Here is a 144,179-nt window from a genome sequence, read left to right on the forward strand (position 1 = left end):
GAGTGACATGTCTATGGCCTCATTTCCCTTGTATCTCCTGTGTTTTCTAACAAGTTTGTTGAGACTTATCTTTATTCACTGTGTAACCCTGGAGCCAGTCCTGTGTAAGGCTTATTCACTATCGCTTATTTCCAAGCAGCCTGTCATTTCACTTTCATTTTCCTCGGTAAGGAAGGAATTACTTAGAAGAATGCTTTTTGTGTGTTTGATGGTCCATCCGTTTGTTACAAACTTGCTGTGTTATCTTGTTTTAGATATATCCCTCAATAAGTTGCTCTAAATAAGTGTCTCTGCGTAAAGCATTTAGAATGGTGTCTGGCGTAGGGTTAATGGCGTTTGCTCCTTTCATCATTATTATAATCTATTGTAAGAGGCGTAGATGTTTTTCTGTCACAGGATAAAGTCTCTGTCTCTTAATAGGAGAATGCAATTTGTCGCACTTCTGGGGGTTACTGACTTGCTTCTACTATTCTTCTCTTATTTTGTGTTCCTTTGAAACGTGCTTTGTTTTTCTTTTGTTTTCTTTCCTGACGAGGCGGATCATAGTTTTCTTTCTTTGTGCCCCCTCTAGTGGTTTCAAAGTTCCATAAGCTAATCCGTTTGAAATCTCCCTTAGAAATTTATAAACGGGCATTTTTCTCAGTGATGAGAACAGCTGGTCGCTTCTGAATGAGTCAGAATGTTGAGTTGGCTTTCACTTCTCTTCCTTCCTTTCTACTCTTCCCTCCAAGCTCCCAGGTTTGGTGGAAATCATCTGGATGTTTTGTTTCAGATGCTTTTACGTACAATTTTTCTTGCCTCTATTTTACGAAGTATTTTCTAGAAATAACATAAAAAATCACAGGTGTATTAGCAGTTGGTATCGTAACAGTCATCATTTTTGGCAATTTTGTGGCTCATCACTGCTTCTTGTGTACATGTCTCATCCACTTTCTCTTTTTTGGGATCATTTTGCTTGAAATATCCTCCAGTATTTTATCTCTGTAATTGTCCTTTGGTAGCATAATTTATCCGATTCCCTTCATTTCTGAAGATTTTCTTTTACTTTCTTAGTTGAAAGATGATTGTTCAAAAATGTAGATGTGATCACAGGAGGCAATGGGATTGTAACAGTAATATGGGAAGAGGGGCTAAGGAGGTAGGGGTGGTGTGAAAGTTACTCCTGATCCCTCAGCGCAGGGAGTCGGTAGAGGCGGACATAATTCCAACTTCAGGAAGTAACTACAGAAAAACCAAAACCAAAAGTCACAAAGTTCTCCCTCAGGCAACAAGACTGGGTGGGTAGGGAAGAAAGCAAGAAGGGAGGGAGGTCAGGGGACTGCTGCTTTTTATTACAGTGTTTTTTGTCTAATTTTACTCTTTAAACATGAGCCTTCTTTACTTTGATGAGAATATATATATTTTAAATATAAGGGGCTTTTTGGTTCTGACCAGATCTCAGATGTAAAGTCAGGTTGTATGTGAGTAATTCAGCTGTTTTTTGGCCATAAAAAGAGAGATTAAACCACATAGGTGCTCACGAGTTCAATCTCTCTTTCTCCTTCTCTCTCTCTCACACACACCCTCTATGTGTGGGTGAGTAGCTGTGTACATGTACACAGCCAGGCCCTCCCTGGTTGTCCAGCCCCTCCATGGCTCTCTTTCTCCTTTCTTTCCAGGAGGCGTGCTGGGAGCCGTGGCTACATCATTTGATCGGCTGTTTGACAGGGTCCAGCCGATTAACGCCGAGGGGTGCAGGGCCACCCCTTGGTGAAGAATAACCGGCCAGCCCCTCACATAGTTCTGAAACCTGTGCTGCTTCTAATTGCCCTTCATTCCTCTTCCTATCTTAACCTCCAGTTTTCACTCCTTTGGGTGGCTGCTTGGGAGGCACTACCTCCTGGGAAAATTAGATATAGTAAGAGAATGTGACCACCTGCAGGTAACTTTCAAGATATTTTTCAGTTAATTAATGGATGAGCACACAGTCCCATTTGAGACAATCAGAAAGGAGTCCTGCCCAGATAAGATGTCGAATTAGGTTTATGGCCTCCATCTGGTTAATGTTTCCTTCTCCCTCCAGTTCTTTGTCTAAATATACATATGCATTGTCCTTCTAACTTTGCTGGTTAATTGGATGATCAAGAAGTATCTATATATTATTCTTGACCTTCTGCTTTCTGTTAAAATGTTATAGAGGTTTTCTCCTAAAAGCAATAAATAATAAATAATTGGTGAGTAGAAGGGCCGAGGGGTGCAGGGATGCCCCTCGGTGAAGAATGGCCGGCCGACACCCCTGATATTTTCTGAATTATATGCATGCTTTCTATCAAGGTTATGTGTATACTTATTTCTCTTTTTTATTCTTGAAGATATATAGTTTAGTTTAGCTTTTCAGCCCTTTACTTTACTAACAATATGATACTTTCTCCGGCAGTGTACTTAAGGGACCGTTAGCTCTACAATCTAAAAGACAAAGGAATGCTTCCACCCCCTAAAGGGCGCGAAAAAGTAAAGATGTTTAACTGCCCGCTGAGAATGCAGATAGCCCTGGGGATAAGACACCCTGGAGTCACCTTTTGTTCCCATTAACCATCTACACTAATGACGTAAATGATTGAGGGAGGCAGGGATGGCTCCACCAGGATGTAACCAGACAGACTGCTGTCCTGTCCGGAGGCCTGGACCTTCTCTCTTTGATTTAACTTTACCGTGAATTACAACAGATGCCTAGGTACCTATCTCCTTTAGCTTAGAGACAACAAACACTAGTTAATTGCGGAGAAGACGATCATTAACCTTATGCTCTATAGAATGGAATGCTAATAAATATTCTTGTGCTCGTTTCTTACTTCCTTATCTCTCTGAGAATATTTGTAAAACTATTTCTGTACTAATCCTGAAAAATATATAAACGACACTTGTGCACAGTAAAGTCGGACTTGCTAACACCAACCCAAGTCTCACGTCCCCTTTATTTTCCCCCTCCCTCATCGCGCCGACGCCGTCCATCCCTCAGGAACCTGGACTCTGCCAGGGCGGGACCCCGGCAAGGCGAGTTTCTGACATCTCCTTCCATGGTGTCCTCTGAGCTGACCATTTTGTTTCTAGACAACAAGCAAACCACATGACCCAGCCCACCACATATCCCTCATGACCGTCCTCTGCCACTTCTTACTCCCTTCAGGACACACAGGGAACCAGCTCTCACCTCTGCCATTCACCAAGTGCTCCAAGACCCCCTCCTCCCTCTAGCCCCCCGGACTCAGTCCATCCTCTCCAACCCCCTCTGCTTCCTCTCCTTGAGGGTCCTCAGGAGACATGCCTCCACCCCAGGCACAGTGCACGGGCCTCGCTCCTGACTCAGGAACTACAGTGCTGATCCCCACCACTGTCCTGAGGCAGGAAAGCTCAGAAGGCTGCCCCGGGAGGCAGTGTCTCCAGAGCGTCCCGTAGCCCAGGTCTGCGGTGGTTGAACCCTGACACCTTCCTGAGCTCGAGTCACAGCCACTGGGGCCTGCAGTCCTGTGCATGGCTGCTTTGGTTTGCTTTAACCATCTTTATTGTGAAAAGCTTATGGTGGTTGAGATGTTGGAGGGAGATCTTCGTTACATTGGTGCTCATCGTTTCTTATCTAACTACCACATTATGTCAACATTAACTTTTTCACTTGCTCATACAAGGTTTCTTGTTCGTGATTTTAATCCTCCTTTACTTTGGATAATGCAGTGAATGGCATCATGCAGGTTAGATTAGTTGAAAATAATTGTTCTGATATTTGAAGCTACAGAGATTTTTAAAAGCCTTCTTTTCATTATTTGATGTGGGCTAACACTAGTTGAATCTTTGAAATTCTGTTTACCATTTCCTTATCTCGACTGCAATACATAATGAACTGCGGCCCAGCTGGATCGCTTTCTTCACTAAACTTTTTATTTTGAGATAATTGTATATTTAAAGTTGTTCTTTTAAAAGAGTTTTTTTATTTTGAAATAATTGTGGACTCACAGAAAGTTCCAAAATAGTCGAGTCCTGAGTACCCCTCACCAGCCTGTCCAGGGGTGACAACTTAGACAACTACGGTACAAAATCACAACTAGGAAACTGACATTGGGACAATACTGTTACTAGATTACATGCCTAATTCATATTTTACCAGTTTTTTACATGCACTCATTTGCATATGTGTGTGCGTGTGAGCTGCATGCAATTTTATTACATTTCTAGACTCATACAACCACCCCCCGTAATCAAGATACTGTCTATCGCGTGCATGTTGCCCGTTATACTCCTCCCTCCCTCCCCTTCCCCAAGCCTGGCAGCCACTCATCTGTTCTCCATCTCTGTAATTTTGTCATTTTGAGAATGTTCTATAAAATGGAATCATACAGTATGAAATCTTTTGGGATTGATATTTTTCACTTAATACAATGCCCTTAAAATCCATCCAAAGTGTTCTGTGTCTCCTCTAGTTTGTGAATGTGGTAAATTTTCCTGGTTGAAATTTGATTATTAAACCAAGTCTACAATCCACAAATTAATTGCCTTTGGTAGTGATGTATTAGCTTTGAATATATCATTAGATTCAATTTGCTAAAACTTTTTTAGAAATTTTGCATCTATGTTTATGAGGGATATGGGTCTGTAATTTTTGTTTTCTCCTATTCTTGTATGTCCTTGTCTGGTTTTGGTATCAGAGTAATGCTGGACTTAGAGAAGGAATTGTAATTCCTACTCTTTATTTTTTCTTTCTTCTTTTTTTTTTTTTTTTTTTGCAAGGAAAGATTAACCCTACACAAACATCTGTGCCAATCCTCCTCCTTTGTTTATTCTCCTCCCCCTAAAGCTCCAGTAGATAGCTGTGTATAGTTGTAAGTACTTCCAGCTCTTCTATGTGAGCAGCTGCCAAGGCATGGCTACTGACAGGCGAGTGGTGTGGTTCCATGCCCGGGAACCAAACCCGGACCGCCAAAGTGGAGCATGCCAAACTTTGACCACTAGGCCATCAGGGCTGGCTCCTCCTCCTACTCTTTAATTCTTTGGCCAAGACAGAGCAGGTGCTCAATGAATACCCCACGGGTAATGTGGAGAATGGAAAACTGAACTAACATGGGATATAAAAACAGAGTTTGGCCTGGAAAAAGTGCAATATAAAGAACACATCATTAGCTAACACCAGGCCATTACAAGACATAGCTTGATTTGCGTCGTCTCTCTTTTTTATTTTTTCTAAAATAGGTAATTTTACTGAGGTATATTTTACATATCATACATAATTCATCCATTTCAAGTATACAAGTCAAGGGTTTTTTAGTAAATTTACTAAGTTGTGCAAACATTACTGGGATGATGGAAATGTTCTAAAACATTTATTGCTGGGGCTGGCCTGATGGTGCAGTGGTTAAGTTCACACACTCCACTTCAGCGGCCCAGGGTTCACTGGCTTGGATCCCAGGTGCGGACCTACGCACCGCTCATCAAGCCATGTTGTGGCGGTGTCCCACATATAAAATAGAGGAAGATGGGCACGGCTGTTAGCTCAGGACCAGTCTTCCCTAGCAAAAAGGGGAGGATTGGCAACAGATGGTAGCTCAGGGCTAATCTTCATCAAAAAAAACATTCATTGTCTCCTAAATATTTACTCCAACCCCTGAGGTGGGAATCCCTGTCCCTGTTAAAAGGAGCCTGAGAGGCTGTTACTTATCAAAGGTCATTTGGCTGCATAGAGTTGGTGCAAACTCAATCCACTGTCAGCCTTCTTCCCTCCCCACCACAGTGCAGCGTGACTCTCCGCTCATCTGGAAGCCATCATTGTTGGCTGCTGCAGGGCTCGGGGAGCTGAGAGAACACCTAAAGGGGAATGTGAGGTGTGATTTCCTCTTGCTCTTGGAGAGGAAGGGTGTGGCTACCGTGGGGATGGCTCTAGGTTGTCTGTGTCTGGGGGTGTAGGGACAGTTGGATCTTGGGGAGCCTGGGCAGATGACTGTGAGATTCACATATTCCTCATCCTCCTCCTGATGCAGGCTGTAAGGTCTCAATAATCCTTCAAACTGATGTGTCAGGGCATAAATGAGGGAGTGATCGCTTATACTGAAGAAAGAGATGGCCCTACCCTCATAGTCCAGGAAGACCCCCACTAGTGAGGTAGGTATTCTTGGAGAGAATTTGATTATATGGATGAAAAACACTGATGTTTTCTCCAGAGTCCCAGGACCCAGTACCCATTGTTGGGAGATAAAGTCAGATACTTCTCCCTCCTGTTCACGTTGTCCTAGCCCAAGAACCACATTTCATTGTGTCCCATGTCCACCTCCCAGTGATGCTTCCCTGCCCAGAAACCCTGAGAAGCCACCACACACTTCTTCTGAAATCTCTTCTTTGAGGAGGGCACCTCCTGGGGAGTGTTCCTATAGGTTACAGCTTTCAGATCAGAAATGCAGAGCTGGAGGCGAGCCATTGTCTGGGTCCAGAGTCACCTCCACTGGGGCGCAGTGTGGGAGAGAGTGTGAGTACTGAGGAGGGACGTGGGCTGGGCCCAGAGGTCACCTCCTGCTACAGCAGACTGGCTCAGGGCAGGGTCAAGTGAGGTCCCAGAGCTAGAGTCTAGATCAGACAGTGTTCCCCTGGACCCTCCCTCATCTCCAGTGCAACCCTGGGGCCTCATCAATGCCCACAGATGCACAGCTGTGAGTGCATAGCTCCTGTATATCACTCCAACCCTACCACTTTCCTTCCATGTGAAACCACTATTTGACGTTGTGAGACCTTGATCATTTCCTCTATCCTGCTTCCTCCCACCTTCAGTCCTGCCCAACTTCACTTCCTTACCCCTCATTCCAGCCGCTTGGCCACTCACTTGTGCCCTCAATTCCCTGGAGCTTACCCTGTGACCCTCACCCTAGCTGACCAGGCCCTGCCCTCTCCTCTCCTACACCTGGGCTGAGATGTGTGTCTGGAGGAGCGGTCCCCTAGGGTGGAGCAGGTTCGTCTGCAGTCTGGCGTGCCTCAGTGTCCCTCAGCAGGCCCATATCGTCACCGATCAGCTTCATCTTCCTCGCCCACCCACAGGTCAGTCCATTCTCTTCTCACTCAGGTGTTTGTATCTGTGTGTTCTGGGCCTCTCTTAATTCTGAAAATAAGCAGACAGAATGAATGAGTCAGTGCTCACATGGAGAGCAAGAGGCAGGGAGATGCGACACCAAGGGTGGTTGCCGTTTTGGGGTGTCACGGACCTACCAGATCCAATGAAGGCCATGGAAATTCTCTACAAAATGCACCTCCCCTGGTATCTTCAAACAATTTCAGGGTCTTCATCACAAGCCTACCTTTACAAGGACCCACGGACCTCTGACTCTAAGAAATCATAAACTAGGGCCTTGTAAGGGACAGATATGGTGGTTTGTGGGGGATTAGCTTCTCTCACCTGCCTCTCCATGCTTCCTTCTCCAGTTTGAAAGCAAAAACACAGAAGAGGCTCACATCACAGAGCAGGGTCCCAGGGGAGAATCTGAGAGAAAAACTCTGGATAACACTCTTATCCAGTTTTCATAAAATTTCCATGACACAAAAAGTCGAGTATTCCATGGCTAATACAAGCCTGGAAAAGGCTCGAAGCATCAGGCCAGTCAGGAGGCAGAGGAAGATGCCCCACAGGTTTTCCCTACTCTGGGTCCACACAACCTCGGAAATCTTTAGTTCCTCTCCCCACAAAATGTGCCAATGGGCAAAATTTATAGACAGTTTTAGGGGATTTCGGGACCCTGATGTCCATCTGAAACCATCTACGTACCTGGGGATCGTTAGTTAATGGATGAGGAGTGGGGAGCCGTTGTCCTCGCCGTCCTGCCCATGATTCCTGTCCAGTCTGCGGCCAAGACAGCACACAGATGAACCGAACTGTGCAGCAGGAGGGGCGCAGGAGAACTGGGTGTGGAAGCTCAGAGCATAAGACACTTATCCAATTCTGCCCGGATTTTGCCTGAAACAGAAACACAATATCCAGCGGTTGACACAGAGGAGTGTGTAAGGTACAAACACAACCAAAGCTCCTTGCTCAGGGGGATGAGCTCTGGGTGAAGGATGGGGGCTCTCTTGGAACTCTCCTTTGTACCCCCCTCATCCACCCTGTACTGAGGGTCTCTATTTGGGGTAAAACAAGAGTTCAGGAATGTTCACTGTGAAGGGAGCGACGACATCTAGGATCCTGTGGAGGTGGAGATGGAGGTTATGTGGGAGAAGGCGACTAGGAGGGGAGGTGGGATTATGGCACATGATCAAGGGACAGTATGACCTCCAAGGAGGAGAAAATTATTTCTTGGGGTGAGCACTCCTATTGTGACTGAATATTGTTTTATCTTGTTGTCTTCACTTTTATTTCCTCTATTATGAAGTATTTTCAACTACACTAAAACTTTTTTACTGGAGTCTTGGTGATCTCCTCAGAAATTTGTACAGCCCCAAAAGTACTAAAGATTGAGCTTCCCCTAATTCTGGGCCCTCTGTGAGGTAGGATGGGCCTGTGGGGCTGACATTTCCCACGGGAGCCATTGTGGGTCAGCCTGGACAGGGCGAGGACTGTGGTCCCTGTGGTCGGGGATGGGCCCTGGAGCAGGGGCTGGAAGAGCAGACCCGGAGGAGGGAGGGAGCATCCCTGACCCCAGCCCAGTTGGGTGTGTGAATAAGCCACGGGGCCGTGCTTGCCTCTCTCACTTAGCCTGGTCTTTGGGGAAGGAAATTCTCAGACAAATGACACCAACACACAGGACAGAGCAGAGTAAACTCCAGTAAAATGAAAGCCAGGCACCAGGATGAGGGCTAGAAAAACATCTCTGAAAAACAGTCCAGAGACTCCTCAGTGATTGCTGAACAGAGAAGGCAATTTGATTCTCAGTTAAGGAATCCTCTCATACTTTAAGATGCAGAGGATACTTTTCCATAATTTCTCCTACATGTTTAAAACATTGTACTTCTTCATAAGACTTGCTCTGTCTGGATTTTATTTTTGTTTATAAAATGAGGTAAACGTTCTATTTTATTTTCTTCTAAGCTAATAACTGTGCCAACATCTTCTTAGAATTAAATTTCCTTTACACACTATCGCATATTTGAAATGTCCCTTCTGTCTATATCTTCTGTCTATATCAGGTTTCCATTTAGTCTTGGATTTGTTTCAGAGTTTTCTCTTTTGTGACACTTGTCCACCAGTGCCTTTGATTCCCTTGAACTTTGTCTGCGATCTCCACTCTGGCTGACCCAGCCTTTGCCCTCTCTCCCTCCTACAGCTGGGCCAAGAAACGGGTCCAGGAGGAGCTGCCCCCTGCAGTGGATGGCGGCCTCACAGATTGGTCATCTGCAGGCTGGGGGGGCCCGTGTTACCCTGCAGTGCGGTGTCTGTCACTTCCTGTCCCACACCCGGGTTCTGCTCCTTCATCCCTCAGGCGTTGGTACCTCTGTGTTGCTGAGGTTCTCTCCATTCTGAAGACAAGCAGAGAAGGCAGGCAAGCCAGTGCTCAGATGGAGAGCATAAGGCCAGGAGAGGGAATAAGCCAGCATTGCTAATCCTTCTGGTGACTTCTGACTCTAGTCAACAGTGGAACTACGAATGCCGATGAAAAATGCACACTCACCTAACCTTTTGCAGACAGTTTCAGGGGTTCTTAGGCTTCTTGAAGCCCATGTTGTCCTCACACGGACTTTACATTATAAGAACACAGGGACTAGGATCATCAGTGGGGGAAAAACAGTGAAGAGAGAAATCACCTCACCCACCTGCCTGTCTGTACCTTCTTCTCAAGTCTAATAATAAAACAAAAACAAAACCAGCCCACAGAGAAGTAGATGACCGACTGGAGGAACTAGGGTACATAGAGAAAAGTGTGCGGAAGACTCTGAACATTATAAGACACTTACTAGGCGTCTTCCTGGAATTTCTGTGAAGTAAAAACAGATCATTCAGGGGCTGAAATCCAGGACGGTAGCCCTTCCTGCAGGCGACGAGCTACATGAGTGACTGGACGCATCCGCTGTCTGAGGACCTTGAGTTCCCCGAGCTCTTCCTTCTCCCCAGACAGCCTGTGCTGAGCATCCCTGACTGGGTCAGACAGAGAGTAGAAATGAGAGCCTGGGATGCAGGACTTCAGGGAGAAGGGAGGGTAGAAAGGGGAGATGGAATTACGTGGGACACACAAATGGGCCTCGGCTTATCCCCAGGTGCAGCAGGGCACCTGAGGGATTTCACAGTTACCTCAGGGTCTCAGAGAATTTGACAAAACTCTGTCAGCTAAAATATGTTTTAGCGAGGATTGAAGTGATCACAGAAATGTGCTTGATGGGGATGAATTTAATATTCTCCACTGCATCCCTAAAATTTCAGCCCCTCAGCCAATCCCTTCCCTCTGCTGTCAAGCCAGCACAGATTTCTCCCAGTTATAGGCATCTACACCCTTTTATAATGTTCTTTTTCTCTTTTCTAACAACAGGATACAGGAGTTGTTCTTCCTTCTTAATCTACACATTGTATTTAGTCCTTAAGTGGAACAACTGTGGGAATTCAATATTCTAAAGACAAGAAAAAGTCTTGGAAGCAGCAAGAGAAAACGAGGATTTGAATGACCAGATTTCCTGTTAGAAAGTGCGGAAGCCAGAAGAGAGTGGAAAATATCTTTAAACTGCTGAAGGAAAAAACCTGAAAACTCAAAATTCTATATGCAGCAAAAATATCCTTCAGGAATAGGGAATAAAGACAGAAATAAAGACACTCTCAGAGTCAGGAAAACTAAGAGGACTTGTCACCAGCACACGGGCTCTAAAATAATGCTAAAGGAAGTTCTCTGGGCTGAAGGGAACATTAGGAACGAAGGAAGAGCTGTAGAAATGGTAAATATCTAGGTAAATAGAATAGGCTATTTTCTTTCATTGAGTCCTTTTAAATATGCCTGACAGTTGAGAACAAACATTGTAATTCTGAGTGGTAGGGCGATCGATGTGTGTGACTGTGATACATATGACAACTGTAACATAAAGGGGGAGGGCAAAGGCACTTCTGTGTTTGTAAGCTTTCTTCATTTTACTTGAAGTGGTAAAATATTAACTCTAATATGTGTGAAAATTTAGGTAAGTATATTGTAATCCCCAGAGAAGCCACTATGAAGCCAATAGATAAATTTAAATGCAAAATGAAAAATATTCAAATAATCCAATAGAGGGAAAGAAAGAGGGAAAAAACAGAGGAAATTAAGAGAAAATAAATAATAAAGTGGTAGACCTAAATTCAATCATATCAATCACTACATTTAATGTAAGTGGTCTAAATATATGTACCAAATTTAAAAGATTGTCAGATTGGATTAAAAAAATATAATTAAGTGCTATTTATAAGAAACCTGCTTTAAATTTAATTAAATATGTAGTTCAAAAGTAACAGGAAGAAAAAAGATATACACATAACCACTAATCAAAAGAAAGCTGGAGTCCCTGTGTTAATATGAGACAAAGTAAACTTAAGAATAAGGAAAATTATCAAGGATAAAGAAGGACCTGCAAAGGAGAAAAAGTTCAATTTTCCAAGACATAACAATTCCAAAGATGTATGCTCTGAACATCAGAGCTTCAAAAAAAAAAAAAAATGAAACAAAACTGATAGAACTGAAAGGAGAAATAGACAAATCCACATTTCTACTAGGAGACTGCAACACTTCTCTCTCAGACAGAAAATTTGCAAAGTTGTAGAAGACCTGAACAACATTATTGGTTGACCTGAGTGGCATTTATAGAAAATTCACATACCAACAGCAGAATACACATTCTTCTCAAGTGCACACGGAACCAATATGCTGGGCCATCAACAAACCTTAACAAATTTAAAATAACAAATGTACTAAGTGTGTTCTCTGGCCAAAAGAGAATCAAAATAGAAATCAACAACAGAATCACATCTGGAAGATCCTCATATATTTGAAAATTAAGCAATGTACTCCCAAATAATCTGTAATCCAAAAACCTCAACGGAAATTGGGATTTCCTCGTTTGCTTCCTTTGTTTTAGCCTCTTTTTCTCTTGGGTCATCTGTCTTTTCCTTATTGTCTGGGAGAGGTTCTACATAGTCTGTACATGAATCATTTGTGGATAATGTGCTATTAATGTCTTCTCCCTCTGAGCTTTTTAGTCTTGCTGTTTTTATAGTGTCTTTGTCGAACAGGCGTTCTTAATTTCAATATGGTCAAATTTATTCATTTTGTTATGATTAGTGCTTTTCTTTTCTTACTAAAGAAATCCCTCCCTATCTTGAAGATATTCTCTAATTTATCCTATACAGATCTTTCTCACCTTCAGAAGGGGTTATGTCTAGTAAATGTGCTGGAGGCTGAAAATATCATAAGGCAAAAATGCATTTAATATGCCAAACCTACTGACCATCCTAGCTTAGCCTAGCCTGACCTGAAATGTGCTCAGAACACTTACATTAGCCTGCAGTTGGGCAAAATCATCTAACACAAAGCCTGTTTCATATTTATTATAAAGTGTTGAATGTCTTGTGCAATTTATTGAACACTATTTTGAAAGTGGAACAGCACGGCCGCGTGGGTCAGGACGGCTGTCAGTGTGTTGGTTGTTCATCCTCGTGGTCGTGGCTGACTGGGAGCTGCGCTCGCTGCCGCTGCCTAGCATCACCCAAGAGGATTGTTCCACACATCACCAGCCCAGGAAGGAGCAAAATTAAAAATTCGAAGCATGGTTTCTACTTAGCGCATATTGCTTTCGCACCAATGTAAAGTCAAAAAATCATAAGTCAAACCATTGTAAGTTCAGGACTTTCTTATAAGATTTATAATCTAGTCTTTAACATTAGGTAATTAAATCACCTAGAATTGATTTGTATGTATAGTGTGATGTAGTGGGACCATTTAAGCTCCCATGTTCTAAACCAATTATTCTGGCGGCGTTGATTGAAAAAATAATCCTTTCCATGCCATTTCTAGTATATATCGTGTCCAAATATGGATCTGTTTCTGGACTCTCTTTTGGGCCATTGTTCTATTTGGTAAATTCTATGCCAACACCGCAATGTCTTATTACAACAGTTTTATAAGAAGTCTTGATTTGGTATGTCTTCTTGGATTATTACTAAATAATAACTGTCTTAATTATTAAATAGAATAGTCTTGACTATTCTTTTCTCTTTACATTTCATATAAACTTTAGAATTAGCCATCCAAGTTTCAAAAACAAAGCTAGTTATGATTTTATTGAAATTACAATGAAAATACACATTAATTTGGCAAGAATTGATGTTTACAATTTTTAATCTTCCATCTTACAAACCATCACCAAGGTAGGTTTCTCTGTCTATTTAGGACTTCTTTAAGAACTTTTAATAAAGTATTATAATTTCCCCTGTAAAATGTTTGTATGGTTTTTGTTATATTATCTCTGGGCACTCGGTATTTTTTCATGTTTATATAAATTATAACTTTTTAAAATTTTATTTTTGGATACTGACATGTATTTTATATATTACTTTTACATATTCTGTATCCAGAAATTTTGCTAAAAATTCCTATTAACTCGTATAGTTTATCTGTTCATTCTTTTGAGTTTTTACACTCAAAGTATCATCTGAAAATAATGACTGTATTATTATTTTAATTTCCAGTTGTTATCCATTTATTTCCTTTTCCTGCTTATGGGCTAGCTTCAAGCTCCTCTGCACAGTGAAATACAATGCCAGGGGCCACCCCGCCTTGTCTGACCGCAGTGGGCTATTCTTCAGTGTTATTTACTAGGATGTTTGTTGTAGGTTCTCTTCTCCTGGCTTTCTCATAAAACACACGTTACTTACATATCACTGACAAAGTGATTCTCCCACATGCAAAGCCACTCACATTACTTCCTCTTCTTAAAATATTTTAGAGGCTCTTGTCAAAAATAAACACAGTTGAACATTAGTTAAAGTGGCAAAACAGATTATATTCAGTAAACTACTGACGGTAGGGGAAAGAAATCCATTCCGACTTGTGCAGAGATGTTTGGGCATTTTCAAAGGGAGAATGAGCAAGGGGTGCAAGTCAGAGAAGTGAAAAATTACAAAGGATTGGTTGGTGTAAATGACATTAGGCCAACTGGATCTGCTGGCTGGCAACTATCAAAGTTATGATTCTGTCCTCTCACGGAGACTGGGAGACAGAGGCCCCATCCTTCCTGATGATTACATTTCTAAGGAAAGACACTCTTGAGTTAGAGGAGATACATATACACCTTAAAGGTACATAGGCAGGATTTACAACTGTAAGCCTTTTTTAGTAAATGTGCTAAGAAAGGGAGGTCGAGGGCCCATTATCAGGTGTTGGCTAGAACTAACAACAAATTCTCCCAGCAGGATTGGGCTTTCCCACGGGGCTAGGATCATCCTAAGGATATAGCCTTATGCTGCCAGAAGCCAACCTAGTGTTTGGTCATCTCTTAGTTCAGAGGTTTGGGTGGAGTCATTATGTATGGAGAGTTATACAGTTCCTACTCTTCATGAACTTCAAGATAAAATGAATGTGTGAGCTTAGCGCTAAGACCTTTTCTGAGCGACCACCCCCACACCTTCCTAGTCTTTTCTCCTGACCCTCCTTTACCTGAAGCTTTTATTACACTCCTAGAATTTACTTCCAGTTTTCCAAACATGCTTTTGCTCCATTCTTTCATGTCATTACCCATAATGACCCTTGGCTTGGAAAATCATTTGCTACTCAAAGCTTCTTAGCCTCAAGGATCAGCTCAAGTGTTTCTTCTATTGGAATTTTCTGGAACCTGGTCAATGTGGGTACTTCTCTTCTGTGCTTCCAGCAGCCAATACACACACCTCTCAGGCAATTACTCCTCTTACTGAATGGAAACTATTGGTTTCCTGCTCATGTCCGTATCTACTCTGGAAGCTCCTAGAAGGCAGGGACTCTCACTCATATCTGCAGTCTCAGTGAGGGGCACAGTGGCTTCCGGTGTTTGAGTCAGATGCATTGCTCAGCTAATTTTCAGACTTTTTCTTTTCTGCTGTAAGCATAAGGACACACATTTCTAAGAACTGCTTACATGCATCATACAGCTTTTAAAATGCAGGACTTTTCTCATTTTTAATAATTAATAGGCTATTTTTAGAGCAGTTTTATGTTTACAGAAAAATTAGGCAGAAGGTACAGAGTTCATATCCCTTCCACACACAATACACAGTTTCGCTATTATAAATGTAGTGTGGTGCATTTGTTACAATTGATGAGCCAATGTTGATACATTATTATTAAAGAAACTCCATAGTTTACATGAGAGTTCATTCTTTGTGCTGTATAGTTCTACAGAACTTGACAAATGCTAATATCATGTATCCACCATTATAGGATCAAACAGAATAGCTTCACTGACATAAAAATGCCCTGTGCTCCACCTACTCATCCCTCTTCCCAGCCAAACCTCTGGCAACTATTGATCTTTCCACTGTGTCCATAGTTTTGTCTTTTCTAGAATGTCATATAGTTGCAATCAACAGTATGTAGCTCCTCAGGCTAGTTTCTTTCACTTAATAATATGCATTTAAGGTTCTTCCATGTCATTTGGGGCTTAATAGCTCATTTCCTTTTACCACTGAATAATATTCCATTGTATGAATGCACAAGCCAGCCCTAGTAGTCTTGTGATGAAGATCTGGTGCTCTCACAGCCGAGGCCCAGGTTCGTTTCCCAGTCAGGGAAGCGCATCAGTCATCTATCAGTTGGCATACTGTGGTGGCTGCATGTTGCTGCGATGCTGACAGCTATGCCACCAGTATTTCAAATACCAGCAGGGTCACCCATGGTGGAGCTTCCAGACTAAGGCAAACTAGGAAGAAGGACCTGGCCACCCACTCATGGCCAATGGAAAAATTGGCCATGAAAACCCTATGAATAGCGGCAGAGCATTTTTCGATGTTGTGCTGCAAGATGAGGGGATAGCACAGGAGGACCAGGTAGGGTTCTGCTCTGCTACACACAGGCTTGCCAAGAGTCAGAATTGACTCAGCAGCACTAACAATAAAGAGACGCACTAGAGTTTGTTTATACATTCACCTGTTGAAGGACATCTTGGTTGCTTCCAAGTTTTCGCAATTACGAGTCAAGCTTCTGTAAATACTTATGTGCAAGTTTTTGTGTAGACATAAGCTTTCAGTTTATTTGGGTAAATAACAAAGAGCACGATTGCTGGATCATATGGTAAGAGTATACTTACCTTTGTAGGAAACCATCGACCTGTCTTTAAAAGTGGGTTTACTGAGACGGGGTTCAAGATGGCAGCCTATGAAGGCCCTGAACTCACTTCCTCCCATGGACACAACAAATTTACAGCTATATATGGAATATTTTTTTTCTCTGAAAGGGACTGAGAACTAGGTGAACAGCATTTCCATGACAAAAGCTAAAAGAGATGCATCGAGATGGGTAAGACGGGCAGAGACTCAGTCTCATCCCAGGTCTCACAATCGAGAAGGGATTACAGAACTTTCCTCAGGGAGTAAAGGTGCCATGCCCCCCATGACCCTTGGGTCTGGCACAGGAAAGATGAGACCCCAAAATGTCTGGTTTTGAAAGTCAACAGAGATTAAGCTAAGAGAACCATAGAAGTATAAGGAACAGAAAATCTAGTCTTAAAGAGCTTGTGTGCAGACCCACTCACCCTGCAATCCAGAGCAAAAGCAACAGTTTGAAAAGCACCTAGACCACAAGTGAGGAAAACCCATTTACTAACTCTAAAGTAGCTACTGGAGAAGCAGGAACCTGCAGTGACTTTCTCCAGGGATGGAAACACTGGTGGGTGCCATTTTTGTAATCTCATTCTAACTTATTGGTGACACAGCTAGCAGGTGCCATTTTTGGTGCTCTCCTATTAGCCTGCTAGCATCAGTGACTGTGCTCTTTGCCCCACCCACCTCACACAGCAGCAGCACCACAAGGAGCTGGGCAAGTGCACCACACCCCACTCTCCCCGTGCAGCAGCCCTGCAGCAACCAGACTGGTGAGTGTCCTGTCCAGCCCACCCCATGTATCAGCCATGCCACACTCGCACCAGGTGAGCACATCATGCCCCACCCTCGCTGCTCAGCAGCTGCAGCCCTGCCACACCTGGTGGGGGCATCCAGTCTGCATGAAGGATGCCCCTTGAGCACTGGGCTCTGGAGGCCACAGGGATTTCACTTTTGTAGCACACAAATCATCTCCTACACAAGACCACACCTTCAAGACAGGGAGAGGTAGCCGTTTTGCCTAATACATATAGACAAACACAAAGAGTCAGGCAAAATGAGGAGTAAGAGGAATAAGTTCCAACCTAAGAATAAAATATATCCCCAGAAAAAGACCTTAATGAAATGGAGATAAGCAGTCTACCTGATAAAGAATTCAAAGTAATGGTCATAAAGATGCTCACTGATCTCGGGATAAGAATGGATGAACACAGTGAGAGCTTCAACAAAGAGATGGAAAATACAAGAAAGTACCAAACAGAGGTTACAACTGAACTAAAAAACACAGTAGAGGGGTTCAACAGCAGAAAGGATGAAGTAGAAGCACAAATCAGAGAGCTGGAAGATGAAGCAATGGGTCTCACGCAGACAGAGCAGCAATAAGAAAAAAGAATTTAAGGGACCTGTGGGACAACATCAAGTGGATTAACATTTGCATTAAGGGTGCCAGAAGGAGAAGAGAGAGAGAAAGGGCTAGAAAAAATTTTGAAGAAATTATGGCAGAAAACTTCCCTAATCTGGGAAAGGAAACAGACATCCAGATTCAGGAACCCCAAAGAGTTCCAAATAAGATGAAACCAAAGAGAGTGACACCAAGACATATTATAATTAAAATGGTAAAAGTTAATGATAAAAAAAGAATCTTAAAAATAGCTAGAGAAAAACAATTTATTGCATACAAGGGAAACCCCATAAGGCTATCAGCAGATTTTTCAGCAGAAAGTCTCCAGGCCAGAAGGAAGTGGCATAACATATCCAAAGTGCTAAAAGGAAAATATTTACAACCAAAAATACTCTACCCAGCTTATGATTCAGAAATGAAGAAGAGATAAAGAGTTTCCCAGACAAGCAAAAGCCAAAGGAGTACATCATCACTAAATCATTCTTAGAAAAAATGTTAAACAGGTCTTTTTTAAGTGAAAAAGAAAATACCATAACTAGAAATAAGAAAATATAAGAAAGAAAAAAACTCACTGCTAAAGGCAAATTTATGGCAAAAATTGTGGATTGACCACTTATAAAGCTAGTTTAAAGGTTAAAAAACAAAAGTAGTAAAATCAACTATAACTACAAGTAGTTAAGAGATACACAAGATTAAAAGATGTAAAATATGATGTCAAACATAAAACATGGGGAGTGAGGAGTAAAATGTGGAGCTTGTAGAATGTGTTCAGACTTAAGTGACTATCAACTTAAAATAGACTGCTATATATAGGTTGTTATATATAAACGTCATGGTAACCACAAGCCAAAAACATATAATACATACACAAAAATAAAGAGAACAGAATCAAACATAACACTAAAGAAAGTCATCAAACTACAAATGAAAAGAGCAAGAGGAGAAAGGAACAGAAAACTACAAAAGCAACTGGAAAACAATTAACAAAATGACAGTAAGTGCATACTTATCAATAATTACTTTAAACATAAATGGACTAAATTCTCCAATCAAAAAACACACAGTGGCTGAACAGATAAAGAAATAAGACCCATCTGTATACTGCCTACAAGAGACCCACTTCAGTTCTAAAGACACGCACAGACTGAAAGTGAAAAGATGGAGAAAGATACTCCCTGCAAAGGGAAACAAAGAGAAAGCAGGGGTAGCAATACTCATATCACACAAAATAGACTTTAAAACAAAGACTGTAACAAAAGACAAAGAAGGGCACTACATAATGATAAAGGAGTCAATCCAACAAAAGGATACAAAATTTGTAGATATTTATGCACCTAACACAGAAGCACCTAAATATATAAAGCAAATATTAACAGACATAAAGAGATAAATTGATGGAAGCACAATAAAAGTGGGGAACGTTAATACTCCACTGACATAAATGGATAGATCATCCAAATAGAAGATCAATAAAGAAACATTGACCATAAATGATACATTTATGGATTTAATAAATATATACAGAACATTCCATCTAGAAATAGCAGAATACACATTCTTTTCAAGTACATATGGAACATTCTCCAAAATAGATCACATGTTAGGCCACAAGATAAGTCTCAATGAATTTAAGAAGATTGAAATCATATCAAGCATCTTTTCCAACCACAGTTGTATGAAAATAAAAATTGATTACAAGAATAAAAATGGAAAAAACACGAACATGTGGAGACTAAACAACATGCTACTAAGCAACCAATGGGCCAACAAGGAAATCAAAGAATAAAGAAAAAATACTTTGAGACAAATGAAAATGGTCCAAAATTTATGAGAGGCAACAAAGCCGTCCTAGGAGGGAAGGTCATAGCAGTACAGCTCTATCTCAAGACACAAGAAAAATTTCAGATAAACATCTAACTTTTCACCTAAAGCAATCAGAAAAAGAAGAACGAACAAAACCCCAAATTAGTTGAAGAAAGGAAATAATAAAGATCAGAGTGGAAATAAGTCAAATAGAGGGTAAAAAAACAATAGAAAAGATAAATGAAACTAATAGCTGGTTCTTTGAAAAGATAAACAAAAATGGTACACCTTTAGTCAGACTCATCATGAAAGAAAAAGGGCCCAAATAAATAATCAGAAATGAAAAAGGAGAAATTATAACTGACACTACAGAAATACAAAGGATCATAAGAGACTACTATGAACATTTATATGCCAACATATTGGATAACCTAGAAGAAAGGGATAAATTCTTAGAAACATACAATCTTCCAAAACTGAGTCATCAAGAAATATAAAATCTGGAGGATTAGTCAAGATGGTGGCGTAAGCAGACTCTGAACTCATTTCCTCCCACGAACACAACCAGGTTACAACTATTTTTGGAAAAATTACCATGGAGAGAAAACTGAAAACTGCATAAAAAGAACCCCCACAACAAGGGACAGTCCTACTAAGGCAGAAGAGGCAGAAATTCCTTCTGGAGAGGAAAAAAGCCACCTTTGGGAGCAGCGGAGCTTCTCAGCTGGCCAGCCGGGAGCCACCCTAAGGTACGCAGCCCTCCCTGGAGGAGTGAGGTCTGGAGCAGGGCCAATACTGCTATAAGCATCCTTCAGACTCAGCACAACTGAGACGAGTGTCTTACTGTCTCGCTTTGCTGGATATTAACTGCAGGGAGGATACCCCCAGAAAAGCTATCAGCCAAAAGCTGAAAAGACCCAGGTCTTAAAGGTCCCACGCACAAACTCACTCCTTGCAACAAACTAAAATCACCAGAGAGAAGGCTGACAGTCCTTTGGTGAAACGAGACTCACCTGGTGGGTTCTGGGGGCATCTTGGTGAGAGGAGGGACCTCTCTGGAGACTGAGACATTGGTGGGGGCCGTTGTTCTGAGCTTGTCCAGGCGCGCTGACACAGACCGTCGTGGGTGGCATTGAAGTTCATCCCTTGGCCTGTTAGCCGAGGGGTCTGCCATGCCCACTAGAGCACAGATTTAATCCAGTTCAGCCAAGGCAGGCAACCCACCCTAGGGAGCGGCCCCACCTAACAGCAAGCCCTCAGGCTACTTTTAGCCTGCATTGACTGGGTGCCTTGATCCTCTACAGGCAGGTAAGGATGTCTGCCTCTGTGGGGCAGGGCCTGTGTGAGGACCAGATGAACTGTGGGAGGTGTTGGTAGAGAGGTAGGGGCCTCTGCAGTGTGGCGTTGGGGTACGCTTCAGGGGGTTGAGAACTGTGCAGGACCAGGACTGTGTTGAAGGTCTGTGGGGTCCTGTGGGGGGTGAGGCTTATCAGTGGCAGAAGACCTGTGCTTCACAAATAGCCATAAAAAGGATCAGCTCCACCTCCCAAAGCCTGAAACAATTGAGTGCCCCCATGCCTAGGGCCAGCCCCACTCAGCTGCACTCCTAAGAGAACTGACATCAGCCTTGTTGGCCTCAGGCCTATCACAACTGTAAGCCCCTGAGCCTAGCAACCAGCTACACTGGGTACCAACCCAATTAAGAGGAAAACTGCAATAGGAGGGTGCTGATAGACTTTGTAACCAACACTGCTGAAGCTCCCCAAACCAGATTTACAAACAGCTAACCAGGGAAGGAAAGACTAGACTCCCTGGGTACCTGCAGTGGGAGCAACCCTGCCACAGAAGAGGAACACAAGTAGCCCACAAAGGGGTCACTCCTGGATCTTCTGGACTGGTGACTAGAGGGAAGCACACTGCTGGGGCTCATAAGGCATCTCATACATTAGGCCACTTCTCCAAGATCAGGAGACATAGCCAACTCACCTAATACATAGAAATAAGCACAGAGAAGAGGCATAATGAGGAGACAAAGGAATATTTTCCAAGCAAGAGACAAGGACAAAACTCCAGAAAGAGGACTAAATGAAACAGAAACAAGTGACCTACTCGACAAAAAGTTCAAACAAAATATCCTGAGGATGCTCAGAGATATGGGGAGAAGACTGGATGAACACAGTAAGCACATCAGCAAAGAAATGGAAGATATAAAAAAAAATCAGAAATGAAGAATACAATACTGGAAATGAGAAATTCACTAGAGGGACTCAATAGCAGAGTAGAGGATGCAGAAGAACGGATCAGTGAACTAGATGAAAGTCTAGAGGAAATCACCCAAGCAGAACAGAAAAAAGAATTAGACAGAATGAGAACAGTCTAAGAGAACTCTGGGACAATATCAAGCATGCTACCATTCGGATTATAGGTGTCCCAGAAGGAGAAGAGAGAGACAAAGGGGCAGAAAATGTATATGAAGAAATAGTAGATGAAAATTTTCTTAACCTGAGGAAGGAAACAGACATCCAACTTCAGGAAGCACAGAGAGCTCCAAACAAGATAAGCCCAAAGAGGCCCACACCAAGACATATTATAATTAAAATGTCCAAAATCAAAGATAAAGAGAGAATCCTAAAAGCAGCAAGAGAAAGGCCCCAAGTGACATATAAAGGGAAGCCCATCAGGCTATGAGTGGACTTTTCAGCCGAGACCCTACAGGTAAGAAGAGAATGGCATGACATATTTAAACTGCTAAAAGGAAAAGACCTACAGCCAAGAATACTCTATCCATCAAGGTTGTCATTCAGATTGGAAGGAGAGATAAAGAGCTTCCAAGACAAGCAAAAATTAAAAGAGTTTATCACCAAGAAACCAGGTCTACAAGAAATGCTGAAGGGACTTACTTAAGTGGGAAAGCAATGACCACAAATAGAGCTAAAAAAATATATATATTATCAAAAAAACAAGACAACAACAACAAAAAACTGCAATAAATTCACTCGTAAAGGTAAAAATATACTAAAGATAGCAGATCAACTACCTGTGAAGATAATATGAAGGTTAAAAGACAAATATACTAAAATCACCTATTTCAATGATAAGAGGTAATGGAGAGACACCCACTAAACAAGAGACTATATATGATTTGAAAAACATAAAATGTGGGAGGAGGGGAATGAAAAAGTTGAGCTTTTAGAAAGAGGTCAAGATAAAGAGTCTATCAACTTGATATATACATATACAACTCGACTGTTATATACATAGAATATTAAATAGGATCCTCATGGTAATCACAAATCAGAAATATATAATAAGCAAACAAGAAAGTAAGACAAAAGAAATCAAACATATTACTAGAGATAGCCATCAAACCCCAAGGGAAGAGAGCAAGAGAAAAAGACAGGAACAGAGAAGAACTACTAAAACACCCAGAATGAAAAAGTAACAAAATGGCAATAAATACATATTTATCAATAGCTACTTTAAACGTCAATGGACTAAATGCTCCAATTAAATGCCATAGGGTGGCCAATTGGATAAAAAAACAAGACCCAGGTATATGCTGCATACAAGAGACACACTTCAGACCTACAGACACTCACAAACTGAAAGTGAAAGGATGGAAAAAGATATTCCATGCAAATGGCAAAGAAAAGAAAGTGGGGGTAGCAATACTTATATCACACAAAATAGACTTTAAAACAAAAACTGTAACAAGAGACAAAGACGGGCATTACATAATGATAAAGGGAACAATCCAACAAGAAAATATAACACTTGTAAATATCTAAGCACCCAACATAGGAGCACCTAAATATATAAAGCAACTATTAACAGACATAAAAGGAGAAATAGACAGTAACACAATAATAGTAGGGGACTTTAACACTCCACTTACACCAGTGGATAGATCATCCAAACAGAAGATCAATAAAGAAACACTGGCCTTAAAGGACACATTAGACCAGATGGACTTAGCAGATATATACAGAGCATTCCATCCAAAAACCACAGAATACACATTCTTTTCAAATGCACATGGAACATCCTCCAGGATTGATCACATATTGGCCACAAAACAAGTCTCAATAAATTTAAGAAGATCGAAATAATGCCATGCATCTTTTCTGACCACAAAGGTATGAAACTAGAAATCAACTACAGGAAGAAAACCAGAAAAGCCACAAAAATGTGGAGATTAATCAAAATGCTACTCAACAACGACTGGGTTAATGAAGAAGTCAAAGGAGAAATCAAAAAATTCCTGGAGACAAGTGAAAATGAAAATACGACATGCCAAAATCTGTGGGATACAGCAAAAATGTTTCTAAGGGGAAGTTTATAGCAATTCAGGGTGACCTCGACAAACAAGAAAAATCTGAAATAGACAATCTAAAAGCTCCTCTAAAGGTCCTGGAAAAAGAACAACAAACAAAGCCCAAAATCAGCAAAAGGAAGGAAATAACAAAAATCAGAGCAGAAATAAACGAAACAGAGACTAAAAAAAAAATAGAAAAAAATTAATGAAACCAAGAGCTGGTTCTTTGAGAATATAAACAAAATCGACAAACCCTTAGCTAGACTCACCAAGAAAAAAAGAGAGCAGGCTCAAATAAAGTCAAAAATGAAAGAGGAGAGATTACAATGGACACCTTAGAAATACCTCAGAAATAAGAGAATACTATGAAAAGCTATATGCCAACAAATTGGATAATCTAGAAGAAGTGGATAAATTCTTAGCAACATACAACCTCCCAAAACTGGACCAAGAAGAAGTAGAAGATTTGAATAGACTGATCACCAGTAAGGAGATCGAAACAGCAATCAAAAACCTCCCCCAAAATAAAAGTCCAGGACCAGACAGCTTCCCTGGTGAATTCTACCAAATATTCAAAGAAGACTTAAAACCTATCCTTCTCAAACTTTTCCAAAAAATTGAAGAGGATTGGAGGCTTCCTAACTCATTCTACGAAGCCAACATTATCCTGATACCAAAACCAGACAAGGACAACACAAAAAGAGAAAATTACAGGCCAATATCACTGATGAACATCGACGCAAAAATCCTCAACAAAATACTAGCAAATCAAATACAACAATACATTAAAAAGATCATACATCATGATCAAGTGGGTTTCATTCCAGGGATGCAGGGATGGTTCAACATCCGTAAATCTATCGACGTGATACACCACATTAACAAAATGAAGAATAAAAACAACATGATCATCTCAATAGATGCAGAGAAAGCATTTGACAAGATACAGCATCCATTTATGATAAAAACTCTAAATAAAATGGGTATAGAAGGAAAATACCTCAACATAATAAAGGCCATATATGACAAACCCACAGCAACTATCATTTTCAACGAAGAAAAACTGAAAGCTATCCCTTTAAGAACAGGAACCAGACAAGGATACCCACTGTCACCACTCTTATTTAACATAGTATTGGAAGTCCTAGGCAGAGCAATCAGGCAAGAAAAACAAATAAAAGGGATCCACACTGGAAAAGAAGAAATGAAACTGTCACTCTTTGCAGACGAGATGATCTTATATCTAGAAAACCCGAAAGAATCCACTAAATAACCTTAAGAAACAATAAAGGAATACAGTCAAGTCATGGGATACAAAATCAATGTAAAAAAATAGGTTGTATTTCTATACACTAACAATGAAGTAGCAGAAAGAGAAATTAAGAATACAATCCCATTTACAATTGCAACAAAAAGAATAAAATACCTAGGAATAAACTTAACCAAAGAGGTGAAATTCTGTACACTGAAAACTATAAAACATTGTTGAAAGAAATCAAAGAAGACACAAAGAAATGGAAAGATATTCTGTGCTCTTTGATTGGAAGAATTAACATCGTTAAAATGTCCATACTTCCTAAAGCAATCTATAGATTCAACACAATCCCTATCAAAGTCCCAACACCATTTTTCACAGAAATAGAAGAAAGAATCCTAAAATTTACATGGAACAACAAAAGACCCCAAATAGCCAATGGATTCCTGAGAAAAAAGAACAAAAACACTACTAAAACTAACAAATGAATTCAGTAAAGTTGCAGGTTACAAAGTTAATATACAGAAATCTGTTTCATTTCTGTACACTAATAATAAATTATCAGAAAGAGAAATTAAGAAAACAATTCCATTTACAATTGCATCAAAAAGAATAAGATACCTAGGAATAAATTTAACCAAGGATATGGAAGACCTGTACTCTGAAAACAATAAGACATGGATGAAAGAAATTGAAGATAACACAAATAAATGGAAAGATATACCGTGCTCATGGATTGGAAGAATTAATATTGTTAAAATGTCTATACAACCTGAAGCAATCTACAGAGTCAATGCAATCCCCATCAAAATACCAATGATATTTTTCACAGAACTAGAACAAATAATCCCAAAATTTGTATGGAACCACAAAAGATCCCAGAAATAAACCTATGCTTATATGGTAAATTAATCTATGACAAAGGAGGCAAGAATATATAATGGGAAAAGACATTCTCTTCAATAAATGGTGTTGAGAAAACTGGACAGCCACATGCAAAAGAATAAAACTGTACACCATATACACCATACACAAAATCTTTCACCATATACAAAAATAAGTTCAAAATAGAATAAAGATTTAAATGAAAGACGTGAAGCCATAAAATTCCTAGAAGAAAACATAGCTAATAAGCTCTTTGGCATTGGTCTTAGCAACATTTTTTTGGATATGTCTCCTCAGGCAAAGACAACAAAATAAAAAATAAACAAATAGGACTACTTCAAACTAAAAAGCTTTTGCACAGTGAAGGAAACCATCAACAAAACAAAAAAGTAATCTGCTGAACGGAAGGAAATATTGGCAAAAGATAGATTCGATAGGAAGTTGATATCAAAATATATGAAGAACTCATACAACTCAATATCAAAAAAACAATTCGATTAATAAATGTGCAGAGGATCTGAATAGACATTTTTCCGGAGAAGACATACAGATGGCCAACAGACACATGAAAAGATGCTGAGCACCACTAATCATCAGGGAAATACAAATCAAAACCTATTAAGATTTCACATCACACCTGCCAGAATGGCTATTGTCAAAAAGATAAGAAATAACAATTGTTAACAAGAATGTGGAGAAAAGGGAACACTTGTGCACAGTTGGGAATGTAAATTGGTGCAGCCACTGTGGAAAACAGTATGGAAGCTCCTCAAAAAATTACAAATGATGATCCAGCAATTCCACTTCTGGGTATTTATCTGAAGAAAATGAAGACACTAATTCAAAAAGATATATGCACACCTATGTTCACTGCAACTTTATTTATAATAGATAAGACATGGAAACAACCTAAGTGTCCATCAATAGATGAATGGATAAAGATGTAGTATATATATTATGGATATATATTCAATGGAATATTACTCAGGCATAAAAAAAGAATGAAACCTTGCCATTTGCGACAAGACGGATGGACATAGAGGATATTATGTTAACTGAAATAAGTCAGACAGAGAAAGACAAATAGCATATGATTTCATTTATGTGTGGAACCTAAAAAACAAACGTATCTTTGTATGGTGACAAATAGTAACTAGATGTATCATGGTGATCATCTTGTACTGTATAAAAGTATCAAATCACTATGTCATACATCTGAAACTAACATATGCAATCGCATGTGAACTATCATTCAATAAAACACACAAGTGGCTGTGCCACTTTGCATCCCCACCAGTAATGAATGAGAATGTTTTTCCACATCTTCACTGTTATTTGGTGTTGTCAGTGTTTTGGAGTTTAGCCTAAATGTAGTACTTTCATTTTTGTTCTATTCTAAATTCTTTCTAGCTTTTATTATGATTACTTTTTGACACGTGTTATTTAAATTGTGTTGTTAACAATTTCTAAGTGTATAGAGTTTCCTATGTTTTTCATTTACTTTGAGCCTTAGTTACGTTATGGTCAGAGCATGTGTTCTCTGTGGTGGTGTCTGTGGGAACCTGTGTTCTGATATAGTGAGTGGTCACTCTGTGAATTTCTATGGACTTGAAAACAGTGCAGAGTCTCTCATTGTGGAGGCCTGGGCTTAGCGTACCTACGGAATGATCAAGTGAAGGGGTCTTTGCCTTTCCCCCGTGCCTGAACCTGCGCTGGTACCTTTCCCAATTCTTTGGATCCTTGCAGACCAAAGCCTTGTCTTGTTCTTCACCATCTGGCTTCATGATTAGAAGCAGAATTACCTCTGTGTCAGGAAATGTGAGTCTCAGCGGCTCTTAGTTCCTCATAGAGCATGGCATGTTTGCCTGGACACCCCACTACCCTGTGCTGGGATGACTTCTCTTTCAGGGCTAGATCCTCACCCCTATACAGCTCCGCCTGCCCAGACTGGACAAAAATATCCCTGCATCTGATGTTCCCGTGCCACCCACCCAGGGCACAGTCTTGACCCAGGATAAAATCCCTTCCCAGTCAGCCCTACCCTCACTTTCTGTATTTGCTTTCTGGGTCTGAGACAGATGCCTGGCGGTAAGTGCAATGGTTTGAAGTCCAGACTCCCCACTCTCCTAGCACATACAGCCACGTCCATGTCAGGGAGACTCTAAGAAGAACAGTGCAGTTACCTGACAGCTCACGCTCAGCCTCTCCATGGCTCCTCGCCTGGACAGCTGTGCTGATTCCTCTTCTCTCTAACTCACCCGTTCACCCGTCCCTGCTGTCATCTGTTTCCACGGAGTGAGACTGATCCACAGGACACATGCATGGCCCTCCTGCTCACTTTGGCTCTCAGTCTCCTCAAGCTGGGGTCAGGTAAACCTTTCAGGCTGACTGCTCTCTGTCTCAATTTGAATTTTGTAGCCCCACTGATTGTAGCGCAATGGGATGGGGGCATCTTTGTTGTTTGCATTCCCCCGCATCTCCTAGTGAAAGCCTGGCATCTACCAACGTCAGAGTGTGGAAGAGACGGGGCAGCACAAAAGACTCAGGTACTGTGGAAACTATGATACTAGTCCACAAATATTGGGAGCGGGGTGCTGAAAGAAGCCACAGGAGTGGAGAAGGGATACACTAAGGATGTTCTAGTGAATAAGCTGTCTGTCCCAGGTGGGCTGTGGGGTTTGGCGGAGAGATCAGGAGTAGAGGACCCTGGTTTCTGACTTGGGTGCCTGGGTGGAAGGAGACCAAGTTAAGGACATTTGGGGAGCAGACAGTGTGCCCAGCTGTGGACATGCTGAGTTGGAAACCCCTGTAGTATGTGACAGGGTGGGAGAAGGTATTTTGATTTTTAAGTAAGGATAAGTTGGATTCTGGCTTATCCTGGACAGAAATTCACTTTTGTTTCTTCTGTCAGTTACCAACTACACAAAGCCTAGCATATGGGACGTCGAGTAATTGAAAAGAATTCACAGAGAAGGCTGCTGCTTAGAGCAGAATACAGGTCTCTGAGTCGTCGGTGTCCGGCTGTAAAAGGTTCAGTTAACTGTCTTCACCTTCTCCCTGTGCCGGTTCCATCTTGCCACCTGTCTGCTAAACAAAGCTAAGAAGCAGGAAATAAGGGCTTCACAACACATGCTGTCTTCACACAACAAAATCCATACATGTTGCTCAGAAGAGAAACTCTTTTAAATGAATTCTCCTTCATTTTCTGAGGGGCTGCTTTGACTGCTGTCTGTTTCCTGGAGAGGGAGCAGAGCATCAGGGAAATCATCTCAGAGCAGAAAGATTTTGTGTTTTAAAAAGCCCATGTCCTCTGCTTATGAGCTTTGTGGCCCATAACTTCTCTAAGTGTCAGTTTGTTCATCGTGACGTGGAGATGATGTCCTCACAGGGCTGTTGTGAGGATTCCACGACTCGTGTATACAAAGCGTGGAGCACAGAGCTCTGTCGGCACAGAGTATGTGCTCAACAGCAGCTTTTCCTCACTGGTCCCCGGGGGAAGGAAGAGTCAAAAGGGTGGAAAGGGGCAAGGAAAATGACAACGCGAGGGCTGGACAGGGGAACAGAGAGACTCCATACCATGTTCCCTTAGCTCGAGAGCCCCCCACCAGCCCTGACGGCAGCACCAACAGCAGCCAGGCTGACCTAGGCTGAGGCCCCAAAGCAGACCAGGGACAAGGCCCGTCTGCAGGTGGCTTGTTTAGGAGGTGATTCTGGGAACAAAAGTGAGGGAGTGGGGAGAGTGAAGCCAGAAGGGAGGAAAACCATAAAAGGTGTGCTAATGAGCTGATTATTGCTGTGGGCAAGTGGGACTCAGTCCTACTGGGACCTTCTGAGCAGCTCAGAATCACCCCAACATCCTCTGCCTCTTGCACCCACTGGTGAGATGTGCCTCCAGGATTGTCAACATTTCAGCACTTCTGGCTTGCCCGTCACTTGACTGAGCAGGTTCCAAAGGGCACAGGAAGCCCGCAGCAGGGAGGCAGAGGCCAGGTTCCCAGGAGGCACTGCCAGCAGGCAGGGGCGATGCCCTCCCACTGCAGGAGGACTTAGGAGTGGGGTGAGGAGCAGGGCTTGGGGTCTGCTAGGCCAGGTCAGCCGTTGGATAGAGATCCTGCTGCAAAACCACATTTCATTTCATGAGACACTCCTTCAAAATGCATAAGTGAAATATATTTCTGAAAGATTTATAAAACGTATTTCAAGTAAGAAATAACTGTTGCTAGAATAGAAGTATTCAACTATTTGAAAATTCACGCATGATGCACTTTCCTATGACGTACATACATACCTCCACACGTATATGCACATATCATAAATGAATACATGTGAATTTATCAAGAGATCTTCCCAATCAAAGAGCCGTGTAACTAGAGGCCAAAGGGAGTGGGCTTTTTGATCTCTCTTAGGAAGAAATCTAATCATGACAAAATAGTAAGTGTGATTTACAGCAGGAAAATTACTAAAGTGATCATTAGACAAATGAGCTAGTGGGGGAAAATGTGGTGCTTGTTATTCAAAGAGTCTTCATTGTTTCCAGAACCTAGCTCTGTGCCGGGCACGGTGCTGGACAAGGGGCAGGCCAGGCTAAGCAAAATAGACAGGGCTTCTCCCCAGGGAACTGAGAGTCCTTTAGGGGAAACTCACAGAAAACGATTATCACACTTGAAACAAGATGGTGAAGACATTTTCAAAATGAGGGTGAGGTCAAAGTTATACCCAGAAAAATAAAACAAACTGAAGGTAAGACATGTTCAGAAAGCATTGAATGAAGCAGGATTCAAGGTCAAAATTATAAAGTGAAATAAAGAAAAGTACTACACAAGTGTGTAAGATACACTCCATGGAAAGGACACATCAGAGCATGAATGCCCTACAGAGTGAGACTCTGAGATGAAAACTGCCAGCCTCCTTGCCACAGTGTCATCGTGCGGCTTTCAGAATTAGCCGTTCAAGTAGATGAGTCAAACAAGGAAACACAAGTAAACGCTTCACTTACGCGCAGAGACGTTCCTCCACTGCAGCCACAACACAGTTACGGAACAGAATCTGTGCTCAAGGGAAACAAACTGCCCCAACTGGAGATTTCATTACTACATATCTCCCTCCTGGGTCATTAGAAAAGGGGTCATCTGTAATTTTTAGCAAAGAAGATGGAAAAGGGGCTGTTGTGAGTTTTTAGTAAAGCAGCTGGACAGAGGAGAGAATGTGGGGGTAGAATCTCCTCTAGTCGGGGGGTCTGCATTCAGAAAGTGCCTCTCATGCCTCTGAAAACTTACCTGGCCTCTCTGAGTTGGTGAAGAACTCCATTGCAGAAGGTCATGTTTCCCTGAGGCTGGAGGAAGTCACTCCCTTGGATGCTGGCCTGTATGGCTGCTGGTTCAGATCCCAGGTTAATGACCAGGCGGCCATCTGGGGCTGCAGGTGTCAGATCAGTTGCTTATTTCGGAGAACTCATAACTTAATTGTCTCTTAGAACCATCTGGGACTTTATAAACAGTTTGTTGAAGAAGGAGTTTCTTTACAAATCTTAGGTCATTTCACTAGAAGGCAAGATCCTACACTGTTCTGTGTTGTGTATAGTTCTATCTTATTTTATCACATGTGTAGATTTATGTAACACTGCAATATCAAGATATAGATCTATCTCATCACCACAAAGACCTCCCGCTGCTGAAGGAGAATTCTAGTCACGTTGACCCTCCTTACCCACCAACCTCCCCAGTCCCTGGCAGCTGCTAATCTCTTCACCATTTTCATAATTTTGTCATTTCTCAAATGTTACATAATAGAATTATACACTATATGACCTTTCGATATTGGCTTTTCCCCTCAACATCATGCCCTTGGGCTGCCTGTATCAATAATTTGTTCCTTTTTATTGCTGAATAGTGTTCCATGGTAGGGATGGACCAAGTTTGTTTGGTCATTCACCCACTGAAGGATGTTCAGATTGTTGCCAGTTTTTCGCTTTTACAAATAAGGCTTCCATGGTCTCTGTATAGAGATAAGTTTTCATTTCTCTAGGATAAATGCCCAAGAGCACAATTGCTGGATTGTATGATCAGAGTATGTTGAGGGAGTTTGTTTAGCCTTTATTTTTTTTTGAGGAGTTTTGGGTTTACAAAAAAAATTGACCGATTCTTCCCTCCCCACTAACCCCCTGGCAGCCACTGATCTTTTTCCTGTCTCATAGTTTTGCCTTTTCCAGAACTGATATACTTGGAACCATACAGTGTGTAGCCTTTTCGGATTGGTTTCTTTCACTTGCCAATATGCATTTAAGTTTCCTGTATGTCTTTTCTTATCTTGATAGCTCATTTCTTTTTATCAATAAATAATATTCTATCGTATGGATATATCAGCTTGTTTATCCGTTTACCTGTTGAAGGACCTCTTGGTCGTTTGCACGTTTTGGCTATAAACATTCCCGTGCAGGATTTTGTGCAGATGTATATTTAAATTCATTTGGGCAAATACTAAGTAGTGTAATTGCTGGATTGTATGGTGAGAGTATATTTGGTTTTGTAAGAAGCTGCCAGGCTCTCTTCCAAATTGGCTATACCGTTTTGCATTCCCACCAGCAATGAACGAGAGTTCCCACTGCCCCACATCCTCACCAGCATTTGGTGTTGTCTGTGTTTAGGACTTTAGCTACTCTAATAGGTATGTAGTGGCATCTTATTGTTTCAATTTACAATTCATTAATGACATATAACCTAGAGCATCCTTTCACACGCTTATTTGACATCAGTAAATCTTCTCTGGCAAACCATCTGTCAGATCTTTTGCCCTTTTTTTAAATTTCCTTGTTTGATTGCTTTTTTAAAAAAAAAATTTAATTTATTGAAATATATTTGACATATAACATTGTACGTTTAAGATGTAAAACATGTTGATTTAATATATTTATATATTGCAATATGATTGCCACTGCAGAATTAGCTAACACCTCTATCATGTCACATAATTATCATTTCTTATTTGTGGTGGTAACAATTATGATCTAGTCTTGTGGCAACTTTGAAGTTTATACTACAGTATAGTTGTCTATAATCACTATGCTGTGCGTTAGATCTACAATACTTATTTATCTACCAATTGCAAGTTTGTACCCTTAGATAACTTCTTCCCATTTACCCACTCTCCAGGCCCTGATAAACACCATTCTACTCTCTGTTTTTATGAGTTTGGCTTTTTTAGGTTCCACAGATAGGTGATATCATACAGTATTTTTCTTTCTCTGTCTGACTATCCTACTTAGCATAACGTCCTCAAGTTTCACTCATGTTGTTGCAAATGGTAGAATTTCCTTCTTATGGCTGAATAATATTCTATTGTGTGTGTGTGTGTGTATATATATATATATATATATATCTCATTTTCTTTTTTATGGTCAAATAATTTTCTATTGCGATATAATTGACATATAACATTGTGTAAGTTCAAGGTATACAACATATTGATATGATACATTTATATTGCAATATGATTGCTATTGTAGCGTTAGCTAACACCTCTATTGTGTCAAATAATTAACATTTCTTTTTGTGGTAGGAACAATTAAGATCTAGTCTCTTAGTAAATTTAATGTTTATAATACATTATAATTGTCTATAATCATTGTACTGTGTATTAGATCTCCAAGACTTATTTACCTACTAGTTGCCAGTATGTGCCCTTAAACAACTTCTCCCATTCCCCCACCCCGCAACCCCTGCTAACCACCATTCCACTCTCTGTTTGAGTTCAGTTTTTTTGAGATTCCGCATATAAAAGACACCACACAGTATTTGTCTTTCTCTGTATAACTTCTCTCACTTAGCATATTGTCCTTAAGATCCATCCATGTTGTCACACAGGGCAGGATTTCCTTTTATCTCATGGCTGAATAGTATTCCATTGTATATATATACCACATCTTTTTTGTCCATTCACCTGTTGATGGACACATGGGTTATTTCTATATCTTGGTTATTGTGAATAATGGTGCAATAAACACAGGAATGCATTTATCGCTTCAATATCCTGTTTTTATTTCTTTTGGATATATAACCAGAAGTGGAATTGCTGGATCATATGGTAGTTTTATTTTTAATTTTTTGAGCAACTTCCATACTGTTTTCCACAGTGGCTGAACCAATTTACACATTCACCAACAGTGTATGAGGGTTCCCTTTTCTCCACATCTTCACCGACACTTGTTATCTCTTGTCTTCTTGATAATAGCCATTTTAACAAGTGTGAGGTGATCTCATTGTGGTTTTGATTTGCGTTTCCCTGATGATTAGTGATGTTGAGCATCTTTCAATGTACCTGTTGGCCATTTGGGTGTCTTCTTTGGAAAAATATCTACTCAGTTCCTCTGCCTATTTTTTAATCTGATTGTCTATATTTTTTTGCTGTTGAGTTGTATGAGTTCTTTGGATATTTTGGATATTACTCCCTTATCTGATATACAATTTGCAAACATTTTCTCCCCTTCAGTAGGTTGTCTTTTCTATTTTGTTGATGGTTTCTTTTGCTGTGCAGACGCTTCTTAGTCTAATGTAGTCCAACGTGTTGATTTTCACTTTGGTTGCTTGTACTTTTGGTGTCTATTTAAAAATCATTGCCAAGGCCACTGTCAAGGAGCTTCTTCCCTATGTTTTTTCTAGGAGTTTTACTGTATCAGGTAAGTATTTAAGTCTTTAATCCATTTCAAGTTAATTTTTGTGAGTGGTAAGATAGGTGTCAAATTTCATTTTTTCTCTGTGTGGTTATAGTTTCCCAACACCATTTGTTGAAGAGACTCTCCTTTCCCCATAGAGTGTTCTTGGCCCCCTTGTCAAATATTAGTTGACTGTATATGCAGGAGGGTTATTTCTGGGCTCTTGATTCAATTCCATTGGTCTATGTGTCTCTTTTTATGCAAGGACCATGCTATTTTAATTACTATAGCTTTGTAGTACAGTTTGAAATCAGGAAGTATGATTCCTCTGGCTTTGTTCTTATTCACGATTGCTTCAGCTATTCAGGGCATTTTGGCTACACACAAATTTTGGATTGTTTTTTCTATTTCTGTGAAAAATATCATTGGAATTTTGATAGAGATCAAATTGAATCTATAGATAGCTTTGAGTGGCTTATAGTCTATTTTTTCTGCTATAAATATAACTGTCCTTACTTCCTTTTGGTTTCCATTTGCATGAAATATCTTTTTCCATGTCTTCAATTTGAGCCTATGTGTGTTCTTAAAGAAGAAGTGAGTCTCCTGTAGGCAGCATATAGTTGAGCCTTGTTTTATCAGCCATCCAATTAATCTGTGCCTTTTGATTGGTGATTTCAATCCATTTCCATGTAGAGTAATTATTGATATGCAAAGACTAACTAATGCCATCTTATTAATTGTTTTCCGGCTGTTTCATACTTCCAGTTTTTCTTTTTCTCTCTCTTGCTTCTTCTCTTTGTGAACTGGAGATTTTCCGTGGTGATATACTCTGATTCCCTTCTTTTCGTCTTTTGTGAATCTTCTGCGTTTTTGCTTTGTGATTACCATGAGGCTTACATAAAACATCTCATAGATAAAACAGTCCATTTTAAGCTGATAGCAACTTAACTTCAACTGCCTACAAAGATCCACTCTTTTACTCCTCCCCTTTTGTACTTTTGATGTCACAGTTTACCTCTTTTTAGATTATTTATTCATTAACAAATTATATTAGCTGTAGTTATTTTTAATACTCTTTTCCCTTAACCTTTATACTCTAGTTAAGTGGGTAACACAGCATCCTGTTGCAGAATTGGAGTTTTCTAAATCTGACTGTGTATTTTTTTTTATCAGTGTGTTGTATACTTCTGTATGTTTTCATGTTGCTGATTAGCATCTTTTCATTTCAGCATGAACTGCTTTCAGCATTTCTTGTAAGGCAGGTCTAGTGGTGATGAACTCCCTCAGATTTGTTTGTCTGGGAAAGTTTCATATTCTGTATGATTTCACTTATTTCAGATTTGTTGGTATTTGTTTACAGGCCAAGATATGATCTGTCTTGGTGAATGTTGGTCGTTGGCACTTGAATATGTGTTCCACTGTTGTTGGAAAGAGTATTCTATAAATGTCATTTAGATCCTATTGGTCGATTGTGGTGTTCAGACACTCTGTTTTCTCGCTGATTTTCTGTCTAATAATTCTATCAGTCGCTGAGAGTGAGGTGTTGAAATTTCCAACTAAAATTGTGGATTTGTTTTCATGAATATTCTGTTGTTAGATGCACACATATTTAGGATTGCTATGTCTTCTTAGTGTGTTCCTCCTTTTATCATTATGGAATGTCTATCTTTGTCTCTTGTCACTTTCTTTGTTCTGAAATGTAGTTTATTTGGTATTAATATAGCTACTCCTGCTTTATTTAAACTAACGTTTGCATGGTATATGTAATAAAGAGTCTGACTCCATTTTTTGATACTTTAATGCTGACAGCTTTCAATCCATACTCCACTCCCTTCCTGTTTTGCCCACATCTGGGTGAGCTGATAAAAATATCCCTGACACGCCTTCATTTGGTTTCAGCGAGGAGTTCAAATCCCAGAATCCTTGACCCACATGTGAAGGAAACTATACCTCAACCTGCCCTTCTAACCACAGTAAAAAGCAAACCAGTCTCCTGTTTTTGCTCTCATGCTATTTTCAGATCTGCTGGGGAGCCTGCTGTGTCTCCCCAGAAAGCCTCATGATGTGAATAGTAACCTTTGTCATACCTTCTTGATGCATGTATGATGTCATTGGTTTTGACATCTGTACCAAATTTTGAGCGAGGCTGGAAGGGGTGGTCCATCCTGCTTCTGGAGGATGAACACAATAGGATATATTTTTCCATTCTTTTACTTTTAGCCTACCTATGTCATTGTATTTGGTATGAGTTTTTTATAGACAGCATAGACTTGGGCTATTTTCTAACCTAATTCTACCAATTTCCAACATTTAATTGATTTATTAATTCATTTATTTAGACCAGTAGCATTTAAGTAATTATTGAGATTTAGGACTTAAGTATGCCATTTATTTCTGCTCTTTTCCTCTGTTTTCCCTTCATTTGTTTCTCTCTTTTTGACTTCTGTGGGTTACTAGAACATTTTTTGTTAGGATCCCATCTTGACTGATTTGTAATGTTTGGAGCATATCACTTTGTATAGTTTTCTCAGCAGTTGCTCTGGATATTACAATATACATAAATATTTGATCACAGTCTACTGGTATCAACACTTTACCACTTTAAGAAAAATTTGGAAATCTCACTCAGGTCCCTTTTCCCTCTCCACTGTTAAAATAACACTGCTTTGAGCACCACGTCAGGTAGTGCTATAACTTGTTTCAACCGTCAAGTGAATTTTCAAAACTTATGAGAATAGTCTATTTTATGTTTGCTCTTCGCGTGTTCTTCCTTCCTGATGTTCTCAAATTTTTTCTTTTATCATTTTCTTTGTTTGAAGAATTTTCTTAGCCCTTCTTTAAGGCTAGGTTTTGTTGTTAGTGCCATCAAGTCAATTCTGACTCCTAGTGACCCTGTACAGCAGAATAGAACCCCGGCCAGTCTTTTTGCACCATCCTTTCACCTTCTGGCACTATATCAGACAATGCTCTACTGCTATACATAGGGTTTTCACGGTCAGTTTTTTCAGAAGTGGGTGGCTAGGTCCTTCTTCCTAGTCTGTCTTAGTCTGGAAGCTATACTGAAACTTGCCCATCATGAGTGACTCTGCTGGTGTTTGAAATACCAGTGGCATAGCTTTCAGCATCACAGCAACACACAGCCACCACAATATGACAACCAACGGATGGTGGTGTGGTTCCCTGAACACGAAATGGACTCAGGTTGCAGTGATGAGAGCACCAAATCTTAACCACCAGACCACCAGGGCTGGCTAAGGCTAGGTTGGCAAGCAACAAATTCTCTAGTTCTCCTTCATCTGGAAATGTCTTGATTTCTCCTTCATTTCTGAAGGAGTTTTCCCAGATATAGGATTTCCTGTTGACAGCCCTTTTATCACTTAAAAGATATTGTGCCACTTCTTTCTGGCCTTTAATGTTTCTTCAGAGAAATCTGCTGTCATTCGAATCGATGTTCCTGTATGTACAGTACATCCTTTCTCTCTGGTTGCTTTCATGATTTTTTCTTCATCTTAGTTTTCAGAAGCTTAGTTTTTCTATTTCTAAGAGTGAGTTTCTTTGGGTTGTCCCACTTGGTGTTTGCTCAGCTTTTCAAAACTGTTGTTTCATGCTTTTCATTAAATTTGTGAGTTTATCAGTCATCATTTTTTTCAAATACTTTTTCAGCTGCACGATCTCTCTCCTCTCTTTCTGGGATTTTGATGATACACATGTTTGCTATTTTTTTAAGGTCCCTGAGAAGTGTAGTCTTTTTAAAAAAATTATTTTCTTTCTGTTGTTTTGATTCAGTAAATTCTATTGACTTATCCCCAGTTCACTAATTCTATCTTCCGTCACCTCAACTCTAGTATTAAGCACAACCAGTGTTTTTTATTTGCTATTGTATTTTTCCTTGTATAATTTCCATTTGATCCTTTTTTAAAATAAATTCTTTTTGATGAGATATTCTATTTTTTCATTTGTTTCAAGAGAAATTGTAGTCATTTGCTGAAGCGTTTTTATGACAGCTAACAAGCTTTTATGAGATAACCCCAACATCTGGTTTATCTCGGTGTTGGCTTAAGTCAATTGTCTTTTATCCTTTAAGATAAGATTTTCCTGGTTCTTTGTATGATAGCTAATTTTTAGTTGAAACCCAGACATTTTGGCTTTTATGTTAAGACTTGGATCCTATTTAAGGCTTCTATTTTAGCAGGCAATCACCTTAAGCTTAGCACTCAGGTCCCTGGTCTACTTTTGCCAGTTGTGTTTCCAGGGACAAGATAATTTTCAGAGCCTTTGCTGTACCATTTTGGTCTGCTTAGTCTACTTGGTGATGCTGAGGATCCCACTAATTTGTCCTGGTATTGCCTGTTTGAGTAGAAGGTGCTTCCCAAGGGCAGACTCCCTCGTGTGTCTGGGTGAGGGAAGGGAGTCTCTGGTCCAAAGGGACAGGAGCTCTTCCCATGGCCTCTTGTCAGTGGGGTTCCTGCTCAATCCTTCTGCAGGTACCTCTGGGCCCATCTGGTGTTATCAGTGATCTGGGAGAGGAGTGAGCCCACCTGTGCCACCTTCTTTTCCTAGGCACAGGGTGGACTATAAGATGCTCTGCTGTTGTGTTGTTCTTCTGGTCTTGGGTCCCTAGGAATCCACCTTCCTCTTTCCACATTTCAAGTTCCCTTGTGGTTGCCTCGTGCTATTTCTAGGGTTTATCCTTTTACTTAGTGAGAGGAGCAGGGAGAGATAAGTCTACACTATCTTACTTGAACCCCCTTTCTTAGTGGTTACACCATCAATCTTGCTTTCATTTATTCACTCAATAATCATTTATTGGTCTTTGTGCACTGGTCTAGACCTTGGGGAATATCAGAGTGCAGCATGTGGAGGGAAAGTTCTGTTTGGAATGGGAAGATGGGCGAAAACAAATCATCAAATTGAGATCACCTGTGTCGGGGACGTTCTCCTTTGTCTCTCAAGTCATAAAATTGGAGGTCAGGCTAAACATTCTTCAGCCTCCACTTAATCCTTTTTTGCCCCAAAGATTGGCACCTGAGCTAACAACGGTTGCCAATCTTTTTTTTCCTTCTTCTTCCCAAAGCCCCACCCCCACTCCCCAGTACGTAGTTGTATATTCTAGCTGTGAGTGCCTCTGGCCATGCTATGTGGGACGCCATGTCAGCATGGCCTGACGAGCAGTGCCATGTCCGCACCCAGGATCCCAACCGGTGAAACTCTCAGCTGCCAAAGTGGAGCGCAAACTTAACCACTTGGTCATGGGGCCGGCCCCTCACTTGATCCTTTTGAATGAAACTCCCAAATAGCTTCTGCTACTGGTTCTCACTTTCTGATACCCTTTCTCTTCTCTCACCCTTCTCGTCTCTCACCTGAGTAACTTCAGTGGTTGCCTCCTGGTTACTCTGTTGCTGCCTGGGAGTTTGGCTATAACTCACCTGCTGGAAGATAGTTAATAGCCCTCCAGGGCTACACTGCCCTCAGAGTCTACATGGCAATGGTCCACATTCCTTGGATTAATGCACTCACTCGATGGTCTGCCTCTGCACTTTCTCAGACCTCATCTCACACACATCCTTTCTTGCACATCACAGTGCAGAAATACTAAACTCTCACGGTCATCTTAGTCAGCTGGGGCTGCTATAGCAAGATGTCGTAGACTGGGTGGATCAAACAACTGAAATTTATTGCTCACAGTTCTGGAGGCTGGGAAGTCCAACATCAAAGTGCTGGCCAGTTCGGTTTCTGCTGAGAGCCTGCCTCCTCACAGGCAGTTGCCTTCTCTCTGTGTCCTCAGATGGTGGAGAGAGGGGAAGAGAGCTTTTTCTCATCTCTTCACATAAGGGCATAATCCCATCATGAGGGCTCTACTCTCATGACCTAATTATCTACCAGAAGCTCCACCTCCATTATCATAACACTGGAGGTTAGTTCTTCAACACACACAGTTTGCGGGGATAAAAACATTCAGTCCATAGCGTAGGTCCTTAAACACATCATGACATGTCTTCTTTCTGCACCATGGTGTCTACCTGACCTTCGGTCTGGCATGCTTCTCCCTCTTCTCATCTTGTCCACCTACAAAACCTTCATTTATCTGACACAGCAGGGTGCAATGTCACCTCCAGGAAGGTGTGGCTTCCCTGACAGTCACTCTCTCCTCTGTGCTAACTTGACCATGCTCACATATTTGCAGTTTTCACAAGGAAACGTGTTTGTTTACAGTTGTCTCCCTGTTTAGTCAGTGAGTTCTGAGAGTCTGGTTCCTGAGGAAAATCCCACCTGTGATTTTTAAGGCCTGACCATAGGCAATCAAAAAGGCTTTACTTGACAGGCCTCATGGCTCTTCCACACCAGCCTTGGTGCACAGCCAGCTCATTGTCATCTCTGGAGAGTTAGCTGTAGGCAAGGCTCCAACATCCCTGGCTCTTCATGCTCTTCCATATATTTGCATTCCTGGCTGAGGTGCCTTCATTCCTAGGTCTCTTTACCTGAGGCCTTGGGCAGAGTTTGGGAGAGGAGGGGGAAAACTTGAAGACACTTGTCCCTACTCTAACTCTGTGCACTGCAATTTTCCACAAGTAGCCTTACCCCCTCACCCTCCTCCTGACCTCAGAGTCCATGAAACTGCTGGAGTCTTATTCAGGGCTCTGTCAACAGTGACATAATCCCCACCCCTGCAAGGATATTCTTGGCCCTAGGCTAGCATGCCATTTAATTGGAGGAAATGGAGCAGGGAGGAGTCAGCATGTGCATATACTAAGACAGTGAATGATTAAAGACTTCACTGTTTGATTTTGGCTCATTGTTTCTTTAATTAGCTACTCTGATGGCTGAAAGTTCAGGTCTCTCTCTACCTCAGCTGAGCTCTTGCAAAGTTCCTCATTAGAAGGGGTTCTGTCTTATTCACGTCATATTTAGTGCTTAGGAATATCCAGGTATATAGCAGTTGTTAAATGCATGTTAACTGAACAAAGACCATGGAAGGGCTTATAGCAGTCGTAGAACTGTGTAGGTGCCTGTAAGAGAGAGAATGAGGAGACATGGAGTGCAGGGAGTGTTATGTCTATAGCTTCACAAATCTGGCTGAGAACACTTGTGGCCTTGGATACAAGCTTGCTTTCCTTCCTTCCCTGTTTTCTCCCCAGCGCTGGGCTCAGCTCTTCTCACTTCTATCATGGGATATGTTGATGGAGGCATCCATCTACCCTGCAAGTCCTCACGTTGGTTCCCTCAATGCACAGTCAAGTGGAAAGGTCCACAGGGACATGATTTGCTCTCAGACTCAAAGGCGAATACAGACAGACACAGCCTGTTTGCTGGGGAGACCTCCTTTACAGTCCAAGAAAATGCTGGGAGCACATCATGCTCCATCTGATGCCAGCCTTGATATCAGCTCCCCTACATTAGACCCAGTGTGTATGGGGTTAAAACCAAAGCACTCTTTCCCTGCTGGCTCCCTGGCTCCAGAATCCACCATCTGCCATGGAGACAGACAGCCAAGGTCGCCCACCTGTCTTCCTTATCATCTCCTCCTCCTTCCTGCAAGCAGCCTCCCAAGGCCAAACACAGGCTGGTAGGAAAGCTCAGACCAACAAGGCCACTGACTCCCCACCACACACACACACACACACACACACAAGAGCCCCATTCCTCAAAAACCTTTAAAACCCCTTGCCTCCCCTCTTTCGGGGAAACGAGATAAAACAAGACAAATTTGAGGGCTCACTCTTGTCTCCTGACTGGAATCATTCAAAATAAAAACTCTTCCCTTGCCATAGCCTGGCGTTCCAGTTTTAATTTGGCCCCTCTTGTGTGGCGGGTAAAGAACCTATGTTTGTAGACGCTAACACAGCCAGCTCCCCAACTAAGGTTGAGAGGTGGGATCCAGGATACGGATAGGAGGTGAGTGCGCGGAGGAGGGGCACGGGTGGGGTGGAAGCTTGGGTCACCCAGAGGGAGCATGGGAGCCTCTGTCTCAGGATTGTTGTGTAGGATTGCTCAGTTTAATGATTAGTTTTGAAATTCAAAGGTCAATGAGGTAAAAAAAATAAAATCATAAACATTTGATTAGGTGGAAACAGAATTGTTTAACATTCCAGAGGAAAAGAATTAAGTGCTTCCTTCACCACATAATGGTCTTCATGGTGCAACCCTCCAAAGTCAACACATGCAAAATTGAAGAACACCAACTGCAGGAACAAAAACAAAAAAATGTTTACTCATTTTATAAAAAACATACTACTAAATACGTACTCAAACGTTACTCTGGGAAACAGAACAGAATAAAAATGTAAATAATTTCAGGAAAGATTGAAAAATAATAGGACAAGTAATGTAAATCCAAGTATGTCAGTAATCACAATCAACGTAAAAAGACAATTTGCCAGTTAAAAGACAAAGAATGTCAGACTGGATTAAAAACATCTCAACTACTGCAATTAATGAGAGAAAAATGTAACCCTATGAGGTATTCATTGAAAATTCGATTAAAATTCAACTGAAAAGTGAAAAGGCATAATAGACAAATGTTAACCAAAGGAGCACCATAACAAATATATTAGTGTTAACAGAAGAAAAAAAAGTTTTAAGAAAAAAGGGCTTATTAGGATAGTTATTTCATAAACATAAAAAGTTTATTCACTAGAAAATTATAAAAAATTTTAAATATATATGCACCTTATAGTAGTATATCTCAACATATATAAAGTAAATATCAATAAAAGTATAAGGAGAAGTTGAAATACTATGAGTTCTAAAGCTGATTAAATAAGTAGACAAAATTAGTAACAATATAGAATATTTTATCTATGAATTAGCAACCTTGATATAATAGATATTCCTAGAGGACTTCGTCACCAAAAATCATTATTTTGAAGCACATGTGAAATATTTACAAAATTTCACCAAACACTGACACATAAAACTGTTTTCAGAAAGTTTCGTGGAATTAGCATCATTCAGACAATACTCTCCAGCCACAATATAATGAAGTGATGATAATAAAAAATACTTTAACACTCTCATATGTTTGAAAGAAATTCAGTGAGTATTTAAAAGTCTTCCCACAAAGACAACATCAGAGCTTTATTGTTTTATACACAAAATCCACCAAGAATTCAAGAAAACAGGAAATTTCAGTCACACAGCAAGTCTTCCAGCAAACAGAATGAGATGAAATATTAAAGTCATTTTGTTAGGTTAACATAATTTTGATGCCAAACCAAACAAGGTCAGTTTGAAAAAGGAAAAGTATTGACCAACTTTATTCAGAAGCAAAACTATAAAAGTCTTTTCAGAATTTTTGGAAACTCAAACCAAAAGGATATAAAAAAAAATCTAATACATCATGACCAAATTGAACTTATCCTGGAATGAAAGGCAAGGTCAACATTGGAATTTATATTAATGTAATTCTTACCTTAACTAATCAAAGGAGAAAAATTATCATGTTCTCAATAGATGTAAACAAAGCTTAGATAAATTTCAACATCCATTCATTATTAAAACTCTTGTGAATCCAGAAATAGAAGAAAACTATTTTTAAAAAGTATCTAAAAATACCTACATCAAACATCATACATAATGGTGTGCCATTTATACTCAATAAGTGAATAAGGATGACAACCTTAAATATTGCTGTTCAGCACCGTGCTGAAGTACCAGCCACGCAACAAGGGAAGAAGCTGATAAAAGAATTATGACTTTTAGAAAGGAAGAAATAGAATGCCCTCCTTGTTCAGAGTATATGATGGCATACACTGAAAATCTAGAGGAATTCACAGATGAATTATTTCAATTCATAAAAGAATTCATGTTCATAAGATTAATAAAGATAAATTGCATAACTATATGCCACAAAAAAACCAACATACCATGTATAATGATAAAAAAACAACTAGGAAAAAATCCAATAAAACTTTTGCAAACTCTTATGAAGATATATAAGACTTTATTAAAAGACGCTAACAAGAACTAAAATAAGAGCAGAGATGTAACTTCTCTCAGATAAGAAGGTACCATATTTTTAAAATATCACTTATCCCATAATTGATCTATATGTTCAATATAATACTATTGAAAATCTCAATAGAGTTTTCTTAGAACTAGACAAGTCAATCCGAAATTTATGTGGCTGAGCAAATGGCCAATAATTGCCAAGACACAGCAAAACAAGAAACTGAGAAGCTTAGGTTAGTATATATGAAGACATAGCCCAGAGCTGTGATGATGAAGCCAGCCAAAATTACGGGCACCAAGACAGACAAGTGGACAACGGCACAAAACAAAGAGCCAGGAAACAAAATCGACACCCGAGCAGAAACTTGAAGTGACAGAGGTGACACTGCACGCAAGAGTGTGTGGAGCAAATAAACAATGCTGGCACAGCTGTGTAAAAGAAAATGAAATTGAACATCTACCTCATTTTACATACAAAAATAAATCCAGATGGAGTAAGACTTAGGAAGAAACATAACATTTTAAACGTGTAGGAGAAATTATAGAAAAATACCTTTTTAATCTTGGGATATCAGATGACTTCTTAACTGAGAATCAAACTGCCTTTCTAGTCAGCAATCACTGAGGGGTCTGTGGACTGTTTTTCAGAGACATTTTTCCAGCCCTCAGCCTGGCGCCTGCCCTCTATTTTACTGGGATTACTCTGCTTTGTCCTAGGTGGTAATATCAAGGGTCTGAGAATTTCCTTCCCCAAAGACCAGGCTAAGTGAGAGAGGCAAGCACGGCCCCGTGGCTTATTCACACACCCAACTGGGCTGGGGTCAGGGATGCTCCCTCCCTCCTCCGGGTCTGCTCTTCCAGCCCCTGCTCCAGGCCATCCCCGACCACAGGGACCACAGTCCTCGCCCTCTCCAGGCTGACCCACGATGGCTCCCGTGGGAATGTCAGCCCCACAGGCCCTTTCTGTAGAACCCAGAATTAGGGAAAGAAGAATTTTCAATACCTGTAGACCTCATATAAATTTCTAAGACCACATCAAAACAGCAGTAAAAAAGTTTCAGAGTAGTTAAAAAGACTTTATGAAAGAGGAAATAAAAGTGAAGACAAGATAAAATAATATTCAGCCTCATTAAGTTTCTACCTCAAGAACCATTTCTCCACCTTGGGGGTGATACTGCCCCCTTGAGAATGTGTGCCATGATCCCACCTTCCCTCCCAGTCTCTCTCCCATCTCATCTTCCCTTCTCCCAGATAACCTCCACTCCACCTCCACAAGATCCTAGATGCCAGTCCCTCCCTTCAGTGTGAACATTCCTGAACTCTCGTTTTACCCCAAATAGAGACAGTACAGTGGTGGAGTGGGGGCGCAAAGGAGAGTTTCAGAAGAGCCCCCATCCTTCACCCACAGCTCATCTCCCTGAGCAAAGAGCCACAGCTGTGTTTGTACCTTACACACTCCTGTGTCTACTACTGGATACTGTGTTTCTATTTCAGGGGAAATCTGGGCAGAATTGAGCCTTCTTGTCATGTTCTGTGCTTCCACACAGTTCTCCTGGGTCCCTCTTCTTCATGATTTGAGCCACTGTGCACTATCTTGACTCTAGACTGGACAGGAAGCATGGGCAGGCCAACAAGGGCAGCTGTTTTCCTCTCCCCATAGACTAATGAATTCATCTGCACATACATAGGGGGTTTAGGATGGGCATCGAAACGCATTGATGGAAATCCCTATAAATTGTCTGCAAATCTTGCCCATTGGTACATTTCCTAAAGAGAAGAACTGTAAATTTTATGAGCTCTCTCAGGGTATGTGGACCCAGGATGGGGAAGAACCCATGGACTATCTCCCTCAGCTTCCCTCTGTCCTGAAGCCTTTATCAGGGCTGTATATAGCACTGATTTTTTTTTTTGAGTCATGCACTCCAGGAAAAATTGGGTAAGTGTTATCACACGCAGAGACTTTGTCCCACACTGTCCTATGGGCCCCTGTTCTGTGACTTCAGATCTTTTGTATTTTTGGTTTCAGACTGGATAAAGAAGCATAGAGTGGCAGGTGAGAGAAGCTGCTCCCCACCCCCATTTATCTCTTCCTTACAAGGCTCTAGTTTATGATTCTTACAACCTGCAGGCCATGGGTCTCTGCAGAGACAAGCTTGTGATGGAGACCTTGAAACTGCTGCAGATACCGGGGGAGGTGCATTTTGTAGAGAATGCCCATGGTCTTCATCAGATCTGGTGGGTCCATGACACCAAAAAAGGGCAGCCACCCTTTGTCTCCCCTCTCCCTACCTCCTGCTCTCCATGTGAGCACTGATCTGCCTCCTCTGTTTGCTTGTTTTCAGAATCAAGAGAGGCCCAGAAACATATAGGTACCAACCACTGTGGGGGTGACAGTGGGACAGAGCCTTGGGTGGACATAGGAGAGGGAGCTCACCAGTAACTGATATAGGATCTAGAAGGGAGAGGGCAGGGCCTGTGCCAGCCAAGACGGGGGTCCCAGGCAAAGATCCAGGGAATTGAGGGTATTATGGCCAGGAGTCTGGGCTGAAGGGGAAGGAGGTGAAGTTGGGCAGGAAGTGAGGGTGAGAGGAAGATGGATAGTGAGGTCGCTCTAGTCTCACAAAGTCAAACAGGGGCTTATGTGGAGGGACAGTGGTAGGCTGAGGCAATATACAGGCGTTATGACCTCACGGTTAGGCATCTCCAGGCCTTGTTGAGGCCCCAGGGCTGCAGTGGAGATGAGAGAGGGGATGGGCAGTGTCTGGTGGGGATTCTGACTCTGGGACCTCACTTGACCTGCCCTGAGCCAGTCTGCAGTAGGAGCGGGTAACCTCTGGGCCCAGCCCAGGTCCCTCCTCAGTAACTCAGGCTCTCTCTCCCATACCACACCCCCGTGGAGGTGACTCTGGACCCAGACATGGCTAGCCCCCTTCTTATCTGAAGCTGTAACCCATAGAAATACTCCCCAGAAGGTGTCCTGATTGGAAGAAGAGATTTACAAGGACGTGTGCAGTGGTTTCTCAGGATTTCCAAGCAGGGAAACATTGCTGGGAGGAGGACATGGGACACAGTAAAGCCAGTGTTTGGGAATGTGCTGGGACAACATGGACAGGAGGGCAGAGAATGTGACTTTTTCTCTCAACAATGGGTACTGGGTCCTCAGACTGTGGAGAAAACACTCGTGTTTCACATTGAATCCCCATAGAATCAGCCTTTCTTCAGGCAGCCCCCCTAAATGAGTGGGGATCTTCATGGACTACAAAGGTGGGGCCATGTCCTTCTTCAGTACAAATGACCAGTCCCTCATTTGTAGCCTGACCCATCACTTTGAAGGCTTATTGAGGTCCCACTTTTGGTGTGAAAAGTAAGAGGTGAAAAATGTGCCTCTATGTCACCTGTGCAGCACCCCAGGGATCAGAAACAGAAGCCCGTTCTCAGAGACCCCCACCCCCAGACACAGACAACCTAGATCCTGCCCACAAGGGACCTCACCTTTCCTCTCCAGGAGTGATGCCCAAAGGGAATCACAGCTCATAGTCTCCTTAAAGATGCTAAGGTTTCTCTCCAGCTCCAGAGCCTGCAGCAGCAGCCAGCAGTGATGGCTTCTAGGTGAGGGGAGCTTGGCCCATCCATGTGGCAACCATGACCCTGAGATAGGGAGGGAAGAAGGCTGACAATGGATTTAATTTGCCCCAACTCTCCGTAGCTAAATGACCTTTTATAAGGAACAACCTCTCAGGCTCCTCACCTGTTAAGCAGGGGCAAGGATTCCCACCTCAGGGTCGTTAGCAAAGGTTAAAGATGCAGTAATGTGAATCATCTTGGTGATGTTAGCTAATGATTTGTTCATATATTACACTTTGTGCCAAGAGAATTACTGTTCATATATTTCACACTAATTTATTTTCCATACTCTACATTACCCATGGAATATTGATTGAGCACTTGTTCTGTGCCAGGCCTGGCCCAGGCGCTAGAGATGTCGTTTGGAATACAGGGCCCAGCCTGGTGGAGGATCCTCATGGGCTCATCTTTGGGAGTGTCAGAGGGTCCCATTCTCTCTTCTCAAGATCTCAGAGAAGACAGACAGCATATTGTGCACCTAAAAGGGGCAGGGCATGGAAACTGTTAAATAACCAAAATTCAACCAAGTAAATTTTAAAGATCTAATTGGATTTACTGAATGATTCATGAGTCAGTCAGCATCCCATCTAGCAAGTAGAGAGGAGCTCTGAGGACCTGTGCAAAATGGAAGGCTTTTATAGGCACACGAAGAAAGGGATTACCTCACCTTCCTTTGGGGGATGAAAAGGGCCCACGTAGCAGCTTATCTCATTGATGCTGACCAGAAAATTCCAGATTTAAGATTACATTTCTGGGGAAGGTTGAAACTGCAATTAGGTTAGGTATGAAGCCCTGGTTTGGTGATGTGGGCTTAGCATAAGCGGCTCCATTTGGGGCCTTTTGTTTCTTTTTGACAAAACAAACTTAGAGGATCAGTAGACTGGAGATAAGGACACTGCAGACAGGAGATGCCCCCTGCTGTCGGTTCAGTGAGTCTCCTCTTGGGTTTCGAGCTCTGCTCCCTTTGTGTCCTGAGATCTCAGACTTTGTTCGGGATCTGGAGAGGCTTTGTCCTCTCAATGGAGGGACTGTGTCCTCCATGAACCCGTGCTCTGTCCTTGATGAGCACTCAGTTGTTGTCCGGAGGGAGCACAGTTCCCCGTGGGGCTCGGACTCACTGAGAATCCAGGAGTTTTTCTTAGGTTTTCAGATTCCTTTTGGAATCCAGGATAGGAATCCAGCAACTTTTCTTTTGTTTCTAGATTCCTCCAGGGATCAGGGCCAGGACTTTAACAACTTTCTTGTGTTTTCAGAGGAAATTTCAGAAACAGAATCCTAGTCATCTAAATTTTCTGAGAGAAACCTTCCTTCAGGGGCCCTGGCCAGGTTTATGTTTAAGAACTCTGGCCTCATACATGCACGTTTGTAACTAAGTGGGCTGAGCAGACCAAAAGCAGTCTGCAATTTCAATGGCCATTATGGAGAACTTTCAATCTCCCCAAACTAGCTTTTCTTAAAACCAAATTGGAAAATTGTGGCTCTAAAATTAAGAAAAATGAATGGTATGTCTATTTTTATCGGTACCCTGAGGCTTCTGGATATGCACAAAGCTCTAAAATTGCCTCACTACAAGATAGCTTGTCTAAATTAGCCAAAACAACTACAAAAGTGAGGGAGAACAAAATGGCTTCTGAAGCCTCATGTCCGCCTCCTCCTTCTTCTTTGTCTCAGGCGCCACACTAATTGGGTTTATTTGGTAAGTCAAATTACAGGATAAGCATGGTTGATAACTCATAATAAGCTTTTTTAGGTTATATTGTTTGGGTGAGTGTTACTAAAAAGTGTTCTAGAAATTGTATAAAATTCCTGTAATTCTAGCTACTATCTAAAATGTATGTCACAAAAATCCTCAAAGTTTCTTGTCAATTCTATTTACCCATTGCCTTTTTAAAAGTCTTTTGTCAGTTATAGACAGTTATTGTTTTTATTCTGATGCTTTTACAAATATGTTTCATGTTCAAAGAGATTCATGGAAAAGACTTTGACAAGTACTGTGGAATACAAGTTTTGATAACTTTAAAATCATAACACTGAACTGGGTGGGAATTTCTGGAACTCAAGTGGACAGCTGATTGCTTTGATGTTTTGTTTTCCAGATGTAAAGAACCACTTTTTCTTCTCTCCTTTAAGCAATCTATAACTTACAGCAACTTGGTAAAGTGTATCTTTGCAACAAGAGTTGAAAATTTATCTTTCTCTCTCTACTTGATCCCTCCAGAATTCAGAAACTCTTAAATATGCTTTTCATGGCAATACCTGTATTTGCATGGGTTACGTGAGGGCCTGTTCTCCTCGTAGCAAAACACAATTGGAAATACTGGCTAGATTACCAAGGCTTCAACTAGAATGTTATATTTAAGAAAGATGTACTTGGACTCAGAGATGATCACACAGCTTTAAGAAACTGCTTGAAAAATCAGCCTAGTACCTTGCTTACAAGCAGGAATCTCTCTGTGACTCAGAGAGTTGGCCGACTCCACAGCCAAAGCAATTTCAGCTCAGTAATGGTCGCTTAAGTCACTGGCCAAGGTAGTTTTAGATAATTATATAGCCCTTGGTTATCTACTTGCTGAGCAAGGTGGTAACTGTGCAGTGGCAAACGCCTCCTGTTGCAATGAATATTCACTTCCTGTGGATAGATGCTTCTGGGGAAATAGAAACCCAATTACCTATGATTAGAGAGCAAGCACATTGGCTACAAGTTTCACCTGACAATTCACTGTCTTTGGACTTGTTCAGCTGGTTACCTTCTGGTCTGGGCTCCTGGTTTGCAACCATCCTGAAAAACGGGTTTACAGCGTTGTTGTTCATCTTACTCTGTACACTTGTTGTGAAGTTCTGCACCTATTGCCTGTTGAGCTTCTGTAAAAATGGCACACCCAATAAGGGCTCAACAATTGTTAGCTCAACAATTTGAAACGATTTCCGACACTTACAACCTCGGACAATGATAGAGTTTCAATAAGAAATGCGTGAGAGTTCTCCCTCCTGATCTTCCTTTTACTCAACATGTTGCCTTGGCAGCTGGAGAATACAATCACTATGCAGCCTCCTTCCAACGTGGGACACAACAACCAGGAAAGGTCCTTCCTGGTATCGACGGACCAGACTACTATGTGCAGAGACCCTGACTGTTGATCAGCAGTGCTTTCATAGAAAGATGTTGATCAAAAGGGAAAAATGTGCAAACGTGGAAATTAATTTTTAAAAAACCTTAACTAATTTGGAGCGGGAAGGCCTGTCCAGGGAGTTTTCACCCTCATTACACATCCTCAATTACACCAAACAGGAAGAGACAGAGGCTTGCATCTTTCACAGGAAACGCAATTACTTTATTACTGAAGGAAGATTTCTCTCCACCCAGCAACAGCCCAGCCAATGAGAAACACTGCAGCTCAGCCAATGAGAAATGCCACAGCTCAGCCAATGAGAAGTGCCACAGCTCAGCCAATGAGAAGTGCCACAGCTCAGCCAATGAGAAGTGCTACAGGTCAGCCAATGAGAAATGCCAGAGCTCACCCAATGAGAAGCTGTTGCCACCCTGATTTGTTACTCTCCTCCAACGGACTTTGCTGTAGAACAGCCCCTCCTTCTCCCCCTTTTTCTCTGTAAAAGCAGCTCCTCCTCTGTGCTCTGGGTTTGTCTGTGGTTCACTGCAGCATGTGCTTAGTGAATTGCAATCGTTTTGGCTAGTCCCAAATAAACTCATTTTGGGGATAAAATAACAAGCAAACTTGCTTTTTAAGTTGACATACTCACCTGCAGGGCAAGGGCTTGATTCCCCTCCCCCTCTTTATTTACCAGTTTTTCAAAATGAGGGTTTCCTTAGCACCAAATGAGGTTTTGTGTGTTTCTTAGTGCCATTATGAATTTGCGGATTTATACATATTAGATGCGTTTCAGTCCATTGCAGTTACGATTCTCACTTAAGCTCAAACCAGTTTGCCCAAAAGGAGCTGCCTCAGGTTGGCCGCGGCTTGCTCTCGCCCAGCCCGGGCAGTCATGCTCACTCCCTCCTCCACCAGCCATTCTCCAAGGCACCCTAGTTACTTTGTGCGGTGAAGCAGATTTACATATCTATAAGCCTTTTACGTTTCCACGCTAAGACTGCACGAGCTCAGAAAGTACTTATTCTCATTTTGCAGGAATTCCAGTCCATTCCTAACGGTCCACAGCTGTCCCGGGTTTCACGTTTAACTTTGAAACATCCTGAACTAAACTTCGGGTCAAAGAGCAGCAGGACATCCAGAACCAGTGAGATGAGGTCCGCCAGGCCTCCCAGAGCAGAACAGGAACTGCGTCGAGGGCCTCGCGAGCGCCGCGCCCCGGCGGCCCCTCCGCTTTGGTTCCGCGTGCGCAAAGTCCCGGCCCGAGACCGCGGCCGTCTGGGGGACCGGGGTACAGGGTACAGGGCCGGGCGGCGGGCGCGGGGAGCGGCCGGAAAAGAGGGTTGACAGGGCTGCCCCGCCTCGGCTGCGGAGGAGGGGCGGGCGCGCGGCCCGGGAGGCCGCCTGCAGCGCGAGCCCGCGCCCTTTCTGGGGGGCCGGGTGGAATTTTGATATTTTTTCCCTAAGTTTAAGAATGGTTTGAATGGTTGCAACACGTAGAAGAGAATTTCGCCTTCACTGCGTGGCCCTTCCAGCCTCTGACGGGGACGGAATCCGCCGCCCCCACATCTGCCCCTCGGCATAGGGACGGTGTGAGCAGCGGTCTGGGCAGAGCCGGCCTGGGGGAGCGCGCTGCCCGCCGCGTCTGCGGAAGCACGCCCCCCGAGCGACGGCTTCCCTCGGGTCCGCGCGCGTGTCCTCGTCACTTCCCCGGAACGTCTGCCTTGAAACCCGAAATTTCTGTCCTTTATTAAGAAGGGTGTATGATGCGTGTGTAACCGCTTCTTTCAGTTTCACTTCTTGTCTGTGAACTACCGTGCGTGCAAAGTTTTAACAAAATTTGGTACCTTTCTGTCCTGTTAATGTATATTTTGCGAGTTAAATTCATACGCCCCCAGGCACTGAATCTAAGATGGTGGAGGGGAAGTGTTCCTCTCTGACGCCTGTGAGGACTGGATACCAGTCCAAAGCGAGTAGAAAACCCTCTGGAAGCTATCGGGCGAGCTCCTTCCCTTTCGGATGCGAACGAGCCCGCGGGTACCTGCAAAGTCTCTGGTGTTGCCCCTGAAAACCTCTGCTCGTTCTCCCAACACTTTCTATTTCTGTATCTTTAATACTTCCATGGACATTTTATCTTCTTTTCACCAGAGTCTGCACATTTGATGGGTTCCTACTAATGAGAGTTACACACGGATCCAACCCCTCTGGGCTTCTGTGCCAGCAGCATTTACCTTGCAGGGTTGTCTTGGGGATTAAATAAGGTGGTCTGTAAAGTCTAAACCCCACACTTGACACACAGGACGTGTTGAGCAGAGGTTGGTTACAGTTAATGTGGGTGCTGGTGTGTAATTTTCTCTTTCTGGGTCTGCCAGCCCTGCCACAGGGCCCTGCCACAAGCTAAGGTCTAGACAGCAGAACTCAGTCTTGTCTGTCTTGTCTGACTCATGTCATCCAAACTCACAGCTGACAGATTAACACAAGGGCTCACTTGTTAAGGTACGACGGGACATCTCATGATCGGGCTGAGCCGTCACACAGCCGTCTCACTTCTGTTTTCTTTGGGAACCAGGAAGCTGAATCAGGGGTTAGAAGGTCCTGAGGATGGGCAAGGAGGACTAAGAGGAGGCTGTTCCTTTAAATACATGTGGGTTTTCCTCTCAAAACCACACATAGAGTAAGGTGGGCTTTGTTTCTAAAAGGTGTGAAAAGCAAACAAACAAAAATATAAAAATCCCTCCACCCAGAAGCAACTGCTCAACACTTTGAAGAATATCTTTCTAGCCTTTTTGCCCCAAGATGGAGAATGTTTTTCTGTGTCTCTTTAAATAGCTAAATCATTTACAGTATATTGGGCTTTTATCCTACTCTTTCAGTATGAGTGTTTTCCATCTTACTCACATGCCTGCTGCCTGTGTTTTCTGCAGTCCAGTGTTCCTCAGAGGCTAGCAGAATTCCTCAGGAAGCTTGTGACCCATATTGTCTTAGGTACCACCCAGAGCTATTAAAACAACTTCTGGAGGGTGGATCTCCCCAGGGTGATTGTTTTCTACACTGGAGTTGAGAACTGGAAGAGAGTTCATGCCCATCAGCCAGGACAAGGAATGCTTTCGGCAAGTAATAGAAAGAGTGACTAAATGGCTTGAACAATGAAAACGTTTCATTTTGTCATGTGTTAAGAACATGGCAACGGGCAGGTCAGGACTGGTGCAGCAGACCAGTGGCATCGATGGAGACCCAGGCTTACCCCATGCATTAGTCAGGATTCTCCAGAGAAGCAGAACCACCAGTATATATATATATATATATATATATATATATATATACATATATATATATATATATATATATATATATATTAGAGAGAGAAAGAGATTTATTATAAGGAATTGACTCACTCGATTATAGAGGCCAGCAAGTCCCAAGGTCTGCAGTGAGTCAGCATGCCCAAGACCCAGAAAAAGCCAGTGATTCAGTTCCAGTCCAAAGGCAGGAAAAAAAGCTGATGTCCTAGTTTGAAAGCCATCAGGCAGGAAGAATTCTCTCTTACTTGGAGGAGGGTCAGCGCTTTTGTTCTATTCCAATCGGGGGGGCAGTCTGCTCTACTGTGTCTACCAGATCAAATGCAAATCTCACCCAGAAGCACCCTCACGGATGTCCCCAAAATAACGTGTGACCAAATATGGGCACCTGTGGCCCAGTCAAGTTAACACATACAATTAACTGTCACGCTCCATCTTCTGCCCTGCCCTTACCAGCCAGTTGCCTTCAGATTCTGCTGTGTGCTGCTTCATGGTTACAAGAAGGCCAGAGGAGCTCCAGGCATCACATGGACCTTTATGTGGGAAGAAGAAGGAACAGGCAGTATCAGCCCGTTTTAGTCTGTGCTGGTTTTCTTTTTTAAATTTAAAACAGTATCTTTCCCGAAGTCCACAACAGACTTCCTCACATACCTCAGTGGCCCAAATTGGTCACTTGGCCTTCTTTGGCTGCAAGGGAGAGCTGGGAAAATGAGTATCTGAAAAAGGAGAATAGGAATCACTGTGCTTGACCATCCTACACCAATCCTGATTCGTCTGGGCACATTGCTGCCCTTAATAATCTCGGGGCTCTGTTAGCCAGGAGGGAGGGAGATGGGAGTGGCTGCTGGGGAGGCATTCAACAGTATCAGCCACAGTTCACAAACTGAAACCCTGTTCCAGAGTGCCTCTCTGAGACCGCGCTCTTGGCATCTTGGGGTTTGGGATATTTACAAACTCAATCACGTGTGTATAGACAATTTCTTGGCTCATCTTCTCAAAACTGATTCTCTTTATTATGCCTGAAATTTAATATTTTAATTCCCAAATGGTAGCCTTCCTCCTGTTTCTGTGTCTTTCAGGGTTGGGGGAGGGTGCCTTGTTGTGGACTACAGGTACGGCCAAATTGAAACTTCTCAAGGTGGAGGACAGAGGTCCTGACACTGACCATCAGTCTTGGTGGCTCTGTGGCTCTGCCCAGACCCCAGAGGCAAACTGCTCAGTTCCAGAGCAAGTCCCCTCCCTGCCTGAATCAGAAGCTTCCACTCTCCCCACTGGATGCGCCCACAGGTGATGCCTGTGCCTCCAGCAGCCCCGAAGCCTAAGTGCCCCGTGCTGTGCCATCTTGGACTGGGGCGGGGCCATCTCGGAGGGTGAAGATGAGATGTTTTCATGATTCAGAACTTTCAGCAGATGGTGCCCCACACCTGCTGAAGGAAACCCCAGGACCTGAGACTTTGGTATTTCTAGCAAAAGATGGGGTCCAGCTGCAATTCTTCCTGCCACCTCTGCCCCAGGTCCTATATGTTGAACTCTCCCTTCAAAGCACTCACACATACACATGCACACACATGTACACACAGGCATGCACACACACACACCTGGCTTACCTCACCCTCAGCATGATGATGCCTGGCCCGAGGCAGGGCCTCAACCTCTCTGGTTGCTGCTGCCCATGAGGATAGATGGTGTCGACGTCCTCCCTTGGGGAGCCTTTACGATTCACCTCCCACAACCATGCTACCACTTTATTGGTGCACTTAATCTGCTCTACTGTGATCACTCGTATGTCTAAAGGCTAGACTACTAGGAAATTTGCGGTCTGGCTTAGTTTTATGACCACTGCAATAATTAAAGCTACTTGGAAATGAGAATAGCAGACAGGTCAATGCAACTAAGCCCTTCTCTATGTAATAATTTATATGCTAAAATAAAATACTACAAATCAGTGGGGAAGATAAGCTTCGCTTCTGACAAATAGCATAATGCAAACTCAGAGACTAGGACATAAAAACACTGTGGCTGCTACCTTGCTCTCTCTCAGATCACTTGCTGCCATGCCCTGGGGACACTCAAGCGGGCCTGTGGAGAGGCCCACATGGTGAGGAAACGCAGCCTCTTGCCAGCAGCCCCGTGCGTGAGCCGTCTTGGGAGGAGATCCTCTAGCCCAGGCACACCTTCGCACGGATGCAGCCCGCGCCACGTCTCAACCACAGTCTCCTGGGAACCACTCAGTTAAGATGCTTTCAAACTCCCAATCAAGAGAAACTGTGAGGTAGGAAGTGTCTGTTGTTTTAAGCCACCAAGTTTTTCGAGGGCGTGGGGCAGTAGTTTGTTCTACAGCAACAGATAACTAATACAAAGATTAAAGAGCAAAAATATTTTAAAAAAATAAATTAGAAGAAAACAGAAGTGGACCTTGGAGGGGAAAGGACCCTCTCAACTTTAAGGAAAGATTCCTACCTTACCTGAATATAGGTTTTGCCAGCCCCTGTAATAAATGGGGCCACACTGCCCACATCACTAGATGATGCTAGCTTGTGGTGCAAGAGGTCAGTGTGGCTACAGGGCCTCTCTCTTCACTTTTGCGAGGTTCCCTCACTATGGCGGGACTATCAGTGTTCACGAAATATCCACAAGCCCCACCACTTCCCAGCCTCCTTGGCAGTTAGAATGCAGGTGTGTGACTTGGTTCCAGCCAAGGGGATGTGGGTGTCAGTGATGTAAGGCACTTCCAGGCTTGCCCCTTAAAAAACATCCCGTGAGCTCTTCTGGCCTTCTTTTCTTCTACAGTAACAACCCTGAAGTCCACATGTTCCAGATGAAATGGCTGCAAAATGGGGGAAGGAAGTCTGACTAATATTGAACTTTACATGAGCAACAAATAAACCTTCTTGTGTTCAGCCACTGGGACTGAGCATTTATCTGTTACTGCAGGCTAGATTGGCCCATCCTGACTCAACCATTGGCCCTTTCTCATGTCTCTCTCTGGGTCTTTGGGTATTCCATGTATTCTCCAGGGCCAGACCAGATGGTGTGTCTGCCTACATTGCTGTCCCCTCCAGCTTAGAGTGCTTTGTACAGACTGATCTCCTCCAGCGTTTTAGGGACCCTAGTGCCCACCATGCAGGTGCAAATATGGACCTGAGCCTTTCCTGTAATTTTCCGTAGCCCAGCCTGGCCCAAGCCATCATGGTTCACAAGACTTCACTATTGGGAGAATAGCCTACTACTGGCTACAGTCGAGGCCCACAGACCCTGTGCAGTCTTCCAGGGCTTCTGTAGAGCACTCGCTGATGGCTCCTGACCTGCCCCCAGAGTGCTTCTCTGGGCTACATGAGAGCCAGACCCAGGGAGAGGAAAGAATCCAAGTCCTTAGGTCCTGTTCCAATGTCCTTCTCTTCCCCAGGGGATTGAGAGGGACAATCCACACCCCTTGGGACCCAACGCTTAAAGGACTGTGACCACAGTAACAACGGCAGTTTATACTGATAGAGTGCTTATTATATGGCAGGCCCTGTTCTAAGTGCTTCACATATGCTAATTTAATTTTTACAACAACCCTATGAGGTAGTTACTATTATTACCTATTTTGCAGATGAGGAAGCTGAGACCTGGAAGTTAAGTACCAGTCTAAGGTTACATAGCTACCCAGTCCCATAAGAAATCCAGAGCCCAACACTGATTCAAGAGAAGTGCCTTGGAGCAGGGTGCCGTTTTCCAAGAGCTGGCTCTTCAAATTAGGGAAACGAATAGCTCCTTGGACGTTTAACTTCCCCAAGGTCTTATATAACTGTGAGTTAGTCCATGTGTACAACAGGAAGTCCAATTCTCTCTCTCTCTCTTTTTTAAAAAAAATTCCCCGCTGCCAAGTTGGCAGAGGCCTGGGTGGCATCCCAGCAGCCTCCTACTTGGTCTTGGTGCCCTGTGGTCTGAGTGACAACTGGAGAAGAATGGCATCTCTGGGAGGAGACCAGCCAGCTGGGCTTGGACCAGCAGGTGCCAAAAACCTTTTCAGGACAGAGCATTTCTAAGATATCAAAGACCTCAGCTTCAAAACTGCCCGGCTGTGTGTCTTGGACAATTTGCTTACCTGTTCTGTCTCCCCCTCTGTAGAATGGGGGTACATATACAGTGCCTTAGCCATAGGGTTGTTGAGAAGATTCAATATATCAACATACGCAAAGCACTTAGAACAGTACCTGGCACAAAGTATGCACCGTAAAAGTGCTCACTAATGTTGATTATCATTGCAGATGCAAATTTCAGCCAGGACTTCTGGAAAAAAAGACACATCTACTTTTGCCCAAAAATGAGAATGGTAGGAGGGCTGCTGTTTTCCTTCCAGACCTTTTCCCCAGGATTGTGAGTTATCCCTTAAGAGCCATTGATAACTGAGGTTTCTCCAGGCTCATCTCTGTGTCTCTTGCAGCTCAACAGTGGCACCTGCCGTACACAAATTTTACACATCCATTAAAGCTTGTGTGTGTGAAGAGAAATCATTGAACGGTAAATTAATTAGACATTAAGAGGCAAGCAGCAAAGAGAATTGTAAAACTTATGGCAAATTCAAACGGCGATTTCTTTAATACAGAACATGTTCCTACAATGAACAAAAACTCCACAGAAGATGTGCAGATGATACCTGATCTGAGGCGGGCAGGTGGCCCTTGGAGGGACCACTGTACGGGGAGGGAAATTAAACAACTGGATATGATTCTTTGCCTGCAAAGGTGGAGAAAAAACAAACCTGCTAAAACCCAATCCTAGGAGGCAAGTATGTACAGGGCTCTGTACTTATGGCTGGGAGCCTCAAAAATTGATATCATCCTTCTTTAGAGTAGTTTAGCAGTCTGATTCCACTTAGGTTGTATTATACTTAGATTTAATTTTTTGAATACATAGCACATTCTCATAGGTCAAAATGCAAGGAGTATAACACGATATGCACTGCAAAATCCTCCTTCTCACCCTCCTCCAGCACTCGATACCGACCCACAGACAACCAGTGTTAGTGGTTTCTGGTGCAAACTTTCAGGAACATTTTTATGAACATACACAAGTACGTACGTATTCTTTTTATCCTTTATTATGCAAAGTATAGCATATTATAACTTGCAACATTGATTTATTTGTATCTTAGAGATTTTCCCACACCATTTCCTAAAGATCTCCCTCTTTCTATGGCTGAATATCAGTCCATCGCATGTTGTCATGAGTTGTATTGTATCCCTCGAAAATCCATATGTTAAAGTTCTAACCCTGAGGACCTCAGAATGTCACCTTATTTGGAAATAGGTTAATTGGAGACATAATTAGTTAAGATGAGGTTATACTGGAGCAGGTTGGGACCCTAATCTGACTGGTTTCCTTATAAAAATAGAAAATTTGGACACAGGCTCGTACACAGGGAGAACGCTGTGTGGGGATGAAGGCAGAGATGGGGTGATGTGTCTAAAAGCCAAAGAACTCCAAAGATTTCCATCAAACCACCAGAAGCTAGGACAGAAGGATGGAACAGATTCTCTCTCACAGCCCTCAACCCTACTGACACCTGGAGACTTCTAGCCTCCGGAAGCGAGAAACAGTAAATTTCCGTTGTTTAAGCTGCCTAGTCTGTAGGACTTTGACAGCAGCCCTAGCGAACTAATACGTGTGGATGTACAATAATTTATTTAATCACTTCCCTACTTTGGACTTTTAGCGTTTTCTTCAATCTGTTACACTTAAAAATGCTGCAGTGAATAACCTCTTCATACCCATCTCACAAGTGCAGGACTACACCAGTGTGGTGAATTTCTAGAGCAGAACCACGCTGCTGCATCCTGCCAGCTGCCTCCCGAGGCTGGGAGGTCCGCACCTCCACCAGCAGGGGGAGCCGGCGCCTCCTCTCCTCCCCACACCGTGTAGTCAGACTTGTGGATCTTTGCCATTCTGATAAAAGAAAAACGGTGTCTCTGAGCAGTTCGGCTTTGCGTCTTTTACTCTGAGTCATTTGTGTACTTTTCTCTGAACCCATTTGTCTTTTGGGTTGTGGGTCTTTCTTATCAGTTTCAGAGGAACTCTGTGAGTCAGGAAATTTACCCTTTTTGATTAAGACACAAATATTTTTTCCCAGCTAGTCATTTTTTTACTTTTCTTATGGTTTTGCCACACAAAAATGTTTTATGTATTTAAGTAATTATTCTTTACTTTTGGGGTTTCTGAATTTTGTGCTATAGAAGAAAAAGAAACCTTACCCACTCCAATATGATCAAAGAAATCTCCGGTGTTGTTTTTTTTCTAACACTGCTATGGACGGTTAGTGTGTCTTTGATACATCTGGAGTTTATTCTGGTATAAGGTCTAAGGTTTGAATGCAACCTTATTTTTCTTAATCCCTACACCAACTTTCCCCCACTGATTTGAAATGCTACCTTTATCAGATACTAAATATCCATAACTATTTAGGTCTATTTTAGACTTCATGTCTCAGAATTACACCTGCTTACTTATTAATATGCTCTAATAGTGTCCCCCATCACTTGTATTTTTTTCAGGCATTGTCTAGCTGGAAACAGTCAAGAGCCTGTTTTTCCACATGAACTTCAGAATCAACTGTGTGTGGCCAAAGAAGATTCTGTTGCTATTTATTATTGGGATCATTACAGTTATAGATTAATTTACAGAGTGTGACATCATTCTGATATTGAGTCTTTCCATTCATGGAAATGGTGCATCTTATGGAAAGAATCTTTCCATAAGTTTAGTTCATCTTTTGTGACTCCCAGAGCATTGTAACTTTCCTCCATCTAGGTCTTGCATGCATCTTAATTCCTGGGTGTTTGGTCTTTTACTTGTTTCGATTGTAAATGTAATCTTTCCTTCTATTATTCTAATTGTAGTGTGTACATAAGGAAACTATTGGTTTCTATATGTTAATTTTGAAACCACACTCTGTACATAATTCTCTTATTATTCTAATTTTTAGCTGAATCTCTGGGGCTTTCCAGAAACAAAATCTTTTTATATACAAATAGGATAATTATGCCCCTGCTTTCCAGTGTTTATATTCTGCTTTCTTTTTCCTCATCCAGCTACAGTGGGAAATAATGGTAGTGATGAATTACATCCTTGTCTGGTTCTCTACTCTGATTGCTTCCAATGTTTTTTGACTTTTCTTGTGAACTATTCTAAGGAAACACGTAAAAAGTTTTTGAGTGCTACTATTTTTTATAGCATTGATTTATTTTTTTCAAAAGCCTTAATTGGAAAGCAACTCAATGATTTACAACGGAAGAATTAAGGAGATTATAGCTCAATGGAATATCACAAAGAGAAGCAACATGAAAAGTGATAATGTATATTACTATTTGTAAAAGCACTATACAAAAATTGCAGATATCATATGATTACAAGCACTTAAAAACCATCTGTATATTGGCAATAGAAAAGAGAGGAAGTTTACTAAGATGTTAACAGTGGTCGTCACTAGGTGACAGGATTAAAAGTGATTAGTTTTCCTAACTTTCTTTTCCCAAATGTTACATAATGAGCTTGATATTAAGCTATAGTGGGACTTTTATTTTAATAATTTGTGATCACATTCAACGACTAAAAGTGGAGTTGGAATTAAGTCCTTGTGGGCATAGTTCAACATTAATCTGTACTTGAATCACCTCAAGGGGGCAGATGAGCCCCGAAGCAAGAGCAAACTCAGGACAATGTCCTTGCCCACCTACTGGCCTTCCAGAGTAGGGCTGTCCAGGGGAAATGTAGTGTGAGCCATGGATGTGATTTCTGACTTTCTGGTAAAAACATTTAAAATAAGAAGGAACAGGCAAAATTGATTTTAGTGATAAATTTTATTTAACCCAATAGAGCCAAAATATTATCATTTCAGCATGTAATCAACATAAAAATTTATTACTATTTTACATTCTCTTTTCCTACTAAGTCTTAGATATACAATGTAGATTTTACATATACAGCCCATCTCAGTTCAGACTAGCCACATGTCATGTGCTTAATAGCCATATGTGAATAGTGGCTGCTATATTGGAAAGCACAGGTCTAGATACTCTCTTCTGATTTGTAGATATCAGAGACAGGTGTTAGAAAAGGCAGTTGTGGGTGTGTAGACACAAGGCCAAACAAAAGGTGCCTGTAGTGTAACAAGGCTCATGGAGGAAAAGCCATCATCTAAATTAAAAATCACTTGGAGTAAGATTATTTAGGTGGCTTCTCAATGATCCTTCCCACACACACTACCTTTCACTGAGCAAAGCCTCACAACTTGGACGTGAATATTTCCCCTTTCTGTCTAAAGGGAAAATCCAGGCTTCCCCTGCCATAGGTAGCAGGCCAGTCAAAACCACAACCTTTAATCTGGAGACTGGAGTCTTCTGGAGGCATTGTGAGGACTGTCTGAAGCAACTTCTAGCGCTGTGCTGGTCAATAAGGAAGCCATTAGCCAATTCGGCTGTTTAAATCAAATGGAGAAACTCAGTGTCAAGACGGCAGCATAGGGAGACTCTGAACTCACCTCCTCCCACCTGACACAAAAAATTTACAAGTACTCTTGGAACAATTACCCCTAAGAGAGAATTGAAAACTGGATAAAAAGAACCCCCATGAGGGACAGTGCTGACTGAAGTGGAAGAGGCAGAAATTCCTTTCTGAAGAGGAAAAAAGCTGCCTTCACAAGCTGTGGTGCCTCATGGCTGGCCAGGAGCAAGCCTGAGGTACAAAGCCTTCCCTGGAGGAGTGGGGCATCTGAGTGGGGGAGCATTACTGCTATATAAGCATCCTTTGGACTCAGCACAACCAAGACAAGTGTCATAATACCTGGCTTTGCTGGCTATTAACAACAACTGGGAGTACCCCCAGAAAAGCTATCAGAAATAAGGAAAAACCCTGCTCTTAAAGGGTCCATGCACAAATCCACCCATTTCAGAAAGCAACCTAAAATCACCAGAAAGGTGCACAGTCCTTTGGTGAAGAGAGACTCACCTGGTAGGCTCTGGGTGCCTCTCGGTGAGAAGTGAGACCTCCCCAGGGATGGAGACATTGGCAGCAGCCATTATTGTAATCTAGTACAGGTGTGCTGACACAAATGCTGGAAGACACTGTTGGAGTTCTTCCCCTGGCCTGTTAGCCCAGGGCTGTGCCCCACTCATTACAGCACTGATTTTATCCAGTTCAGCAAGGGCAGTCCACCCTAGGGACCAGCCCAACTCAACAAGCCCTTGTGGGCCTGAATAGGCAGGGTGCCTGAACCTCTTCAGTGGGTAAGAGGGCCCACCTCTTCAGGTCAGGCTGTGCACGAGTAGTGGGTGGAGTGTGTGGGGGCCTCTGCAGTGGGGCGACTAGGTCTTCTTCAGTGGGTTGGGGAGTGTGCATGCGGCAGGACCGTGTTGGTGAGGTGTGTGAAACTGTGAGCAGTGGGGCTTGTCAGCTGCAGGAGACTTATGCTTCTCAAACAGCCACAGAGGGGATCAACTCCACCTTCCAAAGCCTGAAACAACTAGGCCAGCCTAGTCTCCCTGGGCACCTGCAGCAAGAACAACTCTGCCACAACAGAAAGACACATATAGCCCACACAGGGGACACTCTTGGAACATTTGGAACTGGTGATGAGAGTGAAGCACACTCTGGGCCTCATAAGGCATCTCTTACATAAGGCCACCTCTCCAAGGTTGGGAGATGTAGCTGATATACCTAATACATAGATATAAGTGCAGAGAAAGAGGCAAAATGAGGAGACAAAGGAATACATTCCAAGCAAGGGAACAGGACAAAACTTCAGAAAAAGAACTAAATGAAACAGAAATAATCTACCAGACAAAGAGTTCAAACAAAATATCATAAGGATGCTCACTGATCTTGGGAGAAGAATGGATGAACTCAGAGAGAATGTCAACAAAGAATTGGAAACCAATCAAAAATGAAAAATACAATATAGGAAATGAAAACTTCACTAGAGGCACTCAACAGCAGAGTAGATGATACAGAAGAACGGATCAGTGAGCTGGACAAAAGACTAGGGAAAATCACCCAAGCTGAACAGATAAAAGAAAAAAGAATTAAAAAGAAGGACAGTCTAAGGGACCTCTGGGACAATATCAAGCACACTAACATCTATATTATAGATGTCCCAGAAGGGGAAGAGAGAGACAAAGGGCTGGAGAACGTATTTGAAGAAATAATAGCTGAAAGCTTTCCTAACCTAAGGAAGGAAACACATCCAAGTACAGGAAGCACAGAGAGCACCAAACAAGATAAACCCAAAGAGGCCCAAAACAAGACAGATTATAATTAAAATGGCAAGGATTAAAGATATGGGGCCAGCCTGGTGGCATAGTGGTTAAGTTCATGTGCCCTGCTTTGGTGGCCTGGGGTTTGCCCTTATGGATCCTGGGCATGGACCTACACACCACTCATCAAGCCATGCTATGGCAACATCCCACATACAAAGTAGAGGAAGATTGGAACAGATGTTAGCTCAGGGCCAAACTTCCTCACCAAAAAAAAAGAAAAAAATTAAAGATAAAGAGAGAATCTGAAAAGCTACAATAGAAAGGCAACAAGTGAGGTACAAAGGAAACCGCATAAGGCTATCATCAGCTGTCTTCTCAGCAGAAGCTTTACAGGCTAGAAGAGAGTGGCACAATATATTTAAAGTGCTGAAAGGAAAAAACCTACAGCCAAGAATACTCTACCCAGCAAGGTTGTCATTCAGAATGGAAGGAGAGATAAAGAGTGTTCTAGACAAGCAAAACTGTAGATTATCACCAAGAAACCAACCTTACAAGACATGCTAAAGGGACTTATTTAAGTGGGAAAGAGAAGACCACGAATAGGAATTAAAAGATTACCAAAATAAAAAGCAATAAAATGACTGGTAAAGGCAAATATACCATAAATCTAGCAGATCAATCACCTATGAAGATCTGAAGGTAAAAAGACAAAAGAACTAAAATTATCTTTTTCCATGATAAGAGGGTAATAGATACACATGCACAAAAAAAGAGGTTAGATATGATATCAAAAACATAAAATGTGGGAGGAAGGAAGTAAAAGAATAGAGGTTTTATCAAAAGGTCAAACTAAAGAGACCATTAACTTAATATAGATTGCTATATATGTAGGTTATTATATATCAACCTCATGGTAACGGGAAACCAGAAACCTCTAATAAATGCAAATAATCAAGAGAAAGGAACCCCAACACAATACTAAAGAAAGCCCTAAAACCACAAGGGAAGAGAGCAAGAGAAGAAGAAAGGAAGAGAGAAGAACTACTAAACACTCAGAAAAAAAGTAACAAAATGGCAGTAAGTACATTCTTATCAATAGCTACTTTAAATGTCAATGGACTAAATGCTCCAATAAAAAGGCATAGAGTGGCCAGTTGGATAAAAAACAAGACCTATATATATGCTGCATACAAGAGAGACACTTCAGACCTAAAGACACTCACAAATTGCAAGTGAAGGGATGGAAAAGATACTCCATGCAAATGGCAGTGAAAAGAAAGCGGCGGTAGCAATACTTCTATCAGACAAAATAGACTTTAAAACAAAAACTGTAACAAAAGACAAAGAAGGGCACTACATAATGATAATGGGAACAATCCAACAAGAGGATATAACACTTGTAAATATCTATGCACCCAAGCTAGGAGCGACTAAAGTATAAAGCAATTATTAACAGAAATAAAAGGAGAAATAGTAACACAATAATAGTAGGGGACTTCAACACTCCACTTACACCAATAGATAGATCATCCTAAGAGAAGATCAATAAGGAAACACTGGCCTTAAACAACATATTAGATCAGATGGACTTAGAAGATATATACAGAACATTCCATCCAAAAACCACAGAATACAGATTCTTTTCAAATGGACATGGATTATTCTCCAGGATTGATCACATATTAAGCCACAAAACAAGGCTAAACAAATTTAAGCAGACTGAAATAATGCCATGCATCTTTTCTGACCACAATGGTATGAAACTAGAAATCAACTGCAAGAAGAAAGTCAAAATAGCCACAAATATGTAGAGATTAAACAAAATGCTACTGAACAATGATTGGGTCAATGAAGAAATCAAAGGAGAAATCAAAAAATACCCGGAGACAAATGAAGATGAAAATAAGACATGCCAAAATCTATGGGATACAGCAAAAGTGGTTCTAAGAAGGAAGTTTATAGTAGTAAAGGCCTACCTCAACAAACAACAAAAATCCCAAATAAACAATTTAACAGTGCACCTAAAGCAACTGGAAAAAGAAGAGCAAACAAAGCACAAAATCAGTAGAAGGGAGAAAATAATAAAAATCAGAGCAGAAATAAATGAAATAGAGACTACAAAAACAATAGAAAAAAATCAATGAAACGAAAAGCTGCTTTCTTGAAAAGATAAACAAAATTGACAAGCCTTTAGCTAGACTCACCAAGAAAAAAAGAAAGAAGGTACAAATAAATAAAATCAGAAATGAAAGAGGAGAAAGTACAACAGACACCTCAGAAATACAAAAGATTATAAGACAATACTACAAAAACCTATATTTCAACAAATGGGATAATCCAGAAGAAATAGATACTTCTTAGAATCATACAACCTTCCAAAACTGAATCAAGAAGAAATACACAATTTGAATAGACCAATCACCAGTAAGGGGATTGAAATAGCAATCGAAAGTCTCCCAAAATATAAAAGTCCAGGACCAGATGGCTACCCTGGTGAATTCTACTGAATATTCAAAGAAGACAATACCTATTCTTGTCAAACTCTTCCAAAAAATTGAAGAGGAGGGGAAGACTCCTAACTCATTCTATGAAGCCAACATTATCCTGATACCAAAACCAGACAAAGACAACACAAAAAAGAAAATTACATGGGGCCGGCCTAGTGGTGCAGCGGTTAAGTTTGCACATTCTGCTTTGGCGGCCCGGGATTCGCCAGTTCGGATCCCGGGTGTGGACTTGGCACCTCTTGGCAAGCCATGATGTGGTAGGCGTCCCACATATAAAGTAGAGGAAGATGGGCATGGATGTTAGCTCAGGGCCAGTCTTCCTCAGCAAAAAAGAAAAAAGAGGAGGACTGGCAGCAGATGTTAGCTCAGGGCTAATCTTCCTCAAAAACATTTTTTTTAATTAAAAAAAAGACTGCACTGTATTTAAAAAAAGAAAGAAAGAAAATTACAGACTAATATCACTGATGAACATTGATGCAAAAATCCTCAGCAAAATACTAGCAAATCGAACACAACAATACATTAAAAAGATCATACACCATGACCATGGGGAATTTATTCCAGGGATGCAGGGATGGTTCAACATGCACAAATCAATCAATGTGATACACCACATTAACAAAATGAAGAATAAAAATCACATGATCATCTCAATAGATGCAGAGAAAGCATTTGGCAAGATACAGCATCCATTTATGATAAAAAACTCTGAATAAAATGGGTATAGAAGGAAAATACCTCAACAGAATAAAGGCCATATATGACAAACCCACAGCAAATATCATTCTCAATGGAGAGAAACTGAAAGCTATCCCTCTAAGAACAGGAACCAGACAAGGATGCTTACCGTTACCACGCTTATTTAATATAGTATTGGAAGTCCTAGGCAGAGCAATCAGGCAAGAAAAAGAAATAAAAGTTTCCAGATTGGAAAGGAAGAAGTGAAACTGTCACCATTGCAGATGACATGATCTTATATATAGAAAACCTTAAAGAATCCACCAAAAAACTTTTAGAAATAACAAACGAATATCATAAGTTTGCTGGATACAAAATAGGCATACAAAAATCAGTTGTGTTTCTATACATGAACAACGAAGTAGCAGAAAGAGAAATTAAGAGTAGAATCCCATTTGGAATTGCAACAAAAAGAATAAAAAATTTAGGAATAAACATAACCAAAGAGGTGAAAGATCTGTACACTGAAAACTATAAAACATTATTGAAAGAAGTTGAAGACACAAAGAAATGGAAAGATATTCTATCCTCTTGGATTGGAAGAATTAGCATCATTCTTCCTAAAGCAATCTACAGATTCAATGAAATCCTTATCAAGGTTCCAACAACAATTTTCACAGAAATAGAACAAAGAATCCTAAAATTTATATGGAACAACAAAAGACCCCAAATAGCCAAAGGAATCCGGAGAAAAAAGAACAAAGCTGGAGGTATCACACTCCCTGATTTCAAAATATACTACAAAGCCATAGTAACCAAAACAGCATGGTACTGGCACAAAAACAGACACACAGATCAATGGAACAGAATCAAGATCCCAGAAATAAACCCACACATCTATGGACAGCTAATTTTCCACAAGGGAGCCAAGAACATACAATGGAGAAAGAGTCTTTTCAATAAATGGTGCTGGGAAAACTGGACAGCCACATGCAAAAGAATGAAAGTAGACCATTATCTTACACCATACACAAAATTAACTCAAAATGGAATAAAGACTTGAACGTAAGACCTGAAACCATGAAACTCTAGAAGAAAACATAGGCAGTACACTCTTCGACATCAGTCCTAGCAGCATATTTTCAAGTACCATGTCTGACCTGGAAAGGGAAACCATAGAAAAATTAAATGGGACTACGTCAAACTAAAAAGCTTCTGCACAGCAAAGGAAACCATCAACAAAATGAAGAGAGAACCTAACAACTAGAAGAAGATATTTGCAAACCATCTATCTGGTATGGCCAAAATATATAAAGAACTCATACATCTCAACAAGAAAACTAATAACCCAATTAAAAAATGGGCAAAAGATCCAAACAGAGATTTCTCCAAAGAAGATATATAGATGGCCAACAGGCATATGAAAAGATGCTCAACATCACTATCAGGGAAATGCAAATCAAAACTACAATGAGGTATCAGAATGACTACAATTAACAAGACAGGAAACAAGTGTTGGAGAGGATATGGAGAGAAGGGAACACTTGTACACTGCTGGTGGGAGTGCACATTGGTGTAGCCACTATGGAAAGCAGTATGGAGATTCCTCAAAAATTTAAGAATAGAACTACCATACGATCCAGCTATTCCACTGCTGGGAATTTATCCAAGAACATGAAAACATGAATGCATAAAGATACATGCACTCCTATGTTTATTGCAGCATTATTCACAATAGCCAAGACTTGGAAGCAACCTAGGTGCCCATTAAGGGACGAATAGATAAAGATGTGGTATATAGACCCAATGGAATACTACTCAGCCATATGAAATGATGATATCCGGCAATCTGTGACAACATAGATGGAATTTGAGGGTATTACGCTGAGTGAAATAAGTCAGAGGGAGAAAGTCAAATACTGTATGATCTCACCCATAAGCAGAAGATAAAAACAACAATCACAGAGACAGAATTTGGATTGGTGGTTACCAGAGCAGAACAGGGGAGGGAGGAGGGCGAAAGGGGTGCTCATGGATGTGTTTCTGTGGTGATGGATTTAAATTAGTCTTTAAGTGGTGAACATGATGTAATCTATGCAGAAATCAAAATATAATGATGTACACCTGAAATTTATATAATGTTATAAACCAGTTACCTCAATAAAAAATATTTAAAAAATAAAAAATAAAAAAAAAAATTAAGTGCGGTTTAAAAAGTCAGATCTTCAGGGGCCAGCCTGGTGGCACAGCGGTTAAGTGTGCATGTTCCGCTTTGGCAGCCTGGGGTCCACTGGTTCGGATCCCCAGTGCAGACATGGCACCGCTCATCAAGCCATGCTGTGGCAGGCATCCCACATATAAAAAAAGTAGAGGAAGATGGGCACGAATGTTAGCTCAGGGCCAGTCTTCCTCAGCAAAAAGAGGAGGATTGGCAGATGTTAGCTCAGGGCTGATCTTCCTAAAAAAAAAATAAATAAATAAAAAGTCAGATCTTCAGCAGCACTAGCCACTTTTCAGTGTGGTCAACAGCTACACGCACCAGGCTACCATTTGGGACAGCTCTGGGGGAAGCCACTCCTAATCCTGAACTTACGCATGTGCTTTTGCCTAAAACTAAGCAGGCTGAGAAGAGCCCGGGGCTCAGCTCCTCCCGAGTTCTGGCTGTCCTGGTCGGCTCTTGCATAGAACACAGCTCACACAAGCTAGACTGGCTCTGAGTTGCTGTGGAGTTCCCGCATGGAGCCCAAAACGATCAAGGCACCACGGCTACAAGGAAACTCTTATTCCCTCTATTTACCCACCACTTGCATCTTATAGATGAAAACTAGTCAAAGAGTTGATGCTGAACACCAGCTCAATCCATGTATAAGTAAAATTTATCCCAGTACTTTGTATAACTTGAAATGTTTAAAAAATCCATCCTATTAAAAGTTGTGCTTCCAAAGCATCTCACTTTTTTCTAAGAAGTGATAGTAAAATTTTGCAATATATCTAACTTTGCTAATAATCCAGAAAATAACACTTAAGAAAAACTTCTAATTTCGTTATGAAGATGTATGCTATGGTGAACAATAAAACTTAAAGCATAAAACTATATTAGGATAACAGTGAGGCATGTAGAATTAACATATTTTATATTAGGATAAAAATTCTGCGAGGGACATAAAACAAAAATGTAACTTTAAGGAAAAGAACTGAAGATGTAAAGTTTCTGACTGTTCAAAGTGTGAAAAGATGGTATCCAATTGTCAAGTACTTAGATTTGATGGGGTCCAGGGCAGGCCACCAAGAAAGCTGTTAATGTGGATATTAGATGAGGTTTGTTCTTTTGTCTTGCTCAGTCTTGAGAGCTTGGCTTTGTGACCTCTCTGGTCTCCGCCATGTGGAGGATGCATGTACCAGCATGCATCTTGGCGGCGTTGACTAGACTGGGGTTCTGGGACACACTCTCTTTGTCTGGCTGTGCCAAGCTCTCAGGGGGGTTTGTCATAAAGGGCCTAGTCCATAAGGGCCTTTGTCGTCTCAACTTTTGTTGCTTCATAGTGCCTGTACAACAAAGGTCTTTCCTTTCTTTACTGTGTTTTTTCCTTTTGTCTCTGTCTTTTGTGTTGTGTGTCATAAGGAGGAAATACCATAGGGTAGGATGCAGGCATAGGCCCTATAAGCCGGTTGTCTGGACTGGCCCTGCAGGCTGGTGAGTTTGCGGTCTCACCAGACCGGCGTCTAACTAGATAAACTTTGCTGTGGGTTAATATGCACATGAAGCGAAAGCTATTGCTAAAGGCATCTTGGAAGCCAAAAACATGGCAAATTTGGTGGGCATGAATCAAGCAGTTAAGAGCCACTAGGGTGCTCACCACCTCAAGAAGTCTCCCATGGAAGGGTAACTTGGTCACAGAACAGGGTAGATGACACAGGTCCCCCGCCAACTTCAAGAAAATGTCTGTGTAATGACGAGGCACTCTGTAAAGCACCCAAGATCCCCAACCCGGCGGCACCTCCCTCCGAGGTATTATTCTGGCTTCAAGAGACCCGAAGCTTAGCTAAAGCTGTCGTTGTGCATGTAAGGGGGAAAAAAAAAACCAGTTGAAGTCTTTCCTTCTGTCTTGTTCTGTGTCCTGAGAATTTGGCTTCTTGACCAGTGAGAATATTCTCCTTGGTCTCCACCATACGGAAGGTGCATTTACCAGGGTGCACCTTGGTGGCCAAATAGACTGGGGTTCTGAGCGCTCTCTCTCTCTCTGGCTGTGCCAAGCTCTCAGGGGAGTTTGTCATAAAGGGCGCAGTCCATAAGGGCCTTTGTCGTCTCAACTTTCATTTCTTGATAGTGCTGGAAAAACCCCATCCCAGTAGCTCCTGCCCGGTGTCACAGATTAGCGGGTCTGTGACTGGAGGTGTCCCACACTCTTGTGGGGGACCAGAGAGGCCATTTTCACTACACCATCCTTACCACCTGTGCAACGAAGGTCTTTCCTTTCTCTGACTAGCTCTGGGAGTGAACTTATGGATCATAGGGGCTACATCATCTGCGCCCTCCCCAGGGACACCTCTTGCGTCCATGGTAAAGATTTGTTCTAAGCCTGGAAAGTTACCTCCAGGTCTTTCCTTAAAAAGGCTTATTGGGTTGAGTCACTATTGGAGTAAATATACAAATGGAGATCCTACTCGTCAATGGCCAGACGAGAGACTGTTTGAATTGGAAAAACCACGTTTGAAAAATATTTTAGAGAGCTCTCATAACAAGCAGCTGCCTTATTGGTATTTATGGGAAGATCAAATTGAAAAGGAAACACAAAAAAATATAACGGCTAGCCTTAAGGAATCTCTTAATAAATTAAAAGAACAGAAGTCAGACTTAGAGCAAAGATTAAAAAGCAAATTCATTGAAAATTCCCCTTCTCCTCCCTCCTATGCTCCCGTATGTCCCCAATTGCCTGTCCCCAGATTCCCAAGATCTGTTGGATCTCTGGGCCCCGGGCTCAAACCCTCCCCCTAAGGACTTAGCTCCTCAGCCATTTCCCTTAGATCCTAGAATGCCCACTTCTCCAAAGGGCAGTCAGCTGCCTGTTTTAACTTCTCTCTTGAGAAGACTTACAGGGGTCACTCAAGCCTGACCTCCAAGTGAGAGGCACACAGGTCACTTGTGTAAATGCTGAAAGCCAGGAAGTGAATTTGGTAGACGCGGCCAGAGAAAGCAGAAAGGTTCACTTTGCTGTCCCTTACAACTCCTCCTACTTTCCAGGGCTCTGCAATCAGGCTCTGCCTGCTTCAGCTTCAGGGGTTCCTATGCAGTGTCCATTGCGGATGTCTCCTGGACTCCTGCTGCAGAGAATTCATGTCACCTGGACAGCAGCCGATTTACTGAAGTACAAACCTCTCCTGCCTCCGTTGTCAGAAGATCTTACTAAGTTTAGGGAGGAATTAGAAAGATTAGTGGCCATTCATAACCCCACTCACAGAGGTCTTGACTGGCTACTAAGGGGCGTTCTTCCAGCCCATGATTACACTGTGTTATCAGACAGGCCAGATGAGCCCCTGGAGAAAACCCCCCTCACAGGGAAAATAGAGGGCCAGACCCTCTCCAGGCCCTCCTACAAATGACCAGGAAATGGCACAACTGGAGGCTGATATTCAAGGCTTAATAGGAGCAATTTTAGAGGTGTTTCCTTGCAAAGTTAATTGGTCAAAAATTGAATTATGTACTCAGAATGAAGGGGAACCTCCAAAAGCCTTTGTTGAACGTTTTATACAAACTTTTCAAAGGCACACTGTGTTAAACCCGGAAGCCACACAACACAGCAATCTCCTATTTTCTGCTTTACTTGGAAACATCCTTCCTGATATAAAAAAAACAAATTCAAAATAGTGTGGTTGGTTGGTCGGGGCAACCATTAAGCGTACTGATGGAGGCTGCTACACAATTCTCTGAAAATAGTCAGCAGGAAAGCAAAAGAAAAAGAGGACTCAAGACAACTTTTCTCACTTTACAAGTTGAATCTTTTGAGAAACAAAAAGGCAACTCTTAGAGTAAACTAAAGCTCGCTCAGAGGCCTCCCTATTGGCCCCAAGACAATTGCAGGTATTGCAAGAAACCAGGGCATTGCGAAAGAGAATGACCTGCTCTTAAGAGAAGGGAAAGTTTGAAAAATACCTCGCTTAGCCCCAGAAGCCTCGTTTTTCTCCTCCTGAGGGGCATTTCTCCCTAAAATGATAGGGTCAGCCGATCCTCAGTTGCACCCCTGAGCCACCGTTAACCTTAAAATAGGGGATCGGGAACTGGATTTTTTTAGTTGATACTGGTGCGATTTTCCCTACTCTCCGTTTAAAGGAATTTGTCTCTGCCTGTCACCTCTGAGTCTATTCCAGCTGAGGGAGTCTCTGGGCAGCCTATTTCACTGCCCATATCTCAGCCCACTCCCGTATCTTTAGGCCCCCTTAACACTCATCATGCCTTTCTGGTCTCTGACTGTTCACCAGCAAACCTCTGTGGCAGAGATTTGTTATGTAAATTTAATGCCACTATAAATTCTAATGAAAAAGGTGTTTTTATCTTCTTGCCCTCTGACCAAACCCCAAGTCTCCTACTTTCCTTGCTAGAAACTCTTCCCGATTTAAATTCTTCTGAAGAGGATGAGTCTTTAAAAGATGTCCCAATTAGTCTCTGGCCTCCACATGCAAATGAGGTAGGATTGTTGCTTAATGCAGAACGTGTGCGCATTACTTGGAAGAAGAAGAAACCATTTCCATCAGCAGCCCCATACCCGTTCTCCAGAAATGCAGAGTGAGGAATTGAACCCATGATAGACACCCTTTTGCAACAAGGTGTACTAGTTTTTACTTCCTCGCCCTGTAACACTCCAATCTTGCCAGTAAAAAAAGAAGGCATATTTGACTCAGATGGAAACCAAATCTATAGATTTGTACAAAACCTCAGAGCCATAAACTCTTTTGTAATCCCTCGGCATCCTGTGGTCCCCAATCCAGCCGTCATCCTCACCTCAGTTCCTGCTGACACTGCCTGGTTTACAGGCATTGATCTCTGCTCTGCTCTCTTCTCAATCCCATTGCACCCTGACTCACACTTTCTTTTTGCATTTACGTTTAAAGGGAGACAATTAACATGGACTCAGGGATACTGTGAGGCCCCTCAGTATTTCCCCAGGTCCTTAAAGCTGACTTGGATTCTGCAGTCCTTACTCAAGGCTCCACTCTTGTTCAGTATGTGGATGACCTTCTACTCTGTAATCAAACTGAGCAGGGAGCCCTCACAGACCCCTCACTCTCCTGAAGGCACAAGCTGAACGAGGAGGCCATAAAGCCTCCAGATCTAAACTTCAGTGGGTGCAAATGACTGCTACCTGCTTAGAGCATGAGATATCTCAAGGCATTCAAAAGCCAACCCCCAAACGCCTTGAGTCAGTTTCGTCCATTCTTCTCCCCAAAATGAAAAAACAATTACACAAATTTCTAGGGGCAGCTGGTTACTGCCGCCAATGGATTCCTAATTTTGCAGCCCTTGCTAAACCGCTGTATGCTCTTCTCCCGGATATCACTCCAGAGCCTATCTCCTGGCCTTCAGAAGCATTCACCTCCTTCGAAGCCTTAAAATAAGCTTTGTCCACGCCTGTGGCTCTCGGCTTACCTAACTTTGACAAACTTTTTCATCTCTACTGTCATGAAAATAATAGAATTGCTGCAGGCATCCTAGGACAACCTTTTGCCTCTCAAATACATCCTATAGCATATTTCCCATGCCAGCTAGACGCTGTGGCACCAGGTATGCCCCCGTGCTTACGTGCAGTGGCCGCAGCTGCCACCTTGATTGGCAAACCCAGTACTTTAACATTAGGCTCTCTCATTCATCTCTATGTTCCCCATGCTGTGTCGGCTATTTTGCAAGTACATAAGACCCAACGCCTCTCTACACGGCAACAGACCACCTATGAGCAGGCTCTGTTAACCAACTCTTCTATCATCTCACATCATTCTAACACTTTAAATCCAGCTATTCTACTGCCCCTCCCTGATGATGGAGAGCCCCACTCCATCCCACATGATTGCCTAGCAACTATACAAATGGACTCAAAGCCATGAGAGGATCTCTTGGACATCCCTTTAGACAATCCAGACTTCTCTTTTGTGATGGCTCCTCTAAGTGGAATTTCCGGGGAAACATAATAACTGGTTATGCCATAGTTTCCCCACACGAAATGCATGAAGCTTATTCTTTGCCCACTGTAAAATCAGTCTAAGCTGCTGAACTCACAGCTCTTACTAGAGCTTGCACATTAGCAAAAGCAAAAACTGTCACTATTTACACAGACTGCAGATCTGCTTTCGGAGTTTGCCATGCTGTTGGCAGAGTTTGGAAATCCCGTAGATTCTTAACTTCTACAGGAAATCTTATTGCTAATGGATGCTTAATAGCAGCCTTATCACACCTCCCTTCTAAAACTGCCATTGTTCACTGTTCAGCCCATATTAAGGAGACTGACATCGTATCTTTAGGAAATGACAGTGCTGACAGAGCTGCTGAACATGCAGCTCACTACAGACCCCCTTATCCTTTTTATACCCAACTTTTAAGCCTGCCTTTATCCCTGACTGATATTATTAACTATCAGGCAAATGCCCCACAATCTGACAAAGACAAGTGGATACAAAAGGGTGCCAAACAATTCAGATGGATTGTATATTGGGCCAAATGGATGTCGTGTAGTTCCTCGTCTTTTGACTTTTTTTTAAATTTTATTATTTATTTATTTTTTTTTGAGGAAGATTAGCCCTGAGCTAACACCTGCTGCCAGTCCACCTCTTTTTGCTGAGGAAGACTGGCCCTTAGCTAACATCCGTGTCCATCTTCCTCTACTTTATATGTGGGACGCCTACCACAGCATGGCTTGCCAAGTGGTGCCATGTCCACACCCAGGATCCGAACCGGTGAACCCTGAGTCACAGAAACGGAACATGCACACTTAACTGCTGCGTCACCAGGCCAGCCCCGTCTTTTGACTTTTTGGCTGGCACTTATTTCCCACCAAATGTGACATATGTGCAAATGGGGGGAAGTTAAGGAGCTAAAAGACAATTGGTTTTGCCCTGGCATCCATAAATTTTTTTTTATTTTTGAGGAAATTTAGTCCTGAGCCAACTACTGCCAAGCCTCCTTTTTTTTTTTTTCCTGAGGAAGACTGGCCCTGAGCTAACATGTGCCCATCTTCCTCTACTTTATATGTGGGACGCCTACCACAGCATGGCTTTTACCAAGTGGTGCCATGTCCACACCCGGGATCTGAACGGGCGAACCCCAGGCCACCGAGAAGCAGAACATGAGAACTTAACCACTGCACCACCGGGCCGGCCCCCCATAAAATTTCTGACCAAATTATTTCCCAGTGCACTACTTGGAAATCTTACCAAGTTTTTGGGCAGGATCAGCATACCCCAGGAAGTCCTCCTGGGCTCACACTGCCCTTTGCAGCACTCCAAATGGACTTTATAGACTTGCCCCCAGCTTTAGGCTACTCTCACTCTTTGGTTATTGTCTGCATGTTTAGTGGATGGATTGAATGCTATCCAACTAGACATGCAGATGCCACAAGAGCAGTAAAGAAATTAATAACTGAAGTTATTCCCCATTTGGGCATTCCTTTAATGGACTGAATCAGACCAAAGAACTCATTTTACAGCAGAGATAAACCACTTGCTTGCAAGAACTCTGGGGTGCTCATCAAAATTTCATACCCCTTATCACCCCCAGTCTTCAGGGCAAGTGGAACACAAAAATCTAGACATAAAAAGGACTTTAGGAAAGGTCTGTCAAGAAACTGGACTTAAATGGCGAGAAGCTCTGAGCTTGGCCCTGATAAAGATTCGAAATACTCCAAATAGGAGACATGGATTGACTCCTTTTGAAATAGTTTTTGGACGCCCGATGCCTATTGGCATCTCTAAACCTTTGATTCCTGGGTTAAGTGAATATTATGGGAATTTAAGTGAACACTTCTATGCTATGACTAGCTATATACAGAAACTAACTAGCATACTTGAAGCATATCGTCAACAGCGAAAGGAGGCGTGGCCCTCATCTTCTGACAAGACTTGCCATCCCTTTTGACCAGACTGAGTGTACATCAAGGTCTTTAGAAGAAAAAATGCAATGTCACCTCACTGGGAAGGACGTTATGAAGTCCTACTGAACACCTACCCGCTATCAAAATAAAGGAAAAATCTCCCTGGATCCATGCCAGCCATGCCAAAATAGACCCAGGACATCACTCTCAAGACAACTGGGAGACAGTCCCCACAGGCGACCTGAAACTAAGGATTTCCAGGGCCAATTCCCAGGCCCCAGAAGCAGCCAAAGTCATGAAGTAGACAGCTTTTCCCAAGATCACGGATCAAGAAACTTTGATTTTACCTATTTCCTCCCCTTTGCATTTAAAGCCTCCCTACACACACACACACACACACACACACACACAACTATTAGCAAATATATATTTTCCTTTAATCATTTATTAAAAAGCTGACTGGAAAGTGCTGGTCTCTATCTATTCCACTTCCCTCTAAGTCTCCACTCTGGGCTCTTTTCCAACCTGTGTCTTGCTTTTACCAACCCTCTCTTTTTCAACAAGTCGAGCACAGACCAAACACCCTCCTTATGCCAGTTTACCAAGCCTTGGCCACCCTAACTCATCAGTCTGATTGCCGGTTATGTCAACAGCTAGACAGCGCAAAAGAACCAGAACTGGTCTTTGTTCCTGCTGAAGTGAACACCTGGTGGACTAAGTATGGAAGATGGATGAACAGCAGGGCATGGTGTCCACAACAAGGAGAACTTCACTCTGCCCCTTCCCCTGGTGAGTCATTCGGGCCCCAGAAAGACTCTAAGGAAACTCCAGGACTCTCCCTTGCCTGGGTGAGGACAATAGGTGAAAGTTTTTCCCTCTGAGTTGAAAGTAGACATGACACTGGACCCTTCCTGGGTGACATACCAGGACAACATGGTAATCAAACTCTGTGGTTCTATTCCACAGGTAGCATCTTCAAACCTCTAAAGGGAGTTATAAGTGACTCTAACGCTACTCCCTTTGGCACAAACATCTGCCAAATTACTAAATGCTCTGGATGGCTTACAAGCCACCCGTGTACAACTTGGGGTATTTCAGCTGCTCGCGTGGTTAAGCTGCCCAATACCACAAACCATATATGGTGGATAAAAAATCTGGACTCACTTGGTCAGGTGACAAGACCAGGCATTACAGCTGCCAAAATCAGACTGCAGGCCTCCTGTACCAGCTATTCCGCAATCTGTTCTGTTCTCACAGATTGACAGGAGAGCATGGAAAATGGAGATGTTTAGGCACTAACAGTACCAGTGGCAAAGGTCATAGAATACTCCAGACGGGGGGAACTACAGATTCAGTTCTAACCTTGTCTACAAAACACACTGGTCTTTTTACTTTATGTGGCAATAAAGTATATAAAGGAATCCCACCTAATTGGTCAGGACACTGTGGACTCGGATACCTGGCCCCTTCTGTCACTAAATACTCCACACTAAATGCAAGCCAAATTGCAAACCCGGGTTCCTTTGTTCATAAGATTGTGCCACATAAACGTGCCAGTTGGGAAGTCGTGAAGAATCCGCTTGTGTATCATAACTCCAAGTTCTCTTTGGCATTGAGAGTTTTATTCCCCAGCTTTGAGGACAAGTTGGAAAAGGTGATCTTAAATCTCCCCATGGTAATGGAACAAGAGTTCACCACCACCATGCAGACTTTGAAAATACTCCAGTCAGAGATTAACAGCCTAGCCTCTGTGGTGCTCCAAAACTGACGTGCTCTGGCTACACTGACTGCCCAGCAAGGAGGAGCATGTGCAATCATCGGTGAAAAAATGTTGCTTTTATGCGAATCAAACTGGGCAAGTAGTATTTAACTTACATCTATTAAAAGAGAAGCTTGACATTTTCCGTCAGATAAATAAAGCTCACACATTTTATAGGACTGACTTATTGCCAGGATTGGGGAACTGGTTTAATGGAGTGTGGGGAAATGTGCTATAGTTTGTCCTTTTCTGCTTGTTTATCCTCATTCTAATCTATGCTCTTCTCTCTCTTTGCAGATTTCTTACCACTCAGCTACCAACTCCACTTTTCTCTCCATAGCCACCAGCTCAGCTCTTTATACGTGCAACTTCCAGGGAAGTTTCAGAGCAGGGAACTGATGGGGTTCAGGGCAGGCCACCCCAAGATGCGCCACTGTGGCATGCGGATTATTTCGAGCTGAAGACAATAAAGGCTCAGACTCAGCAAGAACATTCAACCTTTCCCCCCAACTGCCTAAAAGAAATTTAAAATAAAGGCTTGTCTCTAGGGCAGGCCATCATCATAGATAATTCTGGATTTCTGTAAACTAGGAGTATCCTTGCTAAGCCCTCTCTTATCAAAGTTCTATTTACCAAACATTTGCTTTTCCATTTCCACGTCGGTTGTCTTCCTCCCCTTTGAAGCCCCAAATCACTACCTAAAACGTCCTCCTTGTCTGCAGCCTCGGCCAGTTGGCTGAGTAACTCTGTGTTCCCTGAATTTCTCCCATGTATACATGCTATTAAACTTTGATTTTCTCCTGCTAACCTGCCTTTTTAATTACTTGACCAGCCATAAGAACCTTAAGGAAAAGGTGTGTGTGTGTGGGGGGGAATTCTCCCACTTCCCCAACAGATTCCATTGGATAAGTTTGAAAGAATGATTAGCAGTTTTGATTTTTCAATTTTCAGTGCAATATTCACCATGTGCCAAAAACTATGTCCTTTGCAATAATTTAAACTTAAGATGGAAAGGGCTTAGGAGCTACTGTTAAAGAAGCCTAGCTTTCCAAAGCCACTGCAGGCGGCGGGCGGCAGCCCCACCGCCACAGCGCCGGTCCGGTCTGGGGATTCCTGCGTCCCCGTCTCCACCCACCCGCGTCCCGAGTCCTCCCTCCCGCCCCACCGCGTCCCCGCCTCGCCTCCCCCAGCGTCCCCGCCTCGCCTCCCCCAGCGTCCCCGGGGTACCAGTCTCCCCACCCCGTGTCCTCCCTCCTGCATCCCCGCCCCACCCCCGCGTGTCCCAGCCTAACACCCCGCATCCTCCCTCCCGCATGCCCGCCCCCCTCCCGCGTCCTCCCTCCTGCATCCCCGCCCCCCCCGCGTCCCCGCCTAACACCCCGCGTCCTCCCTCCCGCATGCCCGCCCCCCTCCCGCGTCCCCGCCTAACACCCCGCGTCCTCCCTCCTGCATCCCCGCCCCCACCCCGCGTCCCCGCCTAACACCCCGCGTCCTCCCTCCTGCATCCCCGCCCCCACCCCGCGTCCCCGCCTAACACCCCGCGTCCTCCCTCCTGCATCCCCGCCTCCCACCCACGCGTGGCCCCGGGCGCCCACGGGCTCTCTGTAGAACGAGTTCCGTGTCCAAGGACTCAGACCGTTACGTGTTTACTCCCCCGAGCCCATCAGGGGCCTGACCGTCGGCTTCAACCCGGAATAGGAAGTCCACCAAAACCGGAAGCGGCGCCAACAGTTCCTCGGGTACGGCCCCAGCGCGGGCCAAGGGGCGGGCACTCGCTAAACAGAAAAGGGACGACCCTCCCTCTGCGCCGTTGCCCTCCGAGCGCTTCGTGGGTCACGTGCCCGAACGCAGAGCTACCATCGACTCGGTCCTCCAGCCGCCCAGAGAGGAGTCGGAAGTGCCCGGAGCGGCGCGGGTTCTTCCGGCAGGGCCGTCCGCGCTTTTGTCCCGCCGGCGGCCGGGCTCCCGCGGCGCCGCCACAGCCAGTACGTGAGTTCGCGGCCGCCCGCGCTCCCGCCCCCGGCCCTCGTCTGCCGCGCGCTTCCCTTCCTGGCCGGGTCTTGGGTGCCCCTCGGGTCTCGGGCGGGATCTTGGAGGAAGCTGCTGCCTCCCCGGACGCTCCTCAGGAGGCGCATTCCGGGGAGTGGACGGGAAGGAAGACCTCGGGCCGGCCGAGGGTGGAGGGCGCGCCCCTAGAGCCGACCGGGCTCCCTCTGGCCCCCGATTGCGCCGTCCGAGCGGGCCCGGGCCGGTTTGGGGCTGCCCGGTGCCCAGAGAAGGGCTAGGCCCGGCTCCCGTGTTTCCCAGCTGTTCGCTGCTGTCTCGGGCCGGAGGGGACCCTGCAAGTTAGCGCTCTAAGACAAGCTGCTTGCGCGGCCCCGTTGCAGCGAAGCGTGGCCCGGGACTCGAGTGAACACGAGCTCTGGAGGGGCCCCGGGGTGATCAGATTCGACTCCCCCTGCTTTGTTTCCTTGCGGGGAGGGTGTTGAGGGACTCCCGCCGCGGGTGTGGGCCGAGCCCGGCGGCGGCGCTCCGCGGCCTTGCCCTGGGGAAGCCCACCTGTGCACGGACGGGTGCGCCCGGGGGCGGCGGGCGGGGAGGCTCCTGGCCCCGGGGACCGCCGACGATGAATGGGGTGCCAGGGCTGGTATGCGGCTATAAGACGTTTGGACTAGGTGGCCGCCAGGGGTGTTTTCTTTTTGAGAGCACGAGGGTTTTGTTTTCTTAATATATTCTATGATTCAAGTGCTTAAAGTCTAAGCTATCAGTGAAAAAGTTTGCTCCTGTTGAGCCATCTTCCTAGGCCCAGGCCCCGTAGGTCCACATGTGTTAGTTTGTGTAGCCTTCCAGAGTTTCTATACGCAAATACTGGCAAATATAAATGTAGTTAGTTCCCCCTTTTTCCCACACAGGTGTTAGGGTACTCTCCAAAGTTCTGGCCCTTTGCTTCTTTCACTTTATCCAAGGGATCTTCGGAAGAGCTTTTTTTTTTTTAAACAGTGTTGTGGTATTGGATTGGCATTGTTTGGATGTTCCGTAATTTTTTAGGTCTATTCGGGGGACATTTGCATTGTTTTCAGTTTTTTTGTTACTTCAAACAATGGTGCTCTCAATGACGTTGTACTTGGGCATATCTGAGCAAGAGTTTCTAAAGAAGGGGTTAATCAAAATAATCTTTGTTTTTACATTAACTGAGCCAGTTATTGGTAAATTTTTAAATATGCCAAATCATTATTATAATAACTCATGTAGAGTGTTTAAAAAATAAAACCAAGTAGCTTTTCTCTCCTGAGACTTGTGTTTACAAACGATAGCCTTATGCTAGCCTAACAAGCTAATTCTATTGACTCTCTTCAAGCCAGTCTCTGCCCCTTTAGCTTCAGAAAAATCTCTCAGCCTCTCATAAGAATCTCCTTTGCTTACCTTATTCCCCAGGATGACTAGAAATCTCTTCTCCACTACCAGGTATGAGAATGTTCTATTTCATTGTTTACTTTAAGGAAAAATCACCTTTAATCCTTGTTTCTACTTTTAAGCAAGAGAACCAATTCATGTTAACATTTGCAATTCTTATATTCATGAACTAGATGCAATAGTAACTAAACCATGCACCATATTCTCTTTCTTTCATCTGTATATCACTTTTGTCACTTACTCTTTAGTCCCATCTTTCATTTGTCCCCTTCTCCCACTTCCTAGATACTCTTTCTTCTGAGTTGGTGAGCATTTTGTGCTCACATTCCCTCTTGTTTTCTCTGGTCGTTTCCAAGCCAAATATAATATCCAAGAACTTAAGGTACAGAATCCAGCTGTGACATTTGATGGTAGATTGACTTGTGGAATATGGTTTGCACTCTGGAAATCCAAAGTAGCTGCTGGGTATGTTGCTTGTTGCAGTCTGTTGTTAATGGGCAGGAATTTTTGACCAGAGTGGGCCACAGTTCCTCTCTTGCGCATTGTCTAGGCTCTTGAGAAAGTGGCTCCTGACTCTTTGGGACCGGGACAGCAAGAATTAAGCGCAAGTTCTTACTATCTGCATGAACTTTTTTAGGCATTGGTGGAGGAATGTGAACTACAGGCACAGAGGCGCCCAGAGGTGATCAGTCATGTGTAATTTGGAAGGAGTGGAAGGCATTCTATGGCTGACAGTTTTGACAGATGTAAATAGGCTGTTGGGTCGTGCTTCCTGCTGAGAACTGGTTAGAGAGGAGTTTCCCATCCAGCCTGTAGAATTCTTAAGACATTAAATCTGTTAAGCCCTCTATACAGGAGTCGTGGTTTTGGAGTGATTATTTTCTAGTGTCTTGGGGAAACGTGACTTAGCCACCACATCAGTCTTCTTGATTGGATTATAATAACCTCCTCCCAGACTCCACGACTCAGTTATCTCTTCTCTCAATCCATTTTCTCACTTCGTTTGATATGAGTGATCCTTATTTCTTTGAATTTTTTATTATGAAAATATGTAAGCATACAGCAGAGTAGTACAATAAACTCCGTGTACCCATAGCTCAGATTCAACAATTATCAGGTTCTACATTTGTTTCGTCTTTGCCTTTTTATTTTTTCTTTGTTGAAGTTATTTTAAAGGGAATTCCAGACATCGTGCCATTTCATCCTAGCATACTTCAATCTACCAAAAAAAGAGGCACTTTTAACATAGCCACAGTGCTATTATCACACCATCCTACATTAACTCTGATTCCTTGATATTATTTAACAGAGGTTGGCAAACTACTGGGCCTATGGTCTGTTTTTGTATGGCCTGCAAGCCAAGAATGGTTTTTACATTTTAAAAAGAATGTTCAAAAGCAAACAAAGAAAAATAAGTGACAAAGTGATATGTGGCCCACAAAGCCTAAAATATTTTTTGTCTGGCCCTTTACAGAAAAGTTTATCAACTCTTAATTTAATGGAATAAGTGATCCTCCAAAATTCATATCCAGCTTTGCTACTCCTTTACCTACAGCTCCTCAGGATCAAATCTAGATTCCTTAGTATGATGAGCAGACCCTGGTGCAGCCCTTATTTTTGCCCACCTGTCCAGCTGTGCCCGCCACCCTCTGTTCCGGCTGTACAGAAGGTAGTGAACACCAGTCCCTTCGCACCTGCTCCTTCCTCTGCTGGAACTGCTCTCCTCCTCTTCCCGAAGCTCTCCTAATCATTTGAAGCAGAGTTGATCCCTTCCCTCCTTTCATCAGTGCCCTGTAGCTGACGTTTTTATCATGTGTTAGTTATTTTCCTGCCAGGTTCTCCGACTAGTCCTTGATAGCAGGGCCTTGTCTTAACCATCTTTGCATCCCCAGGACTAGCCCAGTGCCTGGGGAAAAAAACAGGATCATAATCTAAATTCCTTGGGCAATACCCGGCCTCAGAGATAACTGAGATACTGGAATGCATCTTATTGTTTATAAAGATAACTTAATGTTTTGTTACATTCTTTTGATTGTCTACATTTTAGTAGCTTGGTCCATTCGAGCTGCTATAACAAAGTACTACAGACTGGATGGCTTATAAACAACAGAAATTTATTTCTCACAATTCTAGAGGCTAGGAAGTCCAAGATCAAGGCACCAAGGAATCTCTGTGGGGTCTCTTTTACATGAACACTAATCCCTTTCGTGAAGGCTCCATCCTCATGACATAAACACCTCCCACAGACCCCACGTCCTAATACCATCATCTTTGGGGGTTAGGATTTCAACATGAATTTGAGGGGGACACAAACATTCAGACCACAGCAACAGCATTTACCCTAGTGCTGGCTTTTTAAGTCTTGGTACTTTTCTGCCTGTGTTTTTGACTGACCTTTTCTTAGTCTCAGTATTGATTAATATGAATCTTATTGCAAACCATCTATTTTCAATAAAAATGCACATTTATATTGATCTGTCTTGATTTCAGTCATTAAGAAGATTGGGTGAACTCCATCAGGTGATGGGACACCGTGCTTCCACCCAAACAGGATGTTAAGCAGGGGTGAGACAGGGAGACTCCTCTGCCTGCCTAGGTCAGAGAGGTAAGCAGTCGAAGATTTGTGATTTCGTGCAGACCAGGCCAGTCAGCAGCCAATCAAACAGGGAATCACAGAGGACAAGAAGAGGACAAAGAATTCATCTGTCAGAGAGTCAGTGGAAAGGGTCCATTCAGACTGAGGATTCCCGAATGCAGTAGCAGTGAGGGGTGGATTAGCGTGGCCCATTTGGTATCCAGCAAGTCACTCCAGGTGCCCGGATGCAGACGGCTTCAAGTGCCACGCTAAGTAGCCTGGGAAGATTTGTCATTGGAGAGTGACCAGATGTGCATTTTTCAAAACTTGACGGCTGTTGGAGGGATACAAGTGAAGGTAGGAAGACTATGGGAGAAGTTCAGAAGGGCATTTAGGAGTGCTTAAACTAAGGCCTTAGCAATGGGAATGGAGTTGGGGGTAGGGACTTGAACTTTCAAGCAGTAGAATCACCTGGTCTTAAGGGCTGTTCTGGATGTGGAGGGGTGAGGGAAGGGGAAGAGCCCACTCCTGTTTTAGGCGAAGGGGGGGACGGGTGGACAGGAGGGTCTGTGATTGAAGAAAGAGGTCTGGGCTGGAGATAATACCTGAGAGGCAGCTTATAGGAGTGGTAGGAGCCACATATATAGATGGGGCTGCCCAGGGAGGGTGTTGAGTTAGAAGAGGAAAGGTTTGAGGTGGAACAGAGGAGCCAGGAACATCCACGGGGCAGCAGGCTGGGGAGTCTGCACCCGCCCCTGAAGAAGCTAGTGCGGCATGGTCTTAGTGGGAGCAATCAGACTGAGTAGATGAGGAAGGAGGGGAGATGGGAATGTGAAGACTAGTGTTAGACACAGCTGTGAACAGGAGGCAGGATGGCAAAAAGCAGTACCTGGAGGGGAAGATAGAGTTGAGGGAATTTTAAATTTACTTTTTGACATTTTTTGAACTTTTTATTTGGAAATCATTTCAGATGGAAAATTTTCAAGAATAAGAGAGTAAAAAAAAGTCTGTACTCATATTCAACTGTAGTTAACATTTCATTTGTCTTCTCTTGCTGTTTCATACATATAATTTTCTTTTAATAAATCATTTGAGGGCAATACATACATCATGGCCCTTTACCCCTAGATATTTCAGGGTATATTTACTAAGGATAGGAATATTCTCTTGCATGATTCTTTTTACAACTGGAACCTTCATTGTATTTAAAGTTTATACTAGTTTAATCTACCATCCATATTCCAGTTTTGTTCAATTGACACTATTATTATGTGTTACATACAGTGTTATAACAATTTTTCCCTCCAGTACAGATCCACTCCAGGTCAGGTATTGAATTTAGTGGTCAAGTCTCTTTAGCCTTCTTTGATCCGGAACATTTGTATAGCCTTTCTTTTTCTTCTATGAAAATGATACTTTTCAAGAATACAAACACCTTTTAGTAGAATATTCTTTGTTTTGGATTTACCTGATATTTCCTTGTGATTCAGTTTAGGTAATGCATTCTCATAGGTGACCCTCAGGGTGTCACTTCTGGAAGCACTTGATGTCCATCTTTCCAGTTTGGTGATATTTAGAACGCTATTTTTTCCCTTGTAGTCTAGGGGGACTATTTTAAGACCCTGCAAATATTCCGCTGGTTGTCAAAATCTCCCCCTAGATTTAGCATCCATTGATAGTTCTCCCTTGATCTAGTCTTTATTCCTATAGCTGCAGAATGTTGCTTTTGTTTTTGCCAACTCTGCTACTCTCTCCACATTACCAACCAGCCCTGGCATTCTGTAAGCAAGAGGCCTCTCTTTCTCTCCTGTTTGTATGGACTCCTGAAATCCTATTTTCAATGGTTTATAATTCATTACTGTATGTAGTTATTATGGAGCCTAAATTAAGTGTTCAAGCGGGCTCTTGTGGCATGCCCCCATCGTTTTTTTTAGTATCTCCTTACTTGCTAGCATAACAACATGACCCAGCTCATCTTGTGTGTATCCTGTCCCCAGCCTGGAATCGGCCATTTTTCTGAGGAGCTGTTTCCTTTTAGTAGGCAGTGGTAGTAGAGACCAAGAACAGAGTGCTCGATGTGCCCATTACCACTGAGATGTTTTTGCTTCTTAGCTTTTCAGTGGAGAGCTAGGGAATATATGTACATATACACATGTGTGAATATTCATACATTTATATTTATGTGCATATGTTTAATTTAGAATCATGAGTTCACACCATACCTCAGTTCATCCCTACAGGGTTCTTTCTTGCCTTCCCCTATTCCTTATTTTTATGTCCCCTCTTCCTCCAGGAGAGCCCTGGCTCACGACTAAGTCAGGACATTTACTCAGTCCCATAACACATCTAAAATTGTTTCAGAATTGCTTTGCCCATTCCACTGCAGAAAACAAACCTACTAAAAAGAGTACAGTTGATTTGCAGCTCCTCCCCACCGCCCCTCCACCCTCCTCCAGACCGAGAGAATGAGGATATAGTGGTATGTTATGTGCTGAAGTGGCATGGGTTATTTCTCTCGTTTTTTTTTGTTGTTTCCTTCCTGTGGTTACAGTATTCATGTGAAACACAGATAATTTCATGTATTTCTGTTTGCTTTCTGGTTTGGCTGCTTTTCTTTCTCATTCTCATTGACTTAATTTTATTCTTTGAATATGCAGAACATTATTATCCTTTCACAGGTAAAAACTATACAGAAAGCTGTACTTAGAGTGTCTCTCTCCTCTATCCCTTCTGCTCTGTTCCTCCCACCCCACTCCTTATAAGTAACAGACTTCATTGATTGCTGGTTTCTCTCATTACTATAAAGATAAGAAGATATATGCTCGTTTTCTTATTATCCTTCTTTCTTACATAAAACTTAGCATATATGCTCTTTTTCACTTTACATTATATCCTGGAAATTGCTCCCTATTAATCAACTTATAGAGATGTTCCTCATTCTTTTTTAGCACTCCATTGTGTATATGTGCTGTAGTTTGTTAAACCAATCTTCTGTGCTTGGACATGTAGGTTGTTTTTCAGATTTTCTAGCTACAAATAATGCTACAATGAATAGCTTTGTGCATATATACTTTATATTATTGGAAGTGGATCTTCAGTATCAATTCCTAGATGGATTTCTGGAGTGCAGTGTAAATGCATACATAGTTGTGTTGGCTGTTGGCAAATTCCCCTCAACATGGGTTATGCCACTTTGCCTTCCCAGTAATGTATGAGTCACAAGTTCCTGTTTCCCCCCACTGCCTCACCAACAGAGTGTATTGTCAAGCTTTTGACTATTTGTCAGTCTGGGCAGATGAGAAATGATATGTTACAGTTGGAAACATGTTTAAGGGCCATTTTAATGTTTCTTTTTGTGAATTGTCTATGTCTTTTGCCCATTTTTTCTGTAGGACTTTTAGTCTGTCTTCAATTTTTGAAAATTCTTTATGTATTAGGGATATAAGCCCTTATATATGATGCAGGTTGCAAATATTTTCTTCCATTTTGTCTTTTATTCTCTATTTCACTTATGGCATTTTTGCCATGCAATTTTATTTTTATATAGTCGCATTCATCAACCTTTTGTTGCATTTGGGTCATAGTTAGAAAGCTTTCTCGATACCCAGTTGTAGAGGCATTCACCCATGTTTTCTTCTAGTATTTGTATAGTGTGACTTTTTTACATTTAAAGCTCTGCTCCATTTGGTGTTTATTCCTGTGTATGGTGTAAACAATGGATCTAATTTTATGTTTTTCCAAATGGCTGTGTAGTTATTCCAACACAATTGTAAAGACCATCTTTGTACCAGTAATTTGACCTACTATCTTTATCATGTGCTTGATTTCTGTGTGTAATTAGAACTATTTCTGGACTTTGTATTCTATTCCGTTAGTCTGTTTATACACCAGCACCACGCTGTTTCAGTTATAGAGGGTTTGTGGTGTATTTTAATATCAAGTATAGCTATTCCCCCTCATAGCTCTTCCCTTTCTGTTTTTCTCCTACAATTTTTGTGTGTTTATTTTAGGGGATGTGGTTTTATGGCTGTAGGAACTCAAACTTCATTCTCTTCTGAGGGCTGAGGATAAGTAGAGGTGGAGGGGCCAAGGCCATGGGAATGGATGGAGCAGGTTCGCTGATGAGTGTGTGGGAGCAGGATTCAGAGCACAGATAAAAGCTGTGTTGCTGTTGATGGTTCTGGAATTCCACTGCCCACTCAGTAGCCTTCAGAGTTTAAGTGACGTGGAGTGTTCTGCCCAAAGTAGTAAAGAAAGGGAGTAAGGAACTAGGCCACAGTTCCTCAGTGACCTCTGAAGATCTCTTACCTAGTATTACTTAATAGTCATTTTGTGAAGCTTTCTCAGCTGAACCACCTTTTGGTGGAGTGTCTACTGAGTAGTGCTTTATTTGATCTTTGTGGTGCTGAGTTCCTAGCTTCTTCTCCTGTTCTGTAAGTTTTAATTCAGAGTCCATCTTTGCAATCCCGTAAGCGTAAATGGATCATGAGTGTGATTCTTTATACATGTCCACTCCAGAGTGTATATCTTGCTTTTCTTTTATTGCCCCTGCTTCCTCCTCACATGTTCACAGATAGAGTTTCTAAGCAGGACTGACAGAATTCGAGTGCTGACCCAAGAGAGTCTCATACCCAGGGTAAGAGAGGAGATCCAAATTTTAACTAAGTCGAATCAGAAATGTTTCATTGTCCAAGGTTGGGGGATAACAAGCTTAGAATTGTTTCTTTTGTTCTCTGGAGTTAGTCTGTCAGTACCTGGATGCTGATGGAGTGCCACCTGTGTGTAGACTGCCTTCAGGGGAATGGAGAGTCCCTGTCTGAGCCCTGAAAGCTGCTTTGAGAAGCACTTTACCTTTCCTGAGTCCTGTGCTTTATCCCCAGGTCTCAACCCTGCTTAATCACCCAACCTCGAATATATAATGAGATAAGTATCACACTCACCAAGTAACAGGCATTGTTCTCAACATTTTAAGTATGTTATCTCAACCCTGGTGCCCTCATTTTACGGATAAGGAAGCTGTGGCACAGAGAGGTTAAATAACTTTCTTGAGGTCATGCAGCTAGGCATTTGAACCTAGGCAGTATTATTCCCTTTGCTTGATGGTTTGTGTTTTAGCTTCTATACTTTGATGTGCTCTGACTGCAGTTAGCCTGCTCGTAAAGTAGGGGTGAAAGCCTCTTTGCCTGGCAGGCCGGAGTGTGTTCTTCTGTATAGAGTTCCTCTTGCCTGACTACCCACTTGCAACAGTCGGTGTTTTCCTTGGCGAGGAAGTCCAGGAGACCAGACCAACTCCATGCAGCTGCAGTTTGCTTTCTTTCTCCTCTCTGACAGGACTCTCCTCATGATTTCATGACCACCTCCCTAGTCTCTCTACCCAGGTACTGATTTCTCCTCTTCTTTAGTTTTCCCTCTGCTGATTGTCTTCTTAACTATTGTCTCACTTATTAATCTTTTTATTTCCTCTTCTTCAGAGATTTCTTCTACCCTCTGATTGCTTTTCCTGACTAGGTGACATTTTTCAAAAACTGATCATGTTGCCCTTGGTTCTGTGCATCATTTCAACTTGCCCTCATACTAAGCTGTTATGCAAGAATAGAGAAGTTCTTCGTTCCATTGGAAATTCAGGGATCTAGCATTTTAACATTAGCTCCACAGGGGCAGAAATTTTGGCATGTTCAGTATTGTATCCCCAGCCATTAAAAATGGTACCTTTCGCGCAGCATGCAGTCAATAAACATTTTTCAAGTGAATGAGTGAATTTGGATGTAATTCTTTCAGTTTCTTCTAAACAAAGTGAACAAGTATCATTTTCATTCTCTTGGTTTAGTGTCACATTTGAAGACAAGGGGCACTGAGGATGAGGAATCAACTGAAAAGTATGAAAATGTTGGAAATGCAGAATCCATGTGGCCAAAAGTGGAAGGTCTCCACAAGGATCATATGCAGGAATCTAAGGTTGGTGAAACGTGTGATTGGGATAGCAAGGTAGAGAATCAGTTGGAAAAGCCTGAGGGAAAAAGAATGAAGGAAGACAAAAGTGACATCAGAGAAAAGATTGGCAAAGCCAAGAACACAGCAAATATAAAGATAGAAGAGGAAGACAAGTCATGTGAGGAAAGCTTACATCTGACCTCAAAACATGTTACACACCAGACTGTCTCTATAGAACAGAAAAGCAGTGAACAAGGCAAATGTGTGGAGAACATTAATGGAAACTCTCACCCCAGTCCACAGCAGAAAAGCAGGGCTGCTAAGAAATTGCATAAATGTGATGAGTGTGGGAAATCCTTCAAATATAATTCCCGCCTTGTTCAACATAAAATTATGCACACTGGGGAAAAACGCTATGAGTGCAATGACTGTGGAGGGTCTTTCCGGAGCAGCTCGAGCCTTCGAGTCCACAAGCGGATCCATACTGGGGAGAAGCCGTACAAGTGTGAGGAATGTGGGAAAGCCTACATGTCCTACTCCAGCCTAATCAACCACAAGAGTACCCATTCTGGGGAGAAGAACTGTAAGTGTGATGAGTGTGGAAAATCCTTCAATTATAGCTCTGTTTTGGACCAACATAAGAGGATCCACACTGGGGAGAAGCCCTATGAATGTGGTGAGTGTGGGAAGGCCTTCAGGAACAGCTCTGGTCTCAGAGTCCACAAAAGGATCCACACAGGGGAGAAGCCCTACGAATGCGACATCTGTGGGAAAACCTTCAGTAATAGCTCTGGCCTTAGGGTCCACAAAAGGATCCACACAGGTGAGAAGCCCTATGAATGTGATGAATGTGGGAAGGCCTTCATTACCTGCAGAACACTTCTAAACCATAAAAGCATTCACTTTGGAGATAAACCTTATAAATGTGATGAGTGTGAGAAATCATTTAATTATAGCTCTCTCCTTATTCAGCATAAAGTCATTCACACTGGAGAGAAACCTTATGAATGTGATGAATGTGGGAAGGCCTTCAGGAACAGCTCAGGCCTTATAGTGCATAAAAGGATCCACACGGGAGAGAAACCTTACAAGTGCGATGTCTGTGGCAAAGCGTTCAGCTATAGCTCAGGCCTCGCAGTCCATAAAAGCATTCACCCTGGGAAGAAAGCTCATGAATGTAAGGAGTGTGGAAAATCCTTCAGCTATAATTCACTTCTTCTTCAGCATAAAACCATTCACACTGGAGAGAGACCTTATGTGTGTGATGTGTGTGGGAAAACGTTCAGAAACAATTCAGGCCTCAAAGTGCACAGGAGGCTCCACACTGGGGAGAAACCATATAAGTGTGATGTGTGTGGGAAAGCCTATATCTCACGCTCTAGCCTTAAAAACCACAAAGGAATCCATCTTGGGGAGAAGCCCTATAAATGTAGCTATTGTGAGAAATCCTTCAATTACAGCTCTGCCCTTGAGCAACATAAAAGGATTCATACAAGGGAGAAGCCTTTTGGGTGTGATGAGTGTGGAAAAGCTTTCAGAAATAATTCAGGCCTTAAAGTACATAAACGAATCCACAGTGGGGAGAGACCTTACAAATGTGAAGAATGTGGGAAAGCCTACATCTCACTTTCAAGCCTTATAAATCATAAAAGTGTACACCCTGGGGAAAAGCCCTATAAATGTGATGAGTGTGAAAAAGCCTTCATCACATACCGAACCCTTATAAACCATAAAAAGATTCATCTTGGGGAGAAGCCCTACAAATGTGATGTGTGTGAGAAATCTTTTAATTACACCTCACTCCTTTCTCAACACAAAAGGGTCCACACTAGAGAGAAACCCTACGAATGTGACAGGTGTGAGAAAGTCTTCAGAAACAACTCAAGCCTTAAAGTGCATAAAAGAATCCATACTGGTGAGAAGCCCTATGGATGTGACGTGTGTGGAAAAGCCTACATCTCACACTCAAGCCTTATTAACCATAAAAGTACCCACCCTGGCAAGACACCCTACACATGTGATGAATGTGGAAAAGCTTTTTTCTCAAGCAGAACTCTTATAAGCCATAAAAGAGTCCATCTAGGGGAGAAACCCTTCAAATGTGTTGAGTGTGGGAAATCTTTTAGTTACAGCTCACTCCTTTCTCAACACAAGAGGATCCACACGGGGGAGAAACCCTATGTATGTGATAGGTGTGGGAAGGCATTCAGGAACAGCTCAGGCCTCACAGTACATAAAAGGATCCACACGGGTGAGAAACCCTATGAATGTGATGAGTGTGGGAAGGCATACATCTCACACTCAAGTCTTATCAACCATAAGAGCATCCACCGTGGGCAGCAGCCCTATAATTGTGAGTGTGGGAAATCCTTCAATTATAGATCAGTCCTTGACCAACACAAAAGGATCCACACTGGAAAGAAGCCATACCGATGTAGTGAGTGTGGGAAAGCTTTTAATATCAGATCAAATCTCACCAAGCATAAAAGAACCCACACTGGAGAGGAATCTTTAAATGTGACAAATGTGGGAAGTCATAGTAGCACATCACAGAAAAGAACTCATGAGGGAGAGGATGCTCTGGATGGGACCAGGATAAGCATTTCGCTGTAGGAGGCAGAGCTTGCCAAGTCTCCAAGAACTCAAATGGAAGAAAAACCTTATGAATGTAAGAATGTCTGAGATCCTTGTTCATGGCTTATAATTTACATAGTCTAAATGAAACCCTGAGTAATCTTTTCTATGTGATCTTTGATGATAGCCTGCAAGAAAGTCTCCCAGGTCAAGATGGTTGAGCCCTTCTGGAATATAAAATGGTTCATCCTGGCGATACAACCTTTATCAAAATGATGGGGGTTAAACACAGCCTTCAAAATAAGCAGACATTTCTGGGCATAAAAGAAAACACATGGATGAGGAAAGGACTTCAATTAGAAGTCACATAATCGTGATCAGAAAGTTCATATTAGGATAAATTCTGTGAATAGAAATGTGGGAAATTCCTGGATAGCTTTGAATCCCAATTATACATTGGTCAGTAGAAAAAATCCAAGAAGGGCCTCCAGCAGGCAAATTCAGGGAATATAAATTTATTTAATAATAGTGATCATGAAGTATAAACTTGATATAATTGAATGATTTGGGGGGGTGATGACAAATTCTGAAACAAAAGTTGGATTTTGTTGTAGGAAAAGTAAAAAGTGCAGACTTATAAATCTAATGAGGTAGGAGAGAGTCATTCAAAAAAAATGCAGGTTAATTGGACTGTTCTATTGTAATGTGATACAGTAGTTAAATGGGTGAAACTTAAAAAATTTCAAATGAACCCCCTCAATGAATGATGAATATGTGAGGAGTGAAAACCTCACACGTTACGCTACAGATAAAAGGTTCTACCATGGAGAGCAATTCAGCACATTCAGTAACTAATGGAACATGTCTTCAACATGAATTTGCACCTTGCACAAACAGACTTGATTCAGGGATTCCTATGAATAGCAATGACGAGAAGGAGGGCATTTTAATGCAGGAGCTAAAAAGCTTAAGTAGCTACCAATAATCAAGGGATAGGAAGAAATTGATGCTTCTTAATGTATCCTGTTAAATGTTTGATTGTTTTGGAATGTGTTATTGTAAAGATTTCATGCATACATGTGTGTATTGTCTGTTGTAAAATGTTATCAATACTTTCTTCAGGGCTCACTCTTTCTTGGCCATGAAGAGCTAGATAGTTGTAGCGAGGTAAGGCGGAACTCCAATAAAGAAACTCCTCAACAGTAAACAGGCCGTGACTGACTTTAGATGGAGCAGTATGCAGAGAAAGCCATTTTGGTGTCACATCTTTGTGGGTAAGTTATATCAGATCCAAACCAGGGAGGGCAGCGGAGTACTCATCCCACAGGGCTTGTAGCTCGGGTTTCATGAGAAATTAGGTGGAGCCGCCACCAGGAGAGGCACAGAATGGATTGATCCTCATACTGGGGCTGGCTCATAACTCCTGGGAGTCGTTAGGCTGTGTGAGTGATAGTTGCCATACAGAAACAGTTCTGTTGGGAACGGATAGACTTTAACTAGGTAACTCAAAGGATAAATGGAGCGTCTTCTGAGAGTTAAGTAACCTGTCCAAGGATATTCTCTAAGTCAGGTCTCTCTGGCTCCAAAATCCACTCCTTTAAGAGAATAATCTAGCAAGATAGTTTCCTACTGCCTAGAATTTCTCCGTCTAGCCACATAGTTTCCATGCCTCTCTCTAGGACTATAATTCTTTCCGTTTGTCTCCAGACCTCCAGCGGTATGTTGTGATGGAGGAGGAGGAATGAAGCTAGGACAGGAGAGGGAAAGAGCCTTTCTGCCACTCTACTCCACTTTGGAATGTTGCAGCCACACTTGCTCTTTGTCCTGTACATGCCACACTGGCAAACCTGACCCTCTCCACAGACTTGGATTAATTTATCCAGCGAGTACTTATTGAGGATCTGCTAGGCACAGTCCTCTGTCCTAGGCAGTAGGCAGCAGGAGTAAATAGAAGATAGAAAAGGGAGAAAGTTCACGAGCAAAGCCACGCTAATGGACACTGAACTAAACTAGGCAGAATTCAGAGGAAAGTGACCACCGCCAGCTGGAAAGAGGGAGGCAGCAGTGACTTCCGGGCAGGACAATAGAATTGGGTTTTTTAAGAGGGAAGAGTGGAAAATAGGAGGGATACCTGAGGTTTCTGTGTGGCCAGGGCTGCCGATGCGTCAGTGGCTCAAGGCCTCCACCCCCCTCACACACACGTATACTTGAGCTCCATGTGGGCCTAATGCACTGCCTGCTTTTGAGAGACACAATTTAAATAACAAGGGAGAAGACAGGTACCACTCAGATTGGGATTCTGAGTCCTCATGCCCACCCAGCACTGGGACATGTTCCTACTGAGGCCTCCACTGACTCCAACCCACAGGAATTGGGCCACAAGGGCCTCTTGGCCCAGGCCTCAAGTCAACCTAGGGCTGGACACATGCCGCTCAGGCTGATCCTGGAGGTGGGTGGGGGGTGGTCTTCAGGTCTCCAGCCATTCCAGGCGGACTTTGTGGTGCAGATCCAATGAGCTGGTGCAGCTTTGCCTGTTCATGCCCACCTCGGGACTTGAGCTGGTTTGGAGACCAGCATTCCCCACCTCTTTCCAAAGAAAATGTCTGATATGCAAGAAGAAAAATAAAATTGCCAACGTGTAGGTAAGTCAAAACACTTTTTAAAAAGCACTGTCTCATTTACAGGGCTAAAGATAGAATTGAAATGTTAGACAATAGTAGGTAAATTGGAAGCTGGAAGATCGGTGTGAAAGTGGCCTAAAGAGCTTGTATTATTTGGAAAGAGGGTCAAGATGCTGTTTAACTCTAGATTTTATTAACTAAGTGATAAAATGTCGTGGGCGAGCATTAGAAGGTTAGAAATAAAGTATATAAATCTAAAAATCTAGACTGGGAAACTCAAAGTGTAGAAAATTGAAAAGGTGGGACAATACTTTCTGGTAAAGGTAGGTTAGGTTATTTGGGCCAGTTTCCCACCAAAAACAATGAATAAAGACTGCATTTAAAAGTATATAGATAGTAATCCCTCCTCAAAAGAGTATTAAGGATGAAAAGATACTGCAGTTTAAACAGCCAGGGCACTTTAAAAATGGGATCCTGTCATCAGAGAGGGGAACACCAAATCTGCTTATGCCTTAGGCCATTTGCTGATGCTACACATTTGGACGCTACTTCACCAGCCACAGGGCGTGAGAGAGACAGAAGGTCATGTTAGGCCCACCTGAGGTGATGACTCAGGAGACCTTTCCAGAGTTAAGCTGGGTTCCCAAAGTGTTACATCCTCGGGATAAGATAAACCAGGTGTAAACCCATCCCCCAGCCTCAAGGGACTGTGGAGACAGTAGCGTCGTTACTGAGCAGAGCAGTAGAAGTAAAAGGGAAAAGAAAACATGCCTGACACTTTTTGGTCACTAACCAACCCTTACAACCCAGGTGAACATAACCTGAGACCTGACAGAAGCAAACACAAAACTTCTTTGGAAGAGCACTTCTTCTGTCTAAACCTCGGGTAACCCCTATAGGTAATTTTTCAGGAGCAATTAAGAAGCAAGGAAAGATAATCAGGCACATAAGGAAGAAAGGCAACATGGCTGGAAACCAGCAGAGAAGAACAAACTCGCTGTAGACTTCACATATTGAATTATCAGGTACATTTGCAAAAACAGCTTAAAGTATTTAAAGATATATTTGGTAACAGATTGTGACAAGAGAATTGGTGAGCTGAAAGGTATGGGTGAAGAAATTATCCAGAGTGCAGCGCAGAGATAGAGAAATACGGGGAAATGCAGAGGAGGAAAGGTTTTATTGGGAAGTTTAACACATATTTAATCAGAAGGCAACGACAGGAAAAGGGGCAAAGGGAATGGGACTGAGAATTTTCGAGAGGTGATGAAAAATACAAGTGTACAGATTTAAAATCCCAAAGAATACAAACAGGATTAATTTATAAAAATCACACCTGTTACACACATAGTGTAACTGCAGAAAATCAAAGAGAAAAAAGAATTTAACAGCTAAAGCCAAAAACATTACCCTCAGAGGAATAACAGACTTCTCAACAGCAACAATGGAAGCCAAAAGAGTGAAATGAAAATGTAACTGTCAACCTCTAGGTTATACCTGGTGAAAATATCTTTCAAGAATGAGGACAAAACAAGCACATTTTAAGAAAAAAATTTGTTTCATTATCCCTTCCTGACCCTCCATAAAGGAAATTCTAAAGAATGTGTTTTCATACGGAAAGGGATCCCAGATGGGGTTCTGAGAGACAAAAAGAAACGAGCAAATTGGGTAAGAAATATTTAGGCAAATGTAAATGGACATTTTATACAAAACAATAAAAATCTAGAGTTGTTAAAATAAGATAGACTTACAATACCAGATAACACAAGGGAGTAAAAAGGAGTGAAGTATATGAGCGTAAAGGTTCTGGTTAATCCCACGCATATTGTAAAATCTAGGGGAATCCATCAAATAGAATGTATAATTTCAATACTAGTAGACAAAAAGTGAGTTAAAAAATCAATGAAAAGCAAATAAACGGGTGGGACAGGAAAACAAGATGGTCGATCTTAAGCCAAAAATATCAATATTTATATTTAATTTCATTAAATGACAAAGATAGACAGTGTCTTAGTCTGTTCAGGTTGCTATTTCATGTTTATTTTGGGGGAATACAAACATCCAGATCATAACAGACAGAAGTACAAAACTCCACCATATGCTGCAAATGAGAGACTCACCTTAAATACAAAGACACACAAAGTTTGAAAGTAAAACAATGCGAGGAAGTTATATGAAGCAAATAGTAACCAATAGAAACTGGTGTAGCTCTACTAATATTGGATGAAATAGAGACTTTAAGGCACAAACCTTTCTTAGAGATAAAGGGCATCATTACATTAAAACAAAAGGTTCAGGGAAGAGAAAACATTAGGATGACATAACAGGTTTACCTTAGTATCTACCTAATGACATACTTCCAGAGTTGGCAAACATGCAGAATTCAAAGGAGAAATATAAAATCCACAATCATGATAGGAGATTTGTGACTCCTCTCTCAGTAATTAATAGGACAAACAGATTAAAACTTAGTAAAGCTACAGATTTGAACAATATGATCAAAAGCAATCTAATGGACATAGATTGAAGCACTGTACCAGTGTCTTAAGGAAATATATTTTATTCAAGCACACGAAATGTTTTAAAAAACTGACGTACGCAATGTTTCATGTCAATTATATCTCAATAAAGCTGGGGGAAGAAATTGATCATATGCTGGACCATAAAGTCTCAACAAATTTTTAAAAATTGAAATCATACAGAGTATGACCTGTGACAATGCAATTAAATTAGAAATTAATAATAAAAAGATACCTAGGACATTCTCTTACATTCAGATATTGACATAACATTTCTTAATCATGGTTTAAGGAAGAAAATATTTTGAACTGAATGATAGTGAAAATACTACATAGCAAGACCAGTGGGATATTGCTTCAGCAGTGCTTAGAAATTCATAGCCTAAAGATATTTTAGAAAACAGAAACCTATTAACCACCTAAGCACCATCTCAAAAAGTTAGAACAATCAAAATAAATCCCAGAAAAGTTAAAATAAGTAGATCAAGGAAAGACATTTATAAAGTAGAAAAACATAGAGGATCAACAAAGCCAAATGTGTGTGTGTATTTTTTGGAAAAGACTAATAAAATTGACAAACCTCTGGTAAGATTGATGAAGAAAAAAAGAAAGCACAAATAACGAAAGTCAAGAATAAAAAGGAGGAATATGGAGAACTGTAAAATTTTCTTGTCTGAACATAGACTGACCTCCTTGCTCCCTGATAGTGAGAGAATAACCCATTCCCTCTGAGTTCCGTGAGTCAACAATTCCAAGAACAGGATAAGATGAGCCAAACCACGAAGAAACACAACTCATTCTGTAAGATTGTGATAGCTACTCTACCAAAGCCCACCAAAACTGCAGTAGGCGCTGCTGCTCTTGTGTATTTCCCCCATAAAACACCTCCCATTCCTCAAGTTTGGAGAGACATTCCCTTTGAGAACTTTCCCTGTTGCAACAGTTTGAATAAAGTACTTGTTCCCTTGAAGTCTCAGAAAATTTCTAAAGTTTGATGTTAGAAATGCTACAGATATTAATAAGATTTATAATTTTATGCCAATAAATTAGAAATTTTAGGTGAAATGAGAAAATTCCTAGAAAAATATAACTTACCATAACTTACTAAAGGTCTCACATCTTAAGGATACAGGGAGCATGGGAAAGATTGGAGTGAGTTCAGTCCTTATAGAATTCAAAGGAGCAAGAGGAGAAGGGGAGACAGGAGAGAGGAGAAAGAAAGCAGGAAGGGAAAACTTTAACAGTGAGTATGGAAAAGCCTTCCGTAGGCGTGCACTTTACATTTCTATTAGCAAATATGTCTGAAAGTGAAAGCCTGAAAAATAATTTCATGTGGGTTTATGTACAGAGACTAAGGGTGAAATGGTACTGAGTACCAGTCACTCAATGCAAGGGAACTTTTCCTTCATGGGATTCAGAAAGGACAGAGGGTCACCTAAGGACCAGTTAGCTGAGGAGATACAGTGGAAACCTGAAGTCTGTCTGCATCAGGACCTTGAGGAATTGGGTACAACTGCCCCCAGGGGATTCCCTGGGCTGGGCGGTCTCTCCATGCTTCTTCCCCAGCCTCAGCGGAGCACCTCAGCCTGGAGACATGGAGAAAGAAGTCACGATACTTTAACTCGATTCTTCTTTCCACTGAGTGTCTTGTTTAGACCTGGCAGTTCTTCTCAGGCTGGTAGTATTGGTTATGCTCAGGAAGGAGTTTGTGTGAACCGTGTGTAGAGAAGTAACAAAGCTCATTGGCCAAGAGCACAGTCTCTGCCATGAAGCCCAGGTTTCAATGAGAACTCTTACCGCCAGGTGACTTTAGGCAAGAAACTAAACCTGGTTTTATGCTGTGTGTCCTCATCTGTGTCCCACTAGGACAATTATGGTAGCGACCTCATAGGTTATAATGAGGGTTGGAAAAGTTAGTGTTATTAGAGCCCTTAGAAGCTAGTCTTGAATAAGAAGCATTTGTATAAGGGTGTGTGAAGTTAGATGTGACGGTGTGGTGGCCCCCATCCCAGGACTCCAGCATCAGGACACTCAGTAGAAGGCAGCCGCATCTGAAGGCCAAGAAAATCCCCCAAGAACCACCCACACATAGATAGAACCTGAGACGCGATTTGAGAAATACAATTTTTTGGATCTGTTTACTCAGTAGTATCCTACTTCTAAGCAAGCAATATGTTGTTTCTAAGCAGACATGCCTTGCTTCGCCAGGCTCAAAAGGGGCCAGCAGGAGGAGCTTCCAGCTCTGGTCCAGTGACCGACGGTGCTGAGGGGGGAGGGCTGCTTCTCACTTGCTTCTCCAGTTTAGGCAGCCTACCCACTCATGCGGTACACATTTCACTTCCCCTCGTGTTTTCTTGGCAATAGATGTGCTGTAGATTAATGCAGGAAGGGTTGGTGAGAGTCAGGCTCCTACCTTAACCATGGCTGTTTTGGGTGAGTATCCCTTAAGATCTCAAATGATAAGAGGAGGCCCTGGGGTCGGCTGGAGAAGTTCCTCTGGTCTTGGATGCAAAGTCCAGGGCAAATATTCCAGTGAGTGCAATAATTATGGGTTTTTTTTCTTGTCTATACTTTCCCCATGTGTAAAATGAGGGAAAAGACGTGACTCACAAGGTTACTTCTAAGGACTAAAGGAAAAGCACTTTGTATTCTGTAAATCTTCATACAAACATTACTGTTAAATTGGCTAATGATCTATCTTATTTTTAAAAGTTAAAGGAAGGAGATAAGATGAGAGCAAAACTTGACACAATAGAGAGGATCAAAAGTCAAGGTTGGTACTTTGAAAAGAGTATTAAAATTGATAAACCTCTGGTGTGATAAACAAAAAACAGAAAGGACAAATAATCACAACAGATCCCATAGGTTACTTAGAAGTGTATATTTTTTTCATTGAGTTCATAATAGTTTACATTGATGTGAGATTTCAGTTGTACATTATTTCTTGTCCATCACCACATAAGTGCTCCCCTTCTCCTCTACCCAATCCCTCTTCGCCTGCTAACCACCGAACTGTTTTCTTTGTACATGTGTTTGTTTATATTCCACATACAAGTGAAGTTATCTGGTGTTTGTCTTTCTCCGTCTGGCTTATTTCACTTAGCGTAATTCCCTCCAGCTCCAACCGTGTTGCAAATGGGATGACTTTGTCTTTTTTTATGGCTCAGTAGTATTCCATTTATATATCCCACATCTTTATCCAATCATCAGTTGATTGGCACTTGGATTGTTTCCATGTCTTGGCTATTGTGAATAGTGCTGCAATGAATATAAGGGTCATATGTTACTTTGGATTGTTGATTTCAAGTTGTTTGGGTAGATACCCAGTAGTGGGATAGCTGGGTTGTATGGTAGTTCTGTTTTTAGTTTTTTGAAGAATCGCCATACTGTTTTCCATAGTGATTGCACCAGTTTACATTCCCACCAGCAGTGTGTGAGGGTTGCCTTTTCTCCACACCTGCCAACATTTGTTATTATTAGTCTCAGTGATTATAGCCATTTTAATGGGTGTTAGGTGGTATCTTAGTGTAGTTTTGATTTGCATTTCCCTGGTGATTAGTGATGTTGAACATCTTTTCATGTGTTTATTGGCCATCTGTATATCTTCTTTGGAAAAATGTCTTTTCATAACCTCTGCCCATTTTTTGATCGGGCTGTTTGTTTTTTTGTTGTTCAATTGTGTGACTTCCTTATATATTATGGATATTAACCCCTTGTCAGATATATGAGTTGCAAATATTTTCTCCCAATTGGTAGGTTGTCTTTTTATTTTGATCCTAGTTTCTTTTGCCTTGCAGAAGCTCTTTAGTCTGATGAACTCCCACTTGTTTATTTTTTTCTGTTTCCCTTGTCTGAGTAGACATGGTATTTGAAAAGATCCTTTTATGTTCGATATCAGAGAGTGTACTACCTATATTATCTTCCAGGAGTTTTATGGTTTCAGAACTTATCTTCAAATCTTTGATCCATTTTGAGTTTATTTTTTTATATGGCATGAAATAATGGTCTACTTTCATTCTTTTGCATGTGGCTGTCTAGTTTTCCCAACACCATTTATTGAAGAGACTGTCTTTTCTTCGTTGTATGTTCTTGGCACCTTTGTCGAAGATTAGCTGTCCATATATGTGCAGTTTTATTTCTGGGCTTTCTGTTCTGTTCTATTGACCTGTGTGCCTGTTTTTGTACTGGTACCATGCTGTTTTGATTATTATAGCTTTGTAGTACATTTTGAAGTCAGGGATGGTGATGCCTCCAGCTTTGTTCTTTTTTCTCAGGATTGCTTTAGCAATTCAGGGTCTTTGGTTGCCCCATATGAATTTTAAGATTCCTTGTTCTATTTCTGTGAAGAATGTCATTGGGATTCTGATTGGGATTGCATTGAATCTGTAGATTGCTTTGGGTAGCATGGACATTTTAACTATGTTTATTCTTCCAATCCATGTGCATAGAATCTCTTTCCATTTCTTTATGTCTTCTATTTCTTTCAATAATGTCTTATAATTTTCATTGTATAAGTCTTTCACCTCCTTGGTTAAATTTATTCCTAGATATTTTATTCTTTTTGTTGCTATTCTAAATGGAATTGTATTCTTGATTTCTCTTTCTGTGAGTTCATTATTAGAGTATAGAAATGCAACTGATTTATGTAAGTTGATTTTGTACCCTGCAACTTTACTGTAGTTGTTAATTATTTCCATTAGTTTTCCAGTGGATTCTGTAGGATTTTCTGTATATAAGATCATGTCGTCTGCAAATAGCGAGAGTTTCACTTCTTCACTCCTATTTGGATTCCTTTTATTCCTTTCTCTTGCCTAATTGCTCTGGCCAAAACCTCCAGTACTATGTTGAATAAGAGTGATGATAGTGGGCATCCTTGTCTTGTTCCTCTTCTCAGAGGGATGGCATCCAGTTTTTCCCCATTGAGTATGATGTTGGGTGTGGGTTTGTCATATACGGCCTTTATTATTAGAAGTATATTTTTAAATTTCCAAACATATGGGGACTTCCTAGTTATATTTTTGTTATTGCATTCTGGTCAGAAAACATATGCTATGTGATTGTTATCCTTTGAAATTTGTTGAGATTTGCTTATGGCCCAGTGTGTGTTTGTCCTTAGTGAAGTTTCCACGGGCACTTGGACAGAACAAGTGTTCTGTAGATGCTGGATGCAGTCATCTAGATAAGGCCATTAGATCAGATTTTCTCTGCTCCTAATGAATTTTTATCTGCTTATTATATTAATTGAGATAATTGTTATTTCTATTCATAATTCTATGAATTTTGCTTTATATATTTGAGGTCATCTTATTAGGTGCATACAAATATGGAATTGTATCTTCCTGCTGAATTGAAACTTTAAGAACTAAACCTCTATCTGTAGTAATGCCTTTTGCTTACCTAAAGTCTGTTTTTTTCTGGTATTAATAAATCAACTTCTTTTTGATTACTGTTACATGGTATATCTCTTTCCATCCTTTCACTTTCAACTTTTCTGTATCCTTGTTTTAGATGTGATTCTTGGAAAGAGCATATAGTTGTCATTGTTGTTGTTTTAATCTAGTCTGATAATTTAACAGGAACATTAGGCCTTTAATGTATAATTTCTGATATATTTGGGTTGAAATCTTATTCACTACTTTCTATTTATCCACCCTGATCTAAGTTCTGTTATCTCTTTTCTTGCCTTCTTTCAGAATAGGTTAGAATTATTCTGTTAGAATTCTATTAATATTTATTCTGTTACTCAAGTTTTCCTTCTATTGGTTTGGGAAGTTATACACTTCTATTCTTATAATGGCAAAGGAATTAAAAGATTCAGTGTTGACTTACCAAAGCCTAATGTTAACTGGTACTTTTATCTTCATCCTAGACAATGTAAGGATCTTAGAATAGTTTATTTACTTCTCATCTTAGATGCTATTGCTTTTGTGAATTTTAATTATACATATACATATATAAAGGTATATAGATATGTATTGAAATACATTATTATTGTTTTCTACACCAAATGTTTATTTAGATTTATCCACATATTTAGTATTTTAATTACTTTCCATTACTCTTCATTCTGCTCTGCCTCTCCAGCTTTCCACGTGGGGTCATTTTTCTTCTGTCTGAAAAACATCCTTTAGAATGTTCTGTCCTGTTATAGGTAAAATCTTCCAATTTTTGTTTGCTGAAAAGTAGCTTTATTCCACCTTCATTCTTAAAAAGATATTTTTGCTGGGAATAGAATTGTAGGTTGAGCATGATATTCTTTTTTCACAATGGAAGCATCAATCCACCAATTTCTGACTTCCACTCTGGCTGGCAAGCAGTCAGCTCTTCATCTGTTTAATGCATTCTTTTGTTAATGGCTTCTTTTAAGATTGTTTTCTCTGCCTTTGGTTTATTCCAGTTTTACTCTGGTATGTTTAGGTGTGGTTTGTTTCTTTTTAATAGTATCCTGCTTGGGATTCTTTGGCCTTTTAAATTTGTGGATTTTTATCTTTCCAGCTTCTACAGGCTGCCCACATCCCTTGGCTCATGGCCTCCATCCATCTTCAAAGCCAGCAATGGCTAGACCAGTCTTTATCAAGCTGCATCACCCTGCCATTGACTGACTCTCCTGCCTCCCTCTTTCACTTATAAGGACCCTTGTGATTACTGGAGCCCACTGGGATAATCCAGAATAACATCCTCATTTCAAGATCTTAAGCATCTACAAAGTCCCTTTTGCCATGTAAGGTAACATATTCACAGGTTCTGGGGATTAGGATGTGGACATCTTTGGGATCCATTACTCTGCCTATCAGAGTGCTGAAGACCACTTATCTGCCAAACTCCATTCTCCTCTCCTGTGGGCACACAGCTAGACTGCATTTTCCAGCCTTCTTTGCAACTGAGTGAGGACATGTGGCTAAGTTCTCTTAGTGAGCAGAACTGTGAGTTCTTTCCCTCCCAGGTCTGTGATAACCTCCTTTGCATGCTCGGCGTGTTCTTTCCGCTTTCTTGGGACCTCAGAGAATAGGGAGCCTGGGTGCTGGAATGAGCACCAAGAAGGAAACCACCCACTGACTTGAACACCCATCCTGGACAGCTAAGTGAGCAAGAATTCAATTTCTATCGCATAGAGACTAAACTGTAGAGCCACTGCATTTTGGGTCTACTTGTTGTAGTAATTAGTTAATTCTAACTGATACACTAACAAAAGAGAAGATTTCTTCATAGGGCCTTGATTCCTAATGCCCATTTTTCATAGGACCTAACCTACTTCCATAAGAAGACTGAGGTCATCTAAAACAGGCAGCCACAATTTTTCACCTTTCCTCTTCAAACATTTATTGAGCAAGAGGTACAGGGCAGGTACACCTAAGACCTGGGATACCTGCTTCTTGGGTCTCTTTGGGCATACTTTCCTTTCTTTCTTGTTCCCTTTTCTAAACTAGGTCTCTTTCTTCAACTCTACTGCCCTCAACACCTTTTCCAACTTTCTCCTCTCCAGTGGCTCCTTATCTTCCATTTTCAAACATACTGGCCTTGACCCGTGTTGAGTCAGCCTTCCCTTCATTCTGCTCTACCATCAAACTACTTCTTTATCCCTCTGCCTCCTTCCACTATCAGACTTCACTAAAGAGTACATGACAGCTCGGACCTCACTTTTCTCCCCCCAACACCTCTTTTCCGCCATTCAGTCAGGTTTCCACTTTCACTTATCTAATTGATATTTACTGATCCCCTCCTTGGTGCTGGGGATGATGCAAGAGTGAGAGAATCCCTACCTTATGCTGCATCTTCCCAGCGTATAACACCGTTAAGCGGGTCACCACAAAGACAGAGAATCAATGTTGGTAGCTGTCCAGAGGTGGGAGGGAGCAGAGACTGAGTTGTCTGTGGGCTCAGGGAAAGACAAAATGAAGAGGCAGTGTTGGAGCTGACAGCTGGGGGCTGAGGCTGAGTAGGCGTTAGCCAAGCAAAGGAGGAGGAGGAAGAAAGTTACAGGCAGACACACTGCTGGAGAAAGGCCGAACTTGGAAGGCACCAGCAAGTCCGCATGGTAAGTAGGGTCAAGGACATGTGTGAAAGAGAAGAAAAGTGCTCTGAGGACTGGGTAGGGGTTGGAGGTGGGCTGTGGAGAGGAGTTGTTAGGCAGCAAGGTGCTGAAGCCCCCAGGGCTGTCTGAGTTCCCACCTCAGAGGAGCTCAGGGCATCCGGGCTGCCCTGCGTTCCAGCCATTGCTCTGTGCATGTCAGAAGTGAGACCCCATCGTCCCACACCCTGCTCTGTAGCTCTAGGAAGCTGAGGGACCTGGGTTTTGACTAAAGGCCCATTCTAACGTATAAAAACACGAGGGAAACCTAGAAGATGGGTGATGGCAACTGCAGCTCCTCTTCTCCCGACTCACGTCTGATCACCTCTCCCAGCCGGCCCATCTCCCATGTGCAGAGGAGAGGGCTGGGCAGTTCAGCCAGGAGCCTGAAGTTCCGGATCAGTTTTGCTCTCCCACCATCCTAAGGGCTGAGGTGTCCTGGTGCTGCCCCACAGAGATCCCGGATATGGGAGTGGGGTGGGTTTATAAATACTGCAGGAAGAGCTCTTTGGCACTCTGCCCAAACCCTGCATCAAGAGACTGAAATGAACGCTAGCATGGTTTCTGACAGCTCAAGGCCATGTCCCTAGGATGACTGCTCCAGCCCCCTTAAGTTCCTGCCTGGGACAACTCAAGGCTGCAAGAAGAATTACTCTTTGTTCCAGCCAACCCTTAAAGATAAGGTCCGTGTCTCCTAGTCTCTGTAGGAGTATAGGAGCCTGTCAGCAAATCCCTATGTACATTTCCCCTTTCCTGACTCTGCTGGCCCATCCCTTATTTCACCCTCTCTATTTCCTCTTTCTCCCTTTAAAATGCCCTTACCTCTACACAAATTGAAGTTGATTTCAGTTCACGCTGAACCCTCTTCCCTATTGCAATAATCATTGAATAAAATCTGTTCTTGCTGCTTTAACTAGTGTCCTGCTTTATTTATCTTTGACAGCTGGAAAGTAGTATTCCACCCCCTCCTCCCCTATCAATTAGGATGATGATCAGTGCTTTAAGTGAGACCCTAAATGACTGTGGCTTAGACAAGATGACGTCTAGAACAGCAGCCTAGGCTCACCATGGTGGCTCTGCAATCATCAAGGATCCACGCTCCCATTATCTTGTGACCCACCTCTCTCTTGGGCTGTTTCCTTCCTGTGGCCCAAGAAGGCTGCCCCAGATCTGGACATCTTGTCTGCATTCCAGTCAGCAGAAACTTCTAGAAGTCGGAGGTAGCAGACTTTGCTTGAGTCACATACCACTGACCAGTGACTGCACTCCTGAAGCAAGATGGGATTTTTCAACTTTGGGATTCTTATTTCCTCTCGAGATTGAGAACTGTTTGGTATGAGTGTGGAAGAGGAATTGGGTGGGGAGAGGGTGGGACAGCAGATGAGCTTGATATGTGAGGAGGAGGGTCCTGACAATACCACTACCCTCTCCTCAGGCTCCCGAGTCAGAACAGCTGTGGCCACGGGGTTCAGGTGCAGCTCCGAGGTATAATGAGTGCTTTTGGCTAAGTCACTTCACTGATTTGAGCTTTTGTTTCCACCTTGACAAGCTAATCTTCCCTAAAACGTTCTTCAAACTTTTTTTAACGCAGAGAAACTTATTTTTCAGACAGAAATTTAGAGAGAACCCCAAAATAGATGAAAGTGGAACTTCTCAAGTAGAGAGTGGGAGATTGAGGTGTTGCCCACTGGGTCTTACAGACTCTCTTGGGGGATGGGAACCACCTCCAAAGAACTAGATGCCACAGAAGGTACTAACCACTCCCAGACTTCCGGCCTCACCTTCTTCTATTTAGCAATCAGACCCCTCCCAGCAGAGTTTTGGCTGGGCACATGCCTAGCTTCCCTTCAAGGCTGTGGCCAGTGGGATGTGAGCAGAAATAAAAGGGCAACTCTCAGGTGATGTCCATAAAAAGAAAGCTCTTGGCCCTCTGCTTCCACTGCCACCCCCTCCCACCCCCGGCTGGGAAAGGAGACAACTGGAGTGTCATCTTGGACCCACAGGTGGATACCATGTATCGATGATGGCAAAGCCAACATGCCAGCCTTGGTGCCCCGGTGACCACATGGAACAGTGGAATTACTGCTATGGACCACCCACCTGCCCACCATCTGCACTGTTACCTGAAAGAGAAATGGGGGCCTGTCTTGTTAAAGACAGTGAGTTTGGGGTCTTTTCATGTAGTGGTTTAGCCAGTTGACTAACTAGAAAACCAAGGCTCAGAAGAGCACAGTTTGCTAACCTCTACCTTACTGTCTCCAGCCTTCAGCAGCACTCAGTTTATAGAAGACCATTTCGCTCATTATAACACGTCTCCCTGTGGCTTTGGCCCCCTTTTAAAGCTTCTTCAGCTCCACCCAATAAAGAGATCTGCAGCTCTGCTGGATGAGAGGATCAGAAAAGTTGGATCCAATGAGTCATAAATGTAGATGCTAATTTATAAACTGAGTAGGAACATAAAGCAAGTTAGTAGAAAATCTGATTTCTGTTGCCTTTTCTCCTTGCATCATTTCCTGCCATCTCCCACCTTTTCTTTATTCTTAGCACTCCTCCTCACTCCTCTTTCCCTTTGGATTTTCTCTGGACTGTCTAAATAAGTTGTTCAAATGTGTGACATTCCATGGCTCATCAATGACGGCTCATGGAAAAGTAGGGTGCACACATCTAGGACATGCTGAATGCTGACAACTCAAGCACCAGGAGATAGCAAAACCGCGTGAGAGGTAAACACTGGCAGGGAGCTTTCTTCCTATTGAGATGCTGCTAAACCAGTCAGGTGAAGGCATGCATAGACCAGAAAGACTGACCTCTCCTGAGTAAGGAGGAATTCTGCCAGCACTCAGCCTTTGGACTTGACCTGAGGCATCAGTGCTCTCCTGGCACACCCTTCAGATTTTGGACTTGCCAGGCTCTATAATTACATGAGCCAGCTCCTTAAAATAAATCTCTCTCTTTCTCTCTCCCTCTCTCTCTCTCGCTATATATATACACATCCTATTGGTCTGTTTCTCTGGAGCACCCCAACGAATACAAAGGAGGAGAGAGAATTATAAACTGGAGGGAAGAGAACAATGTTTTCAGAGGTGAACGGTGGTAGATTGCAACCAAGAAGAGCCAGACAGAAAGTGAAGTAAGTTGACACTTTCAAACCCATTTGGTATAGCTCTGAGGAATTAAGCCAAGTTGAAAGACTTTCCCTTTAGAGAAGGAAATAAAGTAAGTTTGAAAAGTCACATGGCCATTTGAGCAGTGCCTTTAGTCCCACATGATCACTTATATTTATTGCCCAAGATTGGGTGCAACAATGTTAGATTCCAATGTATGCTTTTAGTAAGTGATTACAACAAAATGACAAAATTGGAAACTCCGATTTAAATGAAGCATTGGCCACCCATATGCAGGGATTGCAGATTCCATGAAAAGGTAAGATGGTTCCAAAAGGGTGATTTTTCCAGAAGAAGGCAAAGCTCACCCTAACCTGTGAGTGTGACACTAACTCATCCTGACTGTTGATCCCACAGTCTTCACAGTAACGCCCTGCAGGTCTCAGTGTCCTATCAGTGACTTGCAAACACTTCAGACCCTGACTACAGTGACAAATATCGTAGCCATGTCCACACAGTCACCCAAAGACACAAAAGGTTTATGAGACAAAATACAGGCAAACACTCTGATGCCCTCCCTTACTCCACCCTACGCCCTACCACCTACCCTACCCTACCCAAAATGCTGGCATGACCTGGATTCACAATCTGTAAGAATTGTGACTGGCTGTTTGAAACCCCTGAGCTATTACCTATTGCTTTGGCTGGCCAATCAAACCAGCCAGTGTAGAAAATTTATTTTCTGTCGTTGTCCCAAAGTTCCTAGAGGGAAGAGGGACTCACTGCTTGGAGAGGGTATTGTCACCTAGGAATCAGTAACCAAACCTGGATCCTGAGGGCTCAGTGCCATCTGTGGAAGCTGCCACTCCTACTTTAATTCCATCTTCACAAATATTGAGGCTCACTTAGCATGCCGTCCTATTGCTGAGATCGCCAGATTTAGCAAAGCAAACAATCAAATAAAACCAGGACACCCAGTTACATCTGAATTTCAGACAAACAAGGAATCTTTTTTTTTTTTTAATGTGTGTCCCATGCAATAACAATAATTCCTTGTTTATCTGAAGTTTAAATTTAGCTGAGTGTCCTGTGTTTTATCTGGCAACCCAACTGGCTGTATGCCCTGTCCCTTTACTCTGAAGGTGCTAAATCATATGGATGGGTCCAGGCGGGACAGGATGTGGGAGCTGCTGCTGGGAGGAAGGAGGACATCTGGCTTTTCACTGCTGCCCACATACCCAGCAGCCCCCTGCAGGGTTCACTCACCTGGTGGACACCCTCTGAGGGCACTGGAATTGGCAAGGTGGCACAAACCCTGCTCCTGCTATGTCCACCTGACGCCCAGGTCCTCGTGGAACCTCGGCATCCAAACCTGGGGGATGAAGGTTGTTCCACTGCCACCTCTAGCTCAGAGGCAAAGGGACAGTCGCCAGCCCTATGCAGCTGTTGAACAGAACCCCAGTCTCTCCCTCCTGCAGTCACTCCAGTCTCTACAAGTGATCCTCTCCCTGAGGGAGGGCCTACAGGGGGAATGGGGAATAGCTTCAACTCCATTCCTCCAGAGCCTACATCCCCAGCCTCCTCCTGCCTCCAGTTCTATACATTCCAAAGAAAAGTCTTGCCTTTCCATCAAAGAGCACACTCTGTCCACATAGGGCAAGGCTGTTCATCCCCGCAGAATTAGGACCTTTGGACTTGGTTTTTCTTCTTATTCTCCCTTCTGCCCCCCAGCAGAAAATTGGTCATTGTCTGAAATCGCTCACAGACGGATGGTGTAGTGCAGCACTGTGGTCTTCCCTGCCTTCCTGCCGCTTGGGCTGTCCCCTTAACGTTTGGTTAAGAACAAGGATAAACCTCGCCTCCTGGTCACGGCTTGGGTAGGTCCTGAGTTCCCAGGCCCAGCAGGGTCTCCCTTCATGGCCTGGGTTCTGTTGTGAGGCTGTTGACACGTCTGTTTCTCCAATGGGCTGTGAGCAGCGCAAGGACAAGAGCTCCACATTTGTGAAATCAGCACATGAAGTGGAGTCGACTGCAGTTGGACAAGGCGGGCAGGTGGAAAGTATGGGCCATGGTCCTGGGTGTCCCCTCCTTTTACTTTCATCAAACTTTTTCAGTAAACACAGCTTCTTCCCTCTGACACTGCCAAGACCCATCAGATCTGCTGCCAGGTCACAATTCCTTCTGGGGCCTTCTCTCCCTTGTTAACACTTACTTATCTAGACCTTTCTGCCAGGGCTCTCTGGGTCTTCCAAAGTGGCATTAAAAAAAAAACCAAACTCACTAATTATTGCTAATGTGTAAATGGCTGCCATTGGGATAAATTTGAAATTTTGTATTTTTAAAAAAACTAACAGGTATTTACTAAGCTCTGCTATGTGTGTCTCACACTTTTAGGGTCACATAAGGTTAAGACACAAGTTCTTGTATTCAAGAATCATACTGGAAGACAAGATTTAAATACATAAGAACCCATTTAAGAATGACCCAAAGAGACTAGTAGATAATAAAATGCATTTGAAGTGACTTATAAAGGTCATATAAATGACACTGTTTCATCATCTGTGGAATCACAGAGGATTTGATCAGGTTATCCCTAAAGTTTCCTTATTTGTTCCAAATAAATTACCAACTAGATCTTTCAAATTTTATACTATAAAATAATGTGATATGATACTTTGTGCCAGGCACCATTGCTGGCAACTCCTCCAGTCTTCACAAGCATACACAAGGTGGCCATTATTCATTTCCCACTTGGCAGGTGGGGAAATTTAGGCATAGAGAGATTAAGAATTGCCCATGGGCACAGAGCTTTGTGGTGGCGCTGACATTTGAACCTGTAGGGGCAGAGTGAGAATTCCCCGGCTCCTTCCCTTAAGGTTCTTATGGCTGGTCAAATAATTAAAAATGTAGGTTAGCAGAAGAAAATCAAACAAAGTTTAATGACATGTATACATGACAGAAACTTAGGCAAAACTGAGCAACTCGCCACAATGGTCAAAGCCACCCCCCTAAACATCATCTCAACCAAAGACAAAGGAGGATGCTGGGGTAGTGGCTTGGGACCTCAAAGGGGAGGAAGGCAACCCACATGGACATGGGAAAGCAAATGTTTGTTAGACAACTGTTTACGGGACCCCCCATAGAGAATGTGGCCCAAGAGACAGGACTTCGATAAGATGGGCTTGTTGGTGCCTTTCCTAGCACACCTATTTGACATTATACTATAGTTATCTCGGGGCATTAGCTCCTTCCTGGATCAGGCCCTCCATCTCAAATTCCTTCAGGCAATTTAGGGGAAGGCCAAATATTCTTCCTGAGTCTTCTGATCCTCTATGTCTTGAGCTCAAAATAATCTGCATACCAGAGTGGCACATCTTGGAGCTGCCTGCCCTGAACCCCGTCAAACCCAAGGCAGCAGACCCTGGAGTGTGCGTGTAACGCTGGGCCATGATGTCTCTCGGTATAGGCCTGAACCTGTGCTTTCCCATACATATTCACTCACTGTTCAGATGGTACTTCCTTACTTTCTTAATGGGAAAGCAATGTATCATTCTTGGAATGCCTATTCTATTTTCCATTACCCCACAAACTTGGCCCTCTTGGTTCAAACTCATACAATTTGCAACCAAGTTTCTAACATTTTCTTGGCTGTACCTCTTCTCTAGGGATTTGGTTTACTGGAATCTATAAATTTCACTCAGGTTTAGACCCAAAGTCCTGCCTCCTATATCGCATTTCTTTCTTCATTTTCTCAAAATTTATCAGGTTAAACCTTCAATATTTTGTCTCTCTTTTTTCTACCTCTCTTTCTTAATTTTGATTTCAGAGCCTCCCTGGGAGGATTTCCAGAGAGCTTCACTAAAACTTTCCCCGGTGGCTGCTCACGTCTGCTACATCCTGCAGTGTTCACACTTCACGCCACTCTCTCAAGAGTCTGCTGGGGGTGGGGTGGACATGGAGAGGAGCAGACTAAGGCAACTGTACCACGATGAATTCCAATACATGTCCAAGAAGGATCAGTGCTGACAGCTACTGAGGGTTCAGGGAAGGGGTGCATGTGCGCTGGTAGTAGAAGACTTCTAAAGACTTGGGTGGGTGGAGAAGGAAGAGGTGGTATCCCAGGCTGAGGGAGGCAAGACGAATCTGGAGTCTTCAGGTCTCTCAGACCAACCATCTCTTCCCTGGAACAAAGTGCATATGGTATTCCAGGTATTGACAAAGCCCAGAAAAAAGGTAAACCAAAATGTTTTCTTGGAATATTCTCCTCACTTTGGGCTGCGGCTGAGTAAGCTGCTCCACTTCATACATCACACCCACTTCCTACACTGCACCCGATTATTTTCACCCACTCAAGAAGGCACTGTCAGAACGCAGCAAGCAAGCTTGATGCCCCCAGACATGACCTCAGATGGATCTGATCAATTAGAAGGTCAGTCCTCTGAAAAGGGCAGCGCATTAACAGTCACTGATCGGTGTTTGACCCAACACAGAGGAGACTGCCACACAGCAGTGAGACCACTCGGAGTGGAGGCACGGGAAGAAGTAGATTATTAACTCCCAGAAACTGGTGGCCGCTTTTTAAGAAACATTTGCCTTGAACAGTTTCCAGACAATACCTAATGAGTGCTTGCTGGCAGTGCTGGACCGCCTTTAACTTAAATTCTCCCATGGTTCTGAGGGCCAGGCTGGGAGCGGCATGTGTGGACCACACTTTGTCCAAAAGTGAGGTGAAAAACAGTCACACACCTAGCAGAAGATCAGAGATGGTACTTTGAAAGATTAATAATGTATTTCCTTTTTTATGATTAATAAAGATTATCACTGACAATTATTCAAAATGTTTCTAATAGGGGCCAGCCCTGTGGCCGAGTGGTTAAGTTCGCGTGCTCTGCTTCGGCGGCCCAGGGTTTCGCTGGTTCGGATCCTGGGTGCAGACATGGCACCACTCATTAAGCCATGCTGAGGTGGCATCCCACATGTCACAACTAGAAGGACCCACAACTAAAAATACACAACTATGTACTGGGGGGCTTTGGGAGAAAAAGGAAAAATAAAATCTTTAAAATGTTTCTAATAATTATAAAGGGTTGTTCTCGTCTAAAACTCATTTCAAAAAAGGCAAAGGAATTATGATAAGGTTATAATTATGGTTTCAGAGTAATGGTTGTGATTGTTTCCCCAAAGTACTTTTCAACTGCTCCTACACAAGGAGATGCTTTAAAGGATTTGGTCGGGGTTTATGAAAACTGGTCCCTGAAACCAAGACCAGCACCCAAGCACCTTGACACCAGACTCAGCTTAGATTATAAGGAGTAGAAATATTTCTATTTGAGCTTGTTTCTGCTTGAAGTAAAGAAGGTTTTATGGCCCTCAAACCGGGACTTCCTTCTCCTTTCCTTCCAGACCTTGCCGGTGACCCACCTACATCCCTCTAAACCCTTTTTTACAGCAGCACTTCTGAATTATCTCTAGTTTTTCACTTGTAAGTTTCTTTGTTCTTTCTTGAGAATGAGTCTCTCTTCCTGGAGCTGATATATCCTGAAGGCAAAAGACACTTCTATTCTGGACTGTGCTCCTTTGGCTGCTTCCTTCTCCCACCTCTTTTCCCTCTCCTCCCCACTCCCCACCACCCCCACCAGTGGAGGCCCAGGACAAGAAAACCTCAGCCTCCTGGCATCAGGTCCAAGGTTTCAAATACTCACTCTGTAACCGGTCAACCCCTGCTGATGGACTTGGTCTAAAGAAATACGGACCTGAGCAAATGCTCCTGGTTTAAATGAAATTTTGCAGATTTAAAAACAAATCAACCAAACCAGTGATAGTCAGAACTTACAAGATTGTTAAAGAAAGGTATTTAAAAGCAGAATGGCTTTCTCTATGGCATAATCACACTTTAAGAGCCCTGTGAAAGGAGAGGTTGGGAGAGGAATGGGAGCAGCTTTCTAACGGAGGGGATGCTCAGGGCTTTCTGCTCTCAGCGGGAGACGGTACTGGGGACCTGCCCTGAAAGCCCAATGCACTGGCACCTGGCACTTTCTGCTATCTGTAAACTTCTAAATGCCACAGATATTTTACATAGCTCTTTCCAGTTTTAAAACAGTCCCACACCCTTGGTTTCATCTGATCCTCATGAATACCTCGCTAGGTTTCAGTATCATTACCTTAGAAGAGAAAACTGCATCTACTGAGTCCAGAGAAATCAGAGGAGCCAGGAGATAAATGTGCACTGAACTGAACCAGATACAGAAATATGAGTGTTTTAAGGTAAACGGAGTCTCTTCTATTAAGAAGCTCATAATCTATTTGGGGGGAAATGCCCAAAATTAAAATAATAAAAATAACAATAAAAGGATTAAATAAGGGAAGCCAGATACAGACAGTAAGTGAACTGTGAAATGAGAAAGTGCTGAGATGTTAAGTGTACTTAAATCACTTTCATCTCATGATTGGATTAAAATTCCCAAATGTCCTCCACCCACCAAGCTGCCTTCATCCCAAGTCCCTGCTTAATATTCTGGGTTTTACTTAGATTCCTTATGGCATCTATAAAAAGACTTCAGCTGTACACCTTAGCTATGGTGATGTCTGGGCTTGTCACATCCTCTTCAGTCCTGCATTTTCAGTTCAACTCCAGATCAAAACATTTTTTTTTTTTTAAGTCACATGGAACATGAAAAAGGGGTGGGGGATATTTGTCTTCAGTGTTCCAGAAAAGTCTATCTTCACCTAATCCTCAACAGAGTAGATTTTAGAAAACAGTATGATGACTAATGAAGAGAGACAGTATGAGAAGAGGGTGTTTCAGGAAAGAATACCAACCATGCCAAGGAGAGAGTGAGTGAGAAGACGGAGAAAGTCAGAATGTGCCATGGGCAGGACTGTCTCCACCTGACACAGAAGAAACATGGTGTGATAATTATGTGCATACTAAGAGGGATAACAGATTGCGTAAAGTTGGAATCTCCAAAAATCTAGAATGGCACTGACCCATATCCACTGCCCCCAGAAGACACAAATTCGCCCCAAAAGCCTCCTCCTTCATCTGGAGATTCTGTAGCCTTTTATGTGGAGACTGTGATCCTGTCTCCTTATATCACATTGGCAAAAACAGATGCACAGTGGAAACAACTCAAATGTCCGTCAATTAGTGAATGAATAAACAAAATATGGTATATACACACAACGCAACATTATTCAGCCACAAAAATGAATGAACTGCTGATACACGCTATAATACGGATGACCCTCCAAAACTATGCTAAGAGAAAGAAGCGAGACACATGGTGTATGATCCTATTCATATACAATGTCCAGAATAGACCAAATGATAGAGACAGAAAGTCAATGAGTGGTTGCTATGGGAGGGAAGAATGGGCAGTGACTATTAAGGAGAATGGAGTTTCTTTCTAAGGTGATGAAAATGTTGTGGAATGAGTGGTGATGGTTGTACAACTCTGTGATTATACTAAAAGCCACTAGATTGTACACTTTAGAAGGATAAAAATATAGCTGTACAATTTTAGAGTTTTAGTTTAAATTTAAGGAAAACATGAGGGAACTGAATTGTATTAACCTGATGTTTCCCTGGAAACATTAGAAACATCAAAAATAGAACAAACATAACTGAAAACCTAGTTACAAAAAATGGAAAAGAAACAAAGACACAAAAATGAGAATGATGGAAGACAGTCAAATGAGTCCTAACATTGGTGTTCCTAAAGAAGAGAACAGAACACATGAAACGGGGGAAATAAGTAAAGAAGCATTAGACTGAAACTTTTCTGAACTAATCATAAGAATAGTAACTGCCATTTATTGAGCACTTACTATATACGCCAGGCATAGTTTTAAGCACTTTACATGCATGATCTCATTTAATCTCAGAATAATTGAATAAGGTTAGATACTATTATCATCTCTACTGTATTCACAAGAAAACTCAGGCACAGAGAGGTTTAGTAACTTGCCAAAGGAAATACTGCAGTAAACGGAAGAACTGGAATAAAATAAAACTTGAATCTACAGATTTAAAGGGTATAATGTGTCCAGGAAAAACTAATATAACTGTCATTCTGGTAAAGTTTACTCAAATTTATAGATAACGGAAAACCTACATGGGCATCCAGACTGGAAAATCCAAGTTCCGCCCAAAGGGAAACATCACCTTGGCTTCAGATTTCTCCTCAGCATCAACTAGTGTCAGAAGGTCAGGAGGTTGAGCAACGCTAACAAATCCTGAGGAAGCGTGACCCAAGACTTTCATGGTTGGCCCAGCTGTCCTTTAAGTAGAAAGGCTGAAACTACTGTCATTCGTGCTTGAGGTTTCCCACCTGAGAGAACCTTTGCCTGAGTTCAACCAATTCCAGGAAGGAGCTGGCTGGCCGGCCCCAGGTCTTGGGCCACACAGTTCCCATGACTTGGGCATGAGATGTCATGACTGGCCCAACTTGGGAAGAAACAGGTAGAAAAACACAGAGTTGTGAAATAACTGGGAGATGAACTTTGTGGGGTGTGTTGATTGACTGGATGTAGGAACTCTGTGAAAGACTTCAGGGTTTCTGGCACAAGTGATGGGTTGGATGATGGAGCCACTTGCTGAGAAGGGGAATGCTGGGGAAGAGCTGGGAGGAATGCTGTGAGCTCAGTTTTGGACACTTGAATTAGAGGTATCTTCGAGGGGACCAAGTTGAGATGTCTAGCAGACAGCTGGGCCTGGAGGACAGAGAAAAAGGGTCTTGGGGGGCTTATTTGGGTGTCTCTGACACACAGTTGATAATGGAAGCCATGTGACTTCTGGTAATCATCTAAAAAGAAAGTGTAAAATGTGAAGAAATGAGGGCCCAGGAAAGGGGCCCAGGGAGCCTCAGCATTTAAGTGTTGGGCAGAGAAGGAGGGAGAAGCTAGTTAGGAAGCCTAACAAGGAGTGGTCAGAGAGGGAGAAGGAAATCCAGGAGAGTGTGGTGACATGGGAGTCAAGGGGGAAGATGCTTGCAGAAGAAGGGCACAGGTGACTGCGTCAGAAGGTGCTAAGAGGCACAGTAAGATAAAGGGAGAAAATGAGGATGTCTGTTTCCTTATGGATCAGATTTTTTAAATACATTCCAGGATAAAAGAGCACATGACAAACAGCACACACATAAACTGCCTTTTGTACCTATCAGACCTGGGACTGAGATCAGTACAGAGAAAACTTTGCCAGGGTGAGGAGAAACCCAGTAAATTATAAAAACACCTGTAGTTTCTAAAACGAATTTGAAATAATTATCTGAAAAATGCGTCTGAGAAAAATATATACTTGAAAAATATATTGTGAAAATAGCCAAGAAAACATTGAAAAACAAGGTAATGGGGGAAGACTTTTACTGCCAGTTATTAAAACTTTCCAGCTGCACTGATTAGAACAAGAGCCAGAATAGATAACTTCCAAACCAGAAGAGAAAGCCTCAATACCTTAGTTTTCTGGGGACTGTGGATTAGCTCCTTGATCTCTGGCTACCTTCTTTCTAGTTGGAGAGGCTGGAAATCAAACTCCCTTGCAATTAGTTTTGGCCCTTGAGTGAGATCTCGAAGGCAGAAGAGAGGTGAAGGCCATTTTCCTGCTGCTTCTGATGGAAACATGAGGCTTCTATGAAGAGGAGGGACCTACCTGGCATAAACAGCCCCTTGGCCATATTCTCCATGTGTTCAGTCCCTCTTGGCCACACTCAACCCAAATGTGGGTCCATGAGACTCTGCCTGCTGGTCCTCCAGGTGGAGTAACTGACACAAAAATCTCCAGTCTACTCGTAAGTGTTTATTCGAAGGCAGAGCATGTGCAGCAAGACCAGACTTCTGGCCTAGCTGGCACTGACTCCTGCAATGTCACAAGAGCACAGACACAATTAAAAAGTAACGAACTGGGAAAATATCACTGGAATTAAACTGTAACTGATCATTAATAAATAAGCAAATCCAGCAAAAAGTGCTAGCATTTACCTTGATTTAACTAGATTTAGTTTTTCTGCCATCAGAGGCAATGAGGCCTCAACAAAGGCAACACAGGTAACAGTACTTTATTTTATATTCTATAAAGAGTTCTTGCAAATGAAGGAGACAAAGATGAGTTCAAATGGGCAAAAAATATGAGTAGGCAATTCACAAAAGTGATTCATGAAAACAAGTTTGATTTTACCAGTAATTAATTAAATATAACTTAAAACAACAATGCAAAACCACTGTTCCATCAGATTAGCAAAGATGACAAAAAATGCTAAGACACTGCTGGCAGGGTATGGAGAAGACCCTCCTGCCCCCCACGTCAAAGCACTGCCACCTTTCTGGAGGGCTGGTGACAATACGCATCAAAGCCTTCAACGAGTGCACCTCTTGACAGCAGTTCCAGGATTTTATTGTGAGGAAATATTTAAGGATGTGTACAGAGATTTAGCTACAAGTAATTTTGCAAAAGTGAAAAGTTGGAAACAACCCAAATGTACAAAAACAGTGACGATAATTAAGGTGCATTTGTATAATGGGATACCACACAGTCATTAAAAATGCCATAGAAGTATACTTTTTGACATGGAAAAACGTTTGCAATATATTAGGCAATAAAAGCTAGTTATAACATGATCCCAAATATGCATATACATGAACAGAACAAATTTGGAAGTCTTGATTATTTCTGGCTGCTGGGTTTACAGATGGTTTTTATTTTTACACTTTGCTTATTTATTTATTTATGGTTTATTATTTTTCTGTAATGAATGTACATTTATTTTATAATAATTTTTAAAACCTGGTAATTATGTGAAAGTGAAAGAAGAGAAGAAAGGGCATTAGTAGTCTGAATTCACTTGAATTAAACTGTAACTGATTATCAATAAATAAGCAAATCATAAAGTGCTAGTGTTTACCTTGATTTAACTAGATTTAGTTTTTCTGCTACCAGAGGGAATAAGGCCTAAACAGAAAGTGACTTGAGTTACAGAAAATAAAGTTACAATTCAGGCATATCTAAATTTGAACTGTGAAATCTGTACCTGTTACATATGTCTATGTGTGTTTATATAAAATATTTGGAAGGATATCCACTAACTCTAAAAGTGGTTCCCTTCAGCAGGGTGGAATTAGAGGAGGAGGAAAGATAATCAGCTTTTTAACAATTCTGTATTGTTTGACTTGTTATAACAAGCATGCAAAAATCTGCTTAAAAATGGTTGTAATTATGAAAATATTTAGAAACATGGAGAGTATCTATGGTATAGTGATAAAAAAATCATAATGCAAAATACGTTTACTATGCTTATAACCGTGTTCATGTATGTGCACGTGAGAAATGCCTGTACGGGAATACTGCACAATGACAACAGTTGTTTAAGTTCATTCATTTATTCTACAAATGTTTGCTGAGTACCTACTATGCGCCAGGCACTTGGGATACAGAAAGGAATCAAACGGCCAAACACACCTCCCCTCATAGACCTGTCATTCCAGCAGAGAGAGGTAGACAACGAGCAGAAAACAGAACAAATATGTTAGGAGTTGATAAGTGAGTGGTATGGAAAAACTGAAGCAAGGTGAGAGAGGCTGGCAGTGCTGGGTGAGGGGCAGGGCTAAATAGGTTGGTCATAGGCCTCACTGAGAAGGTGATTTTTTTTTAATAGGTTTTTTTCTGCTTTTTTTAAGATTGGCACCTGAGCTAACATCTGTTGCCAATCTTTTTTTTTGTTTTTCCTCTCTTTAAATGAGTGGCCATTAATTCGGATGAGAAAGCTGGGTAGAGTAGGTCTGGGGTTGGGGGAAGGAACTTATTGGTAGACCTGTTATATTTGAGTGTAGTAGCAACATAGATTTTGTTTTAACAATGATCCCAATATTATGATGACATCTTCCTAAATAAAAACATCATTTCAAGACTCCTAACCCAGCAACTACTACATTCCCAGGACCGAAAACAGGCAAGTTAGTCGCAGCTAGGAATCTGGAGACACCACGTGGATAAACAAGCCAGAAAACTGGAGCCTAGGTTCCAGTTTTCAAAAGGGGTTAAAAACGGAGGCCGCAAATCTGTCTACAGTCCTGGCAAGACTCTAGAATATGTCATTAAATGGATGACACCTGAACTCCCCAAATTCGAAGTAGCTCTTCTTGGATTCAGCTTGAAATCGAGAGCAAGCCGGAGGAACATCGTTAAGAAAAGCGACCAGGGCCACTCCGGCGCTCGGTCGCGCGGGGCTCGAAGGGGCGGAGGCCGCCTGGGCGCTCCCGTCCGGCCGCTCCGGCTTCGCGGCCACACCGCCCAGCCGCTCAGGGGCGGCGCGCGGGCCGAGCGCGGGGATTACTTCCGTAAAGCGCTCGCACGGCGCGCGAGCCGCGAAGGGCCGTCCTGGGCCGCAGCACGCATTCTGGGAGCACTCGCACCCTCTTCCTTCTCTTTTCACGCCCGAGGAAGGCCCTGCCGCAGCGAGAACAAGTAACACAGCCTTCCCGGGGTACCTCTGCACAGCTCCCCGCGCTGCCGGCTTCCCGCAGGAGGACCAGCGCCCGCTCCAGAACCGGGTCCCGCGGGCGGTTCCTAGCCCCTCGGAGCGAGGGGAGGGGCCGAGGCTGCGGCGCGCAGGCCACGCCCCACGCCCGCGGGCCCCGCCCCCGCGCCCCCGGCCGGCGGCCGAGGCGTTATGACGCATGCGCCCTTCTTCCGCGCGGCTCGACGTGACGCGCGCTCCCGCTCAGCCGCAGTCTGCCCCGCCCCTTCTTGCACGGCCGCTCGTCTCGCCCCCAGCTCCGTTCTCACCCAGACCCGGCCCTGCCCACACCTCGTCTCCAGTCCTGTGAACAGTGGCTGCAGAACAACCTCGAGCCCTGCAGACCCACGTCCCATGCTCCCGTGGTGGCGGCGGTGATGGGCGGGGGAGTGGGGAAGAAGAATAAGCGGGATGGGGGGGCGGCAGTTGCCGCGGGCTCACTTCCGGAGGACGGGCGGAAGTGGCTGTGGTGGGTGGTGGGGGGGGAGAGGAGCGCGAGGGGAGGGCCGGGCCGCCGGGGGTCGAGGGGGTGGGGCCTGGGCCGGCCTTGGGGCCCCGGCCTCGGGCCTGCGCTCCGACAGGGGGCGGGCCGCGGCTCCCTGCCGACGCGGGGCGGGCGGGATGCAGGTAACGGCCCCGCGCAGATAGGGCCGGGGTCGTTCGGGCCGCCGAGGGGTGGGGGCCCGAGTCTAGAGAGGCTCGCGGCGTCCCCGCTTCGCCTGTGAACTCTGAGCGCGGGTTCGGAGGAGAAGGGTGGGAGGAGTTAAATTCTTGGCGGGGGGGCGGGGGGTAACGCCACGCCCCTACAGGAAGGAAGGCTGTGTGTGTGTTTAGGAATAAATTTAGAAGGGAGGAGGCGACGGGGTGGGCTCCCGGACTGAGAAATTGGAACATTGGGGCTGTTGCTGGCAGGACTTGGGCCTCTGACATTCCAGGAGAGTGCTCTCGGGAGTGGCCCCAGGAAGGAGTTTGACAGATTGGGAATTACGTCTCTGGCAGTTTGGGAAGCAGAGTGGGAGGTGAGAGTGAGGGGAAGGGAGCAAAGGATGCCTGTGAAAGGTGCCAGCATCTAGGTCTGGAATGGATTTAGTTGAGTCGGGGAGAGCTGACCAACACCCTAAGAAGCTTGGGAAATGTAGGGCGATTAGTGTGTGGCACTAATAAGAGGAGAACAGGAGGAGGATGTTCCTTTCTGTATTTCTTAGAAGACAGTCTCCACTCACCATCAGTGCTTTTGGTTACTTTTCTTAGCGAGAATGGGTGCTATCCTTCCTTTATCCTGAGCCATATATATGTGTACAGATTGATGAGGTGACTGTTTTGGGGTGCAGTATGTGAGTGAAGTAGGTACTTTGTATAATCTTTGGAGTGTTTAAGGAAGAGTTTTTGATGATAAAGCAGAGTAAAGGAATCTAATTTAGGTAAGGAGTTTTAAGAATCCATTTGGGTGATAGATTAGAGAGTGTCATAATGTTTAAATGTTCCGTAGATTGATACAGAAATCAGCCTCCTGGGCCATGCAGGTTCTAAGGCCTGTTTCTTCTCATGAGCCCCAGCAGAAGACGGATGGACCATTCCTCACAGTGGATGACTTCCCTTCCCTGAGCAGGAGATGGGATAGTGCCTGGGATCTGCCCATCGTCAGACTCTGGGCTTAATAAGCCAGCTGAATGAAGGGATGTAACAGACCCTTGGGAGGGACACTGAAGCCTGCAGTGGGGGGGGAGGGGCCTGGACATACCCCTTCCCCCCCAGACTCCTCCCCCTCAGAGTCCACTCAGCCATGGACTTTGGACCCGGATAAGAGGAAAGAAGCTGTACTTTGTTTGGTGTATCCGATTTGGAATTCTCAGTTTCAGAAATGGAGTTCTGGATGGACGTTTGATGGTCTCCAGGGGAGCAGCTGAGAGAAGAGAAGAAAGGTAAGGCTCCTGCTTCATTTCCTGCTTGGTGTCTTTCTGCTCCTGTGCAGAGTGCTGAGTGGGGCAATTCTGGGGACACTGCCATTCAGGAAGTCCAGTGATGTGAACCTTTCCCCCGATGGGTACACATGAAGCTTCACCTCTCCTTCACTGTCGGGGTGCAGCCTTGTTCCCAGGCAGGAGGAGTGCCTTGTACGGGGTTTTGAGTACTGGCAATGGTGAGGTTAGGCCAAGGAGAACTTGAAAAGAATTTAGGCCTCTGAAGGAAGGTTGGATTAGATTACCTGTAAGGGCGTCTCCAACACGGAGATAATAGGATTCCACATCAGTTTGGGCTGAATAAGACTCTGGAATGGATTACCCAGGCAGAGGCAGGCTGCTGTTTGGGGGAGCTAAGTGAATAGAACTGCCTTGCTGGGGGGAGGGTGGAGGCAGTGAGAGACGGTCTGGATAACCTCCTAAATTCTCTCCCCTCCACCTCCCCGTTAGGCCATGAAGGCTCACTGAAAGAGCAGAGGAACAGAACACAGGCTTGGGGATCAGGATTTGTGTTTACCTCTGGCTTTCCTAGTCCATGTGCAGCCCTAGATATGTCGGTTAAGTTCTGTGGTGTTCTCTTCCCCTGCAAAATGGGGATAACTAACTTTCCAGGTCCCTCACAGGTTGCTACAAGGAGCAAATGAATTGAAAGATTTTGAAAAGTCTCCAGGGCCACGTAACAGTAACATCGACATTGCTTGATAGGTTTGTATAATTGTTATCAAGAGAAAAGCTCTGAATTAGGAGTTCTGTTCTTTTATTGAATTAGTGTGCTGGCTAAAGCCTTAGATGTCCTTAATTGAAAGCCTGCCCCGAATTTGTCTCATCCTGTTCCTGTTAAACTATACCTGGGGTTATCAATTGTGGAAATGGTGCATGGGGTCCAAGGAGAACAGACCGAGGGATTCTGGCCCTCAGGGCTCTCCAGTCAGCGTGGCTAAGTGTGCCTTGTTGGGGTAGCAGATTAAAGAGGGATGGAGGAAAATTTAAGTTTCAGAGGCCAAGTGTCTGACCCCTGGGAGGTGGAGCTGCATTTCTTGGAGTGAGCACTGGGCCTTTCCTTCCTGTGCCACGTGCTAGTCTTCTCTTCTGTTCTTTAAAATGAATTTTTTCAGACTGCCATCTCTTAGCCCTTCATATTTTCGCAGGCTCTGTTCCCACTTAAAGCAGACCTGTGCATGGTTACCTCCTGCCCGCTCCTTCCTTGAACTCTAGTTTACCTATGCCAAGATGCCTGCTTTTCTCAGTGACAACAAACAGTGGAGAGAGCTGCTGGAAATTTTGATAGTGGGCTGTGGCAGCCTGAGTGAGGGGCAGGAAACTTGGCTTCTAGCATCTCTTTGCCTCCCACTAGCTGTGTAACACCTGGGTCTCACATTCATTGGGGGCTGGCAACAAGAACTAAGATCATTTGCAAGCTGAAAATCATGTATGTATGACTTAGTTTCTTTCTTTTTTCCCCCTTCTTCCTTCCTTGCCTGAGTCTCCCCCGTGTCCTGAGGGCTGGGCTGGCAGGCTTAGGTGAAGTCACTGGCCCTGAGCTGTTCCTTCTCTGGTCTAATGCATGGGGCAGCCCCTTTAAGGTCAGGCTTCTATTTTAGGAGGTCCGGATTTTAGGTTGGGCATGTCACCTCCCCCAGCATCACCCAGCAAATTCTTTTTGCCAGTCTGCTTAGGCACTGGGATCATAGTGATCCCTCTGGAATGTGTGGTCCCAGGATGCCTCTGCAGCCTTCATCCTACCTCGGAGGCCTGTGAGTGCTTCGAGGCATTTGAAGTACCACACAGTTGTGTTGTATAGTGCTTACGTTATGTGAAGTGTCCAGGCTGTTTGTGTCTGTTTTCCATCACCACATTGTTGTCAGGAAGACAGAGCAGGATTATTTCCATAGTTTGATATATGAGGGGAAGCTACAGAAGCCCTGAGCAGAAAGGGCTTGCCTAGGTGTGGAGTGGCAGATGCTGTGATCACCTGCCCTGGGCTGTGCTGCTTCTGTAGCATCTGACCTGACAAGGGCCTTCTGGATTCTGCAGCAAACCTCCAGGGAGGGGAACTCGGTGCCCTGTCAGACAGCCTTCTGGTAAGACATTTCCTCCTTAAATTGAGCTGGAATTCCTCTCCCATGTCATTTCCACTGAAAGCACTAGTTTTGCCCTCTGCCTGACCCACAAGACAGTCCTCTCAAGACAGCTGTCAGCCTTCCCACAGGGGCACCTTCTTAGAAGGGCACTAGGATGCTTGGGCCACTGATCCAGGACCAGTGATAGACTTAAACAAACATTGTGTGTGTTTTAACTGAATTTATTTATACCCTTCTTTTCCCAAAAGGAATTGTAGGTGGCTAACCAAAAGTTCCATTTCACAAGCCTTGCTTAGTGATTTATTGTGTTAATCGTGTCTGTCTTCTTTGATCTTGATGAGCTGAGTTTCTGGGTCTTCATGGGGAGTGGGGATGTTGGGAGGAGGGGAAAGGGGAAAATAGAGACAACATTGATTTAAAACTTTTCTTTTACTTCTACTGATGGTTTCAAGCCAAGATCTGTCTTAAGTTCTTTCCAAATTGCAAAAAATTTCAGGGTATCTTGGGCATGGTTTATGGGAGGCCAGTTTCCTGGATCAATTTTCATTGCTTCTCCTTATCTCTTCAGTTCTCTTCTGGAGGTGGTAGGGGTGGGCAGGATACACTATTGCCCCTTCTAATTCTCTCTTATTCTATGACCAGATCTTCCTCTTTCTTCCATCTTCACATAATCCAATCTCAGTTTCATCCCCAGAATCCAGGCACCTGGCTCCTTGTTTCTTCTGCCTTTCTTCTTCTGTAACCCTTCCATCAAGAGCCCAGGGCCTCTTTTCCCAGATCATCACCCTGGCACTCATCCCTCTGGCTTCTTGACTCTCAGACCAAATGTTTTCTCTTGCGTCCATCCAAGAATTCAGTCCATCCTGATTCTCTAAGCAGGTCCTTTCTTCTTGAGACAGTCATTTTGTAGTCTGGGAATTTCTACTCTTAGATCTTCCTGTGAGCCTTGGAATCTAAACAAAGGACTGTGGTGATGGGGTGTGAGTTATGGTGCACAGGGAGTCCCCCCGGTCCTGTTCCCCATTAAACTGTCCTAGATGGAGAAAGAGTATTGTTAGAGTTGGGATCTGACATCTCATCAACCCATGTCATGGGCTTCCCACCTTTCAGCATCCCACTCTGCCCTTTGTCCTGGAGAGTGATTTTAGCTTCTGATATCTTGGATCTACAAACTAATGTTTCCCAACTTTTTACACTTTTAGGAAACTTTTATTATTTTCCCTCTTGCCTTGACAATGGAGTGTGAGTGTGTAGGCCTCCCATGTTCCTGTCATGAGGAAAAACTTAGAGAAGGGGCAGAGGTACAGAGACACTGGCCCCTGGCTGGCACGAGTGTGGGCTCGCATCTCCTGCCATGGTCCACACAATCAGCTAAGCTGGAGGCCTTGGACACACAGACACCAGCCTCACTGATGTGTCAGCTCTTCTCTCACTCTGCTCCTTCAGGGGTAGGCTCCAACTGCTTCTACCAAGATTTCCCCCCTGCCCCACTGTGCGCCGGTCTGCTGGACGCAAACAGCTTAAGTGCACTTGCACTCAAGGGTGCATAAGGGGAGGGAATGAGTGCTAGCTTTGGAGGCAAGAATGGCTGGGTCTAAAACCTGGCCTTGCCCCCCCAGTAGGTCTTCTTACCTTCAGCAAGTTGGCACCTACCCTGAGCCTCAGACTCATCTGTAGAACAGGATGATAATGCATACTCTGTAGAGCTGCTAGGAGTGTTAAAGGAGAGGCTGAGGGAGGGGTCTGGCTTGTGGAAGCCTCTGCAATTTTTAGTGCCTAATCTCCGTCCAGGGGCCTTTAGGGCGTGCCCTGCCTTTTGTTTCTCTAGAACCCTTCAGGGAGAAACAAGCTAGCAAAGTCAGTCGGTAACCTCACACCGCAAAGTTCCCGCCTGCTCTGTGCTCTGAAACCCAGGAGGGAAGTGGAGGTGGGAACAGTGTGGTGCCAGTAGAGTGTTCTGATCACATGGGAGGCCAGGCTCTGGGCTCAGTCCTTCCCCAGAAAGTTAGCTGCATCAGCAGCCAGCAGGTCTCAGCTTCCCACCCTCAGTTCTTAGGGTCGGATCCAGACATCTAGGCTCTTCCAGCGTGCTTCCCCCATCCCCTTTCACCGGGCTATCACAAAATCCTGTGACTGAGTCTTTTCCTCCTTGGGTGTGGTGGTTCTACCCTGGGGACAGGTCTGTCTGTCTCTCTGCTCTTTTACTCAGAAGTAACAGCTCTCATTCCCCACCTACAAAGGAAAAAACAAAGAAAGAAAGAAAAGCAGCTGGCCCTGCCCGCCTTTGGCGCAGGTGTTTCCTCCGTGACCGCTCTTTCGGCACCCGGTTCCGGTTCTCGCATCCCTGCGCCGCGCGCCCCTCCGCCGCCCCGGATCCTCCTTCCCGGAAGCTAACGTCTGGCGGCTTGTTGGGGCAGGTCCCAGACCCTTGGCCTTGGGCTTGGTGAACGACTACACGGGGTGTCCTGCGTACCTCTCAGGCAGGTCTCCGCCCCCTGCCCCCAAACTCCTTGAGGCTCTTGGCGCCGGGGCTGGGGAGGAGGAGACGCTGAGAGAAGTCTGGACTGAAGGGGGTGGAGGGCGTGGGTCGCGTCAGGTATCGACCCAGAGACTTGCGATTGGAAGCCGGAAAGGACCCACTGGTAACAGCTGCCTCCACAGCGCCTCCCAAAGTTGGGGACCCCGGAAAACTTGGGTTGCCCCCACGGCGGGTCACTGCCTAGCGTCGGGGGAGGAGGCGGGCCCGGGAAGAAGGGGCGGGGCGACGCCCCTGGCCGCCCCGCCTGCCCCGGGGACGGGGACGGGCCACGTTGTCTGCCGGCTGCTGCCCGGCGCGCCTCGGGAAGGGCCGGCCAGGCGGAAGGCGCCGGGGACGCGCGAGCACGGGCTGGCCCCGCGGCCCGGGCAGGGCGGCCCGGGTCTGAGCCGGGAAGTTGGGAAGGCCTGGTGAGTAGGGCCGGGGGCGCCTGCGTTCGGCCGCTCTGGGGCTCGTGCCGGGAGGGGACGGAGCCCGGCCGAGGGAGGCCCTGCGGGAGCGGAAGGGGTGCTCTGGGTGCGTGGGGCCCGGCTCGAGAAGCTGCCCATTTCCGAGCCTCTCGTGTCCCGCGAAAGCCCCGCGCCCGTGAGCCGAGCGACAGGGCCCAGGCGCCTCGGCCGGCCGCGCGCCCCCTCCCGAGCTGTGAAGTGGGAACTCTCCGTTCCGCTTTCGGAATCCCAGGCCTCCAGCTGTTGGAGGGAGGGCGGGCTCTGCGGGCAGGGGAGGCGGTGGGGAAACTCGGCCGCAGGGCGGACGTGGGAGCGGGGCCGGGAGGAGCTGGGGTCGCTGGAGGGGGTATGGGGAGCGGGAGTGGGGGCTGGCCTTTCCCAAACCCCGTCCCAGCGTCCTTTCCACAAGTTACTAGGGCTTCTTTCTCCTCAGCTGTAAGGAAGAATAGATTCAGTATGGAGAAATACAAGTTAGCAAGAAAACTTTTCCCACCTGTTTGCTTACGTGTGTGGAGTACGGGCTCCTGTGACGTGTGAGGGCCCCGTCTTAGAAACTGGAGCAGAGGCACTGTGGCCACCTGGTGTGCCTCTCCACAGAACAGTGAGCCTGGGGGTGGGGCTCCACCTTAGTTAACCCTTGCTCTTGTGGTGTGTTTAGTCTTTGCTTTAGAACATCACTGGCTGAGATGTCCAGCTTGCTTTTCCTTTATAATATGAAAAGTCCTTTATAATACTTTTCAGACCACGTAGCCTTTTCTCTTAGAAGCTCCTGTCTTGGGGATGTGCCTCCCATCGGGTATCACTGCTGCCTGACTCTTCCATTGAGATCTCCTGGATCCCCACTTCTGTGTCCCTTTTTCACTTTAGAAAGCATTGTAGTATGTCTAACCCCCAGTGGCATGTGTGGCAGGTTAACTTATTTCCTCTTTGGGACATTGTCACTATCCTCTTTATCATTAGGGACCAGGGACTTTGGAGATGATCCTAATCAACCTTCTCATTGTTCAGATAAGGGAACCGAGGCACAGGTGGGTCAAGTGACTTGTCGAAGGTTACCTGGTTTGCTGGTACTGGATTGCCTGAATCGCAGGGCCTTCATGCTTTTTGCTACCCTAACGCCGCAGGCCGTACTTCCCCTTCGCCTCTTCTTTTCTAGGGTGAATAACCTACATCCTTTCCCTCCTAGGTTTTATTCTCTAAGCCCTTGAATTATTTAGTGTATCTTCTCTGACTCCCTTTCAGTTCTTCCATCCTTCTGAAATTATGGAGCCTGGTATATGAAACTAGTCTAGCAGAAGCCTAATGATGAGCGAGAAAGTAATTGTTACATCTCCATTATTTATGGTGTATTCTAACCTTCTGGATTTTTTAGGCAGTGCTTTTTTATATACTAAGCAAGACAGGGGAAAAGTCTGTCAATATTCCTTCAACTCCCATATTTCATTTTAAAGCTAAATATGACTTCTTCATTATTGATCACTATGGGAAGTTGATTATTTGGTGTTGTCTTACTGTTTAAGAAACATTTTTGGCAGAGAGGGGGAACTGGTTGGAGAATACCATGGAATCAGAGTGTTAGAAAGGGATCTCACAGCTCCTAGGCAGTCCTTCACATGAAGAAACTGAGACCATAGGGATTGGTGAGACCTGCCCAGAGCCTCCTGGGTTTTGGCTGAGGGTTTTATATACTGAAAAGTCTCACTCCTGATCTCCTGCCACCATGCAGATGTCTTTGTGCTTAGTGGTCTGGACCAGCTGTGTCACTTCCCTAAAGGAGTTGTGAAAACTCTAGCAAATTAAAACCAGTTTGAGCCTGTGCCTTGCTGGCAAATATTAATAACAGAACATCAGGGACTCAAGTCAGAGTTAAGGACTGTTTTATTTTAGAAAAGGAAGGTGTGGCAGATTATATTTTCCCAAGATGGCCACACCCGTAAGTATCCCATACCACATGTTGTTACAGTTGGACACTGTCCTCCTTCCACGCTGTGGTGAGGTTTGTGGTTGGGATTTCTGAGTCCCCTGACTTGTAAGGCAGAAGTGATCCAACGCTGAATGGTGAGAACGATCCAGCTTGTTTGCTTTCTTGGGACACTCACCTTTGGAAGCCAGCCATCATTTTCAGAAGAAGCCCGGGCCAGGTGGAGAAGCCACATGGAGGTGTTCCAGCCAGTACTCCAGCTAATGTCTCAGCTAATGCCAATAGCAACCTGCAGACATATGAGAGAATAGCCCTTTAGGGGAGTCCAACCCCCAGCTTTCAAGTCTTCCAGCTGGGGTCCCAGACATCATGGAGCAGACACATGTCATCCCTTCTGTGCCCTACTGTCCAAATTCCTGACCCATAGAAACTGTGAAAGGGAATAGTGATTGCTATTGTTTTAAGCCGCTAAATGTTTTCATTTCTTCAGCAGTAAATATCTAATTAGGAAAAGGATGTGAGTAGAGGCAGGCCCTCAGAATTGGGACTTGGTGGGACCTGAGCACAGAGGGCAGGAAGAACTCTTGCCCTCCTTGTCAAGGCCGCTTAGAGTCTGTTTTACTCACTGTTTCAGGAACTTATTGCGGCATAACAAATCAGCCTAAAACTCAGTGGCTTCAAACAACAGAATCATCTTATTTCTGTCTCAGCCGTGTGGTTCTTGCTTGTGGTCTTGCATGCAGTTGCAGTCAGATGTGGCTGGGCTGGGATTATCTGGAAGGCTTCCTCCCATGTCGAGTCGCTGATTCTGGCTGCCAGCTGCAATACCTATAGGCATCCTGCCACGTGGCCTGGGCTTCCTCTTAGTTTGGTGGCCAGATACCAAGAGCAGGCATCTCAGGAGCACTAGGTGGAAAGTATTGCCTTTCATGAGCTAGTCTCCTGAGTCACATAGCATCACTTCCTCTGTAGTCACAGATCAAAAAGAGGGATATAGACCCCACTCTGGAGGGAGGAGTCGTCTCTTTGTAAGAAGAGCACATGGGATGGAATGTGTGGTGGTCATCTTTGGAAAATGTAATCCTTTACTCTGTGCTGGTTTGGTCGTCTTTTTCCTTGATGTAGTTAATAATGCAAGCAGTCCTCCACCTAGCCACTTGAACTTCATAACGTGCCAAGCGCTGTGATAGGCTTAGAGGTCATAGAGTCTTTTTCCTAAAGAGTAAGGTGAGAGCCAGGGAAGGCATGGCTACAGAGTCTCTTACAGCATGGAAGAGAAAGACAGGAGGTGTAGAGAGAGTGCAGTGGGAGTGTAGTTGTGGGAAGGCCTAGCTCTGCTTGGGATGTTACAGGAAGACTCACCTGAACTGGGCTCTAGAGGATGTGAGAGTGCTTGCAAGTGGGGCTGTGGATACTATTTCAGGATAAAGGACCACCCAGAGTAAAGACAGACAGCAGGGTACAAGTGTACTTATTGGGAAACAAGTAGGCTGCGGAGGCTAGAGTATGGAGTTCCTGGGATTAGGTTGGAGGTGAGGTTGAAAGAGGATGTTTGAGTCACTTTTTTGTGAAGGCCCTGTGTATTATAATAAAAAGTTTGAGTTTTATTCTGTGGGCAGTGGCAGCCTCTGATGGTTTTTAAGGCAGGTTAATGTTGTGACCAGGCGTGTACTTCATGAAGAATACTCTGTTGTCTTTGGGAAGGTTGTTTGGAGGGAATTAAGATTAGCAATATGTAGACCAACTGAGAAGCTACATCAAGAGTTCAGGCTTAAAACGATATTTCATAATGAGGAAAGAGTTCAGATTACAGGATTTGGGGGCTTGAAATGGGACGACGGCAGTGAATGAGCATCTGTCTCTTCCATTGTTGTAATTCTTGGGGCTGGATGTATTATAGAATTTAGAATTTTTTGGATTTTAAAAAGATGATCTGGTGCATTTACAATGTAGTATGAGATCTGGAGCAGCACACTGTAATCCGACGTGTTTATTTCCATAGCAAAATATGTGAATAGTCACACTAAGTGGGATAAATAAAGACTATAAATAGCCTAACATTAAATCAGATCAGATTTTGCCAAATGAGATTAGGTCGGGTTTTATTGCCAAATGAGTGTAGAAAACTACTGTTTTTTTCAGTACTTTTTGGACTTGAGAATTGCAGTTAAGGGGTTGTGGGCGTGTGGCATCCACACATAAGCTAGTTTTTAGGTCATAGGCAAGTCTCCTGAATGTTCAGGATCCTGGCATAGCAACTTGGCAGTGCTGGAGGAGCTGATCACCATCCTCCAGTAGCTTTTAGCCAACGGGATTTGACAGATGTCCACGAGGAAGTTGCGCTGGTGCTGCTGGTTGTGAAGGGGAGGTGGACCTCACGTGGTCCAAAGGCTTCAGGGAAGATGTCCTGGCAGAGACATGAGTCAGAGTATACCAGGTGAAGAAGACAGAGAGGACCAGACCAGGCATACAGGCACATGCAAAGGCCCTGAGATGGGCTTGGGTATTTGGGGCCTGGAAGGAAGCTAGAGTGAAGCAAAGACAGCCAGCGAGAGAGAGGACAAACAAGTGACTGGCCGGCATTTATGATGTCACGTGCTGGGCACTGTTCTAAACAGTGATGTGCATTATCTCACCCAATCCTCACAGCAACTCAATGGGGTATTCTATTATGGTTTCCCTCTTAGAGGTAAGAAAATTGAGTCTCAGAGATGTGAAAAAGCTGGGGGTGATGCCAAGCATTGCCCTCAGGCTGTCTTGCTTGCCCTTGTTGCTGCCTTACCCTCCCAATGGTGGGACTCAGAGCAGTGCTCCCTGGAGGAGCGGGTGGGCTCTGCTGGCCAAAAGCTGGCCTTCTGGGTCAGGCACAGCCAGCTGCTGGAGGGTGCATGCACTTGTGTATGGGCACACGTCACTAACTTGCAGACAGAGTGGAGGATCTTGCTTTGGAGAATATTTGGAGAAGCAGTAGGAAACCAACCACCCTGGGACTCTGGATGAGTCTGTGGAGAAGCGATGGGGCCTGGGAATAGGGGTGTTAAATTTTCTTATGGCAAAAGGAGTAAGTTCTGTTTGCGAACCTGAGGGCTGTGGGCTGGAGAATAAGGCCCTGAGTGCTAAGGTGGAGGCCTCTCAGGACTGGGGCAGCAGTTTCCAGCCATCATAGATGTTTACAGACTTAGTAAGATCTGCGCAGCTTAGAAGGGGCAGCAAGCGGGGGAGGTCTTCTAGGCCTTGGGTAGTGGGTGTAGGCTACCTAATTCTAACGTCTGGAGCACAGTGAAGGCTTTCACAAGTCATCTGATAGGTAGCAGAGATATGGTCCCTTGGGTTTTTGCCACCAGTCTGAGAGCTTGCTGGTCTGAGGAGGCTCATTGGTAAGTCAGAGACAGGCCTGCTCCTCCAGCCCTGAGGCCAGCACTTCAACTCATGGAGTTCAGTCTCTTCTCCTTCCTAGCCTCTTTACCTAAAGACTTTTTCCTGCCCAGTCAGTTAGGAGACAGGAAGATGGGGGATAGGGAACCCCAGCCAGGAGATTGGAAGGAAGCTCCTAACATTGACAAGTCTCGGGGGGGAGTGAAGGAGAACCTGGAGATCTGTGTCTCTCTCCTAGGAAACCCTGATTGGTATATGGGTGCTGGTAAACTGGAATTTTAATGACACAGTAAAACGGAAACAGACTTGAGGTTTCTGAGAAGACTGATCTTGCGGAGTTGTGGGGGTGGATGGTTTCTAGGAGGTAGATACGCAGTGGTGGTACTGGCGGGGGCTGGGGGATCTCGCCACGAGGGAGGCAGAACCCAGATTCCTTTAGAGGCCCTTCAGGATTAGCCCTTTGATACTGGCTACTGGAGAGCCCAGGAGTACAGCGATGACACCTGGGACCTGAGGTTTTGACTAGGATTAGAGAATTGGGCTGTGAGGCAGAGAGGGTAACTGGCAGAGCAGCTGGCATGAGAGGGCACATGCCTGAAGCTTTGGGATATCAAGGAGTGAGACCAGAGGCAGAGGGCCAGGAGAGCCATGTGGACAGGAATGGCAGCTGTCCGGGAATTGGAAGCTGTTGTAGATCTTTTGAAGTGGCAGAGTGAGAAGGCTGGGGGACCATGCTTTTTTCTTGTTGGATGTGTGTCCCAGTCCCTTGCCAGAGCCTGGCAGAGAGCAGGTGTGTGACGCATGCCACGGAGTGATGAGTTCAGGACAAACGGATTGTCCCAGTTGCCCTTACTTGGCCGTATTGATGGATGAAGCTAGTCGGAGCTGTGGGCCATTCCTCATATTTGATTTTTAAGAAACTTTATTTGAAAATAACTTCACACTTATGAAGAAATTGCAAGATAAAAATGGTATAAGGACATTCATACTCACCTTACTCAGGTTCACCTGTTGTTAACATTTTGCTTCATTTTCTCTGTCTCCCATATATAAATATATTTTTGTTCTGAACTACTTGAGAAGTTGCATCTTTATGGCTCTCTACTTCTAATTACTTGAGTGTGTATTACCTAAGAATTGGGGTATTCTTTTACATGGCTACAGTATGGCTATCAGTCAGTCAACACTCATACTTCAGCCTACTGTCTATATTCCAGTGTTGTCATTTGACCCAATAATGTCTTTTTTTTAAGGACAGTTGTATTGAGGAATAATTGACATACAGTCAAGTGCACATATTTAAAATGTACCATTCGACCAGTTTGGACATCTGCATATACCCATGAAACTATCACCACAATCAAGATAATAAACACACCCCCCCTAAACTTTCCTCGTGCCCGTTCGTAGTGCCTGTCACCGCCACCCTCACTGCTCCGTCCTCAGGCGACCACTGATTTGCTTTCTACCACTATAGTTGCTTTGTGTTTTCTGGAGGTTTATATAAGTGGAGTCATAGTGCATGTGCTCTTTTCTTGGTCTTTCACGCCTTGCACAATTATTTTGAGATTCATTCTTGTGTTATGCATATCAGTAGTTTAAGGAATTTTTATTGCTGAATATTCCATTCTACCAGTAAACTATAATTTGTTTATCCATATTCCCCTGTTGATGGGCCTTTCGGTTGTTTCCAGTTTTTGGCAATTCTGAATAAAGCTGCTGTAGACATTGTGTGTAGGTTTTTTTCTGGACATATGTTTTCATTCCTCTTGGATATATATCTAGGAGTGGACTTGCTAAGTCATGTGATGACCTCTGTGTTTAGCATTTTGACAAACTGCTATAAAAGGACATTAGTTCCATACCTCACACCATATACAAAAATTAAAATGAATCATACACCTAAACGTAAAACCTAAAACTATAAAACCTAAAAGAGAAAAACACAGGAAAAGAATCTTTGTCACTTTAAGTTAGGCAAAGATTTCTTAGATACAATGCCAAAAGCATGATCCATAAAAGAAAAAACCCCTGATAGTGGACATCACCAAAATTAAGAACTTCTGTTAACTTACATTGTCAGGAGAACAGGAGGACAAGGTTTTGAATTTTTGCCAGTCTGATGGGTGAAAAGTGTTATCTCAGTATAGTTTTCATTTGCGTTTTTTCTTACTATGGGTGAAGTTGAACATTTTTCATGTGTCTAAGGACCATTTTAGTATCCTTTTTGTGAGTTGCCCCTATCTTTTAGACAAGGATTTTTGGCCTTCTCCCCCCTCAGTTTTTAAAAGTTTCGATTAGGGTATTGGCTCTTTATTTGTGATATATGTTGTAAATATTCTCTCCCAGTTTGTCATTTGTCTTTTGACTTGGTTTATGGTGTTTTTAGTCATGCAAAAGTGTTTTATTTATTATTGCATCTGGGTTTTGATTCATATCTAGAAAGCCTTTGCCTGTACCCAGGTTATAGAGGAATTGACCCATGTTTTTATCTAGCACTTGTATAATTTCAATCTTTATATTTAGATCTCTGATCCACTTGGAGTTATTCTTGTGTACAGATCTAATTTTATTTTTTTTCCAAATAGCTGCATAGTTGTTATAACACTATTAATCAGACCATTTTTTGCCCCAGTATTTCTAGATATTACCTTTATCATTTGTTAGATTTCTTTGTATAGTTGGGTCTATTTCTGGAGTTTAAATTTTATTCCATTGGATGATCTGTTTATTTACATACCAGCACCACCTAGTTTTAATTACAGAGGCTTTGTAATGTGTAGTACTTTAATATATCTGGTAGGACTAGTCTGTCTTCACAGCTTGTTGTATGTTCATTTATTCTTATGAACTTTGGTGTCACTTGTCTAGCTCCATAGAAAAGTATTTCTGTTGAGATTTTTGATGATGCTGAGATGTTCTAATCAAGAACAAGGGCTTTTTAAGTCTTCTTTTGTGTCTTTCAGGAATTATAGTTTTGTTCATATGGGTTTTGAATATTTCTTAAGTCTCTTCCCAAATAGTTTGTCATTTTCATGGCTATTGTAAATAGGGTTTTCTCATCCATTATTTCTTCTAACGCCTTATTATTTGATATGAAGGCAATTGATTTTTTTTTTTTTGGAGGAAGATTAGCCCTGAGCTAACTGCTGCCAATCCTCCTCTTTTTGCTGAGGAAGACTGGCCCCGAGCTAACATCCATGCCCATCGTCCTCTACTTTATATGTGGGAGGCCTACCACAGCATGGCTTTTGCCAAGCAGTGCCATGTCCGCACCTGGGATCTGAACCGGCGAATCCTGGGCCGCTGAGAAGTGGAACGTGTGAACTTAACCACTGCGTCAGCGGGCTGGCCCCCGAAGACAACTGATTTTTGATGTTAATTTTTATATCCTGCTATCTTGCTCAATTCTTTGATTGCTTGTGTTGTTTTTATCATTGATTCTCATAGAGTTTTCCATGCATATTTTCATAGCATCAGCAAATAGAGATCATTTTGCTTCTTTTCCACTTCTGCCTTTGTTGTGTAGTCCATTGCATTGGCTGACCCCTCCAACAGAATGTTACATAGTCGTGTAAATAGTGGGCACTTGGCTTTGCTCCTAACCTTCAAAGGAATGCCTTGGTGCTTCTTTATTAGGTAAGGTGGTGGCTTTAGCTCTGAGGTGTGATATTTGAATTTTTAAGTCAGTAATCTTTGGGCAGTTTGAGTTGAGGAATGGGAGGCAGATTGTCTCACCCCACCTTTCCCCCAAGCTTTGGATAGAAGATGGGAGACGAAATCTGTCAGGTAGGGAAGGGAGGTGGGGTTCCTTTGCTCTCTCCCTTCCACCAGCATCACTCTCTACTTCCCCCTCAAACATATATTGCTTTTCTGAGGACTCATTTTGGAGTACAGGAGCATGTTGTCCTAATCCTATTTTCCTAAGCACGTTGACCTCCCAGATTAGGGGACAGGCGGCACTTTTCTAAGAGAACCCTGAAGTAAACCTCTGGCCTCCCTCCTCCTGCATTTTTTCATCTGTTCCTGGACACCCCGCCCTCCCCCGTCCCCCCGCCCAGTTCCTCCACCCTAGACAGCCCGATGCCTTCGTGATGACAGTTGGTTTTCTCTCTCTTTTCCTCAGGTGCATGGCTGCTGCCTAATCCCAAAACCTAGAGAAACATCCCTAGGACTGTGGGGAGTGAGCCAGGCAAGCCGAGGGCAGCCTCAGCCCCATCCTTGCCTGCCTCCCCTGTGGGGGCCAGGATGCTGAAGAAGCAGTCTGCAGGGCTTGTGCTGTGGGGTGCCATCCTCTTTGTGGCCTGGAATGCCTTGTTGCTCCTCTTCTTCTGGATGCGCCCATCGCCCAGCAGGCTGCCCTCAGATGGCACTCTCGATGATGACCCCACTGGACTTACTCGCAAGGTGATCCACCTGGCACAGGATGTTGAGGTGGAGCTGGAGCGGCAGCGGGGGCTGTTGCAACAGATCAGGGAGCACCATGCTCGGTGGAGCCAGTGGTGGAGGGTACCCACTGTGCCTCCACCTGTCCCGCCACACGTGTCTGTGACCTCACTGCCAGCTGTGATCCCCATCCTGGTTATTGCCTGTGACCGCAGCACTGTCCGGCGTTGCCTGGACAAGCTACTGCACTATCGACCCTCAGCGGAGCACTTCCCCATCATTGTCAGCCAGGACTGTGGACACGAGGAGACAGCCCAGGTCATCGCCTCCTATGGCAGTGCAGTCACTCACATCCGGCAGCCCGACCTGAGCAACATTGCCGTACCACCCGACCACCGCAAGTTCCAGGGCTACTACAAGATCGCAAGGCACTACCGCTGGGCCCTGGGCCAGGTCTTCCACAGATTCAAGTTCCCCGCGGCTGTAGTGGTGGAGGATGATCTAGAGGTGGCGCCAGACTTCTTTGAGTACTTCCAGGCCACGTACCCACTGCTGAGGGCTGACCCCTCCCTCTGGTGTGTGTCTGCCTGGAATGACAATGGCAAGGAGCAGATGGTAGACTCCAGCAAGCCTGAGCTGCTCTACCGCACAGACTTTTTCCCTGGCCTGGGCTGGCTGCTGTTAGCTGAGCTCTGGGCTGAGCTGGAGCCCAAGTGGCCCAAGGCCTTCTGGGATGACTGGATGCGCCGGCCTGAGCAGCGGCAGGGCCGGGCCTGCGTGCGGCCTGAAATCTCCAGAACGATGACCTTTGGCCGCATAGGTGTGAGCCACGGGCAGTTCTTTGACCAGCACCTCAAGTTCATCAAGCTGAACCAGCACTTTGTGCCCTTCACCCAGCTAGACCTGTCCTACCTGCGGCAGGAGGCCTACGACAAGGACTTCCTTGCCCGTGTCTATGGCGCTCCTCTGCTGCAGGTGGAGAAAGTGAGGACCGGTGAGCGGAGTGAGCTGGGGGAGGTGCGGGTCCAGTACACTGGCAGGGACAGCTTCAAGGCCTTTGCCAAGGCCCTGGGAGTCATGGACGACCTCAAGTCCGGCGTCCCGAGGGCCGGCTACCGGGGCATTGTCAGCTTCCTGTTCCGGGGACGCCGAGTTCACCTGGCCCCCCCGCAGACCTGGGAGGGCTATGATCCTAGCTGGAATTAGCAGCACCTGCCTTTCCCTCCTGGGCCTCTTTGCTGTGTCATGGACTGAGGCAGGACTGCAGTCCCTGGCTGCATCGTCCTCACTGTGTTTCTCTCTTGGGTCCATTTATCTTCTTTATTTTTTTTTTCTTTTTTCGAATGGCATTCGAGTGCACAGATGATAAGGTGAGAGTTATTCTCCCGTTTTCAAGGGGGTCAAATCAGGGGAACCTTTCTGAGGTATGACTGGAGGTATTAAGCTTGTAGCGTCCAGGTTCCAGGTTTTCTTCTAGGACATCTCCAGGGAGGTTGTCAACTTAAGCTCTCTTGACCAGGCCTCTTTTTCCTATCCTGGCTCTTCCAGCCAGGGTATGAGCCCTCTTCCTGTACCTGACCCCTTCCCCTAGTTGGAGGGGGGCTGGGTTATATGAGAAGGGGACGTATTTCTGGCCAAAATGACACTAACCAAAGGAGTTTCATCATCAGGGTCCGGGTGGAGCTGTTAGGTTGTCAGGGTTTACTGCCTTCCTCCTGTTTCTCTTCTTCCCCCCTCCTTATTCCCGACTCCTCTTAGCTCTTTTTTCCCTGCATTCTAGCAATTCGTGATTCTAAGATGAAAAGTTGAAGGGAAGAAGCAAGACCTCTCCTCAGCTCATCCCCGGCAGGGGGACGAAAGCCTTGGTGTGCTGGGGCACACCTCCCTCATCCTGCCACAAAGAAACAGACTTTGTCTCTGGGTTTCATCCTTTCTAAAACCGATCCCTTCCCTGTCACTCTAGGAGGGTTCGTGCTGGCCTGGGGGAAGAGACATTAGCTCCTTGTTCCCCTTTTCCCCAGGGGTTTGGTGCACAGGCTCCTCCCTGAGGCCCGTGGCTTCTGGTAGCCCTGTCAGTGTGAGGTAGAACAGTCAAGACAGGATGGCCCTGGCCTCCCTCCCCTCTCCCCCAAGCATTCCCATGTCCGCTCAGATGAGGATGCAGGTGGCAGGTTGGAGAGCAATGTGTGTTTTTTTTCTTTTCTTGCCTGACCTCAGTTCATGGGAGAAAGTTGAAGCTACAGAATTATTTTCAAAAATAAAGGCTGAATTATCTGAAAAACATTGTGTGTGTGTGTGTGTGTGTGTGTGTATGTGTCCTGGAGAAGGAGGAAAGGGTGGAAAAGGAGGCAAAGGGTGGGAGAAGAAAGGAAAAGAAGGGAGAACAAGGACTAAGGGGAAAGACTGGACAGGTGGGAGGAAGTGGGTCAGTTGAAGGAAGGGAAGCAGAGGACTGGAAGAGGAGAGCGTGGATAAGGAGAGCTGAGGAGGGGCTGGGGGCATGAGAGCAAGGCCAGGCTTGCAGGTGGAGAGGGCCAAGCCCACACTCTGCTACTGCTAATCTCTAGAGGTGGGCTGTGGGGCCGGCAGTGGGCTTGGGCTTGTGAGCCCAAAGGCCTGGTCAGAGAGAGAATGGAGGAATCCCTCATGGAGGGTGCTGTGTGCGGGCTTCTCCCTGCTTGCTTAGGCAGCACTCCTGGGCATCCTCCATGACCTGCCCCTGAGCTCCAGGATGAGAGCAGTGGACTTAGAGCCCTGACTGTGACCCTGTGGGAACGTGTTTTGCTCTTCCACCCAGAACATGCACACGCAACTGGCAGGTGCTTCCTGAGCCTATACCCGTGTCGTGTGTAATGCATTCTGAGAGTTTCTGTTCTCCGCTAATTTTTTTTTAGTGGGCCTTGTGACCCACCTTCTTGATTTCGTTAGTGGGTTTCAAAGCCCTGGGCTAGGTGACTGTTGACAAACCATTTCGGAGCTTCACATCAGATGGGTGACCTGTGGAGAGGGGTCACCTGGTCACTGAAGGAGCAGCTCCGGCCTCCTTTCTGGGCTCAGAAATCCCAAGTGTGCTATGGGAACCAGTGTCAGACATTCATTTTAACCTTCTAGATTTTTGTGGAGTTCGTTTTGTCTTCCCACGTGCTCGCAGGTGGACTGTGTAATCCTGTTGGGGACTGGGGAGATGGTCATTGTCCAGGATTCGCCGTTGGTGGAGAAGCCCAGTGAGGCACTGGATTGACCTGACACCTTTGGTCTGGAAGACTTGGCTGCCAGACTCCGTATTCTTAGCACTGAATCTCTCTAACAGTTGCTTACCAAGTGCATTGTTCTGAGTACTCCACATTAATATTGACAATTTTAATCCTCAAAGCAATCATGGGTGGTAAGTATTGCTCCTCTTTTCTAGGTGAGGAAACGGGCACATGGAGGTCACACACCTGGTTGGGGTGGAGCCGGGATTTGAATGGGACCCATGGTGTTCACCACCACCCAATGCTGGACATCCCTGTCTATCCTTTACTGCTTCCCTCCAGGGCTGCCTCCTCAGCCTCCGCTGTACTCTGGTCTCCCCTCCCTCAGGCCCCAGGGTGGTGAGTGGGGCTGGACTTACAGGTCAAGCAGCTGGTGGTTTGCCCAGGGTGGTGAGCTGGGCGGGGGCAGAGATTGCAGAGGAGGAGTCACTCTTAGAAGATGCAGGGGGGCGGGCTCCATGGTGGAGTGGTTAGGTTCACAGGCTCCGCTGCAGCGGCCCAGGGTTCACGTCCTGGGCGCGGACATGGCACTGCTCATCAGGCCACATTGAAGTGGCGTCCCACATTCCACAAGTGAAAGGACCTGCAACTGAGATATACAACTATGTACCGAGGTTGGAGGGGAGTTAGGTAGATAAAGCAGGGAAAAAAAAAAAAAGGTTGGCAACAGTTGTTAACCCAGGTGCCAATCTTTAAAAAAAACAAAAAAGATGCAGGCTGGTTTCTCAGGTTTCTCCTGAAGCGAGGAGCACTTCCAAGGGGTCTCCTGGTGTCCTATTTCTGTTCCTTTTGATGTTCATCCCTAGTGAGGCCACATTTACCACGTCAAGGCATCCTCAGGTATGGTTCATGTGCGCATGGCTGCTGTTCTTAGGAACCATGATCCTCCTGTGGATAACAAAGCAAGTGGAAATACCAAATGGCAAAAAAAAAAACATGTCATTACGTACTGCAGAATTCTCACCTTGAGTTGGGAGATTTAAAGATAATTCCAAAGAGCTCACCCCGCTCATTGTGGTTCTCATGCCAGGTGAGCCGTCACTGAAATGTCTGGAGACCGACTGGCTTGTCTTGTGCAGGTTGCAAGTCCGCATGGGTGGAGGGTCTCAGCTGCCTAGGGAAGGCCTCGTGGGGACCTG

The 144,179-nt window shown here is 43.6% G+C and overlaps 3 protein-coding genes and 2 long non-coding RNA genes across 16 annotated transcripts; 4 read left to right on the top strand and 1 right to left on the bottom strand.

Annotated features, from left to right (window-relative positions):
* Positions 1-15,859: 15,859 nt before the first annotated feature.
* Positions 15,860-45,253, top strand: LOC100066318 (butyrophilin-like protein 3). Its single transcript, XM_023618350.2, has 8 exons — positions 15,860-15,958; positions 16,877-17,001; positions 30,807-30,867; positions 31,179-31,309; positions 40,917-40,924; positions 41,672-41,892; positions 42,404-42,428; positions 45,132-45,253. Exons 1-8 carry the CDS (start codon positions 15,860-15,862, stop codon positions 45,251-45,253), a joined length of 792 nt encoding a protein of 263 aa, XP_023474118.2.
* Positions 45,254-62,335: 17,082 nt separating this feature from the next.
* On the bottom strand, positions 62,336-80,886 carry LOC138917427 (uncharacterized). Its single transcript, XR_011425402.1, has 2 exons — positions 63,502-80,886; positions 62,336-62,971 (listed from the first exon to the last, which is right to left on the bottom strand). It is a non-coding gene; the product is annotated as an uncharacterized lncRNA (long non-coding RNA).
* Positions 80,887-81,537: 651 nt separating this feature from the next.
* ZFP62 (ZFP62 zinc finger protein) lies at positions 81,538-94,413 on the top strand. The gene is given in 3 exon segments (XM_014730439.3): positions 81,538-81,750; positions 91,582-94,191; positions 94,194-94,413. Coding segments are annotated over 3 exon segments (2,643 nt in total). The 5' UTR covers positions 81,538-81,749; the 3' UTR covers positions 94,226-94,413.
* Positions 94,414-110,461: 16,048 nt separating this feature from the next.
* LOC111767706 (uncharacterized) lies at positions 110,462-115,655 on the top strand. Its single transcript, XR_002799484.2, has 2 exons — positions 110,462-110,597; positions 114,398-115,655. It is a non-coding gene; the product is annotated as an uncharacterized lncRNA (long non-coding RNA).
* Positions 115,656-123,224: 7,569 nt separating this feature from the next.
* On the top strand, positions 123,225-142,067 carry MGAT1 (alpha-1,3-mannosyl-glycoprotein 2-beta-N-acetylglucosaminyltransferase). Of its 12 annotated transcripts, none has more exons than XM_070233690.1 (4): positions 123,255-123,546; positions 124,567-124,999; positions 125,651-125,743; positions 139,527-142,067. In XM_070233690.1, exon 4 carries the CDS (start codon positions 139,649-139,651, stop codon positions 140,990-140,992), a length of 1,344 nt encoding a protein of 447 aa, XP_070089791.1. In that variant the 5' UTR covers positions 123,255-123,546; positions 124,567-124,999; positions 125,651-125,743; positions 139,527-139,648; the 3' UTR covers positions 140,993-142,067. The 12 variants fall into 12 exon arrangements, with proteins under 12 accessions (XP_070089785.1, XP_070089791.1, XP_070089792.1 ...); XM_070233691.1 differs by having other exon boundaries at positions 123,257-123,451; positions 125,662-125,743; XM_070233689.1 differs by lacking the exon at positions 123,255-123,546 and adding an exon at positions 123,596-123,704.
* Positions 142,068-144,179: the final 2,112 nt, after the last annotated feature.

Source organism: Equus caballus, chromosome 14, assembly GCF_041296265.1.
Source record: "Equus caballus isolate H_3958 breed thoroughbred chromosome 14, TB-T2T, whole genome shotgun sequence".
Taxonomy (NCBI): Eukaryota; Metazoa; Chordata; class Mammalia; order Perissodactyla; family Equidae; genus Equus; species Equus caballus.

What these genes read in the sequence shown, in the direction of transcription:
- LOC100066318 (XM_023618350.2), top strand. Translation starts at nt 15,860, where the DNA reads ATGGCCAATGGAAAAATTGGCCATGAAAACCCTATGAATAGCGGCAGA. An exon ending in GCCCTGCAGCAACCAGACTG is followed by an intron (nt 17,002 to 30,806) that starts GTGAGTGTCCTG and finishes TCCTTGCCACAG; the next exon opens with TGTCATCGTGCGGCTTTCAG. An exon ending in ATGCTGGGAGCACATCATGC is followed by an intron (nt 41,893 to 42,403) that starts TCCATCTGATGC and finishes TAAGGTTGAGAG; the next exon opens with GTGGGATCCAGGATACGGAT.
- MGAT1 (XM_070233684.1), top strand. Translation starts at nt 139,649, where the DNA reads ATGCTGAAGAAGCAGTCTGCAGGGCTTGTGCTGTGGGGTGCCATCCTC.